This window comes from Acinonyx jubatus, chromosome E2 (genome assembly GCF_027475565.1).
Source record: "Acinonyx jubatus isolate Ajub_Pintada_27869175 chromosome E2, VMU_Ajub_asm_v1.0, whole genome shotgun sequence".
In the NCBI taxonomy this organism is placed as follows: Eukaryota; Metazoa; Chordata; class Mammalia; order Carnivora; family Felidae; genus Acinonyx; species Acinonyx jubatus.
In genome coordinates, this window is record NC_069396.1 from 60,208,381 (window position 1) to 60,325,767 (window position 117,387).

The 117,387-nt window shown below is 45.0% G+C and overlaps 3 protein-coding genes and 3 long non-coding RNA genes across 36 annotated transcripts; 3 read left to right on the forward strand and 3 right to left on the reverse strand.

Moving 5' to 3' along the window:
- Nucleotides 1-20,143: 20,143 nt before the first annotated feature.
- On the reverse strand, nucleotides 20,144-31,863 carry LOC106989036 (uncharacterized). Of its 3 annotated transcripts, none has more exons than XR_008293878.1 (4): nucleotides 31,002-31,863; nucleotides 29,251-29,332; nucleotides 25,881-25,995; nucleotides 20,144-20,853 (listed from the first exon to the last, which is right to left on the reverse strand). It is a non-coding gene; the product is annotated as an uncharacterized LOC106989036 (long non-coding RNA). The 3 variants fall into 3 exon arrangements; XR_008293879.1 differs by having other exon boundaries at nucleotides 30,231-31,863; XR_003413527.2 differs by lacking the exon at nucleotides 31,002-31,863 and having other exon boundaries at nucleotides 29,251-30,217.
- A 353-nt stretch (nucleotides 31,864-32,216) lies between these two features.
- On the forward strand, nucleotides 32,217-62,930 carry ZNF274 (zinc finger protein 274). 4 transcript variants are annotated; one of them, XM_027037544.2, is made up of 8 exons: nucleotides 32,217-32,353; nucleotides 32,838-32,912; nucleotides 33,672-33,798; nucleotides 34,564-34,659; nucleotides 49,635-50,117; nucleotides 59,738-59,838; nucleotides 60,996-61,122; nucleotides 61,595-62,930. In XM_027037544.2, the coding sequence occupies exons 2-8, from the start codon at nucleotides 32,880-32,882 to the stop codon at nucleotides 62,494-62,496; spliced, it is 1,869 nt and encodes a 622-aa protein (XP_026893345.2). In that variant the 5' UTR covers nucleotides 32,217-32,353; nucleotides 32,838-32,879; the 3' UTR covers nucleotides 62,497-62,930. The 4 variants fall into 4 exon arrangements, with proteins under 4 accessions (XP_026893345.2, XP_053067216.1, XP_026893347.2 ...); XM_027037546.2 differs by having other exon boundaries at nucleotides 32,337-32,569; XM_053211241.1 differs by lacking the exon at nucleotides 34,564-34,659 and having other exon boundaries at nucleotides 32,335-32,569.
- Nucleotides 33,746-47,095, reverse strand: LOC113593377 (uncharacterized). Of its 4 annotated transcripts, none has more exons than XR_008293877.1 (6): nucleotides 46,741-47,095; nucleotides 45,560-45,753; nucleotides 44,556-44,609; nucleotides 43,603-44,406; nucleotides 40,850-42,552; nucleotides 33,746-36,442 (listed from the first exon to the last, which is right to left on the reverse strand). It is a non-coding gene; the product is annotated as an uncharacterized LOC113593377 (long non-coding RNA). The 4 variants fall into 4 exon arrangements; XR_008293876.1 differs by lacking the exon at nucleotides 46,741-47,095 and having other exon boundaries at nucleotides 40,850-41,088; nucleotides 42,457-42,552; nucleotides 45,560-46,031; XR_008293875.1 differs by lacking the exon at nucleotides 46,741-47,095 and having other exon boundaries at nucleotides 42,457-42,552; nucleotides 45,560-46,031.
- An 11,250-nt stretch (nucleotides 62,931-74,180) lies between the features above and the next one.
- Nucleotides 74,181-89,507, forward strand: ZNF544 (zinc finger protein 544). Of its 12 annotated transcripts, none has more exons than XM_015087990.3 (8): nucleotides 74,181-74,309; nucleotides 74,719-74,859; nucleotides 75,354-75,498; nucleotides 79,190-79,601; nucleotides 81,137-81,228; nucleotides 82,786-82,924; nucleotides 83,230-83,313; nucleotides 86,747-89,507. In XM_015087990.3, the coding sequence occupies exons 4-8, from the start codon at nucleotides 79,559-79,561 to the stop codon at nucleotides 88,765-88,767; spliced, it is 2,379 nt and encodes a 792-aa protein (XP_014943476.1). In that variant the 5' UTR covers nucleotides 74,181-74,309; nucleotides 74,719-74,859; nucleotides 75,354-75,498; nucleotides 79,190-79,558; the 3' UTR covers nucleotides 88,768-89,507. The 12 variants fall into 12 exon arrangements, with proteins under 12 accessions (XP_014943476.1, XP_014943475.1, XP_053067196.1 ...); XM_015087989.3 differs by lacking the exon at nucleotides 74,181-74,309 and adding an exon at nucleotides 74,322-74,487; XM_053211221.1 differs by lacking the exon at nucleotides 74,181-74,309 and adding an exon at nucleotides 74,322-74,487 and having other exon boundaries at nucleotides 74,719-74,796; nucleotides 75,358-75,498.
- On the reverse strand, nucleotides 84,036-102,433 carry LOC106989512 (uncharacterized). Of its 12 annotated transcripts, XR_008293874.1 has the most exons (10): nucleotides 102,216-102,433; nucleotides 101,614-101,688; nucleotides 94,937-95,169; nucleotides 94,203-94,285; nucleotides 93,532-93,664; nucleotides 92,735-92,816; nucleotides 90,592-90,664; nucleotides 90,168-90,296; nucleotides 85,676-85,828; nucleotides 84,036-84,393 (listed from the first exon to the last, which is right to left on the reverse strand). It is a non-coding gene; the product is annotated as an uncharacterized LOC106989512 (long non-coding RNA). The 12 variants fall into 12 exon arrangements; XR_003413499.2 differs by lacking the exon at nucleotides 93,532-93,664 and having other exon boundaries at nucleotides 102,216-102,430; XR_008293872.1 differs by lacking the exon at nucleotides 90,592-90,664 and having other exon boundaries at nucleotides 102,216-102,430.
- Nucleotides 102,434-102,555: 122 nt separating this feature from the next.
- Nucleotides 102,556-113,707, forward strand: ZNF8 (zinc finger protein 8). The gene is made up of 4 exons (XM_015087988.3): nucleotides 102,556-102,746; nucleotides 108,018-108,144; nucleotides 108,443-108,538; nucleotides 111,942-113,707. The coding sequence occupies exons 1-4, from the start codon at nucleotides 102,681-102,683 to the stop codon at nucleotides 113,378-113,380; spliced, it is 1,728 nt and encodes a 575-aa protein (XP_014943474.2). The 5' UTR covers nucleotides 102,556-102,680; the 3' UTR covers nucleotides 113,381-113,707.
- The last annotated feature ends 3,680 nt before the right edge of the window (nucleotides 113,708-117,387 follow it).

Genomic DNA, 117,387 nt, shown 5'->3' on the forward strand with positions numbered 1-117,387 from the left:
GCAGAGCCCCATTCCGGGCTGTCTCTTGAACCATGAGATCATGACTTGAGGGTAAATCAAGACTCAGACACTTAACCGACTGAGCCATCCAGGTACCCGCACAATTTTGAATTAATAGGAAAGCTAAGTAAGGATTTTGGATAGAATATGAATACTAAAAATCAGTGTATGCATTATAGAAAAAATATGTAAGTTATAATTGGTAATAGATAATATGCTTGAAAAAAGATACACATTCTCAGTCTTATGTATATATGTGTGTAAATTCCAATAACCATTCGGATATATACAAAAAAATAAATATTCCTACTCCCACCATCCAGCATTAACATTGGGAATGGATGGTAGGACCCCCAGAGTAGCCCATGTAGGGTTTGAGGCCCAAGGTACTAGGTTGGCATCCTCCAACACAGCCTGGGAAAGAATGAGATGATTCTCCTAGAATCTCCCACAATATGTTTATTTTTTTAAATTTTTAATTAATTTTTTTTTTGAGAGAGAGAGCACATCAGTAGGGGGTGGGGGGGCAGTGGGAGAGGAAATCGGAGAATCTCACGCAGGCTCTGTGCCCAGTGTGCAGACTAACCTGAGCTAAATGAAATCAAGAGTCCCACACTTAACAAATTGAACCACCCAGGCACCCCTGTTATTTAATTATGAAGGGAAAAACAGTAACTTGACAGTGGAGAAACCTGGCAGGCATCACCTTAACCATGACCTTCGTGGAATTCTTGTCAAAGATGCACCATCTCAATCTAATCATAAAAACACCAGACAAACCCAAACTGAGAGACATTATAGAAAATAACTGAGCAGTATTCTGCAAAAGTATTGAGGTCATGAAAGACTAGGAAAGACTGAGGAATTGTCACAGACTGGAGAAGACTAAGGAGACACCACAAATAAATGCAATGTGGGATCCTGAAACAAAAATGGACATTAGGGGGGAAAAAATTCAAATAAAGTCTGTACTTCAGTCAGTAGCATTGAACCAATGGTAATTTCCTAAGTTAAAAAAATTCTTTTTTAATTTCTAAGTAATCTCTACATCCAACGTAGGGCTCAAACCCCCAAGATCAAGAGTCGCATGCTTTTTTGATTAGCGCCAGCCAGGCACACTGGTAATTTCCTAGCTTTGATAAATATATCATGGTTACCTACAATGTTAACATTAGGGAAAGCTAGTGAAAGGTCTACAGGAAGTCTACTATTTTTACAACTTTTCCGTGTTAAAAAGAAAACCATACAAGTGTCTGGGTGACTCAGTAGGTGGAGCATGAGACTCTTGATCTCGAGTTTGTGAGTTTGAGCCCCATATTATGTGTAGAGATTACTTAAAAATAAAATCTTAACACAGCAAAGGAAACAATCAGCAAAACTAAGAGGCAACCGACAGAATGGGAAAAGATATTTGCAAATGACATAGCAGATAAAGGGTTAGTATCCAAAATCTACAAAGAACTTATCAAACTCAACACCCAAAAAAACAAATAATCCAGTGAAGAAATGGGCAAAAGACATGAATAGACACTTCTCCAAGGAAGACATCCAGATGGCCAACTGACACATGAAAAAATGCTCAACATCATTCATCATCAGGGAAGTACAAATCAAAACCACAATGAGACACCACCTTACACCTGTCAGAATGGCTAACATTAACAACTCAGGCAACGACAGATGTTGGCGAGGATGTGGAGAGAGAGGGTCTCTTTTGCATTGTTGGTGGCAACGCAAGCTGGTGCAGCCACTCCAGAAAAACAGTATGGAGGTTCCTCAAAAAACTAAAAATAGAACTACCCTACGACCCAGCAATTGCACTTCTAGGCATTTATCCATGGGATACAGGTGTGCTGTTTTGAAGGGACACATGTACTCCCATGTTTATAGCAGCACTATCAAAGTATGGAAAGAGCCCAAATGTCCCTTGATGGATGAATGGATAAAGAAAATGTGGTATATATATGCAATGGAGTATTACTCGGGAAACAAAAAGAATGAAATCTTGCCATTTGCAACTACGTGGATGGAACTGGAGGGTATTATGCTAAGTGAAATTAGTCAGTCAAAGACAAAAATCATATGACTTCACTCATATGAGGACTTTAAGATACAAAATAGATGAACATAAGGGAAGGGAAGCAAAAATAATATAAAAACAGGGAGGGGGACAAAACAGAAGAGACTCAAAAATATGGAAAACAAACAGTGTTGCTGGAGGAGTTGTGGGAGGGGGGATGTGCTAAATGGGTAAGGGGCATTAAGGAATCTACTCCTGAAATCATTGTTTCACTATATGCTAACTAATTTGGATGTAAATTTTTAAAAATAAAAAGTAAAAATTAAAAAAAAAAGCTGAGAATAAACTGAGGGTTGATGGGGAGTGGGAGGGAGAGGGGGTGGGTGATGGGCATTGAGGAGAGCACCTGTTGGGAGGAGCACTGGGTGTTGTATGGAAACCAATTTGACAATAAATTTCATATGAAAAATAAAATAAAATCTTAAAAATATAAAACCACAGGCCCAAAATGGTGTTACTTAGGCCTAGCAATCAAATCCGGATTTAATACATTCTAAACTAACTGCACTCTCAATCTCCCTCAGAAGTATAGTCTTAACCTGTTGTCACAAATTTCCTAGTCTGTACCGAAAACGTAATCTGTTATATGGGCCATCTTCATCCCCCAGAGTTCAAATTTACTTGGTTGAATTTTGCTTTTTAACATTTGTAAGATTAAAATTATTTCTAAGATAAAAATTTAGGAAGGGGCACCTGGGAGGCTCAGTTGGTTAAGTGTCCAACTTCGGCTCAAGTGATGATCTCACAGTTCGTGAGTTGAGGCCCGAGTCTAGCTCTCTGCTGACAGCTCAGAGCCTAGAGCCTGCTTCGGATTCTATGTCTCCCTCTCTCTCTCTGCCCCTCCCCTACTCATGCATTGTGTAAGTCTCTCTCTCTCTCTCTCTCTCTCTCTCTCTCTCTCTCTCTCTCAAGAATAAATAAACCTAAAAATTAAAAAAAAAAAAAGATAGGAAGAAAGCTCTAGTCCTGAAAAGGGATAGAAGCAGAAAAATGTTCACCTTTAGCCCAGAAGGCTGAACTATATAGCCTGCATAGTTCCAACAAAGGTCAAATAAGTACTGGTTGCTACATTCTTTTTTTTTTTTTTTTTGATAGTTTGATCATGCCATTTTTATTCAATCCAATTAATGTAATTTGAAGTGGGGTTCCAGGAGAAATGCTATACTGTGCCTGACTCAAGTATTTGTCAACGGGTTATAAGGAAATTTACTTTATCTACCATTTCCTTCCGCCTTTGTTCTCCACATCATGACCCCCTGAACAATCTTGACCCTTAAATCTTTAAGGTTGCTGAGGGTGCAAAGTTTTCTCTTCTTCTTAAAGAGATTCATGACTTCCTGAACATCTCACTGATAGTTAATATCCAGCTGAATGATAAGTACCAGAGAAATCTTGCAAAAGTAGTTTTACAAGTGGAAATTCAAAGAAGACATTTATGACCTAATACTCCCTGCACATCCCCACACCTTCAGCACTAAAAGCATATAACACCAGTTTCATACAGCAAAAGTGCAGCTCTTTCTGCCCACAGGTCCTGTCCCTGTGTGACTTAAATAAACTTAAGTAACTTGACCTGGAAAACGTCTTAAGAATTCTTTCTTGACCTTCACGCTCAAGGGTCCCACAACAATCCTATAATTATTCATATACAAATAAGTTCACCACATAGTGAGCAAAAGATTATATTAAGCAGTATTGTGATTCAGTTTTTGTAAAAAAAGAGTATAGGAAGTGGCGCATGGCTGGCTCAGTGGGTAGAGCATGTGACTCTTGATCTTGGGGTCATGAATTCAAGCCCCACGTTAGGTGTAGAGCCCACTTAAAATAATTTTTTTAAGTATGGGAAAATGGGTCAGAAATGTGGTTTATGATGGGGCAAATCACAAACTAGTGAAGTTTGTTCATAGTGTTATTTGAGTCTTCTATATTTTCATAAATCTCCAACTACTTGTTCTCTTTTTTTTATGTTTATTTATTTATTTTGAGAGGCAGGGAGGGGCAGAGAGAGGGTGAGAGAGCATCCCAAGCAGGCTCCACACTGCCAGCACAGAGCCAGACAAGGGGCCTGATCCCATGAACCATGTGATCATGACCTAAGCCGAAATTAAATGAGTCAGACGCTCAACTGACTGAGCTACCCAACTTGTTCTATTAATTACAGAGAGAGGAGTATTAAAGTCTCCCACTATAATTATGGATCTAGTTTTTCTTTAATTCTACCAGTTTTTGCCTCATTTATTTTGGAGTTCTATTGTCAGGCGCATGCACATTTAGATGAATTATGTCTTCTTCATAAATTTGAACTTTTATCTTTATGTTATGTCCTTTCTAATCTTTAGCCATTTTCTTTGCTCTGAAATCTACTTTGTCTGGGGCGCTTGGGTGGCTTAGTTGCTTAAGTATCAGACTCTTGGTTTCGGCTCAGGTCATGATCTTTCACCTTCCTGGGTTGGAGCACGAAATCAGGCTCTGCGCTGGCAGCACGGAGCCTGCTTGGGATTCTCTCTCCCTCTCTCTCTGCCCCTCCCCCACTCACGTTGTCTCTGTCTGTCAAAATAGGTAAATAAACTTAAAAAAAAGTCTACTTTGTCTGATAACAGCATAGTCACTCCCACTTTCTTTTGATTGGTGTTTGCCATATATATTTTTTCCATATTTTTACCTTTAACCTACCTATATCATTGTATTAAAATGGGAATCTTGAAGATACCATACAGTTGGGTCTTGTTTTTGTTTGTGTTTTATCCATTATCAAAACTACTTAAACGCATAAAGCTGAACAAAATTCAAAATGGCTGCACTAATGCTTCAGCAAAGCTTGATTTTATTTTATTTAAAAAAATTTTCTTTATGTTTATTTATTTTTGAGAGAGAGAGAGACAGAGCATGAGTGGCAGAGGGTCAGAGAGAGACACAGAATCCAAAGCAGGCTCCATGGTCTGATCTGTTAGTGCAGAGCTCGATGCAGGGCTCGAACTCAGGAACTGAGAGATCATGACCTGGGCCAAAATCGGATGCTTAACTGACTGAGCCACTCAGGCGCCCGCAAAGCTTGCTTTTAAAGTAACCTTTTTCTGGGCACCTGGGTGGCTCAGGTGGTTAAGCGTTGGAGCCTACCTGGGATTCTCTCTCTCTCCTGTCTCTCTGCCCCTCCCCCTGCCTTCACTCTCTCATTCAAAAATAAATAAATAAATATTTAAAAATAAATAAATAAATAGGGGCACCTGGGTGTCTCAGTCGGACAAAGGAGGCTAGCAGCAAACACACAATTCTTGTCAAAAACATCTAGATCCTGTATTTCCCTATGAATCCCCCAACCCCTTCCTCCAGACAGGCTTGTAGTTTTTTGAAGGTCATTGCTTGCTGTAACCTTCTCTGCCCGGAAAAGCAATAAAGCTATTGTTTCTCTTTATCCCAAACTCTATCTTTGCATTATATTGTGGCTCCAAAGCATGGGGGTTGGTTTTCAACAATATGACACTGTTTTTTAATTTGTTTATGTCATTCACTTTTTAAAAAGTTTTTGTACATTTATTTATTTTTGAGAGACAAAGTGTGAATGGGGGAGGGGCAGGGAGAGAAGAAGACACAGAATCCAAAGCTCTGTGAATCCAAGGCTCCAGGCTCTGAGCAAGCTGTCAGCACAGAACCCGACTTGGGGCTCAAAACCACGAACTGTGAGATCATGACCTGAGCTGAAGTCGGATGCTCAACTGACTGAGCCACCCAGGCGCCCCTGTCATTCACTTTCTTTAAGACTAAACTCTACAGGGGCACCTGGGTGGCTCGGCCGGTTAAGCGTCCGACTTCAGCTCAGCTCATGATCTCATGGTCCGTGAGTTTGAGCCCTGCGTCGGGCTCTGTGCTGACTGCTCAGAGCCTGGAGCCCGCTTCAGATTCTGTGTCTCCCTCTCTCTCTGCCCCTCCCCTGTTCATGCTCTGTCTCTCTCTGTCTCAAAAATAAATAAACGTTTTAAAAAATTAAAAAAGAACAACTAAACTCTACACCCAATGTAGTGCTCAAACTCCCAACCCTGATATCAAGAGTCACATATTCTATGGATGGAGCCAGTCAGGCACTCCTACATCATTTACTTTTAATGTACTTATTTATAAGGTTGGATTTAGGCCTAAAATATTGTTTGTCTTCAGCTTACCTCTTCCGTGATTTGTTCCCTTGTTTCCGTTTTCCTGACTTCTCTGGATTATTTGAACACTTTGTAGCATTCCATCTTTGTTTATCTATAGACATTTTAACTATATATCTTTGCATTTTTTAGTAGTTCCTCTAGGGATTATGGTATACATACCTAACTTTTATTTTAAAAAAATTTTTTAGTGCTTTTATTTATTTTTGAGACAGAGAGAGACAGAGCATGAGCAGGGGAGGAGAAGAGAGAGAGGGAGACACAGAATCTGAAGCGGGCTCCAGGCTCTGAGCTGTCAGCACAGAGCCCGACGCAGGGCTCGAACTCACGGAGTGTGAGATCATGACCTGAGCTGAAGTCGGACGCTCAGCTGACTGAGCCACCCAGGCGCCCCACATATCTAACTTGTAGTAGTCTATCTAGGGGTAATATTTTATACTTCAAGTAAAATATAGGTGCCTTACGGTCACATAGATCCCTTTACCCATGTGTATTATATCTATATACATTGAAAAGTTCTCAGGCAATATAATTTTTGCTGTCAATATTCACGCGGTGAAATTAATACAGGGAAAACTCACTACAAAGGAGTTGGGAGGCCAGAGGTGGAGCTGTCACGCTGTACCACTCCACGTCGAGAGTTGTCAGTAACAGAACCCATCAGAAGACTCTCAACAGAAAAGAATCATCTATTACAGGTCCCAACAGAAGATGGAAACTGCATTTCCCACAAGAAATCAACCGCCCCTACAACTGAGCCAATGAGAAACTGTCATCACCTGAACTCTTTTTTCTAATGGAATTTATTCAAAATTCTGTGCTGACAGCTCAGAGCCTGGAGCCTGCTTCAGATTCTGTGTCTCTTCTCTCTGCCCCCCCCCTTTCATTCTCTCTTTTCTCTCTCTCTCAAAAATAAATAAAACATTTTTTTAAAAAGGAGAAAAAAGTTATTATGTTTACCCAAATAGTTATCATTTCAGCTGTTCTTCCTTCATTCTTGAAGTTCCAGTTATCCTTCTGGTGTTATTTCCTTTCAGCCTGAAGAACTTCCATTAGCATTTTAATAGAGCATGTTTGCTGGTGATGAAGTCTCTTACTTTTTCTTCATCTAAGAATGCCGTTCCTTTGCTTCATTTCTGATGGATATTTTTGCTAGATATGGGTTTTCCATTTGACAGAGCGTTTTTTGTTTTTGTTTTTGTTTTTCCTTTCAGCACTTTAAAGATGTTTTCCCACTCTCTCGTCACTTCTATGATTTATGATGTGATGTCCTCCATCACTGGAATCATTGCTCTTTTACATGAAATGTTTCCTTTTTAAAATTATTTTTAGCTTGTTGCTTTCAATATTCTCTTTTGTCCTTCCTTCCTTCCTTTGGTGGGGGGCAGTACTTAGCAGCTTATGATATATGGGCATAAGTTTTCTGTTGGGGATGACTGAGACTCCTGAGTTTGTAAATGTATGCCTTTTTCCAAATTTGGGGAGTTTGTAGCCATTATTTCTTCAAGTATTTTTTCCTTCACTACTCTTTATCCTTTCCTGATGTTTTAATGACACAACTTGAGATCTTTTGATATTTTCCCATAGGTCACCGAGGTTCTGTTCATTATTTTTTTTTTTATCATTTTGTTCTGCTTATTCTTCAGTTTGATCTATCTTCAAGTTCACTGATTCTTTCCTCTGCTATTTTATTCTGCTCCTGAGCACATCCATTTGGTGAACTCTCTATTTCAGTCCGAAATTTGCTATGGTCTAATTTCAAGTTCCAGTTTTAACTTCCGTACTGAGGGAGAATTCCACCTTTCTATTTCATTTGTGTTTACCTTTACCTCAATGAGTGTGGTTATAATAGCTGCTTTAAAGTCTTTGATAATTGCAACATCTGGGTCATCTCAGGATTGGCATCTGAGTCTTTTTCTTTAAGTGTTGGTCATTGGTCATATTTCCCTGGTCATTTTTATATCAAATAATTTGGATTGTGCCCTGAATATTTTGAATATTATGTTGTGAGACTCCGGGATTTGTTAAAATTAGCTGGAAATGTCGAATTGTTTGTTCTACCAGCAATCAACCCAGCTAGGTTTAGACTGTAAGTTCTGCCTCATTTTCTGTGGATGGTATTCCAATGTCATTTCAGTTTCAAAGTGTCCTATGGTGTTGGGGTCTACCTGACATATGCATCACTCAGGGGTATCCTGGAATGTTGGTTTTGTTTTATATTTGTTTCAGTTCCCAAAGCCTTTCTTATGCCTCTTTGGCTCTGTTTCATGTTTGCTCATGAGGGTGAGCCCAGGACTTATGTCAGTTCATAAATGGAGTGTGAGGATCCTCTTCTTCAGCTCTCTCCTCACCAGGATTTCCCCTCCCAATTTTGGGCAACCAGCAGCTCTTTTCCCTAGTTTCTCTGGCCAGAAACTTGGGTTTCTTTCAGAGTTCAGTTCTGTGCCACTGGGCCATCTTTGGGGTTTAGGAGTGAGAAGAAAGCAACAGAAAAAGTAATTGGGAAATTCCCCCACATTCTTCAGACAGAAGTGTCCTCTTTCTGCTTTCTCTGACCACAGAGGCAGGTTTCTCTAAGCTTTGGCTTTGTTCTATTGTGCAGTTCTGTGCAATGGGGTGTGCTTTCCAGGCAAAGTGGTGGGTGGAAAGAGCAGGAAAAGATTAGAATTCCCCTGAAACTCTTCAGTCAACTAAGGTTTCTTTTACTGGTCCTCTGGCTAGAAATGGGGGAGGGGGAGTTTCCTGGAGTCTTGCTGTCTGAGCCTATTTTACAGTTCCAGGATTTGGGCTGTCCATCTGTCAAAACTGGGAGAAAATATAAGGGGAGAAAACAAACACACCTCTATTACATACATATCATTATTCAAGTTTTTAAATTCTGTACCAAATCACCCAATCTGCCTGATATTGTTTACTTTTCAGCATTCTTAGGTAGTTGAGTGGTTTTTTTTTTTAATGTTTATTTTTGAGAAAGAGAGAGAGACAGAGTGTGGGCAGGGGAGGGGCATAAAGAGAGGGAGACACAGAATCCAAAGCAGGCTCCAGGCTCCTAGCTGTCAGCACAGAGTCTGATGCGGGGCTTGAACCCACGAACCAAATCATGAGATCATGACCTGAGCAGAAGTTGGACATTTAACTGACTGGGCCACCCAGGCACCCCAGGTAGTTGTTTTTGAATTCTATTCAGAGATTTCAGCTGTAGTCAGTTGGAGAGATAGGCTGTAATTGGCTTACACCGGCTTGAACACCAGAGATTATATCAGATGTCAGAAAGGACAAAACTGTAGAAACAGAAAGCGATCAGGTTTGCAAGAGTCTTGGGTGAGAGGAGGGAATCAACTACAAGGGGCACAGAACACTTTTGAAGTAATGGAAATGTTCCCTGCATTGGTTATGTGGGTGGTTATAGGATTGCATACATTTGCCAAAACACACTGAACTATGCACTTAGAATGGGTGCATTTTGTTGCTCATAAATTATAGCTCAATCAGGGAAATTAAAAAAAAGGGACATAGCCCTTCACACCTACCAGAATGGCTAAAATTAAAAGGACTCATAATATCTTTGTGTTGGCAAGAATGTAGAGCAATTGAAACTTCTACATACTACTTTAGGAGTATAAAGTAATATAACCACTTTGGAAAACTGTTTGGCAGCATCTACTAAAGCTCAACAATAGGACAACCTGTCACCCAGCAATTCCACTCCTGGGCCTATTCGCAATCAGAAAGGCATACCAAGATGCAACCAGTGTACATGCAAGAATGTCCATAACAATAGTGTTCATGAAAGTCCCAAAGCGTCATCCACCCAAATATCTACCAATAGTAGAATTAAGTGAATTTGGCGTTTTCATACAGTGGAACACTGGATCAAACTGCTACAAAAACAACAACAAAAAGGATGAATCTCACAAACACAGCGTTGAGCAAAAGAAGAGAAACAAAAACGCATACTTCAAAACCCCATTTATGTAAAGTTCAAACACCGACAAAAAGTCTCCATGGTAACAGAAATCGGGATAATGTTTGTGAACCTTTGGAGGGGAAATGATATTGACTGGAATGAAACAGAAGCGGGGGTATCTGGGGGTGATGTTAATATTTTATTTTTTGATTTGTGTGTTTGTGATGCCCCCTTCCAGAATGGAGAAAAGGCCTCCCAGAGGCCTGGCCAGGGATCCCAGAGGACATAGAATAGCGGGTTTCTCTCAGAGGGAGGAATCAGGGTCTAAAAAAAAAAAAAAAAAAAAAAAAAGCCTCCTCTGTAATCAGGGCAGGATTTCGTTAAGTGCTGTACACTGGAAACTGCCTTTTCCTTTGAGAATCCAGTCCCTGCTCACCACCGTACACTGGGAGTGGGGATGGGGCTCAGAACTTGCCTCTTAGCTTCAAGGTCAGTGGGTCCGAGGACTCTTGGGACCTGAGCTGTCTCCTGTGACTGGACAGGACTTGAACTACTCCTTTGGGAGGGGGGAGGGGGCGTTGGACCTGGAGAAAGTGAGGCCCCCGCCGGGACAGCGGATCTGGGGGACGACCTCCAGTGATGGCCACCAGTAGGCACCTGCCCCCCGCTGGAGCCGCCTGCGACCCCGCCCGGGTCCTCCCGGCTGCCCCGCCGCTTCCTCGTCTCTAGCGCTACCCGCGCAGCTTTACCACCGGCAGCAAGATAGACGCCAGGTTCTACACCGCCTGCCACTAGCGAAGCAAACGCCCACCCTTCCCTGCTCAAGTCACCCGCTTCTGAGATTCTCCACTACGCATGCGTGTTCCCCCGCCCCCGGTCGCCTACATCTCCCAGAAGGCCGCGGGACCGGGCGCGCCATCTCTTCGCGGAATCTAGTTAGCTGCAGCGGTGTCGCCCTCTACCAGCGACGGGGGGAGAGGGCAGCGGATCGTGGATGTCTAGGTCTTCAAGGTGTTCAGGGAGGATCCTGGCCGCTGGGCTCTAAGGTGACCTCCCAAGTGGAAGGAAAAATCGTCCGGGGAGTCTAGCTCAGGCCGTCCAGAGCCTGAAACCCACCGCAGTCCTCCCTGGATTCACCCTTGCGGGCTACATGCGTTGCTACACGGAGATGGCCTGTAGGGGGCGGTAGAGACCTAGGTATTCTTACCAGAATATGGTGAGAGAGGTAGAGCAGGAGCAAGTGGGGGAGGGGCAGAGAGCGAGAGCGAGAGAATCCAAGCAGGTGCCGTGCTATCAGTGCAGAGATCAAAGTTGGGGTTGAACCCACAAACCGTGAGATCATGACCTGAGCCGAAATCAAGAGTCCCACGCTTAACAGACTGAGCCACTCAGGCGCCCCCAGGAATTTTTATTAATACAAGGAAAATCAATGGCTTGGAGACTGTGTCTAGAAAGGAATGAGGGGTAACTCCCTCAGCCAAAGATACATGAACCTTAGAAAATATTGCATTTATTGGATTTACTTTTCCTCAACATTCTATTTAGAACATTTTCAAACAGTCAGAAAACTTAAGATTGTGTGAGCACCCATGTACCCTGCCCCTAAATTGAACAATAAACATTTGGCAATATGTGATTTATCACTATCTACATATCCAACATTGGGCTTATTTTGATAATAATCAAATGAGATTAAGAATGGCTGTGAATTCAAACAGGCACAGCCTGTGCCTCAGATTAGCACAGATGCTTTCTAGCTTCATCACTTAAGTAAAAAGACCTCAACTCTCTAAAACTAACCTTCGTCATCTGAAAATCGGAGTAGAGAGCTGTGTGAGGACTGTATTGCTAATACCTATGTGCTCTACACACACTAAACTCTCAATGAGAATTTACTATTGTTTAACTACTAAGGCCTTTTAAAGAACTCATAGAGGTGGAATTCGTAAATGCCAGAAAGAATAGTATGAACGTTTTAAACAGTTTTATACAGGAGCACCCGGGTGGCTCAGTCAGTGAAGCATCTGACTCCTGACTTTTGCTTAGGTAATGATTTCACGGTCCTGAGTTCAAGCCCTGTGTAGGGCTCCTCAGTGATAGTGTAGAGCCTGCTTGGAATTCTCTCTCTCCCTCTCAGAATAAATAAATAAACTTTGGGGCGCCTGGGTGGCTCAGTCGGTTAAGCGGCCGACTTCGGCTCAGGTCATGATCTCGCGGTCCGTGAGTTCGAGCCCCGCGTCAGGCTCTGGGCTGATGGCTCGGAGCCTGGAGCCTGTTTCAGATTCTGTGTCTCTCTCTCCCTGCCCCTCCCCCATTCATGCTCTGTTTCTATCTCAAAAATAAACAAAAATTATTTTTAAAAGAATAAATAAACTTAAAAAAAAAGTTTCATGTATTAATGAAATCTCCCTTCATACATCTCACCTACACTCACCAGCAGGTGTCTCCAGAGTCAAGTTCTCGGGACCAGCAACTATACAAATAAAGTGGGAGGAGAAATCAAAGGCACAAGCAAGGCTTTATTGCGGTCACAGCTCAAGCTGAAAGGAGACAGCACTAACAGACAGCAGTGAAACTCACCTCTCATAGTAGGGGAAAGGCCCTGCTTACTTAGGAGTGTTCTCTCAAGTTCCCACTCTGGCCCAACACTCTGATTTGGGGGGGGGGGGGGGGATGCGTCATTCTGATTGGCCCTGATTGGCCGATATTGGCAGGTTACTCAGCCAGCTCTTGTAGTGCTTTTTGGAGCCAGGATCCTGTTTGAAGTCTAGCTTGTATATAAGTCGGGGCCCCAGCCTGGCTGCATCATGGTTCTACTCTGTAGGAGAAGCAGTGCAACAACAGAAAGCGCCCCAGGTACACAATGTTTTTTCCCCCACCTGGGGCTTGTTCCCAGGTCCGTTTCATATCTCTATTGCTTTTCTTGCTGTGTAACAAGCTACCATAAATTTAGCAGCTGAAAACAACATGCATTTATTATCTCATAGTTACTGTGAGTCAGAAGTTTGGCATAGCTTAACTGGGTCTCTGTCTAAGGGTCTACAAAGGCTGCAGTCAGGGTGTCATGTATACACTTGACTGGGTAAGACTCTGCTTCAAGCTCATTTGGGTCGTGACTGAGTACATCTCCTTGCACTTGTAGAGCTCACAACAGCTTGCTTCTTCCAAACCAGCAGGAGAGAGTCTCTAAACACTCTTTTAAAGACGTCAGACTAAGGCCGACCCAGAATAATCTCCCTTTTGATTAGCCTATGTCAACTAATTTGGAACCTATCTTCAAAAGCCCCTCGTCTTTGCCATACAACCCAAACTAATCATGGTATAACATTCTCACAATTCTGTCTACCACAATATCCAATCCAGAAATTGCAGTGTATCGTTGATTTAACTTGCATGTCCTTAATAATTAGCAAATTTGCACATTTCCTGTATGTTGCTTCATTAATACCCAGTTTGGGGGGGGGGGACTAATCACTTAATATTGTTTATTCATTTTATGCTGGAATCTATTGATTTCATAAATGTGTATGAACTTTTACATGGAAGCTCCTTTTCCTCTGATTTTGTCTGGTTTCCCTAGGTGGTGCAGTTCAGGGTCAGCATACACTGAGATGGGAGTTAAAAGTGCAAAAGTGATACCAGAAACTAGGGGAGTTCTCCACACCTGAGACTTTGACCATTACCCAGTGCCAGATTCTTGACTTCAGGGTAGAAAGATTTCAAGGATGAATCAGAGTAAAGTATAGCAGAATCAGCTTTATTGCAAAGCAAAAAAAGCCCACTTGAAGAGGGGGAGGGCTGCAGGGGCATTTAGCTAGAGCATCTTAGTCGCAGGGTACGTGTACGGTTCTGATCTTTGTGAACAGTTATAATAAAGAGGTGAAATATTCATGTAGAATTCTGGGAATAGGCGGGGACTTCCAAGCCTTCTGTGTATCATTACACATGCGCAGTGCTGGACTACACGCAGGCGCAGTAAGATTTTTCTCGTGGGGCTACTCTAGCCAAGATCTACCAGGAGTCCGCTAGCGCCCCCAGTGGATGCGGTCATTCTCACTCATTTGCAAGCTAGATGTGTCTTGGTGTGCACGCGTGCTTTGGGCTTGGGCAAAAACAAGATGCTTGTGGCAGTGAGAAACCACAGGGATATAAAGAGGTTGTTTAATCGCCAAAAAGTCTGTGAGGTGGCCGACTCTGTTTCCCCGTTTTTTGTCCCTCCAACAATTTCTCAAGGCTTCCCTATTCTTACTCCCTCAGATGGTTTGTTGGGGAATAACACTGGTAAAAGAAAGAAAATAAATAAAAGGAGGAGGAAGCCGGATTGCGCAGGAGGCACTGTCAGACCACAGTGCTACCCAGCAATGAGCTCCAGAACAGAGACGGCCAGTTAACGGAGTGTCATGTTAAGTGCAAACATTCAGGCCTTTGGACCACGGCCTCATTTGCTGAGTGGCCGGGGCTGCTGGGCAAGGAGCATTACCTTGGCTCCTGAAAGAGCTAACAGCAGGACCCTCCGTGAAGGGGAATTTGGGCAGCAGCCAAACCAAGTGTCTATCCTTGGTGCCTTCTCCGTTCGTATACTTATTCCTCTTAAAAATAAAATCCTTGGGGCGCCTGGGTGGCTCAGTCGGTTGAGCGGCCGACTTCGGCTCAGGTCATGATCTCGCGGTTCGTGAGTTCAAGCCCCGCGTCAGGCTCTGTGCTGACAGCTCAGAGCCTGGAGCCCGGTTCAGATTCTGTATCTCCCTCTCTCTGACCCTCCCCCATTCATGCTCTGTCTCTCTCTGTCTCAAAAATAAATAAACATTTTTTTAAAATTAAAAAAAATAAAAAATAAAATCCTTCACTCAGTTTACAAGGCCATGCCTGATCTGAGCCCTGAGCGCCCCCCGCGCCCCCCCCCCCTCCCAGCTTCATCAGGCTCTAGCCCCTCGGTGTGTGTGGCCTCTGATCTTCTTTCAATTCCCAGACTTCTCCATCAGTTACAGAAAACACAGTATCCGGGGCCCAAGATACCTTTGAGGGTCCACAAAAATGGTATAATTTCTTTTAAAATTAGAAGTGAAAAATCCTATCTGGACTACATTAATCTTTATACCAATGCAGTCATCAAATATAATTTTCTAAATTTTTTTTTTTTTATGAAAGAAGAAGCCCACGAAGGCCAAAGTGCCTCAGGTTTGGGAAAGAAAGTCCCAATCTGCCACACTACGTTCTCTGCCATTTATCGGGCTCCTCTGCGAATGAGCACTCCCCCCTCTGCTCCTTCTTCTAGTCAGCCGTCTCATTTCTTTGGATCTTCTATTGCTTTCTATGACCCCAGTGTATAATCTCAGCCCAGACTCTTCCCTGAACTCCAGACTAAAACAGTCACCTGCCTCCTTGACACTGCACTTGAAAGTCTAATGAACATCTTACATGCCCCAAACCAAATGCTGGTGCTTCCCCCATTCCCAGCCCCTCTCACAGCCTTGTCTGTATTGTCACCAGCATTTGTGTTCTTTCCCTGGTGCAGGCTGAAACCTCATTGGTGTCTGCACCCTCCTAATTCATATCCTGAGTGTGACTGGGCAGCAGGTCCTGACAGTATCATGCTCAAATCCACCCAGAATGCAGCCTGCTTTCACTTTCTGCCCAGCTGCTAGAATCTCTTAGAGTGATCATGTCACCAACCTTCCTGCTTCTATCCTTGTTCTCAGGTCTATTTCTCCACAGCAGCCAGAGTTCCTGTGGCATCTCCCTCCTTTGCTCAAAACTATTATGGGTTTCCACCTCCTTCAGGGTAAAAGCCCATGCCACAGCCTGAAAGGCCTGACCAGGTTAGTTCCTATTGCCTTTCTGAGCTCATTGTCCACTCCTTTTCCTCTGCCTCACTCTGGTCCAGCCACATGGGTCCTCTTCCTGGTGCTCTTACATGCACGATATGCTCGCACCTCAGGGCCTTTACACATGCTGTACCTCTTGACTGGAACACCCTTCCACCAGATACCTGCCCAGATTATTCCTTTACCTCTTTAGGTCATTACCCATACCTGGCACATACTAGATGCTTAATGATTTCAATGACTGAAAAACCATCAATTGAATTGTTGATCCCAATATTTTGCTACCCTTCCCTAAAGGACACTTACATGTCCTCACATTTGCTAGTGACTTGCAAGACCTCCTTGTGGGATTAGGAAGAAGGCATATATATGGGTGATATACATGTATGTCTATGTTTCTGTGTGTGTGTGTGTGTGTGTGTGTATTCATACACATTTAAAGAACAAAGGAAGAATAAACTAATGAAAAAGGATTTATTTACAGGTGGTAGAAGAATCGAAGTTGAAAGGACAGGGATGGGGGCACCTGGCTGGCCCAGCTGGAGAAGCATGCAATTCTTGATCTAGGGGTCATGAGTTTGAGCCTCATGTTGGGTGTAGAGATTACTTACATAGATTAAAAAGCTTTAAAAAAAGAAAAGAAAGGACAGCGATGGAAGGTAGACTTCTCTGAGTATACTTTGGCATCATATAAATGGAGTACAGGATTTAAAAAATTTAAAGACCTTATCAGTTAGAAATAGTTCAATATTAACATTAAAAATAATGTTCAGGGGGTGCCTGGGTGGCTCAGTCGGTTAAGTATCTGACTTCGGCTCAGATCATGATCCCGTGGTTCGTGGGTTCGAGCCCCTCATTGGGCTCTGTGCTGACAACTCAAAGCCTGGAACCTGCTTCAGATGATCTGTCTCCCCCTCTCTCTCTGCCCCTTTCCCACTTCCGCTGTCTCCCTCTCTCAAGAATAAATAAACATTTAAAAAACTTTTCAAAAATAATTTTCAAATGTTTAGTAAAAAGAGAAAAATAGGAAGGGAATTGCCCAAGGGACTCCCTGGGGAGGACTGCGGGGACTCTACTTGTCCTCGCATCTACCTCTTCAGGCAATGCCGCCCACCTACAGCACCTCACAGGTGGTTGCTGTCTGGCAGGTGGCTTATGCTCTGCCTCTGGTGTATTGGTGCGGATGTGGGTACCTGACTGCGGTTAGGCCCTTTTCAGTCCTCCTCCAGGATGATGTGGTCAGGAACACAGAAGCCGGCAGCTAGACAAGCTGGGACTCATGGATGGTGATGCTATCCTCACAAAGACTATAAGCTCTGGCAGAAGAAGGCAGGAGCTACGTTTTTTGTAGCAAAGTTCTTCGATGCTTTCTTGGATTCCAGAACAAATTTTCTTGTTTTCGACAACTGCTTACAGTAAGTTATTACTAGCAACAATGGAACAAGTCTTACTTGAAACATGGTCTCTGTGAAGATTGTAGCATATTTACTTTCATTAGTTGTTTTCTTCTCCTTGTGCTTTTTTCTTTTGTCCTAGTTAAGATCATACCATATAGAATTTTTTTAACCTTATATCAAGATTAAAAACAATGACCATTTCTGTTTTGACCAAAAGCCACTGATAACTGAGAATATGTATCGGTCAGTTATTACCATAAGAAAACTGTGCAACAAGTCGCCCTTAAAATTCAGTGGCTTAAAACAACATTTCATTTCATTTTTGTTTTTAATGTTTATTTATTTATTTATTTATTTTTTGAGAGAGAGAGAGACAGCGTGCAAGCAGGGGAGGGGCAGAGAGAAAGGGAAACACAGAATCCGAAGCAGGCTCCAGGCTCTGCGCTGTCAGCACAGAGCCCGACGCAGGGCTTCAACTCACAAGCCATGAGATCATGACCTGAGCTGAAGTTGGGTGCTGAACCGACTGAGCCAACCAGGTACCCCAACAAAGTCATTTCTTCTGGCACAATATGCCCACAGGTCAACTGGGGGTTTGCTGAGCTAGGCTGGGTTTAGCTGGCCTTCAGAATGATCATCTTGTTCTTGTCATGACAATGGCAGAGGCACAAAAGGGTAAGTCCAGCCACATTAGCACATTCTATACCTCTACTCACATCATACCTGCTAACCTCCTATTTGCCAAGGCAAGTCTCGTGCCTTAGTCCAAAGTCAGGGGCAAGGAGATATAGTGTATATTAGTTATACACTATATAACTAATATATAGTTATATATTATTTTATATATTATATATATGGATATAATATATAAATTTTACACTTGGGGTAAAAATTACCCCAAAATATAATGGCTTAGAATAAGAGTAGCAAACTTTTTCTATAAAGAGCCAGATAGTAAATATTTTAATTTTTAAATGTTTATTTGTGAGACAGAGAGAGACAGAGCATGAGTGGGGGAGGACCAGAGAGAAAGGGGGACACAGAATCCAAAGCAGGCTCCAGGCTCTGAGCTGTCAGCCCAGAGCCCAATGCGGGGCTCGAACCCAGGAACTGTGAGATCATGACATGAGCAGAAGTCAGACACTTAACCGACCAAGCCACCCAGGCACCCTGATAGTAAATATTTTAGATTTGGTGGGCCACATGGTCTCTGTTGCAGCTACTCAATGCTGCTTTTATTGTAGACAATAAGTAATGAATGGACATGACTGTGTTCCCATGAAGCTCTAGGGATAGTGACATTTGAATTTGACATTTTCACATGGCATACAATATAATTCTTCTTTTGATTTTTTTAGCCATTTAAAAATGGGAAAACTGTCCTGTCTGTGAGCCATCCAAAACCAAACCAAAACAAAAAAGACAGCTAACTAGATTAGGCCTGGAGGCTGTAGTTGCTGACTCCTTGCTTAAAACAACAAACATTTGATATCCTCACAGTCTCTGTAGGTCAAGAATTTAGGAGCAGCTTAACTGAATGTTCTTTCTCAGGGTCTCTCATGAGGCTGTAATCGAGATATTATTCGGGGCGATGGTCATTGGTCATATGAAGCCTAAAGCAATAGAGAGTACATTTACATGTTTATCTATGTAGTTGTTGGCAAGAGGCCTCAGTTTCTCCTTGAGCCTCTCTCCACATGGTTACTTCACTGTCCTCTTAACATGACATCTGGCTTCCTCCAGAATGAGAAGAGATAAAGAAACAATAAAGACTAAAGCCACAGTGTCTTTTATAATCTGCTCTTAGAAGGAATGTACCATCACTTCTGTCACATTCTGTGAGTCACACATACCAATCCCAGCACAGTGTGGAAGGAGGAAACCAAAGGAAAGTGTGAATTCCAGGAGTGGGGAATCACCAGAGGCCATCTTGGAAGCTGCCTACCACACCAGCATCTATTTATTTTACTTCTACTTGATCTGTTGTGAAACATGGTCTGTGGGACTGTAAAGTTTCCCATGGTCTGGATTTTGTTGATCAGATCCTTATGGTGCAATTTAGGATGTTTTCCATCATCTATGTTCCCTGAAGTTTGCAGGCCAGGCTTCTTTCTTGCCTAGAGTCATTCCTGCCTTGGTGTTTTTGGTTTACACTGCACTCATGACCTGGCGTCTCCATGTTTCTCCTCCTCCCAACAAGATTGCTTGCGGCCTGCAGTGTCCCTGGGATGAGCCTTCCCTAAGGACTGTAGGCTATAGGCAGCTCTTATGTCTCTCAGTTGAACACCCAAATAATTTAGTAAGGAGAAAAGTGGAAGCCCAAGGCTTCCCAGTGAGCCCAGGTCACCATGCTGGAGAGATTAGAGTTCAAGACCAGTGGAACCATAGAGTCAAAAATGATGTTCCTGGGGCATAGGAAAATTACTCTTGTATCAGGGTGCATCACAGAGCAAAGACTAAAGATAGAAGATTAAGATTGCTTCAGTAATCCAAGTATGAGGTACTAGGGTCCAGACTCTTCCTTCATAGTTCCTTTTAAGTCCATCACCTCTGTTTATTTATCAACTCTATTCAGTTCCTACTCCATACCAGGCAGCTGTTGGGCCAGGGGCTGAATATTCTCTGAAGAATCTTCCCTGTATACAAGTCATCATCATATATCATGATAAGCATGGCAAGTGAAAAGAGCAAGAAATTATGAGGGAACAAAGGAGAAGGTGCCTTAGATCATATGGACTATCTTAGTTTCCTGTTGCTGCTGTAACAAATTACCACAAACCTAGTGGTTTAAAATAATACAAATTTATTATCTTATAGTTCTGGAAGTCAGAAGTCTAAAATGGTATTCCTTCTGGAGACTCTAGGGGAGAATCCATTTCCTTGCCTTGTCCAGCTTCTAGAAGACACATTGTGTGCTTCATGACCTTAAATCACTCCAATCTCTGATTCTGTCATCAAAAATCTTCTGATTTTGACTCTCCTGCATTCCTCTTACACTTTTGAGGACCTTGTGATTACACTGGGCCCACCCACATGACCCAATATAAACCATCCATCTCAAAATCCTTAACTTAATCATTATCTGCAAAGTCCCTTAGGCTACATGAGGTAACAGGTTCTCAGGTTCTGCAGATTAGTACATAGACGTCTTTGGGGGACTATTACTGAATTCACCACACAGCTCAAGAAAGCCTCTCTGATGAAGTCAACTTTAATCTGAACTCTCAGGTGTGAGAAGGAGCCAGTATATAATGGCTTGGGGAAGAGCATTTTAGCAAAAGGAGAAGGGCTAGCAAAGGCTCTGAAGTGGGAAGAATCTGATGCAATCAAGAAACTGATGGCAGGCAGTGAGGCCAGAATGGATGGGTGAGGGAAAAGAGCAGAAGGACAAGAGTCAGATGCAATGAGGCTCAGACGTTCCAGGTCTTGTGAACACTAATTAGGAGTTTGAGCTTCCTTCTGAATGCAATGGGAAGTCACCTGGGTTGAGGTTACCCTGGAGAGAGATACAATTAGATTATATCATTAGAAATTCATACTATGCTGTGTAGGAAAGATCTTCAGACATTCTGTCACTAACTTTGGAAATTTAGAAGCTGGGGTTTAATGATCTTGACTTGGAAGTCATCCACATACTGGTCAAGAGTGAAGTGGTGAGGAGTCTGAATGACCGCAAACAACTGGCCAATAAATAGTCTTGGCTTTCCCGTGCAGATGCTGGGACTAAAAGAATAAACAAACAGATATGGTATTTGCCTGTATGTATCTGTCATCATAGTGGAGGTGGATATTCTAGAAAAATATATAAATAGGTAAGAGCAACCATTGATTAAGTTCAAGTAGAACAATGACAAAATCAGATTTATATTTTTGAAAGATTTTGCCGGATGAGTGTTGGGATAGAAGTAAAAACAAGATGGGATGACAGAGCTCTACTGCAGTAGTTAAACTAACAAGTGCAGTGACTCGGAGTAGGAGGGGGCTATGGAAATGAAAAGGAGAGCAATTCAATGTATACTTAAGGTGGACTCAAAAGTTGGCGACTGATTCAAAATAGAGGGTGGAGGGGTCCATGGCTGCTCACACAAGCAACTGGAATGGTGATGTTGTCCATTAGTAGAGAAAGGCTAGGATAAGAGCAAGTGGTGGGTGTGGGATTAGTATTCAATTTTGACAGGCTATGGTTGTAGAATAGAGATGCCCAACAAGCCGTTGAATGTGTTCAATGCTCAGAAAAGAATCTGGGATGAAGCTATAGAAGTATGATTTATCAACATTAAAAATAGTGTTTGAGGGGCGCCTGGGTGGCTCAGTTAAATGTCCAACTCTCTGATTTTGGCTCAGGTCATGATATCACGGTTTGTGAGGTGGAGCCCTACATCAGTACAGAGCCTGCTTGGGATTCTTTCTCTCCGTCTCTCTCAAAATAAATAAATAAACATTTTTATAAAATGGTGTTCGAATACGGGAGAATGAAAGAACTCACACTGGCAGGAGACAAAAAAAAGGGCTCAGGACAGGTCCTCAAAGAATTGGGGTCCAAAAGAGCTTCTGGAAAAGGAGAGGGAGGAGTGATCAATAGCCAAGATTGACCTATCTTCCCATCAGCCACCTCAAGTGGTTGGGCTCATTCTCTCTCACAGGTCAGTCACTCTTTGAAAGGCAGATTTGAAAAAAAAAAAAAATCCACATGCTTCCAATGTGCTTCTTCACTTAATCTCACTATTTTATCTCCAGAAGTTTTTCTCTAAGCACTTAAAACTATCTTTTTCAGATTGGGAAAGTAGACTCAAAAGTGAAGAGTGAACCAGAAAGCAGAATATTTCTCGTAGAAGCATATGCTGTCCTGAAAATAGAAAGATTCACAAGAGATGAACTGTATCCTTCCATATTTGTCAAAGACCAGGAATATAAGCCCACTTAAGGAAGCAGCAGGAAAACCAAGGAAGATGGGTGGAACATATCAGGAAACAATGATTCAGGACAGAGGCTGTAAGAATAGTGAATTGGGGGGGGAAAGTTAATTAGAATGCAATCGTTCTTCCACTATGCAATGACATCAGAGAGGTCATACTTAAGAAAAATCATATAAATGTAATGAATGTAGAGACGTTTGAATAGAGCTCAACCCTTTTAACTTTGAGAAAATCCACTCAGGGGACAAACTTTACAAATGTGTTGAGTGTGGGAGAGTCTTCACTGATAAGTATTGCCTTTCATTGGTTTCAGAACTCATAGAAGATAAAAACCATATAAATGTATAAAACACAAATTATTCCTTACTCAGTATGAAAGAATTTATACTTAAGAGAAACATTATATTTGCAGTGAATTCAGGAAATAATTTTTCTTTAGTTTATTTTTTTTTTAATTTTTTAATGTTTATTTATTTTTGAGAGAGAGACAGAGTGTGAGTTGGGGAGGAGCAGAGAGAGAGGGAGACACAGAATCTGAAGCAGGCTCCAGGATCTGAGCTGTCAGCACAGAGCCCGATGCAGGACTCGAACCCACGAACCATGAGATCGTGACCTGAGCTGAAGTCGGATGCTTACCAACTGAGCCACCCAGGTGCCCCAGGAAATAATTTTTCAAAGAGGGACTGTTTCACACTACACCTAAGAATTTATAAAGAAGGGAAACACTACAATGCAATTATTCAAGGAAAGTTTCATGCTTTTCTCCTTCCTTACTTGACATCACAGAATGTACACTGAAGAGAAACCTATGGATGTACTCATTGTGCGAAAGGCTTTAAGCATAACTCAGCAATGGGGCGCCTTGGTGACTCAGTCAGTTGAGCTTCTGACTTCGGCTCAGGTCATGATCTCATGGTTCATGGGTTCGAGCCCCGCATGGGGCTCTCTGGGGTCAGCACGGAGCCCATTTTAGATCTTCTGCCCCCTCTCTCTCTGCACCTCCCTACTTGTTTGTGCTCTCTGTCTCTCAAAAATAAATAAATGTTTTTAAAAATTAAAAAATTAATTAACAAACATGGCTCAGTACTCATGTTGCTCCATCAGAGAACTCATACTGGGAAAAACCCCTATATATGTAATCAGCATGCAAGAGCCTTCAGGAAGTGTTCCTACTATATTCAACACAAGAGGACTCATACTACAGAACACTGTGAATGGAGTCAATGTTGGCAGGCTTTCAACTATGGTTATCATCTTATTACCTTATTTGACACTGGGAAATTCATATAGATTTGAGAAACTTATTGAATGTAATCAATATGGAAAAGCTATTAGTTAAAATTCCATTTTATTTGACATCAGAAATCACAAAGGAGGCAGAATACACAAGGTGTATTTGACCCATAAACAGGTAACTGCATGTAATAAGACTTTGCACTTGTGGTTCACTACAATCATGGAGAAGTAGTCATAAGCAGTTGTGTTCTACATTTCTCCTTGATTTGCCATAGAAACACCATTTAATGGGACTCAGGGTCTAGGCATGATGGAAAATGTCTCATAGGGATGACTGCCACAAACAATAAAATGTAAAGGTTATAACAATACCATATCTATCTTCTTACATCCTATATGAATTAGAGAACCATCAAATTTGAGGTGTCATGCAAAGATCACTTATCTTTTAGTATCATGGGGATCAATATATGCATAATTTTATAGTATTCATAGGGAGAACTGAAGAATAGGTCATCAAATTTTTCCCCTGCATAATCCAAATGCCATCACTTCAAACAAATCAGAGAGCTTTATACTAACTCACCAATATTTCACAAACGGCATTCTACTATTAACTTTAAGAAAGGTATCATAAAGAGTAGTGTGCATCTTCACACTTCTAGGGGCATAGTCAGGATACAGGAAGGATTAAAAAAGACATACCCTAATCTGGTGGAATGTCCACACTCCATGGATCATCTACATCTCACAAACTTCAACTAAAATACCTTTAAAAGTTGGGATCGGGAGTAAACCTCACCCATAGCTGCCCAAGAGGGTATCTGGTGTGTTCTTGGGGAAAAGATGAAGAGGAAGTTCCCACACGTTAATTCTGAAGACCTTCCCCTCCCTCCCCCTTTATAAGAATCTTTTGAAATGCTGGCTTCCCTCCTAGACCCAAGGAAGAGATCCTGCTCCTCTAATACTCCACGGAATACCACCTTTCCTTTCCAGCACAACCATCAAATCCTCTTCCAGGATCCCCATCTCCTTGCTGTCCCCTGGATGTTGAAACTTCATTCAGTTCTAGATCTCTGCTTCTAGTAGCAAGCCCAGAAAATTCCAGTATCAGCTGCTCTCAGATTTGGCATGTGGCCTTCCTTATAACTCAACTTGAGAGGCCTATGTGGCAGAGGGGCCTCACCTAAGAAGACTTTTTTGACAACCTCCATTGCTGTGTCACCCTCCTCATTGTCGAGAGCCCATCTCCCTCTACAGATGCCAAAATGTCAGCCACTCTCTTTAACAGCTTTTCTCACAGACAGGATACAGACACAAGTGTCAATCCTGGCCAATGGGGTTTGAGGAAGTCTATGAGAAAAAGGGTTTCTGGGGAAAGATTTTATCCTTTCTCTGTGCTACCAAGAGTAATGGCTCCCCCAAATGCGCATATCCTAATGCCTGGAAACTGTGAATGCGTTATTTTACAGGGCAAAAGGGACTTCACAAATGTAATTAAGTTAAGGATCTTGAGATGGGGAGATCATCCTGGATTACTTGTAGTGGGCCCAATGTCATCACAATCATCCTTGCTTAAGAGGAGGCAGGAGAAGCAGAGTCCAAGAAAGCAATGTGATTATTGAAGCAGAGGTCAGAGTCAGAGGGAGACTTGAAAATGGCATGCTGCTGACTTTAGTGTTGGAGGAAGAGACCATGGGCCAAGGAATGCAGGCAGTCTCTAGAAGCTGGAAAGGACAAGGAAATGGATTCTCCCCTAGAGAATCTCCTCTAGAAGGAATGCAGCTCTGCCAACATCTTGATTTTAGCCCATTAACCCATTTGACCTTCTTAACTCCAGAGCTGTGAGATGAGAAATTTGTGTTGTTTTAGGTCACAAAGCATGTGGTAATTTGTTACAGTGGTACAGGAAACAAATACACTCCCTGATGCCAATATCTTCAGCCGAATGTTGCATGGCTTCATGTAATGTGTGGAACTGTGACAACCACTTTAAGACCATGAGGACACAAGCTTTAGGAATAATCAAGGCAATACACTAAGGGAGGCAATACACTAAGAAAAGATGGACAGTACCTGGCTAAGGGTGATAGTCGAGCCCAGGAACCATCCCTGGAAGCCCTCTGCCTCTGGATTTCATGCAATATCAGATAATGAATGGTGACATATTCTGTCACTTGGGGGAAATCAAATCAAACCAAACTAAACCAAACCAAACCAAACTTCTTACACTACAACCCTTTCTTGCTCCCAAAACTAGCTTCTGCTTTCAAGTCTCTTGCTTAGTCACGCTGAGCTACTATTTAGGGACTCCTAGAAGTAGCCATCACAGGTAACCAAATTCTGCAGGCTCAGGCTGACCCTTGCTCACCTGATTTAGAGCCAATCCTCTGGAGGTGGACAACCCACAAAGAGCAGAGATCCACCGCAATCAGCAGGAAGGGCCAAGTCACCTCAGCAGCAATCTCCAAGGCACAGGCAAGGGGCTGCAGAGAAGGCAGCGAGACATTTCAGACATCCAAGGGTATGATGTAAAAATGCAGAGTGGGACCCAGGGGAGGTGGTAGCTTCATCAAATTACACATGCAGATATGGGTAGTCTTCCCCTCATGTCCCTGTTTATAGAAGGTGACGTAAGTGTTTGAAATGAAGCACACACCTCTACCTAAAAAACTTGTGCCAACTTGCTGAACCATAAAATGAGTCTTCTACCACCACCATAAAAAAGTTCTGTGGCTATAACTGTATGCTATGGATGGCTTTGAAATCTAATTTTTTTTTTAATTTAAAAATATTTATTTATTTTTGAGAGACAGAGCGTGAGCAGGGGAGGGGAAGAGAGAGAGGGAGACACAGAATCTGAAGCAGCTCCAGGCTCTGAGCGGTCAGCACAGAGCCCGAGGTGGGGCTCAAACCCACAAATGGTGAGATCATGCCCTGAACTGAAGTTGGACGCTTAACTGACTGAGCCACCCAGGCACCCCTGAAGTCTAAATTTATTGACAAAAAAACAAAGAATGTTTTTGAAGTAATAGTTTCTGGGAATATTTCTCCTTGAGAGGAATTTGATTCCATATTGATTGTTCTTATGAAAAACTACAGTCAGTTCCTTCTCCTACATTTTGAGAAAGAAGGAAATACAGAGTAAAGTGTGAGGGCCAGTATTCCAAAAGGCCCTGCTGTAATCCTGTTTACTACTGCATTGAGCCTAGTGATGATTTGGGATTTAACAATTGGCCTTCCCATCCTGCAACATGATAAGCATTCTTATTTATGCAAATTTAATTGTAACTCTTTCCAGAAACTTATCTTCATGTAGGTGGCCTGCATTTCCCAACAAATTAATCCCAGACATTTTGTTTTTATGATTCTACTGTGACAGAAACCTTTCAATATACTTGTTAGGGTTATAGAGATTTTGTGTGTACGTGTGTGTTGATTTATGTGTCTTTATTTATTACTCTGCCTGGTTTATTGCAATCTCATTGATTTTTTAAATTTTCCAGTTGATTTTTTTTTAGGTGTGCTAACACTATCTGTTAATAAGTGCATCTATTTCCTTTTCCAATAGTTACAGCAGTTAGATCTGTTTCATATCTTATTTGTGGTAACATAAATATCCAGGGATTTTTAATAAGTTTTTAATGTTTATTTATTTTTGAGAGAGAGAGAGAGAGAGAGCAGAGGAGGCAGGGGCAGCGGATCCAAAGTGGGCTCGGTGCTGACAGGAGACAGCCTGATGTGGGGCTGAAACTCACGAACTGTGAGATCATGACCTGAGCCAAAGTCAGATGTTCAACTGATTGAGCCACTCAGGTGCCCCATTTTTAATTTAAGCTTCTTAAGAGCTGATATTCTTCTTTTATCTTGGATATATATATCCATTCATGGTTGTTGAACAGAGGAAGAATGGAGAGACACTCAAGAAGAAAGATTGGAGTTTGTAACAGCCCCTCAGATCAGTTTGATGCTTCAAACATAATACTGGAGGAAAACATTAACTAGAACTATACAATAAACAATATAGCTCTAAGAGAAACATCTAGTGAAATGTCTTTCTGGGGAGGTGGTTGATGTTGCTGAAGCCAAGCAGCTGGGAACGTTATCTTTGATGTTGGGGAGAACAGGCAAAGAATAAATGTTTAGCAGTAATAAATAGATCGAAAGGTGTATTTTCTGGGAAACAGTTATTACTAATAATTTAATAAATTATTACTAATAATTTATAGGTAAAATGCTAATGTATTTCTGCTTCTCCAACTTGAAGTTCTCAAGGTCTGAGGAGTTCTGAGAAGTCTCCTAGAGACCCATGGGTTTTTTTGTTTTGGTCTGGGTGGGTGTTTTTTGTTTGTTTTTTTGTTTTTAAGTAGGCTCCATGGCCAACAAGGGGCTTGAACTCTCAACCCTGAGATCAAGAATCACATACTCTGGGGCGCCTGGGTGGCTCCGTCGGTTAAGCATCCGACTTCAGCTCAGGTCATGATCTCACAGTCTGTGAGTTCAAGCCCCCGTCAGGCTCTGAGCTGAGCGCTCAGAGCCTGGAGCCTGCTTCCGATTCTGTGTCTCCCTCTTTCTCTGTCCCTTCCCCACTCATGCTCTGTCTCTCTCCTTCTCTCAAAAATAAATAAACGTAAAAAAAATAAAATAAAATAAAAAAAAGAATCACATACTCTATCACTGAGCCAGCTGAACACACCTATCTGTTTTAAAGACAAAAAGGTTGACCTTTCTTTTCTTACTTTTTAAAAAAATTTTTTTAAGGTTTGTTTATTTATTTATTTATTTATTTTTAAGAGAGAAAGAGAGAGTGGGGGAGGGGAAGAGAGAGATTGACAATCTGAAGCAGGCTCTAGGCTCTAAGCTGTCAGCACAGAGCCCAACGCAGGCCCGAACTTGTGAACAGCTAGATCATGATTTGAGTCAAAGTCAGCTGCTTAACCAACAGAGCCACCCAGGTGCCCCACTTTTCTTCCTTTCTGAAATGACTTTTAAATGTGTGTTCCCCCTCACATGAAACAATCTGAGATGCTCTGTATGGTGAAAGAAGAATAGACAATGGTGAGTGGAGATCAAATTAGGTCCGTGATTCAGTCTTATGGCACGTTTAAGACTCCATTGAGTGCCACCAGCTGCCATAGTGATTTTGCCAATATACAGTTTTATATCTCTTATTTTTAGTCCTATGTTAAATCAGCAGTGGAATATTGAAGAAAGTATATGGAAGAATGTTAATGTATTGCAACAATTTAGTATCTCAATAAACATGTCTTTGACTATATGGAGTATATTGAGAGGAAAAGTACAAATTAAGCTTTGCAATTGAATGGGGGCACCTGGGTGGCTCAGGTCATGATCTCGCAGTCCATGGGTTCGAGCCCCATGTTGGGCTTTGTGCTGACAGCTTGGAGCCTGGAACATTCTTCGGATTCTGTGTCTCCCTCTCTCTCTGTCCCTCCCCGACTCATTCTCTCTCTCTCTCAAAAATAAACATTAAAAAAAATTTAACTTTGCAATTGAATGAAAGAAGTATTGCTAATCTAGCCATTTTTATGTATGATCCACAATGCCTTTTCTGCAACTCTAAATTCCAAAAGCTTTTGTAATGAAGTTTCTTCCTCTATTATGTATCTGCCAAATTTACCAGAAATAACAAGGCTATTTACACATTTTCTCCAACCTAATGTGACTTATCATGTATTCTGCTCCTGCTCAAGATGTTACATAGTATGTGATATACATACCTTACTATCCTATTAAGATCCAAACACTTGTGAATTCCAAAACAGTTCTGGCCCTGAAGGTTTTGAATAAGGGATTGGGGCCCTGTATGAAAAAGGATACATGACATTTTTTATATTTTACTTGCGTAATAGTTATTATTTGTTCATAAATGCTTTAACATGATCAATCACAGTAAACTAAGTAGCATGCTTAATTTGCTAAGTGGGAAAAAGAACACAGAATTTATTGTTAAAAGTTATATTTATTTATTTTTTTAAAATGTTTTTTTTTTAATTTATTTTTGAGATAGAGCATGAGCAGGGAAGGGGCAGAGAGAGAGGGAGACACAGAATCTGAAGCAGGCTCCAGGCTCTGAGCTGTCAGCACAGAGCCCGACGCGGGGCTCGAACTCACACACTGAGAGATCATGACCTGAGCCAAAGTCGGATGCTCAACCGACTGAGCCATCCAGGCGCCCCAAGTTATATTTATTTTTTAATGTTTATTTATTGTTGAGAGAGAGAGAGGACAAGCATGGGAGGGGCCAAGAGAGGGGGACAGAGGATCTGAAGTGGGTTCTGCACTGAGGCCAGTGAGCCCCATGTGGGGCTTGATGTGGGGCTTACCACCTAAGCTGAAGTCAGATGCTCAACTGACTGAACCACCCAGGTGCCCCATTAAAAGTTGTATTTAAAGTGGCTTTCATGAATAAGTCTCCAATAATATATTTATTGAAAATCACCTTTTAACTGAAAATCATGTTTTTATCCCATACCATATAAACAGAAATTGACAGAACTTCCAAGGGGACTTGCTTCCTTAAGATGTTAAGGTCCTTCATCAAACTGGATGATGAACCATGACAAGCATCCCCAGTCACATCCAACACAAAGCAAAAATAACATGACTAATTAATGTGGCTCTGTCACACTACCTAGGGCTATAACATAGATTTTTTTTTAAGTCAAAATATGGAAAAGGAAGAAGCCAAATTACTTACAGAATGGAGATTGTATTTTCTCTACAATAGCCACAAGAAAATCCAAGGAAATACTCTTAGTATAAAAGACTTCTTCTCAGTTTCTGAGTAAATACTAATCAAAATCAAGACCGTCTTATTGCAACAAATATGATGAACAATGTGCAGCTGGCAGGTAAATGCTCTCCACAGTAACAATAAAAATTAACAACTCCTGGGCACACCTGAGTGGCTCAGTCCATTAAGCATCCAACTCGATTTCAGCTCAGGTCATGATCCCAGGATTGTGTAATCGAGCTCTGTGATGGGCTCTGCACACATTGTGGAGCCTGCTTAAGATATTTCTCTTTCTTTCTCTCTCTCTCTCTCAACAAATAAATAAATAACAACGCCTGGAACAAGTTTGGCAGGCTGTGGACAGGATGACCCAAAGGGAGGCATAGGGTTGCTAAAACCTGCTGGGAAATTCCAAGAGGAGAATCCACCAAGTCTGGGGCCCAAGAATATTAGGAGAGCCCCGAGAACATCAAAGCCTGGACCCTGAAGAAGTCAAGACCACAGTAGGCCCTGGGACCTGACCAAGATGAGAAAACACCAGATACTGGACTCTGAGGAAGATAAGAGACTACTTAGTCCTTGGCCCCCAGGGAAGACGAGCACACACCAGATCATGGGCAGAAACAAGTCTTCTTTCATTTCCTAGACAGGGGCACCATGGCTCCCAGAAGAGGACACTGCGCAGAGGATCCTACCCATCCCACTCCTCCTCCCTGACCAAGATTCTTTGCTTACCCAAACTTTAGTCAGATTCCCCTGAACCCTCTCCCCAACAACTTTCCATGTACTTCCTTGTAGAATCCAGTTTTAGCAAGAATCCTGTCAGTTTAATAAGAATTCTCTACCCTTGAAAACTGATCAAACTTCATCCCCACGACTGCCCCCAGGTGGTATCAGATCACCTAGGCCTGCCTTCAGCAATAATCTTATTAGGTTGGTACAGCCAAAAGCCGCCGGACTGTGTATTTATCAGCTAACACCCCCAACTCCAACTTGTTTAGTTATAAATCCCCACTTGATCTGCTGGTATTCAGAATTGACCCCAAGTCTATACTGGAGTGTGTCTTCCCCTGTAGCTACATTATGGTGAATAAAATTTATTTCCACCGTTTTAGCTTATGTCTAGCTCTGGTTTTGACAACCTACCCCCACACCCGTTCCTAGGGTACAGTTAACCCTGCCTTTCTACACACAACTTGAGTGAACATTTAAGCCTGACCCTTCTCCCCTGCCTACAACTGGAGGACACAGAGCCGCACCACCAGCACCTTCGGGGGAGGCCCGCCCTCCCTTCCTCTCTGGACCCAGGCGGTCTCCAGCACATTTCCGGCCCTCCCTCCCCCTCCCAACTTCTTCCTCCCCCTCCTGCCCTTCTTCCTCCCCTTATACGAGGAACGGCATTTAGCACCGCCCCCACTCACTTCCGTCCTTCCTACGGCAGCCTCCTCCCGGTATTTGGGTGGACTTTAGCTCCTCCCCCCTCCTACCCGCTCTCCGCCCGCTCCTCCTCCTCTCCCCGAGCTTGGCTGGACGTTAGCTCCGCCCTCTGTACGCTTCCCTCCCACGCGGTTCCTGCCCTTCCTTCCTTCACGTTGGGTAGGAATAGCAGCCCCAACCCTCTACGCTTCAGGCCCTGCCCGCTCTTCCTCCTCCGCCAAAAAATGTAGTAATCCTTCCCGCCATTCCTCCACCCAACTTTAATCTACTTCCGGCCCACCCCCTCTGCTCTCCGTCCCTTCCCCAACTTCCGGTCCTTCCCACGAGTGGTCGCCCTCGTGGCGGAGCACGACTCTGTTCTGGCCTGCGCCGCTGCTTGGGAAAGTGTTGAGGCCCCGCGGCCTGGCGTACCCGACTCAAGCCCCCCCCCCCCCGCCCCGACCCAGCTGGACCACCAAGGGTCGCTGGCGAGTGCCCTCTTCCGGCCCGCCCAGGCTTCGCTTGCCATCCGAGATGGCCGGCCAACATGGCCGCCGCCTGGGAGAGGTCGGGCGGGCACGCCGCAGGGGTGGCTGGGAGTTGTAGTCCGGCCCTGCGCGCTGACGCATTTCGCCGCGGGCCGACGGTCGCCATTGTGCGCCGCGCACTGGGTGAGTGTGGCGCGAAATCCGCTCCCGTCGGGCGCTGTGCGGAGACATCCCGGGGCCACTCTTCGGGGTGTGCGGCCTTAGTCCCTTCCCCGCCAACCTCTGGAGTCCAAGGCCGGTCTTGCCTGCCGTCTTCCTGCTGCGGGGCCGGAAGGGGCGGTGTGGTCGGGAACCCGGGGCCCAAAGGGAAGACAACTCCCTCCAGGCGTGGGGCTTAAGGTGGGCCGACCCGTTCTGGGCGCGTGCGGACTAGGGAAGGGTGTAACTTCTCTGGGTGAGAAAGGTATGAGGACGATCTCCTCTTGACCAGGGGAAACCGGCCCTCCAGGCGTCGGGGAGAAGGTGGAGACGACCCCTTCAGCGCGTTTTTCTAGGTGGCGGGTGGACCTGTTAGTTCACATTGATGATGCCGGTTCTGGGCTAAGTAGGGGGCTCCCTTCCGCATAGACCTAACACCCCTTCCACCTCCCAAATTCGACCTTCTCAGGACTGCCCACTCCCACGAGGTACGTCGAGAAGGAAGGAAGGTATGGCCTCCGGGCTTCCGACGGCCTGGTTTCGTGTGAGTAGAGGCTTCTTTGAGTTTCTGAGTCTACCCCGGGATCGGGGGGTCGGGGGGGGGGGCAGGGTGGTAGTGAGATGCCACCTTCCCTTGAGATGCCTTCAGGCTCCAGAGCATTTTCGGGAGGATTGAGAGACTAGCTGGGCATGAGAGACTTTGCTGAATGGAGGAACCGCTGGTTGCTTAGCTTTCCAAGGGAATGGTTAGAGTACAGGTCAGGTTCTGGGGGACTCTAGTTTATCCTCTGTATCGAGGATAGGTATTGACAGGTTTAAGTAGGGATTAGGTTCATATTTACATTTCAGTAGCCATTTTGGCATCAAAGCTGGAGTGGATGAGAGCTCTATCACTAGGAAAAAAACGATAGAGGAGGATGGATCCTTGACTAGTGAAGGAAGTAGAAGCAGCCTAGGCGATGGACAGGAGCTGAAGGCTTGGGTGTGATGATTCAGCTCGCAGAATTCCCTAATAAGACGTATAGACGCTAATACTAGTACTGGAATGTCCAAGTTAATAAAAAATGGGAGATCTTCAGCGAACAAACAACTCTCTCTGGCTTCACATGTCCTCCCTGCTGTGACCTGAATAGGGTCAAGCTTGGGTTTGCTCAATTTCAGACAAACGCAGAAACACACGAGACGTCGGGAATGCTTTCAGGTCATCTTGTAGACTGTGCCCTCATGTGCTGGGTCAGCCTGTCCCTTCCTGTCAGCGTGGGTGATGACAGACCCTGGCTGAACAGAAACCTGTGGGTTTTAGGAACCAGTGACCTTTGAAGATGTGACCTTGGGTTTTACTTCAGACGAATGGGGACTGCTGGACCTCGAAAAGAAGTCCCTGTACAGGGAGGTGATGTTGGAGAACTACAGGAACCTGGTCTCAGTGGGTAAGGATGGCCTCCATGTCAATAAAGATCTGCGCTTTGCAGCACGAATGTGGTGCCTCTGAAGTGTGTGTCTGCTTTGGCTCAGGCTGCAGGGATCAGAGTGCAATTGTCAAGGTCCTGGAGTCTGAGGGAGAGGGCTTTACTTTGTACCTGTAGGGAAAGGGCATCTTCACATGACTTCTAAAGCTGCCTAGTCCATCCCTCAGAGGCCTTGAGTTGCTAGGGAGGTAGGTCTATCAGGAATGTTTCCAGCTACAGTAGTAGATGTTCATTTTTGTAACAATTCCAGAGGATGTGGGGTCAGTGTCCCAACAGATCAGAAGTATCATTGAAGACTGATCCCTTCCATTTCCCTGTGCTTAGTGTGAACTTTTCCACGCTTATGTTAGTGTCTGCATGGCTGAGGCACCCAACATCATATCCATGTTCAGGGCAGAAAGAAAGTGAAGGGGCAGTCCTGGCTAGTTCTCTTCTCACACCTGCCATTATTTAGCAAGGAAAAAAAAAAAGGCCCTAACGTCTCCAGCTGACAGATCTCCCTTTGTGTCTTGCTGGCCAGAACTGGGGTCCCACTGCCACTTTTATTGGCAAGGGAGTCCAGGAAGGCAAGTAACTGACAAAGGGGATGGATTTCATTATCATCACTGCTGTAGACCAGAAGTCATGCCCTTGCAGGGAAGAATTCAGGGACAGCATGTGCCACAGGAGGAATGCATTTTCTCCTGAACACAGACCCCCAAGCCCTGTCTCTTTTCCCTTGGGCAGAACATCAGCTTTCCAAGCCAGATGTGGTATCTCAGTTAGAGGAGGAGGAAGCGCTCTGGTCGGTGGAGAGAGGAATTCCTCAAGACACCTTTTCAGGTGAGACCCAGGCCCATGGGAGTCCTGGCAGGGAATGGGCTGGTTAGTCAGGGACTGGTGTCTTAGAAAACAAGGTGACAGGGGAAACCCCCAGATGGGGTGCTGTGATGACTAGCTCAGACATGCTGAATCAGACTGTTTCTTCCTCTGGTCTGAGTCAGGGGCATACTACTTGGTTTAATGAGAATTTGTTACCAGTGGCCAGTTGACTGTTAGGGGCTCCTCTGCTCTACTACTCTTCCTTCATGTGATCACCAGTAACTGGTGCATCTGGCCAGACTTTTTTTTATAGATGTTTTCATGTGTGTATATGAATATGTTTATGACTTGGGGGTGTTCTACTGGATACAAACAGGCCTGTTGTATCCATTTTAACAGATGCTATGTAGTCCACATTTGATGTTTCCTCTTGATAGTCTTTCAGGTTGTTGCAAAAAACATTATTGCATATTTTTTGTTGTTGTTGCATATTCAAGTTGGGGTGTTTTTTGTTTTTGTTTTTGCAGGTAGGATTTCTTAAAATAGAATTTTAGAATCAACCAAGATAGAAGCTAAAAATCTGGTAGCAACAGATTGCTCTCTGAAAAATACATATAGCTGCTCAATTACATGAAAGCTTTTTCCCCTTCATTGCCAGTGATTTTTAATGATCTTTTTAAGGTTGGCAGATCTGATACTATGTTTAGTTTGTTGACATTTCCCTCATGAAGCTTACACATATTTTTATGTTTATGGACCATTTGTACTTTGGTGAATTTATATACTTTCCCCTTTTTTTTTCTTCTTTCTGGGAACTCTGTATTAATTATGGGTATTGATACTACAAATATCCCAGACCAACATTTATCTTCTACCTTTAATTTTTTTTAATATTTATTTATTTTTGAGAGAGCACAAGCGGAGGAGGGGCAGAGAGAGAGGCAGACACAGAATCCAAAGCAGGTTCCAGGCTCTGAGCTGTCAGCACGGAGATCAATGTGGGGCTTGAACTCACGAACCGTGAGATCATGACCTGAGCTGAAGTCGGATGCCTAACTGACTGAGCCACCCAGGCGCCCCCATTTATCTTCTACCTTTAAATTTAGTTTTCATAAAGAAGTTATATAATTTAGGTATTTTTCCTTTCAGATCTGTTTTTATTCCTATCCCATTCATAGATAGGCAGATTTCATACTTTCTTGTATTTCAGGGTTTTTTGTTTGTTTGTTTTTGTCTGATTGTTGCACTTATCTGGAGTTTCTTTGTGTATTATGGTATGGAGCATATGTTCTTTCAACAAATTTTGACTAGATTCTTCTGCTTATTGGAAACACCATCCTTATTACAGACTAAATTTCCATGGTACTTATTGGGCATAGGCTTTGGTCTTGGTCCCTTCTGCTTCGTTGATCTTAGTCTGAGTACACATACTGCTGTACATATGGTAGTTTTATAACTTGGATAAATGATAGGTCCTCTCATTATTTCTAAAAAAAACCAAAAAAACAAACAAAAAAAAAAACTATGAACTATTTTCACCCACCTGGTTTGCAAGATGAGTGCTTGACATCAGTTTGTCAGGGGTTCATTAAGAAAATCCTGTTTGCATGATTGCATTTAGAATTCCTTGATGCAGAACTGGTCTAGTCGAGTTTTGGCGCAAGTGTACAAAGAGGGATCTCGCTTCACTGTGCTATGTCAGGCCTTCTGAGTGCTGTTGGGCTTTCACTGTAGTGGTTGCTGTTAATCTGCTCAGGTTAATCCTCTGCAGTCTTGCGTAGTTGGTCCAGATGAACCTGTCATGCTGTTAAGTTCTCTTATTAGTTATAACAGTCTTACTAGAGCCTCAATTTTCTCAGTACATTTTACCAGCAAGTATAAAGGAGGAGGCAATCGTATTAGTATTGTTTTACTCTTGCCCAGTTACATAATGACCTTTGTCACAGCTGGTACTTCCAAAACACTGAAGTTGAGAGTGTGAAGAGTGAGTGACCTAAATGGGAAAGTTTCTGAGTCTTTACAAGCATGATGCTGGACTCTGCTTTGATTCAAGTCAGTTTTATCTGGACAAAGCAATAGTCATCTAGCCCTTTCTAATAAATGAAAATCAGTAATAGCCCGTTTTCCCTAATAGTCATGCCAAGGTGATCATAGTGATTTTCTCCTTTGAACAGTTAACACAGTGACATAATAAATGTAGAAGTGCCCTTGTAAGAGCTGCTGGCATCCACAGACAGATCCATATTCATAATTAGGTTCAGGAGGTGGGTGGATTTCTTTTTTGTGTTTATTATCTTTTAAAAAAAAATTTTTTTTTTTTAACGTTTATTTTTGAGACAGAGAGAGACAGAGCCTGAACGGGGGAGAGTCAGAGAGAGGGAGACACAGAATCTGAAACAGGCTCCAGGCTCTGTGCTGACAGCACAGAGCCCAACGTGGGGCTCGAACTCACTGACCGTGAGATCATGACCTGAGCCGAAGTCGGCTGCTTAACCGACTGAGCCACCCAAGCGCCCCGATTATCTTTATCAGCTTTGTAAAGAAAACTTTGGATGCTCTCTTCTTCCCTTTGTTTTCTGTGTTCTAATGCAAATGACATTGGAACTACCTGCTTCTGGTAGTATTCAGCTACGAAATCTGCACCTGATCCCCATCTTTGGTGATGTCCTTCTGTTTGCCACAACATAGACTGCCATCTCTACGAATCTCTGAGCCCTTTTTCTGAACTCAGTTTGATGGCTCAGTATTAGTGGTTTTTCTTTTCCATAGAGTCATTCTTTTCATCCTCTTCATTGAAAACCTCTCTAACATCCATTAGCACAGGTCACTAAACTATATGTCACCTGGAAGGTCCCCAGCAACACAAGCACTTTGTATCCACCCATCATGGTGTCTTTTCCCCCTGGCTGTTCCCTGTGATCTAGCCTCCCAAAGTCCCTTCCTGTCTTGTGGCTCTGATTGTGGCAGGTCTGTGTCTCATCCTCCCTGAAGCTCAAATCCCGTGTCCTGTGTTGGCAGACCTTCCAGCCTTGTACTTCTGGATGATCCAGTAGTTCCCTGAATCTAGTTGCCATGAGGGATTTGGGGCACCTGTGGTTCTGTACGTCTCAGGGAGAGTTGGCTTGACAGGTGCCAGGAGATTCTGAGGTGATAACCCAGAGTGAGAGACCACTTCCAGCGAGGCTTATAAGGACATTTTATTACAGACTAGGCCTCAGGTGCCTGACTCCTCTCTGCTCTGTCACAATGAGTCCTTTACATGTTGTTTTCCCTCCACTGCCTCCCCTTTTACACCTCACAAATACTTGTGGAACTCCTCTTGTGTTCCATGTAGTATACTAAACACTTTGGTAGTAAACCAAAGACCTAAAGTAATCCCTGATACTGTGGACTTTGTAGTCTAATAGATTATGACCTCTACAAACACATTCCCCAGATATAACTCTGTAAAGATGAGTAGTGGTTAAATACTGAGAAGGGAAAGAGTGTAAAGTGGGGGCAATGAATAATTACACTAGAGGAGGTGTTTTGAGGGGCACTGCAGGGGTGAGCTTTAAGCCAATCCCCAAAGTGAAAGAATTCTACACACCTATAAGAGTGGTGGTGAAGAGAGCTTCCAAGCACAGAAACAGCATTTGGGGTGACCATGAAAATGGAACAAGCTTGGCACATTCAGGGAACATGGAGTCACCCAGTGGGCTGGTAGGAGGTAACTGAGGTATACTGACAGGCAGGTTAGGTTTGGCAGAACACACAGGGCCTTCACTGTGAAGGTAGTTTGGTTTTTATCAGGCAGATGTGTGGTACAGCTTTTCAAGCTCACTGCAGGTGCTTAGGAAAAAAACTTAATAGGATGCAGATGGAAGTAAGGCAGGTTACCGTGGTAGTACTACCTAAGGAAGAAGTGAGGTCACCTGGCCTGAGAGTAGCAGAGGGTTTGGGGAGAAGCTGGCATCGGCTTCTCCCCATTCATAGTGGATTCATTGGGGCCAGGTGAGTAATGGCCAAAGGAAAGGAAGCTGCCAAGAATCTCTCGTAGGTGAAGGCTTCAGGGATTTCCTGTGAGTATTCTTTGTAATGTATGCATTTACCATATATGTTCTTTTTCTGTATATCAACATCCAACTTTAAAAGAAGAAAAAAGAAAAATTACTACTCCTGAATTTTTGGTTTTAATCAATAATACGAGGAAATTGGCAAAGGCAAAAACTTTTGAAGGGTAGAAATAGAGGTTTTGGTTTTACTTTTGTAATGTTTATTTCTGAGAGAGAGCGAGCGAGCACATGCACACAAACAGGGGAGGGGCAGAGAGAGGGAGGAACAGAGGATCCAGAGCAGGCTTTGCTGACAGCAGAGAGCCCCATAAGAGGCTTGAACTCACGAATTGCAAGATCATGACCTGAACCGAAGTCAGACCTTAACCAACTGAGCCACCCAGACACCCATGGTTTTACTTTTTATGTTGAAATAATTTTTTAGACAGTTTACATAGAACTCCCTAATAGCTTTCACCTAGATTCAAGAGTTTGTGGAATTGTCACATGTCTTGACTGGTTCTGTTAAATAAGTATGAATGAGAAGGGACTGAGACATCCAAGTACAGGTTTGTGAAGCCAGCTGAGTGCACCTCTCTGGACTCAAGAAGGAGGTCCCAGCAGTGCATAAAGACTTGGGAATCCTAGATGTTTGGAATAGTGTGTTCTATTTACCATCGGATGAGACAACCATCTCTAGCAGTGGTCTGTCTCCTATCACTAGTGTAGCTGTGCCTTTCTCTAACTCAAGGGACTGAGTTTAAGTCGAAAGCTCAGCCTTTCTGAGGCAACTCATTTTGTATGGCTATCCAGCTGTCCCTGATAGCAAAAATGGCAGCACAGACATTGGTGGAAGCAGAAGGGAAACTTAGTAATAAGTGCTTAAGACAGAGGGCATTTGTTTTTAATGTTTTTTTGTTTTAAATTAAAAAAAAAATTTTTTTTTATTTTTGAGACAGAGAGAGATGGAGCATGAGCAGGGGAGGGGCAGAGAGAGAGCGAGACACAGAATCTGAAGCAGGCTCCAGACTCTGAGCTGTCAGCACAGAGCCCAACGTGGGGCTCGAACTCACGAACCACCAGATCATGACCTGAGCTGAAGTCGGATGCTCAACCCATTGAGCCACCCAGGCGCCCCAGGGCATTTGTTTTTAAGAAGGCACTGATTTGGGAAGATGCTGTGAAGATCAGGAATATGGACGATATTGGATGGCACTCAAACCTTTAGCCACTGCTCAGTGTCCTTTCAAGGAAGTATTGCCATTCTGTGTAGTTTGGTTAGAAAACTTGAGATCTGGGCACCTGGGTGGCTCAGTAGGTTAAACATCTGACTTTGGTTCAGGTTATGATCTCGCAGTTTGTGAGTTCGAGCCCCAGGTTGGGCTCTGTGCTAATAGCTCAGAGCCTATGGCCAGCTTCGGATTCTGTGTCTCCCCCTCTCTGCCCCTCCCATGCTCATGCTCTGTGTCTCTCTGTCCTCAACAATAAATAAACATTAAAAAAAAATTGGAAAAAAAAAACACTTGATATAATCTAGATTTAATCATTGATAAGCAATAGGGTGAAGACACTATATTGAAGATCGTGATTATAGGAAAGCCTGCAAGACATTTAACTTTTTTGACTTGACAAGTAATGAAGGAGGAGAGATGAGCCATACAAATATGAATGTAGCAATACTCAAATCAGTGCAAACTTTAGTAGAAAAAAATAACATCTACAAGAAGATTGTTTTTTGGAAGGAAGAGAAGAAAATCCTCTTCTAGATTTCATTCATCCCTTGTGTAGTCTGAGAGGATTCATATGGGCTATAAAGCAGACACGGGGGATGTAGAAAATCAGTTGTTTTATACAAAGGATAATCCATTCAAGAACAAAACTGAAAAAATGTGTTTAATGTGAGAAAGCCTGTTTTCATTCAGCCTTTAACTAAGGCTCACATGGGAGGAGACTAACATGCAAAGACCTTGAATGGAGGAACTCATGTGCATGAATTTTTTGACATGAGAACTCAAACAGGGTAGAAACCCCAGGAATATGATCCTAGCAGGAAAGGCTTCTGGCCTGATTCACTGTGACTTGAGAAAACTCATATTGGAACCACCCCCATCCCCCCCCCACCAAAAAAAAAACCCAGTTGTAATGAATTTGGGAAAGTTCTTAGATCAAATAACTACCTATGAGAAGGCCAAAGCCAAGGGACTATGACCGTGTGAAAAGGTTTCTTTCAAGCACAGCTCTCTTACTCAGGATCATGAGAATGTAATCGGGTCTTAGGAAGGCTTCAGGAGTCACAGAACCCACTGTCAAGAAGCCCTTCAGTAGGAGTCCTCATTGTATTCAACATCAGAGGACTCCTATGAGAGCAGATCCTCAATGTAATCCGTGCAGGCAAATCATTAGCCTTAGCTCCCACCTTATTTGACAGAACAACAAAACAGAAAACTTACACTGGAGAGAACCACACTGAATAATAAAAATGAAATGTCTCATCCTATTTTTATACCAGATAAGTCATACAGAAGGCAAGTTCTAAATAAAATTTTGATCACATATGTATACAAATACAGAAAAAGAGGTCTTTTCCAACTTGTTCTGTTATCTGACTGAACACCTAGAACAAATATTAAACAAGAGAGCAGGTGTCTTTATTTCAGTTTCCCATATATATCCCCAGTTGCTAAGACAATGACTCCATCTCTAGCTCAGGAAACTGTTGAGTGAATAAATGATTGAAGAAATTGTAAAAAAAACCAAGAGGATGTCTTCAAAGAGGAGACTATGAAGACAAGGCCAGGCTTTGAGACAAGAGGGTAGGTAAGGGATGATAAGGGGCAATCTTGAGATATATAGTGCTATTAAGAACTCTGAAAGGCTGACATCCTAGGGAGTGAGTCAAGAGTTTAGAATCTTGAGTGACTATCAAAACATTTTGGCAGGAATCCAGCCTAGCAGAGTGTGGTAACACTGTGTAAACCTTTATTCAAGAATACATTCTGTGACCCTCCACGTATTTGCTCATTAGGACCCATGTAATCTTGATCCTTCTATCTAGAAACCGTTCTGCCTGGTGTCCAAATATAATACCTAGGGTAATTTCAAGACCTGAAAATGCCCTCACTATTAATTAAATAAGGAAAACAAATGAACTACACATTTGACTCAAAGTCCTAAGGAAACAGAAAAGATAAATACAACACAAATAAATGAATCAAATGGAGAAGAAAAAAAGAACCCAGGAACTAATTTTCTGGAAAGACAAAAATTCAAAACCAACTTTGATTAAACAGAATAAATCAAAGGCAAGCTAAAAACTTATACAGGGAAATAACACTACACACATATTCAGCAACACATGTAATTTTCATTATAGAACTTTGTACAACAGTAACAATGCATGAGCCAGCTCCATGTACTGATATGAAAGTCTCCAAGATACGTGTATTTCTTAAATATATATCTTTAACACGTATAAAGATAAGCAGATGCACATAATATCATTTTTAAAAAAATATACATACAAGTTCAAATATGTGTGTCACGTGGTAATCACTGAATGTAGATACTGACAGGCTGTGACAGCCTCCTGAGAAGGAAACTGCTACCTCCTTCCTGCTGTGTTACCAGTTCCTGACACAGCCTAGATGCCCAGAAATTAACAAACAACAAAATGGAAAGATTTCGGGAAAAGTGGAAGGTTGTCAAAATTGGTCCTAGGAAAAATGTTAAAATAATTTATAAAAATTTTTCAGAACAAAGTGGCCAGCTACTTATTATTACTGACCTGGGCAGTGAGTATCTTCCAACTTCCTGTTAAAAGGCCATTTCGATGGAACACGAGCAGTTCAATTACAGGACAAGGCTGGAATGTTGACAGATTCTGCAAGGTATACACAGCATTTTTGTCACTAAAGCACAAAATGAGAAAAATATTAAAAAGGAAATATTGATAGCTCATGACAATTAACCACCTTAAACTAATCCTTTGAAATAGTTAAGAGTTCATCAATGTGACAAATAACAATAGAGATGAATAGCCTTGGCTTACACAAGGAATACCCAATTTAACACAAAGATATTAATAGGTTTTTGAAATGGGATCTAAGAATGAATTAAATGATTAGGAATTGTTTTTTTTGTTTGTTTGTTTTGGGTTTATTTTGAGGAGGGGAGTGGCAGAGAGAGGCAGAGAAAGTATCCCAAGCAGGCTCCGCCCTTGAACCCATGAACCTTGAACCCATGAACCGTGAGCTGAAATCAAGAGTCAAATGTTTACCTGACTGAGCTACCCAGGCACCCCGAAATGATTAGGAATTGTTAGGGAATAAATTATTAAGGCATTTCTATTTGAAAAAAATTTAAGTTAGTGGGATATAAAATAAGTAGAAGCAATAACTTCTTTTGAGGGCTTATAAAAATTTTAAGTTTATGCATTCCCTTTCTTAAGTCCTTCCATCATTCCAGCCTCTAGAGAAGTGTTGGAGCCATTATACATTGGAAGCAGAAATGCAAGTCTCTGACCTAGCTGGTTGGGAAAGAAGCAGGAGTATAAACCAGGTGTCCTCTTACCCGGTGGCCTGCACTCCCAGCTACTGCTCAGGCTCCCAAGTGGAAGGGAACTTTGTAACAATAGCAATCCTCCCATGATAGTTTAAAGGTGGGACACAATTAAAATGCCAGTGAAATTTCCTGTAAATGACAGAAATATAGGAAAATCCAGAGAGCTAAAAAACTCAAAAGGCACTTTTTAAGGCTATGTCGAGCCAGTATTTCTTGAGTGCCTGCAAAAATGCCACAAACTGTTACAGGGATGGGTCACAGTATTGAACATGGTGGTAAGGCCCCTGTCTTATGAATGGGCCTACATTCATTTCAGAGCAGCCACTAACACGTGACTGATTAAGCTTAAACAGACTAAAATGAACTTAACCAGTTTAGTTCCTTAGTCACGGCCATCTTTCAGATGGTCATTGGTCAGCTGCAGCTAATGGCTACTATGTTGGACAGTGTAGATCTACATTTCCTTAAAGAGAGCTCCAATGGGCAATGCTGCTGTAGAAAAGGTAGAAAGGTGATAATTTACGAAACAGATATTTTGAGATAGCAGTCAGTGCTGTGAAGAAAAATGAAACAATGGAATATGCTAGTGGGAGGAGGCGTGGGTGGGCAATACTAGTTGAGAACTGCTCAGGAAGACAGTTCTGAGGAGAGGACACAGAAGCTAAGAGCTGGATGAGGAAGGGGTATCAGGTGAAGATGTTGGGAAAGACTAACAGGCAGGGGTATGGCACACTGGCACGTATGAGGAAAATTTAGTGGCTATGGGAAGCATAGCCTTTGGTGTAAAGGGCATAAAAGAACAGGGCTTGGATCCCAGCTGCTATGTTCCCCAGTGTGGCTTTGGACAGGGCTCTTAGAGTCTCCCAGTATGGACTTCCTTTGTATAAGAATAGATGCTATTGCTTACTAGGACTGTGGTGTGTAAAGCCCAGGTCTTGAGGGGTCTTCACATAACTAACCACTGCTATTCGAAGACTGATGTTAAGATGACCATCAGCACCTTTGGGAGATCTTCTGCTGGGCCTGGCTTTAGGGTTTCTGATGCACAAGAACCAGCTGACATCCTCAGCAGTCCATGGGGGTAAACAAACTTCAAAGGCAGTGCCATGGAGGGCCCAGCACAGATGAAGAGTGATGGGGAGAGGAGGAGAAAAGGTGTAAAGCTGGGGGCATTCTGGACAAGGAGAAAAAGGAACAAGGGAGTGTGCACAGGGATGAGAGGAGCTGAGGTGAGCGTTCCTCCTGACCCTGCCCCCAACAAGATCTTGAAAGGTCATTGTTATTAGTTATTATTCTATTTGTGGACTGGTAGCCCTAGTGTACCTGGTTAGTCAGCGTTCACTGTGGAACTCTAAGCACTGAGGGAGATGGCTTACCCTGGAAGGGAAGAAGCAGACAGGGAAGTAAACTGTAAGAGGAGGAAGAAAAACATCCTCCATCATCCTTTCCTACATGCTATTCCTGGCTTTATGTAACCTAATCACTTAGAAAGAGGAAACTAAGGCCCAGAGGATTAAGCCCCTTTCCCAGAGGCTGGGTGAGTTTGTATAACAACCCACTAAATAGATAGTTGCAAGTGAGGGGACTAAATTGCTAAAATGACCACCGGTCATTCAGGTGGTGGATTGAAAACCAGTACTTGGCGAGTGCCTGGGTGGTTCAGTTGGTTAAGAGTCCCACTCTTAATTTCAGCTGGGGTCATAATCTGACTGTTCTGTGAGTTCCAGCCCTGCACTGGGGGATCGGAGCTTGCCTGGGATTCTTTGTCTCCCTCTCTCTACCCTTATCCTGCTCAAGCTCGCTCTTTCTCTCTCAAAATAAATAAATATTTTATTTATTTATTATTATTATTTTTTACATTTATTTTTGAGACAGAGAGAGACAGAACATGAATGGGGGAGGGTCAGAGAGAGGGAGACACAGAATCCGAAACAGCCTCCAGGCTCCGAGCTGTCAGCACAGAGCCCGATGCGGGGCCCGAACTCACGGACCACGAGATCATGACCTGAGCCGAAGTCGGCCGCTTAACCGACTGAGCCACCCAGGCGCCCCAATAAATAAATATTTTAAAAAAGAAAAGAAAACCAGTACTTGGAGCTGCAGTTGATAGAGATTATTTTGTGCAGCCCCACACAGATGAGTGGGTCAGTCAGCCCGAGCTATGCGCCAGTGAGTTGAAGATCCAGTTTCAACTCTGCCAGCTGTAAACTTAAGAGTACATTTTCTCTGTGAAGTGAGGTGAATACTTTCCTGACAGCACAGGAAAGGTTACCTTAGCGGCCTTGGGGGATGATCCAGAGGACTGCAGTGACTAGAATGACACTTACCCATCAGCTTGCAGGTTGTGGCCCATCTCATTGACCACATAGCACCCAGGAGGAGCTTTACAATAACCCTGCGGAATATATGTTGTCCTGAATGTCTGCTACTGCAGGGAGAGCCAGGCTGCAGATACACTGAGCTCCCAGCACCACAAGGATGGGCAGAGTTCTCCATATCCACACCTAGACAGGCTGTGAAACTTAAAATGGTTAAGAGTTAACATTTTAATGAGCCTTCTATTCAAGATTTTGAGAAATTGCCCTAGTGTCCCCCAAAGATAGGAGGAACAAAACACATGATCCAAGACTAAAGGAGAAATAAAATTAGAAATGGAGAGTGGATGGGAGTAGAATGAAAAGAACCTACAGTTAATTTTCTTGAGGGATAAAGTACTAAATAATCCGCGTGATTAACCAAGGAGTAAAAAACGAGAGTTTTAGAAATTAGAAAGTTGGGAAGCATTGTGGAGAATGAAGATTTCAACTCTGGAAACCAAGGATGACAATTTCCCGGATTCCCAGCAGGGCTGGGCTTGAAAAGTGCCCCAGTTAAGGGATATTAGGAAGCGGGAGGGGGGGCGGGGGGGGCAGATAGCGCTCCCTGGCCGCTTCTTGCTGGGCCACAGGCACCATTTTGAGTAATAATCATGCATGACACTTGTTCTCAGGGCAGTTTGAAGCTCTGAGAACGCTAACTGGAAGTGAGGAAATGAATTTTGCTTTTAAATCAACAATCTGGAGGGGAAAATGAACCCCCAGAAATCCTAGGGAACAGGAAGGTAATTAAATTCTGAAGACAAGGATAAATATAAATGAGTTGGGAAGGGCAAGCCCCCAAATAAAATTAATAGAAAAGTTTGTTTAGGGGAGGAGGTCAGAAATAGGAGATCAACGTAGTTATTTTTATCAAGGAAAAAAAATCCCTTGGACTAGGATTTTGATTCTAGGACTCTTGATCTTGTGGTGAATTTGAGCCCCACATTGGGTGGGGATTACTTAAAAAGTCTTTTAATAAAAATCTGTTTAAAAAAAAACAAAACAAAACTAGGAAAGGAGTGACTGGCGATGGCCGAGATTAAAAGCGCGGCCCAGGACGTGTTTTGCAACCCTAAACGCCCAAGGCCCGTCCGGGGCAGCGGGCCCGGCCCCACCCATCGCTGGTGACTCCTGACCTCGAGCTGACTCACTTCTCGAAGAGCGTGCCAGCAATTTCCAACACCGGTTAGATCTGTGAAACCAGTAAACCGAGGAAACCATAGACGAGCCAAGGTCTGTAATCCGGAAATTTGGAGGGGGAGGGAAAAAAAAACACAAAAAACATCCTACGCAAACGGGGAGGAATGTAGAATCGGGGATCCGAAAATGGATAAGGAATCCGGGCGCTCGCTCCCTTAGGGGGAAGCGACTGCGATCCTCCGCCCTGCGTCTGCCGGAAGGGTGAAAACTGGCAGACCGGGAAGGTGTATATGGAAGTTCCAGCTGCGCCGGCGCCGCCCCAGGGTGCGTCAGCCGTCGCGAAGGGGGACGGGGGAGGGAACGAGAGTGCAGGAGGCCGAGAGCCCAGCAACTCGCCAAGGGGCGGCCGTCCGATCTGGGCCTGGGTCGTACCCACAGCTTCAACATGGCCGCTCCGGAAGTGTGCACCGCGAAGGGCCCTGGGAGTTGTAGTAGCCCGGCACCAGGCTCGTGATGCACGTCCGGACCGGGGGATCGGGGCGTGGCTATGGGGACGTGGGCGGTGTCGTCCCGTTTACCCGGTGGGAGGGGGACGGAAGCTTCAGCTTCCCGAACGCGGGCCGCAGTGTACCTGTGGCTGCGGCCTCCGCCAGCGCCACCCTCCCGGACGCCGCGGTGCTGGAAGGCCGGCCGGGCCGCTGCTTAACAGTGCGGGTGGCGCGCAGGCAGCCGCTGCTCTTCGGGTCTTTCCGAGTTTGTGTGTTTAAACAACACGGGTGCGGTCACTTCACACTTCCTGCTGCGCTCTTTTACTTCACGTGACGGGAGCTTTCCTCCGTTGTAATGATCACACTAAACCCAAAGTAATTTTTAATGCTTACCTGGGAATCTTTCAGTTTTCTTGAGCGGTGCTTTAGCACTACCTGTGTTTTCCAGTTTTGCTCCGTCCTGCACCCCTGCTCAGTAAACGTGTGTTGTGGGAAAAAGACCACCCAAATGAGGACATGCGGAGGCCATCTACTCAGGCCACTGTAGCAGGGCGTTTGCCACCACACCTAGTGTTTAGTTGAGACTGGCAGGGAGGCAGGCATGGGAAAATTTATAGCGAAAAAAGGAAGGTTCTGACTGGAGGTTATTGACTTGGGGATGAAAAAAAAAAAAAAAAAACAAACTGGCGGTCAAACAAGTCCTGAGGTTGCGGGGTCAGGGTTCTATTGTCGTATGCTGTCTGGCCTTTGTCTCCAAATACTCTTCTCTTGGTGTCTCTACAGTGGTCTTCCTCTCCAGATAGTTCCCTGAACAGGATTAACCAGCTGAAAGTCCCCGGGCATTGATTGCCCTGGCATTAGTTGCTAAGGCTTTGAGTTCATGCTGGAAGTTCCTTTGCAGGTAGAGTTGTGCTAATCAGGTATATTCAAAACAGCAAGTGTGAGCGGGCACATTTGCTCTTGACATCAGCCGGATCATTTCTGTTTTTATAAACAAACAAGCCTAATTGGAAGTAAACCATAATCCGTGATTTACATTTTTTCTATTTACTTTTTTAAAAATGTTTATTAATTTACTTTTGAGAGAGAGAGAGGGAGTGCAGGAGCACAAGCCAGGGAGGGGCAGAGAGAGGGGGAGACACAGAATTGCGTCTCACAGAATTGTGAGATTGTGACCTGAGGCGGTTAGATGTTTAACCGACTGAGCCACCCTGGTGCCCCTCTATTGACAGTTTTAAAGCTTTCAAGTCATTTAGAGTTAGCATTTCTCCTTAGAGTTGTAGAGTGCTTTCTTACTTCCTTTGGTTTGTGTGCCCTCCTTAGCATTTCAGGGCCGTGCTGGAGTTGTGTTCTTGTGAGTTCTGTGCCAAGACACAGGGCTTCAGACTTTCCTGTCTTCTTGGCTCCCATGGAGGCAGGATCAGGTTCTACTCCCTGTACATAGCTGTGGGCCTATAGAGCATCACAGGTCTCTTCTTAAGCCTCCTTGCCTCTTGCTTTCCCACTCCCCTCCCATATTGAGGTATAATTTACATACCTTAAAGTTCACCCTTTGAGAGTGTACAGTTCAGTGGTTTTTACTATAATTCACAAGGTTGTGTAGCTATCACTACAGTCTAATTTCAGAACGTCTTTATCATCTCCCTGAAAAAGCTTCATTTTTATTAGCCAACACCCCCTAATTGTCTGAATTCCTTATCTCCTGGAAACCACGAATCTACTTTGTCTCAGTATATTCGTCTATTTTGGACATTTCGTATAAATGGAATCTTAAAATTAGCCTTTGGTGTCTGGCTGCTTCCATTCAACATAATGTTGTCGAGGCTTAGCTCGTATCACTACTTCATTCCTTTCTATGGCCAAATAATATTCCAATTTGTGGATAGACCATATTTTGTTTATTCTTCCTTTGATGGACATTTGTTTTTCTTTTTGGCTATTAAGAATAATGCTGCTGTGAAAGTTCCTGTACAAGTTTTTGTATTGACATATATTTTCATTTCTCTTGGATGTATACCTAGGAGAATTCCTGGGTTATAATTCTGTGTTTGGCTTTTTGAGCACCTGCCAGACTGTTTTGCAAAATGATGCAGCGTTCTGTGTTCCCACCAACAGCAGTTTTTCCACATCCTCGCCAATAGTTGTTACCACCCATCTTTGATAATAGCTACCCTAGTAAGTATGAAGTAGTATCTCACGATATATTTTTTTAAGTTTTTGTTTATTTAGGTGATCTCTACACCCAACAAGGGGCTCAAACTCATGACCCCAAGATCAAGAGTCACACGCTCTTCTGACTGAGTCAGCCAGGTGCCCCTCACAGTGGTTTTGATTTACATTTCCTTGGCGGCAAATAATGTTGACTATCTTTTCATGTGCTTGTTGGCCATCTCTCTGGCTGTGCTTTTGACTTACAGAGTGTCCTGCAGCTCAGTTGGACCCTCAAGTGGATCCTCTTCCTGCTGGGAATCCCCTGATGAAGATCGAAGTCGTTGAAGTCCTCACACTGAACCAAGAGGTAGCTCGTCCCCGAAATGCCCAGATTCGGGCCCTGTATGCTGAAGACGAGGGCCTAAGCCCAGAAGTACTTGGGGAGCCCACTCAACAGCTAGGCAAGCATCCAGCTGACCCTGAGGCTGCACGCCAGAGGTTCCGGGGGTTCTGCTTCGAGGAGGTGGCAGGGCCCCGAGAGGCCCTGGCCCGGTTGCGTGAGCTGTGCCGCCAGTGGTTGCAGCCCGAGGCGCACTCCAAGGAGCAGATGCTGGAGCTGCTGGTGCTGGAACAGTTCCTGGGTGCGCTGCCCAGGAAGCTCCAGAGGTGGGTGCAGTCACAGCACCCAGAGGACTGTCAGGAGGCAGTGGCCCTGGTGGAGGATGTAACCTGGATATCTGAGGAGGAAGGTAAGTGCAGTGGAGGGGCGGAGAGGGACACTCCTGTGGACGCATCTTGGAGAATGGGGGAGGAAGAACTCAGGCTTCCTCGGAAGGGTCGGGGAAGGGTCATGCCTCTTCATCTAGGCCAAGAGCATCTACCTCCCCAACGTGTTCCTGAGTCAGAGCTTCAATGGTTCCTTGCTGAAATACCTGCCATTGCCCCTAGGTCAAGGGATCTGAGTATCCCTGGACCCATCTACCGAAATGGAAAGTCTCAGACCACACCTCACAGCTACTGAAACCCTTGGGCAGGGCCTGGGACTGCACTCTTTAACTAGCTCTCCACAGGCTTGTGATAGAAGCTAAGGGATAAAATCGTTCATTCTCATCCTTTTGGAATCCCTGTTGTGCTACAAGCCAATAGAAAACGTGATTTTAGTCACATAGGCATATTCCCAGAATGCTTTTTAAAAAAATTTTTTAAAGGTTAATTTATTTATGAGAAAGAGAGTGTGTGAGCAGGGGAGGCACACACAGAGAGAGAGAGAGAGAGAGAGAGAGAGAGACAGAATCTGAAGCAGGCTCCAGGCTCCAAGCTGTCAGCACAGAGCCTGATGCGGGGCTTGAACCCATGAACTGTGAGATCATGACCTGAGCCGAAGTTGGACAGTTAACTGACTGAGCCACCCAGGCACCCCAAAACTTAATTTTTTTAAGTAATCTCCACACACAACTTGAGGCTCAAATTTACAGCCCCAAGATCAAGAGTTGCATGCTCTACCAGCTGAGCCAGCCAGGCACCCCTCCCAGAGTGGGAATTGTGGATAAAGTGGTGACCAAGACAGGATTCATAGACGCATGAGCTCAACAAGCCTTAGACCCAGTAAGAATGATGGGAATTTGAGAAATGAATACGCGTTTGACAATGATGGGGTTGAGAAGAACCCAAGGGTGCTGTGGGGCTCCTGGAGGCAAGTTGCTTGTAGTCGACACCTGGTGTGGAGTGGAACTCAGAAGGGTACAGGAAGGATGTGCTGAGCAGGAGAGCATTGCCTGTGAAGGCCCAAAGTGGGAGCAATGACAGTATATTCAAAAATCCGAGAGAAATTGGGTGGGTTTATGGTAGAAGGGAGCAGGGGACAGGGCTGGCAGGGCCCTTGCAGGGGTTTTCGTGTTGTCCTAAAGGAATGGGAAGAGTTACTGTAAAGCAGTGGGAACCAGTCCATGAGCTCTAGGGACATGTGGTATTGTCTGATAGAGTAAACATTTTCCAGGTTGGGGGTGTTACATCCACACGACTCCTGAAACAGAAGGCTATGGGCACCAGTCACAGTCACAACAAAGTTTACTGCAATGAGAGGCAAGGCCGACCGATAGAGACCAACACTCTTGACAAGAGTGCAGCCTCGAACAGCTGGGGTACAGAGTTTTTATGGCCGATCACATCGTTTTATCATCACCTGGGAACAGAACAGATAAACAGTTCCCAGACGAGTTAGAAACAGTTGCCAGATGAGGTGATTATTTTAGACTTTCTTTTTTTAAAAAAAGTTTTTTTTTTCAACGTTTATTTATTTTTGGGACAGAGAGAGACAGAGCATGAACGGGGGAGGGGCAGAGAGAGAGGGAGACACAGAATCGGAAACAGGCTCCAGGCTCCGAGCCATCAGCCCAGAGCCTGACGTGGGGCTCGAACTCACGGACCGCGAGATAGTGACCTGGCTGAAGTCGGACGCTCAACCGACTGCGCCACCCAGGCGCCCCAATTATTTTAGACTTTCTGCCGCTTAGTTGCAACCAGTGGATCTCCTTGACCTTGCCTCTGATGCTCTTTTCTTTGAGCTTTTGTTTCTTTCATTGGTGAAGACTGATTTACAAGAGTATGAAGCGTAATTTACAAGAGTAAAGCAAGACTGTTATCTCTTGACCTTCAGTGTCAGAACAAAGCTGTTATTTTTCAAGCTAGGTGTTAGCCCTACACTACACTTTAATCCTTACATTTCTCCCTTTTCTTGTCAGTGAATCAATCCCTTGATTCATCATTAGGAACTAAGGGGACGTAGTTGGACCTAATCATCATAATTTTTATTTCACCAACTCGCCTCTTGACATACTGTACTAACCAATTGATAATGCATGGGCCGATAGTTAACCCGAGAAGTAACAATAGCAGTGGCCCAGCTCTGGTGGTGAGCAGTGATGTGAGCCAGGGGGTCCAAGAGAATAAATTCTGATACCAATTATTGCTGGCCTTTTCCTTCACATTCGACCTTCCTATTAGCAGGGCAACTGTAGAACCCTGGTATGTTAGTCAATTTTTGTTCTTGATCCCTGTGTCCACATCCATAGGTAACCATATAGGGGTTTTCGGGGACCGGAGGAGCGAAGCCCGTTGGCTGTTTATAATTAGTAATTAAAAGTCCCCCATGAGTCCCTCACCAAGTCGCATAAATCAAACAAAAAACAAGGCACAGTGGAAGAGGTATTAGATGCTATCACCTTCCCCGTGACAGTGTCCTTGAGTTCCCAGTGGTATGGCCAAAAAGATAGGGGATGCAATTCCATACAGTCCCCCACACTTATCATTATACAAACCCAGACAATTATTATTATTATGCCCACATCAGTCTTACCTTTAAAGGATCCTCTGAGTGCCTTCGGACCTTCCATTGCTGTTCATTATCTGGTTCCGTATCAGTCTGGGGTGTTCCTGCCTTCACACAGTTTTTTTTTTTTAACCTGAGAGTCATGAATCCAGGTTCGGACACCATCTACCTTCACAGCCGTGGGTGTAGTCAGGATCACGGCGTGTGGTCCTTTCCAGAGCGGCTCCATGGTTTTAAGCTCGTGCCTCTTGACCCAGACTAAATCTCCTGGTTGAAAGGGGTGGGGAAGAACAGGAGGATGAGCGAAGGCTTCTTTTAAGGCCCTGGTTATTTCCTTTTGTACATGTTGCAGGGCCACGAGTGAAGCCAGCAAGCGGTCCTGTTCCAACTGTTCCATTACGTCGCCTCCTAGCCTCGGCAGGATAGGTGGAGGTCTGCCAAATAAAATTTCATAAGGGGGAAATCCCTTGACAAATGGAGTACAACGCGCTCGCAAAAGGGCAAAAGGCAGGACGTCAACCCAATTTCCGCCCGTCTCAAGGGACAATTTGGTTAAGGTCTCTTTTTTTTTTTTAATTTTTTTTTAACATTTATTTATTTTTGAGACAGAGAGAGACAGAGCATGAATGAGGGAGGGTCAGAGAGAGAGAGGGAGACACAGCATCTGAAACAGGCTCCAGGCTCTGAGCAGTCAGCAGAGCCCGATGCGGGGCTCCGGGACCGCGAGATCATGACCTGAGCTGAAGTCGGACGCTTAACCGACTGAGCCACCCAGGCGCCCCGGTTAAGGTCTCTTTTAGGGTCCGATTCATCCTTTCTACCTGACCCGAGCTCTGGGGTCTATACGTACAACGCAATTTCCAATCTATTCCCAATGCCCGGGCTAGACCCTGGGACACCTGCGCCGTGAAGGCCAGGCCATTGTCCGATCCTATGCTCAGAGGCAGCCCGAATCTAGGAATTATTTCATTTAATAATTTCTTAACTGTCGCCTGAGCCGTTTCTGATTTAGTGGGGAACGCCTCGACCCACCCAGAGAAGGTGTCTACAAAAACAAGCAGGTATTTGTATCCGTATTTCCCTGGTTTAATTTCAGTAAAGTCTACTTCCCAAAACCGGCCTGGCTCAGTTCCTCTATCTCTTTTAGCTTCTGAAACCTTCCTACTTGCACCCTGATTTACTTGGGCGCAACTTGCACACCTTTCAACCACCTCTTCAATCTCTTTTCCCAGCCCTTGCGCCCTGAACTTCTTCCGCACTAATTCCGCCATCTTCGTTTTTCCCAGATGAGTCCCTTGGTGGAGCGGACACACCATGCGCCGCCCGAGTGCCGTGGGTAAGAGGATCTTACCTTCAGGATCCTGAGACCACTTTTGTCCCGGCATCATACTTCCCCCTTTTCTTGAAACCCACTCCAAATCTTTAGGAGTGTAACTGGGCTCCCTCGGTCAAGATCGGTAGCTCCAAGGCACTTTTGCTTTTAGTTGGGGCAGCTTCTCGGGCTGCTGCATCAGCCAGGCGGTTTCCGACTGCTTCTAGGGAGTCGCCTTTCTGACGTCCCGGGCAGTGAATGATTGCCAGCCTCGCAGGTTCCCAGATGGTTGCTAGAAGATCTAAAATTTCAGCTTTAGTTTTGATGGCCTTGCCTCCCGCCGTGAGGAGACCGCGCTCTTGATAAATGGATCCGTATACGTGCGCGGTTGCAAAAGCATAGCGGCTGTCTGTATAAATATGAACTGCTTGTTTCTTCCGAGTTGGAGGGCTTTTGTTAGAGTGATGAGCTCTGCGTGCTGGGCTGAAGTTCCCGGGGGAAGGGTCTGTTGCCATAAAACCTCGCGGTCCGTCGTCACTGCAGCGCCGGCGTGCCTTTGCCCTTGAAACACAAAACTACTGCCGCCTGAAAACATGCTGATATCAGGGTCCTGTAAGGGAACGTCCGTAAGAGCGGAGCGGAGGGACGAGATCGTCGCCAAGGTTTCTGGGCAGGAGTGCAGAGGGGGACCTTGTCCTTCGGGCAGCAGAGTGGCTGGGTTTAAGGCTGCGGGGGCACAAAAACGTATTCGGGTCTGGTCGAGTAGCAACACTTGATATTGGGTAATCCAAGCATTTGACAGCCGTCGCTCTGGGGGAGCCCGCAGTAAAGCCTCCACTTCGTGGGGCCCGGTGACAGACAGTGCCTGCCTCAAGGTTAGTTTGTCTGCGTCTTCAACTAAGAGCGTGGTGGTGGCAATTTGTCGAACGCGTGGGGGCCACCCGGAAGCAACTGGGTCCAGCCGCTTGGATAAATAGGCCACCGGTCGGCGCCAAGGTCCCAGACGCCGAGTCAGAACTCCCTCGGCTACCCCCCCTTTTCGGCTACAAACAACTGGAATGGCTTGGTGGGATCTGGCAGGGCCGAGGCCGGTGGGGTCATGAGAGCCTCTCGTAAGGCTTGGAAGGCTTTAGTTTGAGTCTCCCCCCACGTGAAGGACTCTGGAGACCCCTTGAGAGTGGCGTACAAAGGGGCTGCCCGTTCAGCAAAACCAGTTATCCATACTCTGCAGTAGCCTGCTGCCCCCAGAACTCGCAAACTTGTTTGCGAGTTTTAGGCTGAGGAATATCGAGTATAGCCCGAATTCTTTGTTCACCGAGATAGCACTTCCCTTTTGAAGGTTGTAACTTAAATAGGTCACCGCAGTACGACAGATCTGCACTTTTCTGGCTGACACTCGGTACCCCAGTTTTTGCAGAAGACTCAAGGGTTCTCTGGTGGCACTCAGGCATTCTAAATGAGGGGGCCGCCAACAAGATATCCTCAACATATTGCAATAGGGTTACCTGCGGGTTGGAGATTCGAAATGGCTCTAAATCCTGGTGCAGGGCGTCATTAAAAAGAGGAGAATTTTTAAATCTTTGGGGGAGTTGCCTCCAGGTGAGCTGTCCCTTTTCAGGATCAGTCCATTCAAATGGAAATAGTGGCTGGCTTTGTGGGGCCAGCGGGATGGCAAAGAAGGCATCTTTTAAGTCCAGAACTGTATAATACACCTGAGAAGGGGGAAGCAAACTAAGGAGAGTATAAGGATTGGGTACAGTGGGATGAATGTCCATTTATAAGTCTGGGGCTGCCTGTAAGACAAGGCCAGATTTAATGCCCTTCTATTTTTAGGTGCCTCAGGGTCTACAGGGGTAAAGGTGCGGTACACCTCTGTGAGCCTTTCTAAGAAGGCTGAGGGGCTTTCCTCGGTCCCCTGAATTACTTCTGTTACCTTAGACATGTTTGTGGGCCGGCGGGCGGCCGCTCAGAGACCTCCCCCAGTAGAGTCTGGTGAAATAGGGTCAATGATCGCCTACTGTGAGGAGCGTTTGGGTCCCAATTTTCAGGATGCGAGGAAGGAAAAACTTCCTTGAATCCAGCGGGATCCTCGGTGGGTTGCCCGTTTGGCCCCATCACTAATTTCTGGGCCTCGCGACGGATCTTATCCTGCTCCTCAGTGGTGAAGAGAACCTGCAAGAGCTGCTGGCAGTCATCCCAGGTTGGCTGATGGGTCACAAATAGAGTTTCAAGAAGAGAAATGAATGCTTGGGGTTTCTCTGAGAACGAGGGGTTTTGAAGCTTCCAGTTATAAAGGTCACTAGTGGAGAAGGGTACATAAGTCATAAAGGGTCGGACATCACCCTGCAGGGGTGCAGGGGTGGCCCTGGAAGAAGGGATAGGGCAGCGGGAGGGAGGGGGATGGAAGGGAGTCCCTGACCGGGTGTGAGAAGGGCTCAGGGGAGTGTCCCGACTCGGGCTTGCTTCCTGATCTGAAGCATCTTGACCTGTATTCTTTGGGCAAGAACTATAGGGCGGTGGGTGGTACGTTCCTTTTTTTTTTACCCCCCTCCTGTGCAGGTGATAGAGGGGGCGGCCGCTTAGTCTCGTCAAGATTCTTATTCTGAGCTCCAGATGGGCGGCCTTTGAGTGGCAAAGCCTGTACTTTAGGGAGGCGAGGGGGAAGGGGAAGAAGTTTTCACCAATCTGGAGGTTTTTCGATGAGGGTTCTCCGTGCCCCAATGTATGGGATTTGGTCTTCGTGCCTAGAAAAGATAATATCACGAACCTTATATATCAAAGTAAAGTTAAAGGTCCCCTGTGGAGGCCATTCGACCTGAAAGCTGGTCCATTCCACCTCGCAGAGTTCGAAGGACTGGCTTCTTAATGTGGAGGCCGAAAACTGAGGCAGCTCTCCAATAGTCCTGGAAAGGGGTTAGCATGAGACTCAGCGGGGTGGGGGTAGTCTGATTCTGACCGATGACAAAGGTAGGCAAAACTGACAAGGACGCACAGCCAGTCAACAGGAAGAAGACAATTAAGACACGAAGAAAACACAAGTTCGAGATCTCAAGGCCGGTAGGCCGTCGCAGCCACCTGAAAATAGGATCCTACTTGACAAAAACCAAACCTAATGGGGTCCACCGGCGTCCCGGTAGGATCCCTGACTCTGGTTCTATAGCCGCGTCCGGCAGACCCTCCTGAGTCATTCAAATGGCGCGCCCCAAGAATTCCTTACCTCTCCCAATCCCGAGCTTCCTCCCAGGGGTCGGCAGAGCAATCCGGGGAAGGGGCCCTGTTTCAGACCTTTAACTCTCCCGGCCAACGCACCAAATGTTGCATCCACACGACTCCTGAAACTGAATGCTACGGGCACCAGTGACAGTCACAACAAAGTTCATTGCAATGAGAGGCAAGGCTGACCGATCGGGACCAACACTCTTGATAATTTTATGGCCGATTACATCGTTTTATCATCACCTGGGAACAGAACAGAGAAACAGTTCCCAGATGAGTTAGAAACAGTTGCCAGATGAGGTGATTATTTTAGACTTTCTGCCACTTAGTTGCAACCAGTGGATCTCCTTGACCTTGCCTCTGATGCTCTTTTCTTTGAGCTTTTGTTTCCTTCGTTGGTGAAGACTGATTTACAAGAGTATGAAGCGTAATTTACAAGAGTAAAGCAAGGCTGTTATCTCTTGACCTTCAGTGTCAGAACAAAGCTGTTATTTTTCAAGCTAGATGTTAGCCCTACACTACAAATTAACCCTTACAGGGGGCACCCAGGCGGCTCAATCGGTTAAGCATCTGACTTGATCTCAGCTCAGGTCATGATCTCATGGTTATTGAGTTCAAGCTCTGCATCAGGCTCTGTGCTGATGGCACGAAGCGTCCTTGGGATTTTCTCTCTTTCTCTCTGCCCCTTACCTGCTTGTGCTCTTGTGCTGTCTTTCTCTTTCAAAATAAATAAATAAACCTTAAAAAAAAAAAAAAAAAAAAAAAAAGATTTACCAGGTTGCAGTTTGCGATGGTTAGTGGGCAAAAAACAAGGGCAAAATGAGAATCAGATTGGCCACCCAGAGCCGTTACCATGCCCACCGAGAGGTGTGGTGGCTTGGGCAGGACTGACAGTGGTGGGGGGCTGGGATGGGAGTACGTTTGGGGGTGAGATTCCATGAAATTTGATTTGTCAGGCTGAGTGCCATGGAGCACTTGCTCACCCAAATATGTAACCTCATACAGCAAAATTGACTTTGCAGATGCAGTTTATTAAATTGAAGATTTTGAGGTGGGGAGATTATACTGTGTTATTTGGATGGGGCAGGCACGAGAGTTCAGGGCAGAGAAGACACGAAGAAGGGCTGGGCGCTAAGTATTTTAGTTGGCCTCCAGAAACCGGCAAAGGTGACAAACATATTTTCCCCTAGAGCCTCAGAAGGAAGGTAGCCCTGCCACCAGCTTGATTGTAGTGCAGTGAGGCTGGCGTCAGACCTGATGTCCATAATCATAGGAAAGCAACTTTGCTTTTAGGCACCATTGTGGCAATTTGTTAGAGCAGTAATAGGAAATTGATAGAGGTGCCAAGGAGACAGTTGGGAAGCCCCTAAGACAAAAGCCAGTCTGTCTTACATTTCACACCTTGGGGGTGAATGAAATCAATTCATATTATAGTGGATGGCAGGAAGAGAGGTCTTCCAGAGAACCCTGAGAATCCTACATTCATTATCAGCGAGTTAGTTGCGACTCTCAGTTGTGAATGCCAGGGGAGGAGAACTTACTGAAAAAGTCCCAGGGTGATCTAGCTTCAGGCACGGGTGGACCCAGGGGCTCCTGTAGTATTCTCAGGACTCATTCTCTCTCTGCTATCATACTTCTGCTGGCCTCCATTAGCTTCACTCATAGGCAGGATGTCTCCGTAGGGAGCCTCCCTGCACGGAAATGTTCTAACAAAAGCCTCTTTGGCTCTGCTTGTCTAGCTCTGTGCCCTGTATTCATCTCAGATTTAATTATTGTGGCCAGGAGGAGGTGGCAGACTGGTGGGCCAGAATGGGTCACATCGTGTTTCCCCCTTGAGAGCAGGGGTGGAATCATCCTTATGGAAGACCATGTACCAGGCAGCAATAGATGAGGAGAGTCAGGCATGAAGGAGCTGTGGTTAAGAGGGGCTGGAAGGCCAGGCAGAATGGTTTTCGAAGGTGGAGGAAACTTGATAAAATTCTCATCTAGATGGGTGTGTGTTATGAGAGTGGGTCCAGTCCCGGGGGTCAGAGGAAGTCCATGGAAGAAGGCAAAGAGGAAGAGGACAAGGAAGGTAAAGAGGCAACATACTCGGAGGCTAGAAAAGGGGTCTTTGCTTCTGAGGAACAGTGTGAGGCCAGCTGTTGAGGCAAATGGAGAGATGAGGCAGCTGTCTCAGAGGAGGGACAGGATCCGGGACAGTCCTTGGAGAGGGAGGCAGTGGGGCCAGGGGTCTCAGCAATGGGGACATTGGTGCCCTAGGGTCACCCTTAGGGTGATGCATCTTGAGCTAACCAGGTGTGGGGATTTGGGCACAGGCTGTGAAGAGGAGCCAGAGTGGGGACTTGAGCTGGTGGCAAGAAAGGGTGGGCACAGATGCCCTCACAGCAGTAACAGCAGATACGATGTGTGCACTGGCCGCAGGGGTCCCAGAGAGAGACGTGGGTATCATTGCCCCATCCTGGAAGTGGCACCACATCTGGCTGATCCCCTGTGCTGGTGTCTCCCCACAGCATTACCTGCCCAGGACCCCACCTGCTCTCTTGAGACCACAGCTCCTCAGGAAGAGAAGGAGGAGAACATGACCACCTGGCCGGCAAAGGCGCCACCTGAGGTGAGTGGGGGGTGTCACCCTTTTGTTCTCTGGTCAGTGTCCCCTATGAGGTGACCTTCCCCCTACCTCCCAGCCTCCCACAGGGCAGACCTTTCAGAGTTTCTGAGCCTGAAGGGCTGGGCTGCCTTGTTGCTGCTGTGGAGACCAAGAAAGGGCACAGGGACTGGGAGGCAAGAAATCTGGAGGAGAAGGGAGGGGCCAAGTGTTTATAGATGCTTGGGAGCCCCAGGTAGGGACATGCAGACCACTTCTGAATTTGTGTTAGAACAAGAGAGCCCTTGTCCTTCAGAAATGCATACTTAGGTGTTGATGATGGAAAAAGTATCTGGAATTTGCCTCAAAATATCCCAGAGCTGGGGCATAGATGAAAGCACTGGCCGTGTCTTGCCGACTGTTGAGGCTCAGAGAATATGACAGAGTGATGTGTGGTATTGGTCAGGACTCTTTCTGCTGCAGATGGCTCACAACTGGTTCAACCATAGGGTGAATTTATTGGCTCTCATGTAATGAGTGGTCTGTGATAGGCTTCAGGCAAGACTGTATTCAGGGGCTTCCAGGTGATGAGAGAGGAATGTGTCTCCAGTCCTGGTCTCATGGCTCTGCTTTCTCCCATTCCTTCTCAAGCAGGCTCTGCCCCTGGTGGGTAAAAGCCCCCACAGATCCAGGCAGAGTGCCATGGGGAGGCCTCTTCCTGCCAGAGTTTTGGCCAGCTCCCCAGAAAGGACTGATCTTGGCACTGCCTCTGGACACACCACCCTCTGGCAGCCACCATCCACAAAGGCAGGGATGGTTCCTTCACAGGCAGAGGGGCTGTTCCCAGAAGAAGGGAGTGTGCCTAGCAGGCAGGGCTGGTCTGAGGGGCAGTCTTCTGTGGGAAGTTGCACAGAAAGGATGAGCTGCATATAGGCTGGGGTACAAGGGAGGCAGTTTGCTTATGGCGTTTGTAGCTCTTAGTGAAGTAGATTCTGCCTCCAGCCTGGGCCCCAGACTCTGGGTTTGTGATAGGGGACCCACTGGGCCTCTTATGGGCCCAAGTCAGTGTTTCTGAGCAAACTCCAAAGCAGGGGTGTCCTCAGCACAGCAGACTCTGTTGGGAGGCCCTGGTCATCTGTTCCTGTTGATGACCCTCCTGCTGATCAGACAGAGTGATATTGCAGGAACCAGTGACCTTCCTCGATGTGGCTGTGGACTTCAGCAAGGAAGAGTGGGGGCTGCTGGACCCGATGCAGAGGACCGAGTACCACGACGTGATGTTAGAAACCTTTGGACACCTGGTGTCTGTGGGTAAGGCTGTGCCCGTGCTGGCTACTCCACCCTTCTGGGACTGGGAACCTCAGGGGCCCTGAGTTGGGGCCTGCACCTTCTCTGGGCCCAGTGTGAGCACTGGACATGCTGACAAGAGTTCCTTGCACCATCCATGCTTTCAACTGGTCCTATGGACCTCAAGGGGTGGGCATTGTGTGGACAGTGGAGGCTCAGGCCCAGGGAAAGACTGACTTACCGCCCACCTTGAAGGCATACGAGGAGTCAGAGAGCTGGGAGAGTGCTCCCTGTTCTTGCCCCATCCCTGACTGCCAAGCTCAGTGTTCCCCTCTTTGCTACTTCACTTCTTTCCGTAGTCTCCCCAGGTTGTGTGACGGTACCTGGAAAACAAAAACAAAAAAACACCCAGCTTCTGAATACTTGATGATGTCATACTGATAGCCCCTTTTACCACTTTCTCTCTATAGTATCTGTATCTTTTGGGTTCTTTCAGGGTGGGAGACTACACTGGAAAGTAAAGAGTTAACTCCAAAGTCTGACATCCCTGAGGAAGAACCAGCCCCTGACCTAAAAATGGAAGAATTCTCAAGGGATGACACCTGGTCCTCTACCTCAAGAGACCTCTTGCAGGGTGGGACCCAGGAAGTCTTGGACACAGCACTGAAGCAAGTGGAGCTCACTCAGGAAGAAACCCTCCCTCAGAAAAGCCCCCAGTCCCAGGCAAACACTGGCCTTGTCACCAGCCCTATCTCACTCCAGAAAACTCTGCCCAGGAAACGCTTGCGCAAGCGTGGCTCGCGGGTTAAGAAGGTGACGCGTGGTCCATGTGTAAAAATTCATCAGAAGGGCCACAGAGGGGAAAAAGCCAGAGAAAATAGTGGTTGTGGGAGAGCCTTCAGCCGGAGCACTCAGCAGATTACGTTCACAAGAATTCACAAAGGGAGCCAAGTTTGCCGATGCAGTGAATGTGGCAAAACGTTCCGGAATCCAAGATATTTCTCTGTACATAAAAAAATCCACACAGGAGAGAAGCCCTACGTGTGTCAGGACTGTGGGAAGGCGTTTGTTCAGAGCTCCTCCCTCACACAACATCAGAGAGTCCACACCGGAGAGAGGCCTTTCGAGTGTCACGAGTGTGGGCGGACCTTCAATGACCGCTCGGCCATCTCCCAGCACTTGCGGACTCACACCGGAGCCAAGCCCTACCAGTGTCAGGACTGTGGGAAAGCCTTCCGCCAGAGCTCCCATCTCATCCGGCACCAGAGAACGCACACGGGGGAGCGCCCCTACATGTGCAGCAAATGTGGAAAGGCCTTCACCCAGAGCTCGCACCTCATTGGGCATCAGAAGACGCACAGTGGGGTGAAATGCAAGAAGAAACAGCCTACCTCATAGCCCTCAAGCTGAGCCGGTTGAAGAGACATGGCCTTTTCAGCCTGATCCTGCAATGTAACACGAACGGGCGTGGTTGGCATTTGGAACTGAATATGAAAAGCAGCACTGAGTGATGACGTTCTCAAGACCAAAGGACAACCAGGGAGACCACCCTGCACACAAGTAAATGAGAAAACTGGTGGGGAGTTGTTGCTAGTGAATATAAGTTGGAAAAACATTTAATTTTTCACTCACTTGATTTGCTGTTATAATTTGTTTGCTCATTTGGTCATTAAAAGTGATACTAGTGAAACCTGACCATGTTTATAATGTAAGTTTAAAAAGCCAGGTACCAAAAAGTCTGTGCACTGATATTATATTTGTGGTATTTATGCATATGGACAAGGACAAAAAGAGAACAAAGATAAATAAACTATATATTTCTGTGATAGAAATCTCTGGGTTTTTTTCCACCTATTAAATTTCTTTCATTAATAATTTGATACTTAAAATAAGCAGTGTTAAAACAAAGTGAAGGAGATTGTCAGACCAGTTCTAGCAGACTCTGCAAAAGGCCACAGTCCCTCTGGCCCAAGATTCCAAATGAGTTAGGATGAGTGGGTCATCCTAACCCTGATCCTCAGAGCATCATCAGGATGCAGGGAATGTTCGATTCAGGGAATGGTCATCTTAAGCAACCAACCATTGGAGGCCTAGAGGGAGGGAAACCCCCGGCAAGGGGGGGTGGGGAGCTTCCCAGAAATGTTCATGTTGGTGCCCATGTTTCACATTTTACATGAGATGATAGATTAAAATCCTTTCTCCAGGTCACACAGCCTGTAACCTGCAACCCATCCAGTCCTTGCTCCATGACTCTACCTCTGCTCTCTCAAGTTGTACATAACATTTCAAACTATGTCCTAAGACTCTGGGTCAGATGTTGAACTTCTGCTCATCAGATATTAGTTGACTGCTACAGGGCACACCCCTTCAGAGCCCTTGGGGTCATAACACTGACAAGGGTGAGGCACAGTCATGCCATCTGCAGTGTGTGTGTTTCACTCCTTTCTCTACAGGAGTGAACAGCCCCTGGAGACAGACTAGAGAAGCCCAGAGGCCAGGTGCCTGGGGAATGGTGATGGCACACTAGCTGTCGTATTGCTTTTCATGCATCAGGCACAGGGCTCATGACTGCTATGTCACATCTCCATGGTAGCTTCTTTGAGAGATGAAACATTTGGGGCTGAAGAACTTGCCAGGACCCCACTGCCCTCCCACTACACAGTTGGAGATCTTTAACAGGAGAACATCAGCAGCTCCTTCTCCAAGTACTGATGATGTAGGGATGTCCATTTACTTGGGGGAGTGGCCTCACCATGATGCCCAGTGACCACTGGGGAATGCCACAGCCATGTGCTCAAATGAGGTCACTTAATCCTGAAATGCCATACAGTTTTGTTGCCAGAAGATGGTCACTGAAGGAGGTGTGCTGACTGCTTTCACATCTATGGCAGTTTCAAATATGGCCACAGACTCTTTGCCTTTCCTCCATTCCTAGAATGTGGCTGGGTTTGTGACTGCTTCCACCAATAGGGTCAGCAGAAGTTACACCATGTAACTTCCATGAAATGAGGTCATAAAGGATGCTGAGGACTTGTTTCCTCAGCGAATTGAGAAATGGTGGTGTCAGCTGAAACTGACCAGGCTGCAAGATGTTGGGTAGTGAATGAGGAGAGGAGAAATCATCCCTTCAGAGGAAGTGAACAGATGAGGGTAGGCTTGCCCAGTAACTCATCTGGGGCCCTGAGGTTTGGGATCACTAACTGCAAGGCTATGGACACTTTAACATCCAAATTTGAAATCCAGTTGGCTGCTTTAGAAGCTGAGAAATTTATCTCTGAAGTGAATGGAAGAGTTCCCACTTTCCTTAAAGTAGGATGAGATGATGCAGAATTTGAATATATGCAGCTGGTGGTCTCCCATCTTTTCCCAGCCACACATAATTCATTATCAGCAGCACCCGCCATTACACTCAAAAGTTTGCCATTGGGCCTCAGTATGCCTGAATCTCCTGGGGGATTTGGGGAGGCAGAGTGATGACCCCCACATATGTCTACTGCTAGGCCCCAGAACCTGTGAAAATAGTGCTTCACATGGCCAGAGGGACTTTGCAGATGTGATTATGTTAGGATTTTGAAATAGTGAGATTATCCCGGATTATCCCCATAGGCCCAATGTCATCACAAGGGTCGTTATAAGAAGGAGACAGTAGGATCCAAATAAGAGAGGAAGATATGACAAAAGCAGTGATTGGAGTGATACATGGCCATAAGACAAGGAATGTGAGTGGCCTCTAGAGGCTGGAAAAAGCAAGGAAATGGACTCATTCCCTAGAGTCTTCAGAACGAACACAGTCCTGGAGACACCTTGATTTCAGTCCAGTGATAGATTTCTGAACTCCAGAATGTTAAAATAATAAACTTGTATTAAGCCACTAACTTTGTGGTAATTTGTTTCTGCAGTAATAGCAAACGAATACAGGGGGTATATGTGATTTGCAATTTTCCACCAGTGGGTGCTGATTTGTGCCCAAAGGGATGGTATATCTCGCGGGGAAGCACTGGATCTGGGGGAGGGAGTGGGAACAGGCACTCTGCCTAGGGTTGGCAGCCTGAAGGGAACTAGTTTGGTGCTAGTGGAATGGTTCTCAGTCTCACAGACATGTGGAGATTGATTAGGTAGGAAAAGTCTAACAGTCTGGATAAGTGAGTAGAATGCTCAGCTCAGACTCTTCTGTGACCTTGGGACAAAGACTGCTGTCCGGTAGAAAAGTGTGCAAATCTAACTTCTGGGGGAAGAGACAGCTGCACTTGCAGAAATGGATGAGGATAGGGGCGCCTGCGTGGCTCAGTTGGTTAAGCGTCTGACTCTTGATTTCCCCTCAGATCATGATCTCATGGTTCCTAAGACTGAGCCCTGTGTTGGGTTCTGTGCTGACACGATGGAGCCTACTTGGGATTCTCTCTCCCTCTCTCTGTCCCTAACCACCCCCCTCAAAATAAACATTAAAAACAAACATTTTTTTAAAAAATGCAGACCCTCCCCTCCCAAGAAAACAGAGCCCATTACATTAGGTGAAAAAAAGTTCAGTCACACCTTTCTAATTTGAGATGCTCTAAACCAAAATGTTAAAGAATAACTGGAAGTAAATAAAGTGCCACATAAAATGATACCTGCAAAAGCAAACAAAATAAAATGTGTCAATATTAAAATCAACCAAAGTGGGATTAAAAGTTAGAGGGTTGATCAGGATAAAGACATTTTGGTGTGATCAAGGTACTCTAAAAGAAGAAATAACAATTTAAAACCTATATACAACTAAAAAATGGCACTTAAATGACACAAAAATCAATTTGAGATACAAGGAGAACTTGATTAGAGCAAAGCAAAGAAAAAGCAGTTATGGAGAAAGAATTTAATATACTGCCTTCGGAATCAGACATATCTAGTATATAAAATAAACCTAATGAAAAAATTGAATAATAAAATTAACAAGTTCAATTTAATAGATGTATATATGGGATTTTTGTGCCCTATGATTTCAAGAATATATGTGTGCTTAATCAAACAAATAATATTAAAGTATAAATTTTTACAGGTGACTTATCTGATCATATATTAATAAAAGTATGAGTAAATAATAAAATTATCAAAAATATCTTAATTTCCTGGACATTAAGAAATAACTTTCAAATATTTGAACCAAAGAGAAAATAAAATTGGATTACTAACTCCCTTAAAAAAGAAAACACAACATGGGGCGCCTGGGTGGCTCAGTTGGTTAAGCGTCCGACTTCGGCTCAGGTCATGATATCATAGTCAGTGAGTTCGAGCCCTGCGGCAGGCTCTGTGCTGACAGCTCAGAGACTGGAGCCTGCTTTGAATTCTGTGTCCACCACTCTCTCTGCTCCTCTGCCACTTGTGCTCTGTCTTGCTCTCTCAAAAATAAATATTAAAAAAAAAATTAAAAAAAAAGAGAACATGATGCATCATAATAAACGGTGCACAGCTAAGCTGTATAGCAGGAAAAATTACAGCCTTAATTGTATTATTAAAGTAGAATTATCAAAAATTAAGGAATATTTTGCCTTAAGGAACTGGAGAAACAGTACAATAAACCAAAAATAATAAAATAGAAATTTATTCAAGTTAATGAAAATTAAAGCCAAAGTAAATGAAATGGAGAGCAAAGGGAAAGAAAAGTTATGGTAATAAACCTCTCAAAAGCCTGACTGAGAGAGCAAAAGTATTATAATGTAAATGAGAAAGAAGATAACCACAGGTACAGAAGCAATTAAAAGAATTATGAGACTATTATACAGAACTATATGGAAAATTTCCTAATATAAATAAACAAAAGTGAACAAGAAGCAGAAAACTCCAATAGAATAATTACCATGGAAGTGACATGGACACAAAGCCTAGGGTTTATAGCTGACTTTAAACCTTTCTTTTAAATTTCTTTTTAATACTTAGCACAAATCCCAACGTGGGGCCTGAACCCACAAACCATGACATCCTGACCTAAGCCAAAGTCCAATGCTTAACCAACTGAGCCACCCAGGTGCCCCAGACTTTAAATCTAACTTTAAGGAATAAACTATTCCAATTTGTTAAAAAAATTCCGTATCAACACAATGAACAGCTTCACAAAATATTAAATGAAGATAACATAATACTCACATCTGATAAAGATGGTATAAAAAAGAAATGTATCACCCAGCTTCATCTATGAATATAAATACGTGAGTTGAAAATAAAATATTTAATCAAATCCAGCAGTATATCTAAAGAACAATACCATGACCAAACAATTTATTTCAGGAATCCAAAAATACTTCAATTTCAAGAAATTTATCAATTAAGTTTAATCAACTGTATAAAGAACTCATCATACCCAAGAAAAACTATGAATGTAATCAACATGGGACCCTTTCAGTTGGCCCTCCTTACCTGTTAGACATTCTTTAATTGATACTGGAGAGAGACCCCATGAATGTCATTAATGTGGGAGAGCTTTTGGTAGGATGTCTCACACTTAAAAAAAAAAAAACTATTCTGTTGTAATCACTGGGAAACCTTTCAGTCACATCCTTGATTTTAATATTTATCAAAGAAAGCATAACATGGGCACCTGGGTGGCTCAGTCAGTTAAGCATCCAACTCTAGATTTTGGCTCAGGTCATGAGATCATGGTTTGTGGGTTTGAGCCCCACATCAGGCTCTGTGCTGACAGTGTGGAGCCTGCTTGGCATCCTCTCTCCCTCTCTCACTGCCCCCTTCCTGCTCACGAGTACACTCAAGCATACTCTCTCTCTCAAAAAAAACAAAAAACAAACAAACAAAACATAATAGAGGGAAGCCTTATGAGTGTAGTCAGTATAGGAAATTTTTTTCAGAGCTCTGGCTTTATTTCACACCAGAGAATTCACATTGAAAAGAAGCCTTATGAGTGTAATCAGTGTGGGAAATACTTCAGTGGGAGTTCTCACTTTGTTACTCATCAGAGAATTCATACTGCAAAGAAACTGCATGAGTACCTTCAGTGTGGAAAATCTTTCATCTGGAGTTCTTATTAGGCATCAGAGAACTCACATTGAAGAGAAAACTTATGAGTGTCCCAAGTGTGGAAAATTAACTAGAATTCTCATGTTATTGAACATCAAAGGACTCATATTAGAGAGAATCCCTATAAATGTAGTCAATGTGCCCCAGCTATAGCTTTACCGTACCCTAAAGGGCCAGGGAGTAGATGAACAGAGTAGACTAAATTTAGTGTTGTAACACGAGCAAAATTAAAAGTAGCAATTTGATGTTATGTAGTATTTTTTTAATTTTTTAGTTGAATATGGTTGCCATTATCATTACTTTATCCACCTGAAACAGGGATACGGTTCAAAGACTAAGGATTGTCCTTCCATCTCAAGTCTTTCTGAGCAGAAATTGGGGAAGGAAGCCCAAATTAAAGTAAGTTATTCTTGGAGAGGACCTAAGAGAACATCCAGCTCTGGAGGGAAAATGGTGTTCTATCCAAGTCCAACCTTGTTTTGCTCACCACACAACAGGCCTATATAAGGGGAGAGGCAAGACACTGCGGTAAGGAAAGTGACTTTATTCAAAAATCCAGTGGACTGAGACTTTTGTCTTAAGAACCTCTATAGTTATAAAGACTTTTATCCTAAAGAACCATCTTAACTCAGCATGAAATCTCAGCTTCTTTTGTAGCCCAGGCACCTGCATGCAAGCACACCTGGCTCCAGGGGTCCCTAACAGACCAGGGTTGGCCACACAATGCTGACAAAATCCAAAGGCAGAGAGACAAGTGGTGAAACAAGAAAAGAATTAATTTCGGGGCGCCTGGGTGGCTCAGTCAGTTAAACGTCCGACTTCAGCTCAGGTCATGATCTCGTGGTTCATGAGTTCAAGCCCTGCATCGGGCTCTATGCTGACAGCTCGGAGCCTGGAGCCTGCTTTGGATTCTGTGTCTCCCTCTCTCTCTTTGTTCCTTCCCCACTTGTGCTCTGTCTCTGTCTCTCAAAAATAAACATTAAAAAAAAGTTAAAAAAAAAAATTAATTAATTTCAATGAGGCCAACACCAGTTGGACAGCGGACTAATGTCTCAAAGACTATCTCCAAAGTGATGAGTGATGAGAATATTTCCGTGTTTATAAAAGGAAAAAGTGGGGCAAAGGTGGGTGGATACATGCAGGTAGATATTGAGAGTCAAATCAATGGAGTCAAATCAATGTCTTGGAGTCAATCACAGGTGGGGTCTTGCTGGCTCAGGGCAGTCCTTATTGGGGGGGGGGGCCGGGCAGTAGTTTTGGTTCCCCTCAGGGGATGCTTTGCCATCAGGGTCTTCTGTCTTAGCCAAGAGACAAGCTGGAAAGAAGAACCCTACTGGAAAGTGTGAGGTCAAAACAGAGACAGCTGAAGTCTGAGCCAAAATCTAGAGTCAGACACTTAACCAACTGAGTCAACTAGGTATCCCTGTGCCTCAGTTTTTCTAGCTGTTCAACAGGGAAGAAAGTGTCTATCTTATAGGGCTGTTGAGAAGAGTACTGAGTTAATATACATATGTGCTTTACAGGGCTGACAGTAAGCCCTTAATCTATTAGTGTTGTTATTACTATTATTAATAGCTCCTCTTTCAACTCTCCACCAATTTAGAAGAGCTAAACAATAAAAAAAGTGTTAACAGCCAGAATCATCCTGAAAAAGAAGGGCAATGAGGTATGCTCTACTAAATAGTAAAACATACTGCAAAGCATCCATAACTTAAAAATTGTAATATTGACACATGAATATATACAGATCAACTGAACAGAAAATCCAGAAATACTCAAATGCATGTAGAAATTTAAGTGTATGATAAAAGGGGTACCTCAAAACAGTAAGGAAAATGTAAGCTACTTAGCTAGTGTAACTATGGAGCCATAGGACAAAAGATAAAATGGAAGTCATTCCTCACACCATACACTAGGATAAATTCTAAGAATTCATACATTGCCATACTATACCATAAAAGCACTAGAAGAAACATGGGTAAATTGCCCCATAACTTGAGAATATTTCCTATCCATTAATCAAAATCCAGAAGCAATAAAGGAAAAACTCATAAATTTGATTAACTTTTGCATGAGAAAGAAACCCACAACACTATTAGCAATATAAAAAAGATTACAAACAGGGTGCCTCAGTGGCGCAGTCAGTTGAGGGTCCAACTCTCGACCTCGGCTCAGGTCCTGATATCGCAGTTCATGGGTTCAAGCCCCGAGTTGGGCTCTGTGCTGGTAGTGCGGCTCCTGCTTGGGATTCTCTCTCCCTCTCTCTCTGTCCCTCTCTGGCATGTATACACGTTCTCTTGCTCTGGCTGTAACAGTAAATAAATAAACTTTAAAAATTTTTTCAAAAAGATTACAAAACGAAAAAATTGCAATTTGTAATATAAGCTACAGGTTAACATTGCTAATCAAGAACTTCTAAAGCTAGAGTAAAAGACTAACAACCTTATAGAAAAATGGGCAAAATATGAACAGTTCACAGAAGAAATGAAATGGCTCTTAAACATATTAAAAGATGCTCATAATTAGAGAAATTCTACTCATAATTAGAGAAATGCCAATTAGAACTACACTGAAATACTGTTTCTTACCTATCAGATTCACATAGAGTCAAAGTTTGGCATCAAACTTTGCCACACTCAGGTGATGAGACTGTAAACCCTCCCATACATTGCTGGTAGAATGTAGTAAGGTACAATCCCAAGGGAGAGGAATTGGGCAAAAGTACATATACATTTATCTTTCACTTCTATTCCAAATATAAACTGGCAAAAATACACAATTACGTAGGCAGAGGAGTATCCATTGCAGCACTATTTTTAATAGCAAAAAGCTGGACACAGATTACATGGCATCACTAGGGGCCTGGTGGAAGAACTGCCATCATGCCACCCAATACTGCCCAGGGCAGCTGCCAGAGAGTGGTCTCCCCAGCCAAATGGTTAGGTGGGAACAACAGAGTACATCACAGGACCATGTGTGGTATAGGACCTTTACCTAAGGAAGAGGTAGATTCTGTGTCTCCCTCTCTCTCTGCCCCTCCCCTGCTCATGCTCTCTCTCTGTCTCAAAAATAAATAAATAAAACATTAAAAAAAAAGAGGTTTATAACAATAACTACTCTACTAGTAATGGTACTCTTAGTGCCCAGGTCTCTAAAACACATTTCCCACTAAAAAGAACCAGGATTCCTCAGAGAAGTGCCTAATTCCAGGGTTGGGCCAGGATATTTACAGAATGAGCCCTGCAACATCTTCTCTGACTGGAAATCAAAGAAGTTATCAAAAGCTTGAGATCATGTCAAAAGGACACAGGAGTCAGCATAGAGGGAGCTGCTTGTGGCCAACATTTGGACAGTTGGAGCATCAAATTATTCACTGTAATAGATTAAAACAGATAAAATATGTTAAAAATCATGTATATAAAACATACTCACTGGCTACCTTTGGAAAATGCTAATATATCTGTTTTCTCAAAGCATAGGCGAAGAATGAAGCATTTATCTTGCTTTTCTTGAATAAACTCTATCTCCTTAGAGTAACCAAAATGTTTGTGAGGGAAAGTTTTTCCTTATGGAAGAATGCAGAAGATGCAGCAAAAAGATGCAGAAGAAATGATGTAATTAGAAAATAACCATTTTGTAACTCCTAATAAAATAACGGGTAATAATGGGTATAAGCAACAATCTTCAATGACTGCGAAAACCACTCTGCGAAAAATGCTGGACAATTCTGTAATAAATGGTTCAAGCTGTCAACCCTTGATCAAAATAAACATCACAGAAGTGCACCAGACATTACATACCTTCTGATATGATTCCAAAGAAAACACATGCACCACTTATGAAGGATTGGCAAGCATAACAAACTTGAATCTAATTAAGCCTCAAGGTTCAACTACCAATTCACAGGAAAATAAGGGAACAAGAAATGACACCACAAGGATACTATCACCAAAATCCAGAATGTAGTAAATCCTTTTGGAAAATTTACCTAGTTTCCACAGATGGAAATAAAAGGAAAAAGCACATATGGGGCAAATCCCTAAATTATAAGACTGAAGCACACATTAACCAAATGTAAAGTGTGAATCTTGTTCAGATCCTAATTTAAATAAACAAACTGTTAAAAAAAAAAAAAGGACACAAGTGGAATTAACACTGAATATTTGATATTAAGGAATTTTTGCTAATATTTTTAGGTGTGTTAATGACTATGGTTAGGTATTCAGAAGTCATCTTTTTCCCCCATTATGTTTTTCCAATAGGTGTTGGCAATCTTATGTACTGATTTTTAAACAGCCTTATTAACATAATTCACACACACCCACTTAAACTGTACAATTCAATGGTTTTTTACTGTTTTACAACCATCACTGCAATCAACTTTAGGACATTTTCATCACCCCTAAAAGAAACCAATATCCATTTAGCAGTCACTCATTTTCCCTCAAACTTCCCCAGTCCTAGGCAACCACTAATTTACTTTCTCTATGGATTTTCCTATTCTGCCAGAAATCATTATCTTTTACAGATAACCTTAGTTATTTATGAGTGAAATGATAGGGAATCTGCTTCAAAACAATCCAGTGGTGGCTGGGAGCAAGTGGGGATAAATTTAAAGAACAGAATGAGGTGAGTAAAAGAAGTTGAGTAAATGCATGGAGAGAAGTATGCGTTTTCATCACACTATTCACCTTACTCTTGTATGTTTGAATTTTTCCATAATAAAAATAAACAAGGTACTTTATGGTATCATAAGGAAAAGTCCCAAGATGGCCACAGGCAGTATTAGTTGATCCGGTGACTCTGGTTCTTTCCATCTTTCTGCTCTGCCAGTCTCAGCATGTCGACTTTGCCCCTTGGGCTGGCCTCTTCAAGGTGCTGGCACGGCAGTACGGTTCTACACATTATGTGCAAACAATGCTGTTCAGAGACAATAAAAGGAGACACCCTATGGTCTATGTCAATTACTGAGAGGGGCACTTCCCCAGAAGCCCCCAGCAGACCTGTCGTTTCTCCTTGGCCAAAGGGCTTTTGTCTAATTCAGTGACACAGCAAGAGGCACGAGCCCCCTCCCATCAAGACTCTCCCTTTGGAAGTCAGATTCCAGACTTTCTGGAAGAATCTACAAATTGCAGGGTCATGTTAACAAGTATGAAATACGCAAATAAGAAGCTGATTGTTGTTGGGTAAAGCAACCAACGAGGTCAGGCTCAGAAGAGTCCAAGCAAGGAAGGCTGGTCACAAGAGCACCCCAGACACGAGGGAACAATCAGGAGCTTACGACGTTCAGGCAGAGCCAGAGTGGCTCCCGCCAGCAGGCCGGCCTGGGAAAGTTCCTGTGGCAGATCAGCAGGTGGAAGGTCTCACACTCTGCGCCCCACGACGCAGTGAGGCTGCAAACACAACAAAGGGCAGACCACACCTAATAGAACAGACCCACAACCTCTCCGGCTACAGGCCCCCACATTCAGGACTTAGTCACTAACTGTCAGCTTACCTATTTTTTTGTCCCTGGCCCACTTCGGACCAACCGGAGAAAGCCAAATATACTCCCTAAGCCATCCCAGACAGGATGACCCGCTTAGTTAGCCCGTCTCCAACTTCCACACTCGCCAAAGTGCATCCAAGGCGCACCCGAGGCCTCTCCTGCTTGTCGCTGAAAAGCTTTCCGTGCCTGCCTTCGAGCCTCCGCCAAAGGCCCAGGATGGTGGCGGACTCCCTCGCTTTAGCGGGGTCTAGACCCTTTCAAGGCGTCTTCGTTCACTTCCACAGCAGGTCGAGGCGCTGGAAAGGCCGACGAGGAAAGGATGCGGCCGAGCGCAGTTCAGACGCGAATCCCGCCCTCGACGTAGATCGCAAACGTCCGCCATTCTGGCGTCGCGGCCTCGGTTGCCGGCTGAGGAGAGTCAGAGTCGCGTACGTTAACCCGGGCCGAGCAGAGAGGCACGCCAAAGAGCACAGCCCAAGGGAAACCACACTCGAAACCACAACACGAGCCGCCGTAAAAGGGAGACGGCCGACTCTGAGTCCCAGGGAGCAGCCGACGCACAAACACCTCCGCCCTCGAACAGTCGCCTGGAGCAACGGTCGCCGCCGCGGGAAAAACCGCCACCGGCGCGCGGCTTTCTGGGATTTGCAGTCCGTTACGCCCAGCGCGCGCACTTCCGCCGTCCGCCGGAAGCGCAGCCATTGATCCGCACGCTCAGGTGAGCCTGAAATCCGGGACCCGCGCGGAGGCTCCGCTGTCAGCTGGGCGGGGCGGGCTGGAGGGCGGGGCCAGGCCGGACCGAAGTTATCTGGGCGGTGCCCGGGAAGTCAGGAGACTGGCCGAGGTCCCTCCTCCTGCGGGGCCGCGCTGGGCCTATCGGAAGCGAGTCCCTCTCTGTACAGAAACTGGGAGGGAGCTGGTGCAGCCAGGGCCCCTCCTGCTGCAGAGCGCGGCTGGGTGTGATCTAGTTTGAGGTTCTCCTGCTCCGGGGCGCGGCCGGGAGCCGGTTTGGTTGAAGCTCTCCCGCCGCAAAGGAGACCAGCCGTTGTTGAGGGTTTCTGGCCGGCCTGTGGGAATCTGGGGCCTGCCCACCCAGACCCAGCCTCGCGTCTCTTTTCTTCCCTCAGGTTGTTAACGCCACCTACGCCGGGGGCGCTCTGTGCAGGAGGTGGTAGCCTAGGCCTCCCGGCAGCAGAATCTGGCAAGTGAGGCTTCCTTTACCCAGAGGCCACCCCAGCCTCAGAACTTGGACGCGTTTTCTTCCACTGGTATGTGAACTTGAACTCAGTTTGAAGAGTAAGCGTATGCTTTCCAAGCGAACAAAGAATTAGGGGCAGTCCAGGTAGAGCATCAATCAACTCTGCGCCCAGGGTGTTCATTGTGTTTGTTGATACCCCAGGTTAAGGGCTGGGTGAGAGAAGGGGCTGGAGGTGTGAAGAACACGGACATGAAGCTATCCAGTACGTGAGGCATTAGAGTTGGATTTCAAAGAGCCTCAGAGTAGAACCGTCTGGCTGTGGAAATAACTGTGCAAGAGGGAATGCCAAGGGGGTGGGAAGAGCTCAGGACTCTTGAGTTCCCATTTCTAGTGAAGAGCCAGGATGGAGGTCACAGAATTCCTGGTCACTCAGCTGTGTTGAGTTGAGGAGTCGATAGGAGATGGGCTGGAAATAGAGGAGGAAGTGGCATTGGCAGGGAGCTTGGGAGGGAGGTCTGGGCTGAACTTGAAGCCTGGCACAGCACTTGAAATCCCACTCTCCAGGCAGGGAAAGAGGAAGCTGTGAAAGGAAGAAGAAGAAAACAACCTCCGCCCCAGCCCTGGAGACAGAGGAGACAAGGAGAGACCCTGCCACACCAGCCCCCTCCCAGGTCCAGCAGGAGGCATAGAAGAGGAACTTACGTATAATGTATGTGACTAAATGTGCTGTGTCCTGTGTGTCGCATGATGTTGAGCTCTATAAATACAGCTCATTTAATCCTCACAGAAGCACGATGACACAAGGCCTGCTGTTCTCCCAGATGTCTACAGATCAGGAAACTGAGGCCTAGTGAGGTTAAGGAGGGCTGTTTAGGGCCTACAGAGGCAAGTGGTGGAGTTGGGACTTTGAAAGCAGTCAGTCTGGCTGCAGAGTAGTGTTCCCAGCCTTTGCCCTTGGATGCCTCCAGACAAGGAGAGGATGGGAGAGTAGAAATGGTTATAGGCAGGAGGAGACTGCCCAAGGATGGGCAGGAGTGTCAAAATAAGATGGCATCATCTAGAATCTTTGTCCGCTTTCTTGGGTGTGGTGTGCATTTGTAGTGTGTGTGTTCAAGAGTGAGGGTAGAGTGGGGTGCCTGGGTGGCTCAGTCGGTTAAGTGGCCGACTTCGGCTCAGATCATGATCTCACAGTCCGTGAGTTTGAGCCCCACGTCGGGCTCTGTGCTGACAGCTCAGAGCCTGGAGCCTGTTTCAGATTCTGTGTCTCCCTCTCTCTGACCCTCCCCCGTTCATGCTCTGTCTCTCTCTGTCTCAAAAATAAATAAACGTTAAAAAAATTTTTGTTTTAAAAAAGAGTGAGGGTAGAGAGAGCATGGACAGAGTGAAGAAGAGGGGACTGAGGTGTCGGCTGCTCCAAGAGCCTAGCTGTGAGGAGCAGAAGCATGGAAGTAAGGGTTGGGGGTACTGGGATGCAGGAGTTTACTTGACTAGAAGGGAAATCTCTCCCCTGAGAAGTTGAAGGGAGCCACTTGGGAGGGTTTTGGTTTAGAGGAGTCAGTGCCTGGAAGGTGGTAGAGCCTAGGGTCATTGACTGGAGTGAATTAAGAGGCAGGTTTGTCTGCACAGATCGGACAGTAGTGAGAGGGGTGGGAAGAGGGAGTGAGAGCATGGACTTGCTGCTGTAGTGGGGATACAGATGGGGCGGATGTGTCTCATACCACCTAGGACTCAAAAACCATCAGTGGCAGGCAGAGAGGGTGGCTGGTAGCGTGAGGCAGATTGTGTTGAGCTTCCAAGTGAGAGAGGCTGAGGGGCAGGTCCTTGATAAAAGATGCTAAGAAAGGGGCAGTGGGCTGGGCAGCAGTGTACCAGAGGGAGAGGCAGAGAACCAAGATGGCAAGATGGCACCCTGTGTATCTCTTTATCTGGTTGTTCATCTGTGTTCTTTGTCATATACTTTAATAAACTGGCAAATGTGTACATTACTTTGAGTTCTGTGAGCCACTCCAACAAATACAGGATCTAAGGAGAGGAGGTCATGGGAATCTTCAATTTGTAGCTAAGTCAGAGAGGAGTTGTGGGTAACTTGGGAACCTGCTGCTTATGGTTGGCATCTGGGGGGATTGGGGCAGTCTTGTGGAACTGAGCCCTTAAGATGTGGGATCTGAGTTGAGTTAAATTGTTGGACACCCTGCTGGTGTCACAGAGAAGTGTTTGGTATGGGAAAAACCCCCACATATGGTGAGCAGAAGGGTCAGGACTGTTGAGAATGTAGGAGTAAAGGAGAATCTTGGGAGAACAGACAGGGTTTTTCCCAACTCAGTGTCCGAACTGGCATTTAATGTGTACTTTTTATTTTATTTTATTTTATTTTATTTTATTTTATTTTATTTTATTGTTTTAATGTTTATTTTAATTTTTGAGAGACAGAATGCAAGTGGGGGAGGGGCAGAGAGAGAGGGAGACACAGAATCTGAAGTGGGCTCTGGGCTCTGAGCTGTCAGCACAGAGCCCAATGTGGGGCTTGAACTCACCAACCGCGAGATCATGACCTGAGCTGAAGTTGGATGCTCAATCGACTGAGCCACTCAGGCGCCTCTCATGTGTACTTTAAAAAAATTTTTTATTTTTTTTTTTGAGAGAGAGAGAGAAAGACAGAGTGTGAGTTGGGGAGGGACAGAGAGAGGGAGACACAGAATCCAAGGCAGGCTCCAGGCTCTGAGCTGTCAGCACAGCTCGTGACCTGAGCTGAAGTTGGATGCTCATCTGACTGAGCCACCCCATCTCATGTGCCCCATATCATGTGTACATTTTTAAAAAAAAATTTTGTAATGTTTATTTATTTTTGAGAGAGAGAGAGACAGAGTGTGAGCAGGAGATGGGCAGAGAGGGAGGGAGACACAGAATCTGAAGCAGGCTCCAGGCTCTGAGCTGTCAGCACAGAGCCCAACATGGAGCTCGAACTCACAAACCATGAGATCATGACCTGAGCTGAGGTCGGCTGCTTAACCGACTGAGCCACCCAGGTACCCCATCATGTGTACTTTTAATACAGAAAGGAACTTCCAGAGCTTGTGGAGGAACTTGAACTTGAACCTGAAGACAGTGGGAAACTGCCACACAGTGACAAGCTGCATTCTACTATGGCCTCTGTGGCTTCCTGGGAGAAAGGGGGAAAGACAGGAGATAGGACCCAGTCAGATCTTCTTCAGTAACTCAATCAAAAAGCAATAGGCCAGACATTGGGAACCAAGAGTGTGGAGAGGTGCATATTTGAAATGTGGGGGACCCCAGGTCTTTGTGACCAACTGAATGGATAGGTGAGTGTGAAGGAGGGGTCAGGAAGGACTTCAGGGGCACCTAGGTGACTCAGTTGGGTGTCTGACTCTTGATTTTGGCTCAGGTCATGATCCCAGGGTTGTGTGATTGAACCCCATTTCAGGCTCTTTGCTGAACATGGAACCTGCTTGAGATTCTCCCTCCCTCTCTCTCTCTTTGTTCCTCTCTCCCTCTACCCCCAGCTCATTTGCTCTCTCAAGAAAGAAAGAAAGAGAGAGAGAGAGAGAGGGAAAGAAAGAAAGAAAGAGAGAGAGAGAGAGAGAAAGAAAGAAAGAAAGAAAGGAAGGAAGGAAGACTTGAAGCATCATTCTCAGATTCTCAGTACACATGTGAAGACCAGAGAGTTAATCATTTCCAGGCTAGGAAATCTTGGCACTGTTGACATTGGAGGCCGAGTCGTCCTCAGGTGGGGGAAACGTTTAGTGCCCCTCTTACCTCTGCCCACCCTCTACAAGTTGTGACAACCACGTGTCTTCAGACATTGCCAGATGTCCCTTGAGGGCACCCCTGCTCCCAGTTGAGAACCACAGCTGTGCAGAAAGGGCCAACTTTCTCACACTTCCTGGAGATGGGGTTCTTTTCATGGCCTGGTCCTTTAGTTGAGCCTGATGCACACTGTGTACGGTGTCCCCAAGTAAACAGAGACAATTTATCAGGTAGGATATCCCTAAGAGCTCAGAGGTTACCTCCCATCAGCTAGTGTGGTGTGGCCATTCCAGCATTGTTATGGATGGATGGAACTTTTGCCTTCTTGGGGTGGGGGTTGTTCTGGGAGTCAGGTAAATGCGTAGTCATACCAGCTCTAAAGTTGAAAGTTGAAGTTTTTGTCACAGACTTATGTTCTGACTTTAACGTTTTTTAGTAGGATATAAATGGTTTTCCTCTAAAATTTCTTATTTGACAGCTATTTGAAACATTCTGACATTCTGTTTCTTGCATGTTTATTGCTGCCTTATCTGTACTGGCCTGAGCGCCAAGGTCAGACACAGCCCTGCGTTTTGAAGCCATCATCTTCCGCTTCAGTATTGAATTTGTTGCTCAGCACTCTCCCCTTTTTACAGCAATTCTCAGAGGACTTGGGTGCTCTATTTGCCTGAAGAATATGAGGTCTCTGTGAGAGAGATTGGGACCCACCACGAAGGTGATGACCAGAAGAGAGTGTCTGCAGAATTAAGCTCAGAAAAGGAGTTCTCAGACCTCGCTGCATTGGAATCAGCAGAGTTCTCGAAAGAGACTGTCTTGGAAGTGGGAGAACAGTGGGAAGCTGCCTCTGGTGCCTTTGTGGCTCCAGCAGTTGCAGGTGCTGAGGTCCTGGCCCATCTGCAACCACCGTGCTCCTGCTGACTGTGGCTAGGGGCTGCCCCCAGCATACTCTCCGCGGAGCTCAGGACCTATGAGAAACCCAGCACCTGGAAAAGCTCGAAGAGGAGATGACACTGGTAGAGGAGACTGTCCGGACATTTGAAGGCAGAGGTGAGAACTGCCACAAATGTGAAGCATGGGGAGAGCACGATTTCCCCAATATGTGAGTGCTTTTTGATTCTCTGGGGAAATGGTTTTACAGAGAAAGTAGAACAAGAAAAATGCTAGCATTCAGTCCTGGGAGAAGAGTGAGCATCTGCCTCCCGGAAGCAATGAATGAGAGTCCCGAGTCTCCATGGGCCTCCAGGCCAGACGGTAGCTGTTCTGAGTTTCAAGGGGGTGAGGGTTCAAGGTTCTTTGTGACCTGGATGGCACCATGCAAATGAAAAGTGCCATCTGGCGGAATGAGCAGGAGCTCCATGTGAACAGACACACAAATGCAGCATATATTTCTGGAATGTTGGGTCATCCCAAATGACCAGTGATGAGAGTTGGTGTGTGGGCGTACACAGGTGTGGGTGTGCTTCTGGTGCAAGTGGGTGAGCAGGAGTCAAATATGGGGAAGGTTTGGCAGCCATATTTCATGGGATTCTCACCCGGCTGTCTCAGTGGGACAGTCACATGCCTGCAGCCAAGCTATTAGACAAGTAGGGTATGGGAAGCAATGGCGAACAAGTAAAGCAGCAGGTGATGGGCACACCCCACGCGGGGCCAGTGTCCTGCACCTCCAGAGTAGCTTGGGGGAGCACATACCCGGGGTGACACCCCCTACAGAGCCCTTAGTTGTCCTCCTGGGGATTTTTATCCTCCTTGTCCCCATTCCCCTTACCCCCATTTTTGGAAACCAGCTGATGTTTTATTGTGATATTTAAAAAAAATTTTTTTTTCAACGTTTATTTATTTTTGGGACAGAGAGAGACAGAGCATGAACGGGGGAGGGGCAGAGAGAGAGGGAGACACAGAATCGGAAACAGGCTCCAGGCTCGAGCCATCAGCCCAGAGCCTGACGCGGGGCTCGAACTCACGGACCGCGAGATCGTGACCTGGCTGAAGTCGGACGCTCAACCGACTGCGCCACCCAGGCGCCCCTATTGTGATATTTTAAAATTGTGAGTCTTTTTTTCTTTTTGAAGCCAGTTCATGTGTCACTGGTATTCAAAAATTGTGCAGTTTTCATGGGAAATTAGCTGATGTTTCATTGAGGTACCTTAAAATCGTACAATTGTCTTAACACTCTGCTTCTGTCTCCTCCGATTTAGTCTCTTGAAATGACAAGAGAAACTGGCCAGTCCTTTACTTAGGTGTCTAGGGATGGCTGTGTATCTGTGGGGTCACAGTTCAGACACACCAGCATGTGACTGGGCATTTACCTTGAGCCTAGGGCAGCCCATGTCCATCCCTAGGCTCGGACCTGGGCTGGCTGGCCCACTCCACATCTGGAAAGCTGGCTTGGCTGCCAGAGCTGACCTCAGAGCCTTGGACTTTAGGAAACTGTTCAGAGCCCTATCTCCCAGCTACTCAAACCCCAGGGGGATGTTCCTCAGATGGCATTGGCAGGCCTCTCCTTTGTTGGGGTTGTGGGTGGTTTCTGTCCCGTGGGCTTACTGAGGAGGGGCTGAATTGCTAATTGCTCCCTCTTTCGCCAGCCCTGCCTTCTGAGGATCCCTGCCCTCTCCACAACAGCTTCTTCCGGTATGAGGAGGAAATGGAAGCACGTTCTCAGCCAGTCCCATCCCAGGTGAGTTAGGGACCTTTTCTCTCTTTGCCTCAGTCTCCTCAGGTGCAAAATGGGTCCAGGACTAGCACCCAGGTCCTCAGGCCAGCCCATAAGAGGACTGTAATGTTGTCCTTAGCCTTCATGTGAAAGCCAAGGGCTCTTTGCAGATAAAGCACCTTCCCTGTATGGATAAGCCAGGAGCTTCTAGGATCAGACCCAGCATGAGGCTTCCACACCTGGTCTCCTGGGACAGCTGGTGCTCTGTGGCTCAGACTGTTTGTGACGGCTGCTCAGCAAGTTATCAAGGATGGGCAGAACTAGGCCTCCATACCCCATTTAGCCACACTGGGCCCTTGACCCTCACTGAGACTACTCAGGAGGGCCACTGAGAGTGTCCCCTTAAAGTGCCATAGTCGCCCTTAGATGGCTCACAGTGCAGCACACAGTGGGGTGAGGAGCAGGTCCCTGACCTTGTTCAGGGTCCCATCACCACACCCATTATCTGTGTGCTTACTGGGTGCCTGCGGGTCATTGCCCCTCACGTCCTGTGAGACTTCCTGATGCAGGAGACTGTCTTCATGAGGGACAGCAGCTCAAGCCAGAGGAGTTCAGGGACATGTCCAGGTGTCCCTCAAGTGAGTCATGAAGCTGAGATGCTACCTCATGCCTGGCCCCTGAGGCCAGGACACATGGCTTTTTGCCTGCTGGCGGCCTTCCTTGAAAGTAGGCTTCACCTAGCACTCTCTATAAAGGGCCAGGTAGGAACTATTTTAGGCTCTGTGGACCACATACAGCCTTTGTCCCATCCTTTTCACACATGGTGAAAAATGGATTTAAAAATGTAAAAATCCATTCTTAGTATATTAGTCCATTCGTGCTGCTATGACGAAATACCACAGGCTGGGTGGAGTAAGCAACAGACGTTTATTTTCTCATAGTTCTGCAAACTGGAAATCCAAGATCAAGGTGTCAACAGCGTTGCTTTCTGGTGAGGACTGTCTTTCTGGCTTGCTGGTGGCACCTCCTCTGTGTCCTCACGTAGTAGGGAGAGAGGCCTCTGCTGTCCCTGCTTCCTCTTATGAGGACACCAATCTCATCACACTAGAGCCCTGCCCTCATGACCTACATTAGCCTTAATTACTTCTGGGTAAAGTCCCTGTCACTTTGGGGGGTAGGCCCTCAACATGTGAATTTGTGGGGAAACAATGCAGCTCATAGCATTAGCCTTATAAAAAACATGCCATAGCCCTTATTTGTCCTGCAGGCCAAAGTTTGCTGACCCCTGATTTAGAACCTCCTCTTTGGCTTCAAATTTGTGACTTTGTAGAGAAGTGAGGGATGGGATGTCTGAGTGGGATTCCTGTTGTTTCCCAGTACAGGAAATCAGAAGCACCAGTGTGACCAGGGGTAGATGAGACACTCAGAGAGAAGTGAAAACACCATGGGCCTGGGTCTGGGTTTGGTCCCAAAGGTGGGAACCCTATGAGTGCTCATGGGGGTCATCCTCGGCCCACGTCCTCTCCCTCCCCATGCTGCCCCATCCCCCCTTCCCAGCGTCCACAATGTATGATGATACAGGTGATGTTTCAGCCACCTGTGAGCTTCAAGGACGTGGCTGTGACCTTCACGCGGGAGGAGTGGGGACAGCTGGATCCAGCCCAGAGGACGCTGTACCGCAACGTGACTCTGGAGACCTGCAGCCACCTAGCCTTCCTGGGTAAGATAGGCTCCACCCATCACAGCAGTGTTCTGCTTCAGGGACTCAAAGCTCTGGCTCTTAAGGGTATGCCTGGGCTGGGCCAGAACATTCTAGAAATGGGTTCCTTTGAGATGCAGATCCCGGATATTGCCACTTTTCTGCCTCTAAGGAGCCGAGAGTTTTGCTGGGAGTTTTTTTGGAATGTGCAGGACCTTCCTAGTCCATCCACATCTAACCCCAGGACTGAGGGCTGGGCTAGAGGACATAGTTCTTCTCTTCCTCAAACAGAGCACAAAGTCCTTTGTTTTCCCCCCAATGACCAGGGCTTCTGCTTTCGAAACCGGCTGTGATCTGCTGGCTGGAGCAAGGACAAGACCCATGGAGGGCAGAGCATGGACCTCCCAGAGGTGAGAGGAAATCAGAGGCCTGGTGAGTTAAGGGGGCCAGAGAGCTCTCCCCAGGACCCTGGGTTCTAGGAGGGGAGGAGGAGCAGGGAGCTTCTTCAGGCGTCCAAAAAGCCTCATTCTCAGCCACATCAACCCATCCCTCCATCCCCAGTCCATGAAAAACACATCATTGTTGTCCTGACATTTCTTATGTACAGGTTCTTTTCTGTTCCCATCTTCCCTTGGTCTTCATCCCTTAGCTGCTTGCTTCATCTACTCCCAGCTCCTTGTGCCCCCTTTTCCTTGAGTCCTTCGTCCTGACTTCCACCCAAGGCAGTGACTCCTCAGACTTCCCCTTCAGGCCTGGTCTTTACCCTGTAGTTGGGTGTCCATCCCTCCTCCATGTTGGACATTCCCATAACTACTAGATGATCCAGAGGTATGGTGAGAACTTGTGCATCCTGGGAAGTGGCAATGACCTATTTCTTCCAGAAGGATTTCTACTAAATCAGTTCCTGGACTTATTTTCCCACCTCTTCTCATCCACTTCCTGATACATCCCAGTGTGGCAGCCTGGTTGGAACTCTCTTTTTTTTAATAGCTGTGTCAGATACAATGCACATACCATACAACGCACTAATTTAAAGTATGCACAGGATTTTAGTATATTCACAGAATGTGCATCCATTTCTACGATCAATTTAGAACATGTGCATCATCCTAACTAATTAGGCTGCTTCTGATTTTTGTTGCTGTTCTGTTTTAATTAATAGATTTTATTTATTAGAGCAGTTTTATGTTTACAGAAAGTTGGGCAGAAAGTACAGAGTTCCCATATTTCACCCTTCCCTCCCCCACCACACACACACAGTTTCCTCTGTTATTAATATTTTATATGCTGTGGTACTTTCGTTACAATGGGTGAAGCTGTATGGGGCGCCTGGGTGGCTCAGTCGGTTGAGTGTCCAGCTGTTTATTTCAGCTCAGGTCATGGTCCCACAGTCCACACTGGGCACGGAGCCTGCTTAGGCTCTCCCTCTCTTTGCACCTCCCCCATTCACAGGTGTGTACGCTGCATGCACGTGTGTGCTCTCTCTCTCTCTAAAAAGAAAACAATGGGTGAAGCTGTATTAACCCATTATTACCAATAGAGATCAATAGTTTACATCAGGTTCACTCTTGGTGTTGTACACTGTATGGGTTTGGGCAAATGTATGATGCCATATATCTATCATAGTATCATGCAAAATAATTCCACTGCCCTAAATATCCTCTCTGCTCCACCTATTCCTTCCTCCCTCCACCCTAACTCCTGGAAACCACTGGTTGTTTTACTCTCTCTGGTTTTACCTTTTTTAGTATGTCCTATAGTTGGAATCCTGCAGTACATGGCCTTTCTTAACTGGCTGCTTTCAGTTAGCAGGAAGCATCCTGTGTATCCTTCACACCATCTTCGACCTTCACACTGCCTTCTGTGTTCCCCTAGCCAGAGGCGTTGAGTTTATCTTATGTGCTATTGTTGCTTCTTACCCTATAACTCGCACTTGCAGCCTCTATTATTGTTATTTTTCCCTCTGAAGCATCACCCACTTTTACTTGTTCTTGGCCATTCTCATGATGCCATCCTGAATTCAGTTTATGTGCAGCATCTTTATTCTCATCAGTCATAGACATCACTATCTCTGTTTTCCTCATTTTGAAATCTTAATGGAGACACTGCTGAAAAATGTCTGACCTCCTTTGCCCAGTTCCCAATGACCAGACACAATTTAGACACCTTTAGCCACCCAAAGACTTCTTTCCTCTTTCTCGTCCCCAAATACCTTTTCACTCCCCTTCATTGTTTCATTTGAAAAAGTTCTGATCATTAGGGATTCCAAGGCAACATCACAAGGGAACACAACAGAGTCTTGGGAAGGAGAACAGCATTGCTCGTGGAGGGTGTTGAGCTTAGAAAAGGACTTTGTCCAATTCAGAAATGTCCTCCTGGAGTTAAAGGAGGGCCACAGAGTATAGTTAACATTTTGCCAAATGGAGGATCCCTGTCTCCATGGCAGACATGGAGAGTGAAGCATGGGGACTTGAGCAGAGGCCTTGATAGTACTAAATGTGGGCAGCTATACACCTGAAATAGGAAGAGTGACACGTAAAGGGGGAATCTTGGAGAACTCAGGCAAGGGTCCTGAGCTGGGATCCTATAGCACTTGTTAGAGGCCCACTATTTCAACAGAGGGAGGAATGCTTGTTAGGACAATCAGGGGTGATGATATCAATGGTACCATGAACTAACAGCGCACTCTGTGCCAGGCACCATGTAGGACTCACAGATCGGTTCATTTGTGCATCAAACCCTGTAAGCTAAGGATTTTTATTCCTGGCTTACCACCAAGGAGAATGAGCTTCAGAAGTTGCTGGTTAGTGAAGCCCAGTTGCAACCCAGCCTGGCCAACCACACTGTTTCAAGGACGACAGTCGGTGTCGGTGTCAGTGGCATTGACTATGGAGTGGTGAAAGAGTCTTTTTTTCTGTGGGTAGCCTGAAGAAACAATAGAAATAGTGTGTTAGGAATATTAAGTCAGTGTTGATGTTTGGGATCCTGTTTCAAGATCCAGAACCAGAAAATAAATAGGGTAAGATTCTGGATCAATAATCTAGATTGAGGCACCAGATAGGCCCCTGTATTAATTTCCCATGGCTGCTGTAATATTACCAGTTGGGTGGGTTAAAACAACACAAATTGATTATTCTAGTTTTGGAGGCCAGAAACCTGAGATCAATACCATGGCAGCAGAGTCATGCTCCCTTGGAAGGGTCCAGAAGGAAATCTGTTCCTTGTTTCTTCCCACTTCTGGTGGCTGCAGCATTCCTTGGTTTGTGCCCATATCACTTCAGTCTTTAAGGCCAGCATCTCTAAATCTCTTTGTTCCGTGTTCATATCACCTTCTCTGTGTGTGTCAAATCTCTCTCTACCTCCCTTTTATAAGGACACTCCTGGTGACATTTAGGGCCCACACAGATACTCTCCCTATCTCAAGTTCCTTAACTTACACATCTGCAAAGACCCTTTTTCCCAATCAGGTACCATATTCACAGGTTCCAGCAATTAGAACGTAGGTATCTTTTGTGGTTATTGGGGGCTGTATACCTTCAGACCCCCCCCCACCCCGATTCTTTTTGTGGATTTCTCCTTTATTCTTTACCCTCCCCTGCTTATTCTTATTTCTCTGCTCCTTCTTTGGGGACCAGTCCCCCAGTATCTTTGCTTGTTTTTTATACTTTATCACTGATTTCCTGTTTGCTGATCCATCTTTCCCCCCCCCACATCCTGCATGAAATTACAATCCATGGGTTAGAAACAAATCCAGAGACACCTCTTATACTAGGTGGGTCTCCTTCATCCCATCCTCTCCCTCTAATACATATCCAGTAATTCAGTATTTTGGATTTCTTTCAGACTGGAAGAATACACTTGAAAAGGAAGAGTCAGCTTCTAAAGAGGATACTGCTGTGGAAGAACCATTCCACAACACAGAAATGAAATGCTGCATACAGGAGGAGGGCCCCTGGTTGGTAACATTGGGAGGAAGGCAGGATTGGAGGGACCAGCTAAGGGAGCACCAGGAAGACCCTTTGAGTCAAACGATACTCACCCCAGAAAGACCGTTTGCTCACGGGAAACATTGTGAGCCTGACCTTGGGGGAAGTTACCTGAATTTAAGCCTTCTACCTCCAACATTACCCACAAGAGCACATTTCCATACACTTGAGTCACAGGTTAAAAAATTGAAACAGAATTCAGTTTTCATTAATCATGAGAAAGGCTGGGCTGATCTGAAGCCCCATGAAAATCACCAAAGTCCTAGCACCTTCTATCAGAGCATTTCCTTGAATAAATTTACAAATGTTGAAACGAGAAATAAAAAGCCTTATGAACATACTGTCAGTAGTGACTCTTTCAACTATGATACCTCCCTTCAATACCATAATAGAATTTTTTCAGCAGAGAGCAGCGATGACTGTACAGACTATAGAAACATCATTAATCATAGCATGTCTATGAATGAACACAAACCAATGCATTTTAGAGAACTCCAGTATGAGTGTGACAAATGCCTTGTACAAACTGTGATAAGTGGTCCTGAAGAAGCACCATTTAGATGTGAGGAGGAATGTAATACCTTCCATGAGGCGTCATCTTTTACTGACTGTGACATCATTCAGACTGGAAAGAAGCCACATGCATGTAATCAATGTGGAAAATCTTTCAGCTGTTGCTCTAAGCTTGTTGTACACCAGAGAACACACACTGGAGAAAAGCCCTATGAATGTTCTCTGTGTGGGAAGTCTTTCAGCCAGAGCTATGACCTTGTTGTACACCAGAGAACCCACACTGGAGAGAAGCCCTATGAATGTAACCAGTGTGGGAAATCCTTCACCCAGAGTTCCAAACTTATTAGGCATCAGCGAACTCACACCGGAGAAAAACCATATAAATGTCATGAATGTGGAAAATCTTTCAGGTGGAACTCTAACCTTATTGTACACCAGAGAATTCATACTGGAGAGAAACCTTATGAGTGTGGTCATTGTGGAAAGTCCTTCAGCCAAAGTTCTGACTTTGTTGCACACAAAAGGACTCACACTGGAGAGAAACCCTATGAATGTAACCAGTGTGGAAAGTCCTTCATTAGAAGCACTCAGCTTATTAGGCATCTGCGAATTCACACTGGAGAGAAACCATATAAATGCAATCAGTGTGATAAAGCTTTCACTGGGAGCTCTCACCTTATTGAGCATCAGAGAACTCATACTGGAGAGAAACCTTTTGAATGTAATCAGTGTGGGAAAGCCTTTGCTGGGAGCTCTCACCTTCTTTCACATCAGAGAATTCATTCTGGAGAGAAACCATACGAATGTAATGACTGTGGGAAATCTTTTCGGCAGCGATCACAGCTTGTTGTGCACCAGCGAATCCATACTGGAGAGAAACCTTATGAGTGTAGTCATTGTGGAAAAGCTTTCAGCCAGAGATCTCCCCTTATTGTGCATCAAAGAACACACATTGGAGACAAGCCGTATCAGTGTAACATGTGTTTTAAAGCCTTCAGTCAGAAGTCACGCCTTATTGAACATCAGAGAACACATACTGGAGAAAAGCCCTATGAATGTATTGACTGTGGGAAAGCCTTTAATGATCGGTCCACTCTTACAAAACACGAGAGGACACACACTGGCGAGAAACCCTATGAATGTAATCATTGTGAAAAGGCCTTTAGTCAGCGATGTCAACTTACTAGGCATCAGAGAATTCATACTGGAGAAAAACCCTATGAATGTAACGAATGCGGGAAAGTTTTCAGTTATATTACATCCCTTATTCAACATGAAAAAATTCATGGGAGAGAAACTCTGAATAATCAAGATGGAAAAGCTCACTGCGAAACCTTTATTAGACATCAGGTGACCAAGGTATGACTCTCAGAGTGTGCTCTAATGACCACATATATCAGATTTGCTTGGAGTGTTCATTGAAACTGCATATTACCAAGCTTACCTTGATCTACTAAATCAGAACCTCTGGCAGTAAAACCCAAGAGCTTACAATTCCGAAACGTAGCACAAGTAATTTGTATGTACATTAAAATGTGTTTACTTCTGCATTTAGATGAGAAACTGTGAACATGACCACTGATTTAAAATTTTCAGTCAGAGCTCTTAGTAGGAGTTAGGAAATTCAAAATGTAAGTATACCCACCAAATAATCTTTTTAGTGAAAACAACCACCCAAACTTACGCAGACATTGTCCCTGTAACACATTCCTAGAAATAATGGATTGGAAGATATTCTTGATGTAAAGCCCCAAACACTGTCTAAAATGAAATCATTGCATGGTGAAGTTGGTACTGAGTGATGAAATATGTAACCAGAAATGATCAATGTAAACCAGCAGTTAACATGAACTGGAGGAGGTCTAAGGATGGGAAGTCTTCTGAAATGGTTTTTATTGGAATTAAAAGTAGACTCTGGGGGCGCTTGGGTGGCTCAGTTGGTTGAGTGTCTGACTCTTGATTTCAGCTCAAGATCCCAGGCCATGATCCCAGGATTGTAGGATTGACCCCCCCACATTGGGCTCAGCACTGAGTGTGGAGTCTGCTTAAGATTCTCTCTCTCCCTCTGCACCTCTCCCCTACTCAAGCTCTCTAAAAAAAAAGACTGAATATGTCAGACTCTGTTGTGCTCTAATTTAACTTTGTTGCCCAGTTAGGTTGACTGTAATCAGAGCTGGATGTATAGCAATATGAAAAATATTTATCACTGACTGGCTACTCAGCCGGTGGAGCATGCAACTCTTGATCTCAGGGGTCATGAGTTTAAGCCCCACATTGGGCATGGAGCCTACTTAGAAAATGTATGTGTGTGTGTGTGTGTGTGTGTGTGTATGTATGTGTATGTGTGTATATATATATATATATATATATATATATATATATATATATATATCAGGTAAAGTGAAAACAGGACCCAAAGTAGTATTTACACAAAACGTTACAACCACATAAAAAACATGTACACAGATGGTTGGTTAAGAAGGTCAGCTCAGGGGCGCCTGGGTGGCTCAGTTGGTTAAGTGTCTGCCTTTGGCTCAGGTCATGATCTCATGGTTCATGAATTTGAGTCCCACATTAGGCTGGCTGCTGTCAGCACAGAGTCTGCTTCAGATCTTCTGTCTCCCACTCTCTCTACACCTCCCCTGCTTGCTCGTTCTCTCTCAAAAATAAATAAACATTTTAAAAAGTCATTCAGCAACATGTTCAAAAAAAGACTGAACATGGCTGTAAATCAACCATGGTGAAGAAAGTGGGAGAGGCCATACCTGCAAATTTGAGCAAGGTGAAAGCAGATGTGAGGGCATCAGCTGGAGATGCAGAGTGGGAAAGGCTGAAGCCAGGGTCCTGTGAAGAGGGCTGCAGTAGAGGCCACAGTCCCCTGGCAGAGCTGTACACTGAGAGGTGTGGGAGAAAACAGGATTAATTGAAAAATCTGTTCTGAAACAATTTCCTCTCCCTCCTCCCCCTTTTTTCTTGTCTTGCAGTAAGTATCTGGCTGTGGGCAAGCAAAAAATATAGGAGGGAGAAAGTTATGTGCTAGAAACAGTTTGAAGGACTAGAGAATTAGGTGGATTATGTTCCAGAACAAAAGCTGCCTTGTTTAGGCATTATAAGGACCTTCATCCTAACAACTACTTCTTGCACTTTTCACCCTATAGCAAAGCATGCCATTAAACCAGTCTCACCCACCTGTGGAATTTCCCATCTTCTTTGATAGTCTTTTCACTATGGGTGGGAGCCAAGGTGTGAAAAATGATGAAAGCTTTCAACATAAAATAAAAAATATCTAAAATGAAACAAAAACCGACCCCAAAGAGAACAGATATTCAGGGAACCAAATATTTAAAAGCTTTATTCTAAGAGTGGGTCAAAAAATAATTTCAAGTGAAAAATAAATCCAAGATGCTCTTTTTAAAAGAGAATTATGAAAACAAGAATAGACTATGAAATTAAAAGTGAGATTATTGGACAAGAAAGAAAAGAGGAAGGAAAGGGGAGAAGGGAAGGAAAAGGAAGAGAGAAGGGAAGAGAAGGGGAAGGAAAGCTGAAAGATCTTCAGATCTTGCCAACTACAATCTATGATGAATAAGATCCATGCATTTGACCCTGATGCTAATATTTCTTCTTAGAAGAGGCAGAAGACTCATGATATTGGAATAAAAGAAAGAGATATATAATCAGATTGTTTTGGTCTTTCACTGAACAGTATTTGCATAGATATAAACAGGAGATACTGGGGGTTTTTTGTTTGTTTTTTGCTTTTTTTAAAGAAAGAAACCCAGAGCTGTGATGTGAGGGTTTCATAACGGCAGGAGTAGAGCACCACTGTTGTCAGCACTAACAGTGATGGTACAGTCTGCAGCTGTTGTAAAGTAGGAGAAAGAGACATAGTGGGGAGACAGAGTATCCCTGTATCCTCATCTTAGGAAGTGGACTTTTAAATATAATACGATAGGTTATTTAGGAGACTAGAACTAGGGCTCAAAATGGTAATATGACAAATTAGATGCAAATAGAGGAGCAACAGTCTGAGCCAAATCTACACTGCTTACCAGAGCAGGAAGTCAGTTAAGTCTATAGGCCATAAAAGATCAGAATTATAGAGATGGCCTCAGGAAGAACTGGAAGAGAAATGGTTAAAAAAAGAAAGAAATGGTTAATAGTCATTGATGGAATGTGACTGTTGAGTAGGGTAGGGCAGGAGACCCGGATTTCATTTTATACCTTCTGTAGTACTTCATTCCCTGGTGGTACATTCCTTATTTGGGTAACAAATTATTAACAATGTGTAACTGTAGGTGAGCAAAAACCACAGTACATGAGGACATCTGCAATTGATTTGTGGGATTAGGTACAATTTTCCTTCTTTTGATTCAGTGTTGCTGTCATAGTAGATTGACAATTTAAAAAGCAAGAGCAAAAAGAAAGATGTCAGACTTTTCTGTTTAGCAAATTAGATTTCATTCCAGAAGAAGGAAGGCTCCTTGGCTTCTTAGAAGTCCCTGGAATTAAAGGGGAATGGCTTAGTCTTTCAAGACTTGATTTTCCAGCAGCCTTATCACCAGGAAGTCAGAAGGCAGCCCCAGAGTGGGGACGTAGAAAGGTCCTGATAGCCTGGGACAACTAGATGTGGCAAGACAGTTGTGTGAATTTGTGTAACCAAGTACTGAATGTGCTTCCCCCAAGGTCACTCTGGCAGTTACCTGGTTTCCATCATAAAACACTTCAAGTAATATAGCTGCTGTGGTTCATATGAGACTCTGAGGTTGAGGTGGAAAACACCTTGGCTAGGCAGCCTGGACAGAACAGATGGGAACTTTGCTTGTGATTGGATAGTTGGTCCTGCTATTGCATAACTCTCAGAAGATGGCAGAGCCTGGGGAGAAGGACCTGCCCAACAGACCCAGCGGAGTGAACACCGTTTGACAATTCCTGTTGGCTAAAACATCTGAGAGATTTCTGCATTCAGCAAGTCACGAGAGCAGCCTCATTCAATGAAGGCGCTACTGGAGACTTGGGTACAGAAGATGTGTGCAATGCCACAGTGTCCTCAAGCCATATTGGGGACTCCACACGTGGTGGTTATGTGTGCCTGGAGACTAAGCCCAGTGGGAATTAGAAGAGGGAGATGGAGGGACTGGGGATTGAAGGGTGCAGCTCCTGCATATGCAGCCAGTGCTTCAGCCTTGCTCTCATAGGTATTCTACCCCCACACAAGTCCTAGGACCCAAGAAGTGGGCTCATCTGAAATAAGAACCTGAGCCCTTTCCACCCGAATTATTCTCATACTCAGAGGTCAGTGGTTCCTGATCAAAACATGCATAAGACCCACCTGAGAGGAGCTATTAGAATTGTGGCTCCTGGGCCCATCTTCAGAGAGTCCACTTGGTCAGGCTGAGGTGATACCTAGATACCTGGATAGTTCAAGGACACTTTCTATTTTTTCCTTAACATTTTGGTTGTTTTGTTTTTTCAAGATTAAAAAAAAATTTTTTTTTAATGTTTATTTTTGAGAGAGAGAGACTGAACGCAAGCGGGGTAGGGGCAGAAAGAGAGGGAGACACAGAATCCGAAGCAGGCTCCAAGCTCTGAGCTGTCAGCACAGAGCCTGATGTGGGGCTTGAATTCATGAACAGTGAGATCATGACCTGAATCTAAGTCAGATGCTTAACCAACTGAGCCACCCAGGCGCCCCTAAAGATTTTTAAGTAATCTCTGCACCCAATGTGGGGCTTGAATTTACAACCCGAGATTAAGATCGCATGCCCCACTGACTGAGCCAGCCAGGCACCCCTATTTTTTTTTTTAACATTTTGTAAATAGTAATCTCAAAATCGTATATCCACATATTGCTTTCCTCTTTGTTAGTTTTATTTAAGTTTGTGGCTTTTTTTTTCTTTTTGGTAAAAACACTAGATACCACATCTATTACATGTGACCCAGAGGCTCCTTTTAACGAGAAACAGAAATCCATTCTCCCCTCCCCCATTTTAGAATACAGATATCAAAATAATCCTACACATAATTTTGATACAACTAGGCAGCGAAACTGTTGAGGGCCACAAGACCATCCCCACATCCAGAGATTTCCAGGCGATTTCATGAGACTCAGCATATCCTCATACTCACAGCTAAGGCTTATTGTAGTGATGTAGCAAGGACACACAGGTGGACCATAAGGAGAAAGGTGAAGTCTGGGGAAATCCACATGCAGGATTTCTCTCTTCTCTTCTCCCCTCTTCTGAGGGGGTCACACAATGCACTGAGATGATGATGGGAGTTTAAGTTCACTGTGATTTCCACACCGAGCAGGATTACAGGGACAAGAGGACAGATTGTGATGCAATCTCTCCCTCTTCTCTCTCCCTCTTCTGAGGGGGTCACACAATGCACTGAAGACCAGGCAAGTAGGCACCTTCTGTCTAAAACATACCACATTCCAGACTCCCAAAAGGAAAGCAGGTGTTCAGTGTAAATCACATCGTTTGCATATTCTGGGCACAGTGAGACATGCTTATCAGTTGGGATACATACAAAACTCTAAAAGCCAAGTTGCCAGGTGTCAGCCAAGGGCCAGGCCAACCCTGAAAACGGGACTTGTAACAGGTGGAGCCTAGGCTGCCATATTAGTCTTCTTTGTGCAAGCTCTCATGCCTCTTCAAACATGAATATATTTAGCTGTATTCACAGTACCTGTTCCATTAGTAGTTCAGACTATTGCCCTGGCTGCTCAAGTGGGTAAAACACACGGTTCATATAAATCCTGCTTGAGGCTGGTTTTCAGAATCACACCTCCATACCTCAGACTTGACACTCCTTGCCATGATTCAGTTTGTAGACTCAAATCCCATTTGGATCGTTCCAGGCTTAAATGACACAGTACCTTGATAAGAAAACAAAAAAATGATATTGTCTTTTTTTCTTCTATAAATACCCTAAACATAAAACATAAATTTATGTTAAACTTTTTTTTTTTTTTTTTTTTAATGTAAGCTCTATGCCCAACATGGGGTTTGAACTCACAACTCTGACATCAAGAGTCACATGCTTTACCATAAGTCAGCTAGGTGCCCCGGTGTGTTAAACACCACTAAGAATGTTAAACATTCTTAGTAATGTTCAGGTCCAGTTTACCAGCTGCAGACATGTTGCATCATGGTATTTAATGAAGATAGCATGAGCAGAATGTTCTTGACCTAAGATGACTCTGAGATACACTAATTGTACATTTGTCCTTCTGGGGACTGTGGAAGCTTCTGATTTTCTTTCAACATCATCAGTTCTTAGCATCTTAATTCTTGAGGATGTGATGCTAAGGCTGTATGAATCCTGCCAGCTGGCTGTCAACAAATGTGCTCTGTGTATATAACATCACCCAAGAATTATTTACACTATTCATATTCATTCTTGTAGAAACAGAACTGATGGAGGAGTTCTGGATATTTAGGTCCTTGCTCCACTTTCAGGTTGCATGTTCTGTTTTCACAATCTGTCCTCTTGTCCCTGTAATCCTGGTTGCCATCCACGTACGTACCAGAGCTGTGTCTTCCTTGAGCCCCAGCCCACCGAGCTCCTTGTTGGTCTTCCTCAAATTCTCGGTGTGGAAATCACAGTGAACTTAAACTCCCATCATCATCTCAGCAGTTGATCAGCAGCAGCAGCAGCAGCAGTTGACACTTGGATCTGTCACCTCCTCCTCCACACCACTGGTGGCTGGTTGCAGATCTCACAGAGAGAAAGTCAGTCATGCTGTACAAGTGATTGTTGCTGCAGGGGATGCAGAGGGAGTCAAGACAAGGAGGCTCTGGTAACCAGCAACACCCGTCATAGCCATGATGAGCTGGACAACACCCCTTTCCCCTCCCACTCAACTGCCAACCCCAGTGGACAGAGAGCATGACTAGTAAATCAACTGTAAGCAGACATAAGCCACTGAAAGTGGGGTCTTGTTTGTTAGCTCAACAGAACCTAGTTCATCCTAATACCATCTGACATAAAAAATATGTAATTAAAAAAAATAATTCTAACCCACCCCACCTTCCACACACACACAAAATGTCAGTTCAAAGGGTAGGGCTGTTATCTGCTTCACTGCCAAACAGTTCCTGGTACATAATAGCCATTCTTGGTTCAATGAAGAAGCACTGGAGAATATCTCATCTCATCTCATCTTAACTCATCTCATCTCATCTCATCTCATCTCATCTCATCTCAACTCCAGCACTGGAAGGATGATGAAGGAAATAGAGAGGAGCAGATTTGAGGAGGAATTGTATGAGATTAAAGACTCACTAGTCATATTTGGTGACTTTTCCTTAATGAACATGCTGTGTGGCCTGAGGGACTTTTATGCCTACCTCTCTGTTCCTCAGTTCCCTCCCCTTAGATGAAGGATGTTATCCAGGTCTCACTTCCTACTGCAAAGACTGGAACTGATCTCCTGACTTCCAGAGAAGAGGTTGACACATGAGATGTTAATCTTACTCTCTCAGGGGTTGGGGATCAAGCAGTCACCCTTTGTGTGTGTGTTGGGGGGGGGGGGGTTTCAGGAACAAAGAGTGAGTTAGTGGTCAAGACTTGGCTGGAACTATGATCTCTGGAGAGGAAAATGAAGTGTCACTCCATAGAGCCATGCCAAGCTGTGTTCTCAGACATTCTCGTAAGAATCTGTCTAGTTGGAGTTGGAGAAGATGTAGATAGCTCGATGGTGGTTTCTGTGTCTCCGGCACATGTGGAAACCCTTCGCACATTGCCGGGCTCAGAGGGAGTGGGAAGGGATTGCCCTTTGTCTGCTGCACATTGAGGTCACAGATCTAGCCATCCCAGGTAGAAAACAGCTTGTTCATCGGTCCAGATTTGAGGATTCTACATCTGCCCACTTCATAGCAGGACCCTTTCCCTAACAGATCTGGGGATTCCAGTCACACTGTATCCTGATCTTGGAAACGCTCTGCTCCAAAGGGGCTGCCTCCCCCAGCAGTTTCCCTGGTGTTTGGCCACAGCTGTGCTGAACTCTCCAGAAAGATGCTCAAAGAAACCCAGCATCTTTCTCCCATGAGGTCAAGCTGTTCCTAGCTGCCAGGCAGAGGGCCCAAGCTGGGTCGGCCCCAGAGAATCTGGAACAGAGAGGGCACCCAATAAGCGCTAGATAACTAACACAGAATGATCATATAATAAGCAAATGGTCTGAAATTAGCTGGAAAAAGTAAAGCTAAGACATCCAAAGTGCTTAGAAGAAAGGATTCAAACATGGCCTAGAAGTAGATACATAGATCTAACCTAGGGAAATGCAAATTTAAAAGGCCAGTCACTGTTCCATGCCATTTGGCTTTGCAAGGATTCTTTTAAAATTGTAAAGCCCATATGTCAGAGGTTGGTGAGGGAGATACACTGATGCAGAAGTGTCAAGGGGTATAATTTCTGGAAAGACCCTGGGGTATGAAGAGCTCTACAGGGTTTCAGACCACTTGATTCAATAACCCTCTCTGTTCTGCAGAGGGATATTTTATGTTAATAAAAGGTAAAATCTACAAAGACTTTAAATGACCATGAACCTTTAGAAATGGCACTACTGAAAAATAGTAGAAATACCAGGAAAAATGGGTAAATCTACAGTACAGTCATTTGGGGAAACTTTAACATATTTCTCAGGGAAAAAATGGCTGTTTAAGTAGATAAGTGATTCACCATGAAATGATTAACAAGCTTGGCATAACAGTCACAATAGTTGTATTTACACACTCATAACACACACACACACACAATTTGTGACCAAATGGATTTTCAAACAGTTTAATACATCACTCCTTCCAAGAACTCGGTGAGCCCTCTCCAACACTGACAAAGAGTTTCTTCACATCAACAAACTTTTCTCAGTGATTGCCTTGATCATGAGCTTCTCTCTCTGTCCCCCATTCTCCATCTGGGGTCCCATTATTGGCCCATGAGGCTTTCTGGATCTGTTCACTTAGGCTATTACCTTCCATCAAAATTTCCATCTCTTTATGTTTTGTTCTGTCATGAGCTATTTCTTCTGTGGTTCTCAACAGACACTCTCCTGCAGGCCAGTTTGTCTACTGAGATTCTTAACCTAGAGTCATTTTCTCAGCCCCAGAAAGTCTCTATGCTCCAACTGGGGACCCCACTTTAAATAGATGAAGAGGAACTAATATCTCAATAAAGTTGTTAAAAATAATAAGGAAGGATCTTACATGCTTGTATGGAAAGATTTCTAGAATATTGTTTACTGAATAAAAGCAAGGTAAAATTCAATGCGTGGTAGCCACCACTTGTATAAGAGAATGAAAAAATATTTACATATATTTACTTGTGAATACATAACGTGTCTCCAGAAGGACCTACAAGAAACTAAAAATAGTAGTTGCTAGAAGTAAGGAAGTCAGTGGTGGGAGTCAAGGGAAAGAGGAAGATCTCACCAGATACCATAGTGCACCTTCTGAATTTCAAGTCATGAGAATGTATTACTTGCTTAAAAACATGTGTTTTATATTTTTAAAAACAATGATGAGGGACTGAACTAATAGGAAGGAACAAGCAGGAAAGATTTTTAGGAAGGTAAACATCCACAAGCCACAGATTCACTTTTCTAATATTATGTAACAAACATCCCAAACACAGTGGTTTAAAACAATAATTTCTTTAATTTCTTACCGTTCTATAAGTTGACTGGGTAGCTGGGTGGTTCTTTTCACTTAGGGCCTCTTGTGTGGTTTCAGGTCAACGCGATCAGGGCTGGAGACATTTGAAGGCTCAGGGTGAAGATTAAGGCTGGCGCTGGCTGCCAGGTGTGAGCTCAGCTGGGACTGTTGACTGGAGCACTGACATTAGACCCCTTCAAGTGGCCTAGGCTCCTCTCAGCATGGTGGCTGGGTTCTAAGAGAGGGTGTCCCAAGAATGAACATTCCAGGAGACCCAGGCAGAATCTGTAAAAACTTCTTATGATTTGGCCTCAGAAGTCACACATCATCACTTTTGCTACATTTTATTGCATAGTCAGTCAGGGGCAGCCCAGACAGGGGGAGGGGATATAAATCCCACCTCCTGGTGGGAAGAGACACAAAGAATTTGGGGCTATCTTAATCCACCATGGATCCTCAGTGACCCACGGAGGAGTAACAGAGAGAAAGGAATCTTTCTCAAAGAATCTTAATCGTATATCAGATTATGATATAGAAAGATGAGTAGGCTGAGGTGACATGAAGGAGGAAGCTTGGAGCACAAGAACAGCACGTATACTTTTGGACAGGTTATATTGAGGCGCCCAAGGGACATAAAGTGGAGCCGCCCAGTTTAAAATATTAGCCAAGGTAAGGAGAAAACATGATATACACCTACATAAATTTAAGTTTCACAAGACAGTTCTTTGAGCATCTAGAGTCTTGCTATATTCTGTGATCTCTGCCTGGGACACTTTCCACCGAAATATCCCCATCGCTCCCATCCAATCTCCTTTACGCCTCCCACTTGTGGATTTTCCCTCTTCAGAAAGTGGATTTTCAGGCACATAGAGGAATGGTGTGAGAATGCTCTAAAAGGGTTTTAAAAAAGATTTTTTTTTTAATGTTTATTTTTGAAGGAGAGAGAGCGTGAGTGGGGGAGGGGCAAAGAGAGAAGGAGACACAGAATCCGAAGCAGGTTGCAGGCTTTGAGCCATCAGCACACAGCCTAATGCAGGGCTTGAATCCACAAACTGTGAGATCATGACCTGGGCCAAAGTTGGACGCTTAACCGACTGAGCCACCCAGGTGCCCCCTAAAAGGGTTTTAAAAAGAAAGATGTGGGGGCACCTGGGTGGCTCAGTTGGTTGAGCATCTGACTTCAACTCAGGTCATGATCTCACAGTTCATGAGTTCAAGCTCCATATTGGTCTCTGTGCTGACAGCTCAGAGCCTGGAGCCTGCTTCAGCTTCTGTGTCTCCCTCTCTCTCTGCCCCTCCCCTATTTATGCTCTCTCTCTTAAAAATAAATAAACATTAAAAATGTTTTAAACATTAAAAATAAATTATCATCCAAAAGCTATTTGGTCAAAGAGGAAAATAATAAAATAAGTAAGTAAAATAAAAAATAATCTGATTTTGTTTAGACAAAAAAATAATATACTCCATATCAAAACCAGAAGAATACATACAAAATTATTATCAAAGCATGCTTTCATTTGTTTAATGTTTATTTCTTAAAGGTTTTCAACAAAAGAATTTTTTTAATTTTTTAATGTTTATTTATTTTTGACAGAGAGAAAGAGATAGAGAGAGAGAGAGCAGGGGAAGGGCAGAGAGAGAAAGGGACAGAGGATCCAAAGCTGGCTCCAGACTCTGAGCTGTCAGCACAGAGCCCAGCGCGGTGCTTGAACTCCCCACGGGGCTTGACCCAAGCTGAAGTTGGACGCTCAACCAACTGAGCCACACAGAAACCCTGAGAATGCTTTTTTTTTAAAAAAATTTAGTTATTTATTTTGAGAGACAGACAGCAGGAATCAGGGAAGGGCAGAAAGAGAGAGAGGGAGAGAGAGAATCCCAAGCAGGCTCCGCACCACCAGCACAGAGCCCAATGCGGGGCTCAAACTTACAAACCATGAGATCATAACCTAAGCTGAAACCAAGAGTCAGTAGGATGTTTAACTGACTGAGCCACCCAGGTACCCCAATGTTTATTTATTTTTGAGAGAGAGAGAGAGAGAGAGAGAGAGAGAGCTTCAGCATGAGCAGGGGAGGGACAGAGCGGGGGACAGAGGATCCAAAGTGGGCTCTGTGCTGACAGCAGAAAGCCCAACGCAGGTCTCGAACTCATGAGCCCTGAGATCATGACCTGAGCCAAAGTCGGATGCTTAACCGACTGAGCCACCCAAGTGCCCCTGGTGTCTTTATAAAAAGAGGAAAATTCGAGACAGACGTGCACACAGGGAGAAGTCATATGAAGATGAAGGCAGAGATCTACAAGCCAATGGATACCAAAGATTGCTGGGATACCACCAGAAGCTGAGAAAAGAGGGATTGAGCAGAGTATCTCTCTCATGCCCTCAGAAGGACCAAACCATATCAAAACCTTGATCTCTTGTAGCCTCCATAATTGAGACAATACATTTTTCTTATTTAAGTCACCCAGTTTGTGGTACTTTTTTATGGTAGCCCTAAAAAACAAATACAACATTTTGTTTTTGTTTTGTTTGTTTTTTTTTTCAAAACCCCCACTTTATGGAAAATAACTACAGTTTCCAAAACAAGTAAATATTAGTGACTAGTGTTGCATTATATTTTTGCAAATCTCTTTAATGTCTGGCAGTTGGGTTTCCATAGCTGCTTGTGCCTTTGAGACTTGCAGAGTCTCAGTACTCTTAGTACTCTCAGTTCAGTCCTAACCTCTTCAGTAGGAGACAACTGGACTCTGGCATGGCTTCTAGCAGCACAATGCTGTGTCCCTAGAAAGACACCATCCTCCCAGTGAAATGCCTGCTGACTGCCTCCCTGAGAAATGCTGCCAGGAGAATTTGCTGTTTGTTCTGGTGAACACCCAAGGATAGCTCCTGACCTCCTCTTCTTATAGCATTTACTAAAAAAGAGCATAGAACTGAATTCTTTCTGTCTGAGATGTCTGTGTACATCCTACAACTCAGAGTCTTTTTTAGGGAAAGTTTCCTTTGAAACAGAATGGTCAGAAAGGAGAGGGCTGCTGTCTCTAGTCTCTGTGGGAGGGTAGAACCCTAACTTTGATAATCACCAGGCAACAGCACACTGGCTCAATCATATTTACACTGACCAACACTTTGTAGTTTTCCACATGAGTCCTGCTCTCTCCCCCTTCTGATTCCCTTATTCTTCTTTAAAAGGCCCAGTCACCTCTGCACAAATGCAAGTGGGGTTTAGTGCTCTCCCCCACTGTCAGCAGTTACTGAATAAAATCTGTTTTCACCATGTTAATCAATGTCCATTTTGTTTATCTTTAACACTATCATTCTGTTGCAGTATTACACATCCAGAAGTCTCTGGAAAACTCTATTGTACATTCGTGAGAAAATGGGAGTGGGGGGAAAAGCTATTATTATGAACTCATGGGTTTTTTTCCTTCCTTTTCAAGTTTTTATTTAAATTCTGGTTAGTTAACATATATGGTAAAATTTGTTTCAGGTGAGGTGTAGAATTTAGTGATTCATCAGTTACATATAACACTCAGTGCTGAACTTAGTTTTGAACTCACCAACTCACAGGATCTCAGGAAGCTCCAGGGTGTCCCTGGCCCACACTTTGAGAACTACTGCAACAGACAAACGTCCTATAATATAACCAAGGAGAAAACAAAAATATAAGTAGTAGAAAATTAAAAATTGAAACAATAGGGAAACATCATGCATTGAAACTTCAGCACTATTAGAACCAGGAGGAAAGTTGTGCCCAGTGACTCATTCCACATAAATACATGGGGCTGCTCTAAGATAACAGACTCAACCCTCCCTCATCTTTTCCACCCTTTTGGGGCTGCTGCAGAGAGGAAGGCTATACTTCCTCCTGGGACTTCTCTGCCCACCGAGAAAGGAATACTGCCTGGAAATTGTGTGGGAACCCAGCAGTGGCCACATTCAGTCTCCCGGAGACTGCCTGATTCATGGTTCCCACAGCAGCTCCTGCCCTCTGCTCAAGTCAGTGAAGATGCCTGACAAATGCCCCTCCTGGTGCTGCTGACCCCTGCCGCGCTGGGCACTGGGCGGGGTGGCAAGGGAGATGCCCAGCATTGCCAGCTAGGACGCGCAGGCCCCGGGTCTCAAAGCAGGGCACCCCACTCCCGCGTGGACAGACGCGCACCTTCAATGGGGGCTGGAGGAGCAAAGGCCACCTAGGCGCCGCGGACGCGCGCAGACACGAACCCCCAGCTGCCAGGCTGGGAGGACGGACGGCCCCTAGCACCAGGGTCCCCTCAGAGCCCGCCCCGGCGCCACAGCCCTCGGCGGCCCCCGGCCGCCGCCGCCCGCCCGGCAAGCCTCGCGGGGGTCTGCGGCAGGAGCGCCCCCAGTGGCCGGAGGCCCGAAGGAAGGACAGTCCCATTGGCCCGAAGCCAGAAGGCTCTCATTGGTCGAAGGTTCGACGAACAGAGGTTTCCATTGGTCAGGCTCTGAGGCACGCCGCACGGCCTTCTGGGAGTTGTAGTTGCAGCGTCACCAGCGCGGCCGCCATTGTCCCGCGGGCGGCGAGTGGAGTGGTCCCTGAGGCGGGGGCTGCTCTCGGGTTTACCGCCGCTTCGGGCTCCTGTTCTCGACCTGTCGGTCCAGGATGAACCCCGAAGAGGAAGCGACAGCACTGGAGATGGCTACAGGGCTGCCAGCGGAATGGCTTCAGGTAAAGTAATAATAATAACGATTGCAGCGGGTCCAGCGTCTCCCGCAGGTATTGGCCCTTTAACCCTGGCAGCGCACGGTGAGCAGGGCCCGGGCCTTATCCCCCTTTACACATGAGAAAACTGAGGCGCAGTTCAGGGCGCGCTGACTGGCCCGACTGGTGAGGGTGGAGTTTGGATTCGAACCCGGGCCATCAGGTCCCCCAGTGCGCATGCTCCCCTAGTACGCCAGTTTCCTTGTTCTGGGATGGGGCTTAGTATCATTTCCTAGGACCAGGCTGGCCCGGCTCCCGCCGATTGCTTTCCCCGCGAAGGCCATCTGCCATGTGATGGTGTCAGTGGAGCGCCGAGATGGCAGGTATTTCCGAATAGAAATGCTTTAATTCACGGAGCCAGCAAACACTCCCCGAGAGCCCTGCTCCGCGAGGCCCCTGGCCAGGGGGCTGGACACAACCCCTGAGGATGATGACAGGTCACCAGGCACGGCATAACTGGGGCGGGAGCGACTACCGGGGCTCCTTCCCAGCACCGCTCCCTCGCGGGGGCTGTGGGCGAATTGCACACTGGGCGGTCCGTGCCTGCAAGGCCATCTGGGAAGGTGCCTGTTTCAAAGATCCTGCAATTGTAGACAAAGTGGCCGCTCCCTGTGTTCTCCATAAAGTGCTGTCTCCACGTGGCAGAAACCAAAAATAATTCATAATTCCTGAAGCTCCGCATCTTTGAAATTCTGGACTTACTGTGTTTTGTTGTTGTTTACCAGGATTTGCATTATTTCAGATTTTGTATGCAAAGTGAGATTATTGATAACCTTAGATTTGCATGTTTTCAGATATGTGTTATGCACATTTGCATTAAATCACACTTTAGTGGGGCGCCTGGGTGGCTCAGTCGGTTAAGTGTCCGACTTCAGCTCAGGTCACGATCTCACAGTCCGGGAGTTCGAGCCCCGTGTTGGGCTCTGGGCTGATGGCTCAGAGCCTGGAGCCTGCTTCCGATTCTGTGTCTCCCTCTCTCTCTGCCCCTCCCCCGTTCATGCTCTGTCTCTCTCTGTCCCAAAAATAAATAAACGTTAAAAAAAAATTTAAAAAAAAAAACTTAAAAAAAAAATCACACTTTAGTGGGGCACCTTGGTTGAACATCTTTTTTTTTTTTTAATTTTGTTTGTTTTTATTTATTTTTGAAAGACAGAGGATGAGCCGGGAAGGGGCATTGAGAAAGGGAGACCCCGAATCTGAAGCAGGCTCCAGGCGCTGAGCTGTCAGCACAGAGCCCAACGCGGGGCTCGAACTCACAGACCGTGAGATCATGACCTGAGCCATAACCGACTGAGCCACTCAGAGGGTCTGACTCTTGAGCTCAGCTGGGGTCTTGATCTCTTGGTGGTGAATTTGCCTCCAGCTGGGCATGTGAAGCCTACTTTGAAAGAGAAAAAAAATCACACTTTGGTCTGCAGTGGATGGAGGGGGTGGGGCAGGGAATGAGCAATGTCAGTGTAAAACAGTAATTAAGGCAGTCAAAACAGATTTTATTCAGAAACTATTGCAATAGAGGGAAAGAGACTTCAGTATAGAAGTGGACTCAATTCCAAATACAATAAGTAAAAGTGGGAATTTCTAGCTGGGTTCTGGGGTGCGTATAATTCTTGCCAAACTGACCTAGGGATTCTTGCTGAAGCAGGCTAAGTGATCAGATATTACCTGAAGGATTCTGTGGGATGAGGACTTTGAAAAGATACAGAGAGTAATTAGATATGGTGGGTGGGGATTCTGACTAAACCAACTCTTTCTTTTTTTTTTTCTGACTAAACCAACTCTTAAGAAACTGGGTGATGCAAAGTGGACATAGAAGCCCAGAGGTCAAGGCCTAGTTGAGAAAAGGGTTCAGAGGAACGAGACTCTCTCAAGGAGAGTCTGTCAGCAGTAAGATAAAGTGTATTAGTTATCTGTTGCATGTAACCCAAAACCTAGTGGTCTAGAACAACAATATATATTACCTCAATTCTGATAGCAGGAATCCTTGAATGATTTAGCTGGTGGTTCCAGCCTCGGCCCATGAGGTTACCATCAAGATATCAGTGTGGACTGCTGTCATCTGAGACTTGACTGGGGTTGGAGGATCCACCTCCAAGACAGTTCACTCACATGACAGTCCCTCCCCATGTGGGCCTCTCTGTGGAGCTGCTTGAGTGTCCTCACAACATGGCATCTGGCTTCCCAAAGAGGAAGTGGTCCAGGAGATGGCAAGGTAGAAGCCCCAATGCCTTTTGTGCCCTGGGGTTAGAATTTACACACTCATTGGTACGGTATCCTATTGGTTGCCCAACCCTATTGGTTATCAAACCTGCACAGTATAGGAGGGGACTGCATAACTACACAAGGACTGGGGACCACTGGAGGCCATCTTGGAGGCTTGCCACCACAGGAGGCAAGGAAGTCGAGGGCGTTGAGGTCCAGTGTATAGCTTTCTGTGGCTGCCGTAACAGAGTACTAAAGACTTGGTGGCTTAAAGCAATACACATTTATTCTTACAGTTCTGGAGGTAAGAAGCCTGAGATCAGTTATACTGGGCAGAGCCACCCCTGGAGGATCTAGGGGAGAATCGGTTTCCTCACCTTTTCTAGCTCTAGTGGCTGTAGTCCTTGTATTCCTTGGCTAATGGCCCTTTGTCTGTCTTCAAGGCCAGCAGCATGGCATCTAGCCATAGTGGTCACATTGCCTTTTGTCTTCTGTAGTTAAATCTCCCTCCACCTTCTTAGAAGGACATTTGTGATTGCATTTAGGGCCCACCTGGATAATCCAGGATAATTTCCCCATTTAAAAATCCTTAATCAAATTCACAGAATCCCTTTTGCCATTTATGGTAACATTCACCAGCTCCAGAAACTAGGACCTGGGTATCTTTGGAGGCCATTACTCAGTCAACCATAGCCAGGCTGAAAGAGGCCATCCTGTACCCAAAGGTGAAAAGGAGCCATTCAAGATTTTTTAAAGCAAGTATAGCTTGGGTTTGAGAAAAAAACATTAAAGCATCTGGGAAGGGGGTAGGAGAAATACGGAGAGCTAACTAGGATGCGGGGAGGGGGCCAGTGACCAGGTGCTGGATGATGCCAGGGTGGCCTGGTCAGCTGTGGGAGTGTGTGGAGTAAAGGAGTCTGATAGCCCATCTCTCCAGGCACCAGTAGTGCAGAACAAGAGGAGAGCCACAGGGGTCTGAGGTGGAGCAGCAGAGAGGGCCATGAAAAAGCAAGGAATGGGCTCCTGCTAGAATTCCAGGAGGAGACATGGAGGACTCATGTAATGCCATGGCTCTTATGGCCTGGAGAGATCAGTACTCAGTGGGCCTGGCGCCTGGGCTGTTATTGAGGACCCATGCAGAGTGGGTGATAGTTGAGGGGGCGAGGCAGGGAAGGCAGGAGGCACAGGGAGCATGTATCAGAGCTGGAGGACCTGAGTGGGATATGAGGACACGGGGACAAGAACAGAGACTTCTGTTCCCAACCAAAGGGTTCTCATGCTTCCTGAACAATTTTTGTCACAGCTGTATGCCACCTGTACTATAATTTCTTTAAAATTTTAAAGCCTTCTTGTGTTTTTCTTAACATACCCCTTTATAATTGAGGTATTTAGTAAGTGATTGTGATTTGCATTTCCCTGGTAGCTATTGATATTGAGCATCTTTTCAAGTGCTTATTCAGTATTTGTATATTTTATATTTTCTTTGAAGAAATACCTATTTAGGTCCTTTGCCCTTTTTAATTGTGTTGTCATTATTATTGAGTTGTAAGAGTCCTTTATATTTTCCAGATACAAGTCACATACAAGATTTGTGATTTGCTATTATTATTTCCCAGTATGTGGATATTTTTTTTACTTTATTTTTTTAATTAATTTATTTTTTTTAATTTGAGAGAGAGAGAGAGCACGAGTGGCGAAGAGGGGCAGAGGGAGAGAGAAAATCCTAAGGAGGCTCCATGCTTAGCAAGAGCCCAAGGTGGGGCTCTATCCCACAACCCTCGGATATTCACCTGAGCCGAAACCAGGAGTCAGATACTGAACCAAGTGAGCCACCCAGGTTTCCCTCTTTTCATTTTCTTGATAGTGTCCTTTGAAGCACAACAATTTTTAATGTTGATGAAGTCCAACTTACTTATTTTTTTCTTTTGTTGCTTGTGCTTTTGCTGTCAGATTCTAAGAACTCTTCACCAATCCAAGATTGTGAAGATTCATTACTATATTTTCTTCTAAGAGCTTAATAGTTTTAGCTCTTACATTTGTCTTTTATCCATTTTGAGTTAATTTTCTATATGGTGTGAAGTAGAGGACCGATTTTATTCTTTTGCATCTTGTCCTGTAGAAAGTGTTTCACAACCACTTATTCCCCATCACAGCCCCCAAGGAATGATTCTTTGTAAACAGGGAAGCATGGCAATAGAAGTGGTTACCTGCTCTATGCTTCTTGAGGAAGAAGTAGCAGAGTCAAAACTCAGATCCAGAAATATCTAGCTTCTGACAGTGGCCACACCGAGCCCACAGAAGGGTTTCATTTGTAGGACATGTTTTAGATACGTTGCATCAACTTACAAAAATTAAAAGTTTCATTTAAAAATGTGGCCTAATTTTCAGCTACTCACTAGATATGGGCAGTTCTGACCATATGAGGCCTGAATTTCCCCCATGATCAGTTGGTTCTGAGTCCCAGCTGCCCCTTCAAATAGGGTATATATTACCCATCATCTGCAGTGTCACCTCTCACAGGTTAAGTACCCTTGTAGGCTCTTCCAGTAGCCCACTTCAGTCTTTGATGAGCCTGCCTGGTCCCTGAAGATAGGTGAGTTTCCGACTCCAACTATAAACCCCTCTTTTCAGGTAGGATAATGAGTCTTGCCTTGAATCTGAGAGTTATTTAATGTATCAGTTAGATGTTACTATGTAAGAAACTATCCTAAAGGTTAGTAGCTTAGACAAGTAACTGTTTCTTTAACCCACAGATCTGCATGTCAGCAATTTCTGTTTGCACCTGCACCTGTCTGAGATCAGTTGTAGGTCAGCTGTGGGTGGCTTCCATCTTGCTGGGATACTTTCATATGCCCTCACTGTACAACCTAAATGTGACAGTCCAGTAGGTGCCCAGTGAGACCTGACTTGGCATTATTCAGAATGTGTACTCTCTCAGGACACTGGCCTGCCCATCTTCTGCTTCTCCATTCCTCCTTCTCTTCCTAAGAGCACTGACGGGGGCAGTCCAGCTGATCAAGAGTGTGTGTGATATTTCAGGAGCCGGTGACCTTCCGGGATGTGGCTGTGGACTTCACCCAAGAAGAGTGGGGACAGCTGGGCCCCGCCCAGAGGACCCTCTACCGTGATGTGATGCTGGAGACCTTTGGGCATCTGCTCTCTGTGGGTAAGGCCTGCTTCCCCAGCTGATGATTGGATTCCTACAGTGACTTATTTTTTATGGGTTATAGGTCATAGGGCCTCTGGTATGAGGACTTGATCTTGGGCTGGGGGACAGGGATCTTGCATTCTCATTCCTTGTGGTACATACAGGCAGGAGGAGGTTTCTGCCCTTTTCTGTCCCAATGCAAAGCCGTCACCTTATTGTGAGATGTCCTCATGCCCTATCAGGAGTGTAGGGCTGGATTCTGAGCTGGTTCTTTCTGTGGCAGGTCCCCACATCCTGTGTCTTTCCCTTGTTCCAGGGCCTGAGCTTCCAAAACCTGAAGTCATCTCCCAACTGGAGCAAGGGGCTGAGCTGTGGGCAGCGGAGAGAGGAATTGCCCAGGGTCACTGTCCAGGTGAGAAGCTGCCAAGTGGGAACTCCTAATGGGAGCAGCCCAAGAGGCGACTACAGATGTGCTGCTTGGAAAGGGTGGTGTGTCAGGGTCCCCAAGACCCCAAAGAGCCAGTGATTACAGCGAAAGAATATAGAGGAAAGTCGGCAAGGAGAAAAGGCAGATGGGGTGAAGTCCAGAAGCCAGCCAAGATTCCACAGTTCCTTCCTAGTAGAGTCACACTGTACATGCGTAGTTCCCACAGTAGTGAGTTGTGACGACACATGAGGAATGCTAGCTCCCAGGGAAGCTTGTTAGAGGCTCAGTGCCAGGGTGTTTTATTGGGCGCTGGTCACTTAGGCACCCTGTGCCTGGCACAGACCAAGATTCCAGACTCGCAGGAGAGAGCAGGTGTTCACCGTAAACCATACTGTGGGCACAGTTTGGGCACAGCGAGCCACTCTTATCAGTTAGGGTGGTGGGAACTCTCTTGAAATCCAAATTCCCACACACAGCCCAGGGCCAGTCTCAAAACTGGCCCCTCTACGGATGGTAGCCTTAGGCCTGCCCTATTAGCTTTTCTCTGTGTAGGAGGTCTGCGCCCTGCTCCTGTGTTCTCTGTTCTTCTCATCCGGGCTCTCCCTTCTCTGAGCAGAGACCATCTGCCTCTCCTCCAGTGGTCAGAATCCCACCCTGTCCTCCCTTTCATGTTCTCTCTTGCACCTCAGTGTGCCCTTGCCACAGGATCATTTCTAACGTGTGAACTTGCTCTCCATCTTCTCCATTTTAATCTTTCATGTCCAGATTCTGTAAACCTGTTCTCCACACCCTTGTGTTCTCTCAGCAACAAGGATCGTATTCAGCTCTAAATATCTGAAACCTGGGCTAGAGTACTCAAAAAAAGAAGCAATTTTTTTCACAAAGCAGCCACTGCTGCCTCTGACTCAGTATTCAGTGGCAAGGCTTATGGTTCTGATTCTTCTGGCCTTTCCTTGAGGTTATGGCAGGGATCCAGCAGCTCTGGCCATCACATCTGTGCTCCAGGCAGGGGGTGTGGATGTGGGAAGAATAGTGCCAGTAACATTTCACCCCTTTTATCTGAATGAACTCCAGATTTCGTCCTTTGAGGTCTCCTTGGTCAGGACTGGGTCATATCTACCTGCCCTTATGCCACTAGGGAGTCTGGAAAGGAGGCCTAGATTGTCATAATTGGCTTATGCCTGTCACAATCCCTTCTCTGGGACTGGTGCATTGGTACCCTGAAGTGCGTTGGAAGAAGTAGGCTATGACAGTGGGATACACGGCCAGCAGTACCTGCTGCTCAGCCTCTGACACCACCCAGGGCTTTTTGACCTGCAGGGAATCACATGTACCTCCACAATGAGGTGTAGCCTATTACCCGAGGGCAAGGGTGAATCTGCAGCAGATGCAGAAGTACCATGTCTCCTCTGAGGCAAAAGAGCCTGAAGTGCCCCACACGTTTGACATCCTCCAGTCCCCAGTGCTGGCCTGCACCTCCAGGCCCTGAGCTAACTCCTACCAGGCTAGTCCCCTTCTGGATGCCATGGTCCCCAGCGGACCATAAATTTCACCATGTAAAACGTACAATTTAGTGGTTTTGAGTATATTCACAGATTATACCCATCACCACTGTCAAGTTCGAGGACACTTTAATGGCTCCAAAGTCACCAATTAGCAGTACCATGATTTGTTTCTACCCATATAACACTTGTGACACCAAATGTGTAGGGTTTTTTCCACACCAACAAACCGTTCTCCAACTCTCCAGTTACTAGCTGGGTGTCCAACAATTAAGTCCAATTCTGACACTATCTACCTGGAGTTAGTGTAGACCCCACAGCCTGAGGACTCTGTCTCTTAAGAATGCCTCCACTTCAGATGCCAGTTGACACGTCAGGGCACCCCATACCTCTGACTGACGAGCTATAAATCAGGGGTTCCCATGACCCTCTCCTTAGGTTCAGTAATTTGCTTTTATAGCTCACAGAACTCAGGGACACTATTTATTACTGGTTTATTATAAAGGATAAAATGAACAGCCAGATATCAGGGGTTGGGGTCTGCTGGCTCTGCAGCTGAAGGAAAGGGCCATGGAATGTAGTCAGTCTTGTGAAGCTGGAAATGGCACGGAAACAGATTCTCTCCTAGAGCAGCCAAAAATCATCCAGCCCTGCTGATACCTTGACTTGGGACTTCTGACCTCAGAACTGTAAGAGAAGTGTGGTCTCTTAAGGTGATACGTTTGCAGCACGTTGTTAGAGCAGCTACAGGAAGCTGATACCCTTGCCTTCGCTGCACTGTAAGAAAGTGGGGAGCCCGCCTGCCTGCATGCAGTTCTTGTTCTGGAGGATTCTGCGACCTGGGCTGGTCCTCCCAAGGTGTCCTACAGACATGAGGGTACCTCTACTTGGGTATCTGACCTACCAAACTTCGGTTTTCTAAAACTGAGCTCCTTGTCTGCCTCCCAAGCCTGCTCCTTCGATGGTTTGCTCAGTATCTATTTCCCTGGCTCCTGAGGACTGGGCTTTTCATGTGTTGGGGTTGCAGTTTCTCCCCATCATCAGGGGCCAGACAGTGAGTATTTTAGGCTGTGTGGGCTAAGTATACTCACTATTTGTTTTCTGTTCTCTCTGAAACAAATTACCATAAACTTAGCAGTTTAAAACAACACCCAATCATTATCTCACATTTCTGTCAGTCCTGACTGGTTTGTCTGCTCCAGGTCTCACAAGACTAAAGTCAAGGTCCTGACTGGGCAGGGAACTCAGAGAGAATCCAATTCCAGGTGTGGTCAGACAGAATGCAGGTCTGTGTGACCATAGGATTGAGGCTCCTGTTTCCTTTGAGACTGTTGCAGAGGAGTTGTTCTCAGGAAGTGCACCCATTTCCCGACTGAAGTCCTCCTGTGCAGCCAGCCTCTCCCTTTTACCTCCTTCTGCTTTTAAGGGCTCTGGGGGCCACTTCAGGCCCATCCTGATAACCCAGCATCATCTCCCTATTTTAAGGCTTCAGGTCAGCTGATAAGTCACCTGCCAAGTCCCTTCATAGCAGTACCTAGATGAGTGCCTGATTGCACAGCCAGGGACATCTTTAGAATTCTGCTTCTGTCATACACCCTTCTCTTTTTTTCCTGCAGCCCTTAAAAACAAAAAGTACTCGTAGTTGGGGGCTGTAGTCTGCCAGCCCCTTGTCTAAGGCCAGTGCCTGGGCCTGTGGCAGGTACTTGGGAGATTTTTGTCGAACGAATGAAAGCATGAGACTGTTTCTGCAGATGAGGCACTTGGTGTCTGCACAGGAGCAGAACTGAGATTTTCCTAGAGGTGGGAGGAGCAGTAAGGATGGAGGCCCAGCGTGTCCTCTCTGTGTTTTTTCCGCCAACTCCCTCAGCTCTTTGGTACTCTTTTAGGCTGGGAACCTGGACCCGAAAGCCAAGCGTCACCCAAGAAGCAGGGCCTTCTTGAGGAGGAGCCATCCCATGTTGCGGAAAGGGAAGGCTTCCTGAGGGACACTCCCTGTCCCACCACACTAGGGAAACACTGGGAACGTGAGCGCCAGGTACAGGTGCCTGAGAAGGAACAGGATAATTTGAGGCGATTGGAAGTTAGCCTTGAGGAAGTACCAGTTCAAGATAAAAGCTATGAAAGTTTCAGACCTGGGGAAAACAGTGTCCTGAATGCAAACCCAGATCCATCCTCGGAGACTTCTAGGAGAGACTATCTCTGTGCTTACGACTCACAGGCTATAAACTCGGAAGGTAACTCAAGCTCAGTCCAGCAGACAGGCTCCTCCGGCAAAGGGCCGTGTGACAGCAGTGACTGTAGCAAAGCTTCCAGTCAGGCCATTCCCATTACAGAACTCACCCGAAGCCAAGTACAGGATAAACCCTACAAATGTACAGACTGTGGGAAGTCGTTTAATCATAACGCACATCTCACAGTGCATAAGAGGATTCACACGGGAGAGAGGCCTTATATGTGCAAAGAGTGTGGGAAAGCCTTCAGCCAGAACTCCTCCCTGGTTCAGCATGAGCGAATCCACACGGGAGACAAGCCCTATAAATGTGCTGAGTGTGGGAAGTCTTTCTGCCATAGCACACACCTTACTGTCCATCGGAGAATTCACACCGGAGAGAAACCCTATGAATGTCAGGACTGTGGGCGGGCCTTCAACCAGAACTCCTCCCTGGGCCGGCATAAGCGGACACACACCGGGGAGAAGCCATACACTTGCAGCGTGTGTGGGAAGTCCTTCTCACGGACCACGTGCCTCTTCCTGCATCTGAGGACACACACAGAGGAGAGGCCCTATGAGTGCAACCACTGTGGGAAGGGCTTCAGGCACAGCTCCTCCCTGGCCCAGCACCAGCGAAAGCATGCTGGGGAAAAGCCTTACGAGTGCCGCCAGAGGCTGATCTTCGAACAGACGCCAGCTCTGACGAAGCATGAGTGGGCAGAAGCCCTCGGCTGTGACCCACCTTTGAATCCAGATGAGAGGGCTCACCGAAGCGACAGGCCTTTTAAGTGTAATCATTGTGGGAAATGTTTTATTCAGAGCTCGCACCTCATCCGACACCAGATAACTCACACCAGAGAGGAGTCCCAGGGCCGGAACCGGCGACGGCTTGAGCAGTCCTTTGCCCGGGGCTCACACCTTGCCCGGCATCAGCACACACACTCCAGCGAGAACCCTGGGGGTGGGACAAAGGCAGGACAACCCTCGAGCCGAGCGCTTGCCTTGTTTGACATCCATGAAATCATGCAAGAAAAAAACCCGGTTCACGTCATTGGGGTTGAAGAGTCTTCCATGGGTGCTTCTGTGTTATTTGACATCAGAGAATCCTCGTAGGAGAGAAACTCTACAGATGACTTTTGAACCACAGGTACAAAAATGTGGTAAGTCCACATAGTGCATTCACAGAAAGGGGGACTGGGGGTAGAAACGTCTAAAGCGACCTCTGATTCTTAAAGAAATGGTGCTTCCCAAATACTGGAGATTGATGGTTCTCAAATCTGCCAAGCCCAGTGCCCCCTTTAACCACACGTGTTTTGTGCTGTTCCCGCTATTACTGCAAAATGAATTCATAGGTAATGTAACCCACACACATGTACTGTAAAAAATCGATATACGGCCCCTTTTTGTAAAGCATAATTAAAACAAAAGTAATTTATGGTAGAGTGATGTGGACTGAGTTGGTGCGGTATCTCTCCACGTGACTGTGGGCCATTGTGCCTGAACACCTACCTGGGGCATTGCCAGTGCCGTCTGGCATATGGGATATGGTATTGGTCATGGAAATAGTCCGAGTGGCATTCCTGTATGGGATGTGATTTTTCCTAAGTGGTGACTAACTCTTGGAAAAGTTTTGGACAAAACAAAATACCATTGCATTTCTGGAAAATTCTGTATAAAATTCTAAGCGTGCAGGGTTAATTTGTGTTTCTATGTGAAGTTGACTTAGGATCTCAGTTCACACATGACAGACTTGTTTCACAGATTTGTACATGGTCCACAGGAGCCAGCTCTGCACTTCACAAGAGCACACTTGGCCCCCACCCACATGTCAGCTGCACCCATGCCCAGAGCAAAAGACAAAAAGGGCCCCATGAAATTCTGCTACATTCCCTGGGCATGTCACAGATCCTTTTGAAAGCCGTTGCCTTGAAATTGCCAGCGTTGCTTAAGCCACAGGTTTTCCATCAGGGGTGGATTTGTCCTCCAGGAGACATCTAGTGATGTCTGGAGACATTTTTGGTTGTCATAACTGGCAGAACAGAGGGGTGCCACTTGGCAACTAGTGGATGCTGCTGAACACCCTCTAATGCCCAAGACCGTCCCTCAACAAAGAATTACCTAGCCCCAAATATGCCAAAGTAAGGAAACCATGCCCAGAACTACAGCCAACTTTTCCAGAGTCTAAATTGATCAGGGCTGCACTAACAGTCCTATACCTTTGATTTTAACAAATGATATCATTAACTGATTTATACCCAATGTGTCTAGGGGTGCCTGGGTGGCTCAGTCGGTTGAGCGACTAACTTCGGCTCAGGTCATGATCTCGCGGTTTGTGAGTTCGAGCCCCGCATCGGGCACTGTGCTGACAGCTCAGAGCCTGTAGCCTACTTCTGATTCCGTGTCTCCCTCTCTCTCTGCCCCTCCCCCACTCATGCTCTATCTCAGAAATAAATAAATATAAAAAAAAACTTTATACCCAATGTGTCTTATAGTAGTCTTTTTGACCATTTTGCAGCATTCCTAATTGGTGTGAAAAAAGAAAAAGAATCTACTTATTTTTCTGAGTAATCTAAATTTTAGCATTGTAGGGGCGCCTGGGTGGCTCAGTCGGTTGAGTGTCCGACTTTGGCTCAGGTCATGATCTCGCTGTCTGTGAGTTCGAGCCCTGTGTTGGGCTCTGTGCTGACAGCTCAGAGCCTGGAGCCTGCTTTGGATTCGGTGTCTCTCTCTCGCTGTCTCTGCCCCTCCCCCGCTTGTGCTCTGTCTCTCTCTCTCTCTCTGTCAAAAATAAATAAACATTAAAAAAAAGTTTTTTTAATTTTAGCATTTTATCATAGACATCATAAAACATAGATAAGCCCCACTTTTGACCATTCCTCTTCCCTTCCCCATCAATGGTGTGGGGTGCAGCTTTGGGAATGTTCTACCTATCAGTGCCCTATGTGGAGGGGAGCTCCAGTGGTAACTTCATGGTTCTAGGCAGCTGTGGAAGCCAGGCCTACAATTGTCCCTTTCCCTCCACCTTGGCCCACAAAATGGCAGCTCCTAAAGGGTCTCAGAATGGTTGCTGGTTGGGCTGAAGTTACAGTGGCCTCAGTGGATAAGCTGGGAACAAGCTTGTCACTCGCCTCCCTCTCCAGGCAGCAGAGATGATTACAAATGTTTCATTTCTCATTTCGGGTCGTGTTTTCTAGGCATAATGTTCCCACTGATTTCCTTACAGATGTTTTGAAACAGTCAGATAAACTCCTCAGAGGAAGTTACTATAAACTACGGCTTTATCAGTTTATAAAAGTAATGCAAATTCTTTACTGTAAAACATGGAAGATGCACAAAAGTAAAATTTAATTCCTCATACTTCCACTATCAAGAGATGGTCATTACCATTAAGATTTTGTTAATTTCCCTTGTAATTTTTTCATAACAATATAAATGTATACATAGAGTGTACATGTGGGTATATAGATCTTATACTCACAAAAAATATATCTCTAGTTGTGTCGTGTTTAGAAAATTGGAATCCTTTCTAGTAACACATGCTTCTTAACTGTTTTGGGGTTTTTTTTGAGCATTTTCCTCTGGCCATGAATCTCATGTAGCTTTTTAAATTACCTTTCAGGAGGGTTGTAGGAGCATGACCACCTAGCATTTTACCAGCCTTGACTTTTATCCAAAAGTGGGGGAGTCTTTTCTACATGTTTCCAGGGAGAGTAAAAAGTGATACAGCCTCTGTGAAGGGCAGCTTATCAGTTGCTATCTAAAATTACAGACACACACAGGGTGCCTGGGTGGCTCAGTCTGTTAAGCTTCAGACTTCGGCTTAGGTCATGATCTCATGGTTCACGAGTTCAAACCCCATGTCAGGCTCTGTGCTGACAACTCAGAGCCAGGATCCCGCTTCTCAGATAATGTGTCTCCCTCTCTCTCTGCCCCTCCCCCACTAATACTCGGTCTCTCTCTCTCTCTCTCAAAAATAAAACATTAAAAAAAATTTTTTTAATTAAAATTATAAATACACAAACTCTTTGTCTCAGTAAACCTGTTGCTGGGAGATGTATTTGTACATTGTAGACTGTACATGGTTTCACTATGGTATTGATTTCAGAAGTAAAATTTGTAAACAACCTCAGTGTCCACCCTGGGGAACTGGGTTAGTGATTGCTGGAATGGAGCATGACACAGTCTTAAAAATGGGGACTGTCTTTATGTACTAATATGGGAAAGAGCTCCCAAGATACATTGTTAAATGAAAAGGTGTAAAACAGTATGTAAAGTATGTTTCCATTTGTGTAAAAAATCCTTTGCTTACACACACATACACACACATACACGATATCGCCTAAGGGTATAAAGTAACCAAGCATACTAGTTGCTCTTGGGGAGGAGAAGTGGGGGGAAAGGGATGAGGAGTGATTTTCACTTTATATCTTTTGGTATTTTTGGAATTTTGAAATATGTGAAAGTATTACCAGTTCAAAAAATAAATTTAAATTAAAAATCTGAACTCTTTCAAGTTAAAGTAAGTTTGATAATTGGTTTCATTGTTTTCTGTCATACACACACACACACACACACACACACACTAAATTCTTAGCCACACCTGTTCTTATATAGGCACACATGCATGAACCTTGAGTTAATGGAACCAGTTAAGTATAAAACAGCTTTGACTTAACGCATTTTCCTGCAAGCTATTTTAGCACATATATTTCTAAGTTATTTTATTAAATTCCCTGTATCAGCCCAAATTATGCCCACACGTAAATTGTGGCCAACAGCCAAGTTCCCCATTTTCAAGATCTCCTTGTACATCCTCAGATTCAAGTCATTTGTGCAAAAGGTAACTGGTAAGAAATCTGCATCGTCTAAAGAACAGTCTCCTATAGGTCTCCTTGTAAGGAGATCCAAGGTGAACATCTAGATGTACCAAGTTGTCCATCGTAATCACTAGCTAGGTATAGCTATTTAGATGTAATTTTAAATTCACCCCAAATTAGTAAATATTGAGTTCTTCAATCACATTAGCCACATTCCAACTGCTCAGTAGCTACAAATAGAACATCTCCCTCAACTCTAGAAAGCTCTTGCACAATTCTAGTCTAAGATAAGTGGCTGACTTC

What these genes read in the sequence shown, in the direction of transcription:
- ZNF274 (XM_027037544.2), top strand. Translation starts at nt 32,880, where the DNA reads ATGGCCTCCGGGCTTCCGACGGCCTGGTTTCGT. An exon ending in TTCCGACGGCCTGGTTTCGT is followed by an intron (nt 32,913 to 33,671) that starts GTGAGTAGAGGC and finishes TGTGGGTTTTAG; the next exon opens with GAACCAGTGACCTTTGAAGA. An exon ending in TCCTCAAGACACCTTTTCAG is followed by an intron (nt 34,660 to 49,634) that starts GTGAGACCCAGG and finishes TTTGACTTACAG; the next exon opens with AGTGTCCTGCAGCTCAGTTG.
- ZNF544 (XM_015087990.3), top strand. Translation starts at nt 79,559, where the DNA reads ATGACACTGGTAGAGGAGACTGTCCGGACATTTGAAGGCAGAG. An exon ending in CCGGACATTTGAAGGCAGAG is followed by an intron (nt 79,602 to 81,136) that starts GTGAGAACTGCC and finishes CTCTTTCGCCAG; the next exon opens with CCCTGCCTTCTGAGGATCCC. An exon ending in CAGCCACCTAGCCTTCCTGG is followed by an intron (nt 82,925 to 83,229) that starts GTAAGATAGGCT and finishes CCCAATGACCAG; the next exon opens with GGCTTCTGCTTTCGAAACCG.
- ZNF8 (XM_015087988.3), top strand. Translation starts at nt 102,681, where the DNA reads ATGAACCCCGAAGAGGAAGCGACAGCACTGGAGATGGCTACAGGGCTG. An exon ending in TGGGCATCTGCTCTCTGTGG is followed by an intron (nt 108,145 to 108,442) that starts GTAAGGCCTGCT and finishes CCCTTGTTCCAG; the next exon opens with GGCCTGAGCTTCCAAAACCT. An exon ending in TGCCCAGGGTCACTGTCCAG is followed by an intron (nt 108,539 to 111,941) that starts GTGAGAAGCTGC and finishes GTACTCTTTTAG; the next exon opens with GCTGGGAACCTGGACCCGAA.